The sequence below is a fragment of the Zalophus californianus genome, chromosome X, assembly GCF_009762305.2.
Source record: "Zalophus californianus isolate mZalCal1 chromosome X, mZalCal1.pri.v2, whole genome shotgun sequence".
NCBI lineage: Eukaryota > Metazoa > Chordata > Mammalia > Carnivora > Otariidae > Zalophus > Zalophus californianus.
In genome coordinates, this window is record NC_045612.1 from 71,133,378 (window position 1) to 71,274,299 (window position 140,922).

Genomic DNA, 140,922 nt, shown 5'->3' on the forward strand with positions numbered 1-140,922 from the left:
GATCATCCAAGCAGAAAATCAATGGCTTTGAATGACACACTAGAAAAGATGGGCTTAACAGATATAATCAGAACATTCCATCCTAAAACAGCAGGATACACATTCTTCTCAAGTGCACATGGAACATTCTCCAGAATAGATCACATAGTACGCCACAAAACAAGCTTCAGAAATTAACAAAAATGTGGAAGTCATACCATGTATCTTTTCTTTTTTTATTTACCATGTATCTTTTCTGACCACAACACTATGAAACTAGATGTCAACCACAATAAAAAATCTAGAAAGAGGGGAGGCGGAGCAAGATGGCGGAGGAGTAGGAGACCTAGATTTCGTCTGGTCTCAGGAATTCAGCTGAATAGGGATCAAACCATTCTGAACACCTACGAACTCAACAGGAGATCGAAGAGGAGAGTAGCAACAACTCTCTGAACAGAGAAGCGACCACTTTCTGGAAGGTAGGATGTGCGGAGAAGTGAATCCGAGGCGATATTCGGGAGGATAGACGGCGGGGGAGGGGCCTCCGTTGGCCGCTTCTGGCAAGTGCTAGAGCCGCGGAGCACAAAATCGGACCTTTTAGAAGTCGGCTCCGCTGAGGGACGTCGCTCCAGTGGCTAAGCGGGGGTGGAACCCTCGCGGGACAGTGGGGTCTCAGGACCCTTGGGGTCACAGAAAGACCGGGGGAGCCTGAGTGCGCCAGAGCTCCCAGGTATCGGAGCGGGGAAGCCGGCTGCAGAGACGGAGCCGAGGCGCGGGCTCTGAGCTCGGGGTTGCCATAAACTGTGATCCGCAGCCCAGTCGGGCCACTGCTCCTCCAGCAGGGACCCAACAAGCGGCAGAGCCGGGGAGACTCCCCTTCCTTCCCTGGGAGGAGCGGCGCGGGAACGCACCGCAGGGATCTGCTGGGTTTGGAGACTCCACACGGGGTCGGGTGCCAGAGATACAAACGCTCGGTCACAGGCCGGGTGAGCACGGAGAGCGGCTGGAGACCAGGGACAAGGGAGTGACTGCTTTTCTCTGTGGGCGGACTGAGGAGCGGGGCCCCGAGTTCTCAGCTCCTCCGGGCGGAGATTGGGAGGCCACCATTTTTGCCCTGGTCCTCCAAAGCTGTACGGAGAGCTTGCAGGGAACAAAAGCTCCTGAGATCAAACCCGAGCAGCTTGCTTAGCCCGGACGGACAAGGGCGGGGCAATTCAGCCTCCGGCAAAGATATTCGGGAACCACGGCAACAGGCCCCTCCCCCAGAAGATCAGCAGGAACAGCCAGCAAGCCAAGACCAAGTTTACCGATCAAGGAGAACGGGAGAACTCCAGCACTAGGGTAATACTGCACACAGAATTCATGGCTTTTTTTTACCATGATTCATTAGTTCATCAAAGTTAATTTTTGTTAACTGTTTCTTTTTCTTTTTCTCTTTCCCTTTTTCAAACAACATCTTATCAATCTCTTTTTTTAAAAAAAAACCATTTTTTATTTTTCATTTTTAGAGTCATATTTTATCCCTTCATAGTAGTTACCCTTATTTTTGGCATATATATATATATAAGTTGTTCTCTCTTTAAAATTTTGAGATACAGTTTCTTCTAACAGATAAAAATATACCCTAAATCACTAGTGTATGGTTCTGTTCTAGTCTCCTGCCTGATCACATTCTCTCCCTTTTTTCTTTTTTTTTAAATCTTCTTTCTTTTTTCAAACAACTTCTTATCTTTTTTTTTTAAAGATTTTATTTATTTATTTGACATTATTTTTTCACATAGGCATCATGGAATAATTTGTAACCAACTTCTAAGATGTGTCTTTTATTGTCCATGGATATATTTATATTTAATACTTACATTTTCTTTTTTTAAGATTTTATTTATTTGACAGAGAGAGAGAGAGCAAGAGAGGGAACACAAGCAGGCGGAGTGGGAGAGGGAGAAGCAGGCCTCCCGCCGAGCAGGGAGCCCGATGTGGGGCTCGATCCCAGGACCCTGGGATCATGACCTGAGCCGAAGGCAGACGCTTAACGACTGAGCCACCCAGGCGCCCCAAAACAACTTCTTATCTTATCAAGTCCTTTTATAAAATCGTTTGTAATTTTCATCTTTACAGTCATCTTCTATCCCTTCATTGTATCAACCCTTATTTTGTACATATATGTCTTTCTTCCTTTAAAATTTTAGGAGGCACTTTTTTCTAACAGACCAAAATACGCCCAAAATCTAGTGTGTGGCACTGATCTATGAACTAGCCTGATCATATTTGATCACATTCTGCTTTTTTTGTATTGTTCTGTTTTTGTTTTTATCTTTTTTTTTCTTTTTTTTTTCTCTTTCTTTTTTCTTTCTTTCCCTTTCTTTTCCCCTGGTTTCAGGTTTTTTTCTGATTTGTATACAGTATATTTGCTGGGGACGTTGTAAACCTGTTAGCATTTTGTTCTCTCATTCATCTATTCTCCTCTGGACAAAATGACAAGACGAAAAAAATCACCTCAGCAAAAAGAACAAGAGGTAGTACCATCAGCCAGGGACCTCAATACGGACATTAGTACGATGTCAGACCTAGAGTTCAGAATCATGACTTTAAAGATACTAGCTGGGCTTGAAAAAAGCGTGGAAGTTATTAGAGAAACCCTTTCTGGAGAAATAAAAGAACTAAAATCTAACCAAGTCGAAATCAAAAAGGCTATTGATGAGGTGCAATCAAAAATGGGGGCACTAACTGCTAGGATAAATGAGGCAGAAGAGAGAATCAGCGATATAGAAGACCAAATGATGGAAAATAAAGAGGCGGAGAAAAAGAGGGAGAAACAACTACAGGATCACGAGGGCAGAATTCGAGAGAGAACTGTTTCGATAAGACGAAACAACATTAGAATAATTGGGATCCCAGAAGAAGAAGAAAGAGAGAGGGGCAGAAGGTATATTGGAGCAAATAATAGCAGAGAACTTCCCTAATGTGAGGAAGGAAACAGGCATCAAAATCCAGGAGGCACAGAGAACCCCTCTCAAAATCAATAATAATAGGTCAACACCCCGACATCTAATAGTAAAACTTACGAGTCTCAGAGACAAAGAAAATCCTGAAAGCAGCTCGGGAGAAGAGATATGTAACCTACAATGGTAGAAACATTAGATTGGCAACAGACCTATCCACAGAGACCTGGCAGGCCAGAAAGGACTGGCAAGATATCTTCAGAGCACTAAACGAGAAAAATATGCAGCCAAGAATACTATATCCAGCTAGGCTGTCATTGAAAATAGAAGGAGAGAGAAAAAGCTTCCAGGACAAACAACAACTAAAGGAATTTACAAACACGAAACCAGCCCTCCAAGAAATATTGAAAGGGGTCCTCTAAGCAAAGAGAGAGCCTAAAAGCAGCAAAGATCAGAAAGGAACACAGACAACATACAGTAACAGTCACCTTACAGGCAATACAATGGCACTAAATTCATACCTTTCAATAGTTACCCTGAATGTAAATGGGCTCAATGCCCCAATCAAAAGACACAGGCTATCAGATTGGATTAAAAAACAAGACCCATCGATATGCTGTCTGCAAGAGACTCATTTTAGACCCAAAGACACCCCCAGATTGAAAGTGAGGGGGTGGAAAACCATTTACCATGCTAATGGACACCAAAAGAAAGCTGGGGTGGCAATCCTTATATCAGACAAACTAGATTTTAAAACAAAGACTGTAATAAGAGATGAGGAAAGACACTATATCCTACTTAAAGGGTCTATCCAACAAGAAGATCTAACAATTGTAAATATCTATGCCCCGAACATGGGAGCAGCCAATTATATAAGGCAATTAATAACAAAAGCAAAGAAACACATTGACAACAATACAATAATAGTGGGGGACTTTAACACCCCCCTGACTGAAATGGACAGATCATCTAAGCAAAAGATCAACAAGGAAATAAAGACTTTAAATGACACACTGGACCAAATGGACTTCACAGACATATTCAGAACATTCCATCCCAAAGCAACGGAATACACATTCTTCTCTAGTGCCCATGGAACATTCTCCAGAATTGATCACATCCTAGGTCACAAATCAAGTCTCAACCGGTACCAAAAGATTGGGATCATTCCCTGCATATTTTCAGACCACAATGCTTTGAAACTAGAACTCAATCACAAGAGGAAAGTCGGAAAGAACTCAAATACATGGAGGCTAAAGAGCATCCTACTAAAGAATGAATGGGTCAACCAGGAAATTAAAGAAGAATTTAAAAAATTCATGGAAACCAATGAAAATGAAAACACAACTGTTCAAAATCTTTGGGATACAGCAAAGGCAGTCCTGAGAGGAAAGTATATAGCAATACAAGCCTTTCTCAAGAAACAAGAAAGGTCTCAAATACACAATCTAACCCTACACCTAAAGGAGCTGGAGAAAGAACAGCAAATAAAGCCTAAACCCAGCAGGAGAAGAGAAATAATAAAGATCAGAGCAGAAATCAATGAAATAGAAACCAAAAGAACAGTAGAACAGATCAACGAAACTAGGAGCTGGTTCTTTGAAAGAATTAACAAGATTGATAAACCCCTGGCCAGACTGATCAAAAAGAAAACAGAAATGACCCAAATCAACAAAATCATGAATGAAAGAGGAGAGATCACAACCAACACCAAAGAAATACAAACAAGTATAAGAACATATTATGAGCAACTCTATGGCAGCAAATTAGATAACCTGGAAGAAATGGGTGCATTCCTAGAGATGTATCAACTACCAAACCTGAACCAGGGAGAAATAGAAAACCTGAACAGACCTATAACCACTAAGGAAATTGAAGCAGTCATCAAAAATCTCCCAAGAAACAAAAGCCCAGGGCCAGATGGCTTCCCAGGGGAATTCTATCAGACATTTAAAGAAGAATTAATACCTATTCTCCTGAAACTGTCCCAAAAAATAGAAATGGAAGGAAAACTTCCAAATTCATTTTATGAGGCCACCATTACCTTGATCCCAAAACCAGACAAAGATCCCATCAAAAAGGAGAATTACAGACCAATATCCTTGACGAACATGGATGCAAAAATTCTCACCAAAATACTAGCCAATAAGATCCAACAGTACATTAAAAGGATTATTCACCACGACCAAGTGGGATTTATCCCTGGGCTGCAAGGCTGGTTCAACATCCGCAAATCAATCAACGTGATACAATACATTAACAAAAGAAAGAACAAGAATCATATGATCCTCTCAATGGATGCAGAAAAAGCATTTGACAAAGTACAGCATCCTTTCTTGATCAAAACTCTTCAGAGTATAGGGATAGAGGGTACATACCTCAATATCATAAAAGCCATCTACGAAAAACCTACAGCGAATATCATTCTCAATGGGGAAAAGCTGAGAGCTTTTCCCCTAAGGTCAGGAACGCGGCAGGGATGTCCACTCTCACCACTGCTATTCAACATAGTATTAGAAGTCCTAGCCACAGCAATCAGACAACAAAGAAATCAAAGGCATCCAAATCGGCAAAGAGGAAGTCAAACTCTCACTCTTTGCAGATGATATGATACTTTATGTGGAAAACCCAAAAGACTCCACCCCAAAACTGCTAGAACTCATACAGGAATTCAGTCAAGTAGCAGGCTATAAAATCAATGCACAGAAATCAGTGGCATTCCTATACACCAACAACAAGACAGAAGAGAGACAAATCAAGGAGTCGATCCCATTCACAATTGCACCCAAAACCATAAAATACCTAGGAATAAATTTAACCAAAGAGGCAAAGGATCTGTACTCAGAAAACTACAAAATACTCAGGAAAGAAATTGAAGAAGACACAAAGAAATGGAAAAACGTTCCATGCTCATGGATTGGAAGAACCAACATTGTGAAGATGTCAATGCTACCTAGAGCAATCTACACATTCAATGCAATCCCCATCAAAATACCATCCACTTTTTTCAAAGAAATGGAACAAATAATCCTAAAATTTGTATGGAACCAGAAGAGACCCCGAATAACCAGAGGAATATTGAAAAAGAAAAGCAAAGCTGGCAGCATCACAATTCCGGACTTCCAGCTCTATTACAAAGCTGTCGTCATCAAGACAGTATGGTACTGGCACAAAAACAGACACATAGATCAATGGAACAGAATCGAGAGCCCAGAAATGGACCCTCAACTCTATGGTCAACTTATCTTTGACAAAGCAGGAAAGAATGTCCAGTGGAAAAAAGACAGTCTCTTCAACAAATGGTGTTGGGAAAATTGGACAGCCACATGCAGAAGAATGAAACTGGACCATTTCCTTACACCACACACAAAAATAGACTCCAAATGGTTGAAAGACCTAAACGTGAGACAGGAGTCCATCCAAATCCTAAAGGAGAACACAGGTAGCAACCTCTTCGACCTCAGCCGCAGCAACTTCTTCCTAGAAACATCACCAAAGGCACAGGAAGCCAGGGCAAAAATGAACTATTGGGATTTCATCAAGATAAAAAGCTTTTGCACAGCAAAAGAAACAGTCCACAAAACCAAAAGACAACCGACAGAATGGGAGAAAATATTTGCAAATGACATATCCGATAAAGGGCTAGTATCCAAAATCTATAAAGAACTTATCAAACTCAACACCCAAAGAACAAATAATCTAATCAAGAAATGGGCAGAAGACATGAACAGACATTTTTCCAAAGAAGACATCCAAATGGCCAACAGGCACATGAAAAAGTGCTCAACATCGCTCGGCATCAAGGAAATCCAAATCAAAACCTCAGTGAGATACCACCTCACACCCGTCAGAATATCTAAAATTAACAAGTCAGGGAATGACAGATGTTGGCGGGGATGTGGAGAAAGGGGAACCCTGCTACACTGTTGGTGGGAATGCAAGCTGGTGCAACCCCTCTGGAAAACAGTATGGAGGTTCCTCAAACAGTTGAAATTAGAGCTACCATTCGATCCAGCAATTGCACTACTGGGTATTTACCCCAAAGATACAAATGTAGGGACCCGAAGGGGTACGTGCACCCCAATGTTTATAGCAGCAATGTCCACAATAGCCAAACTGTGGAAAGAGCCAAGATGTCCATCGACAGATGAATGGATAAAGAAGAGGTGGTATGTATACACAATGGAATATTATGCAGCCATCAAAAGGAATGAGATCTTGCCATTTGCAACGACGTGGATGGAACTGGAGGGTGTTATGCTGAGTGAAATAAGTCAATCAGAGAAAGACATGTATCATATGACCTCACTGATATGAGGAATTCTTAATCTCAGGAACAAACTGAGGGTTGCTGGAGTGGTCGGGGGTGGGAGGGATGGGGTGGCTGGGTGATAGACATTGGGGAAGATATGTGCTACGGTGAGCGCTGTGAATTGTGTAAGACTGTTGAATCACAGATCGGTACTTCTGAAACAAATAACGCAACATATTTTAAGAAAAAAAAAAGAAAAAGAAGAAGATAGCAGGAGAGGAAGAATGAAGGGGAGTAAGTCAGAGGGGGAGACGAACCAGGAGAGATGATGGACTCTGAAAAACAAACTGAGGTTTCTAGAGGGGAGGAGGGTAGGGGGATGGGTTAGCCTGGTGATGGGTATTAAAGAGGGCACATTCTGCATGGAGCACTGGGTGTTATGAACAAACAATGAATCATGGAACACTACACCAAAACAAATTATGTAATATATGGTGATTAACATAACAATAAAAAAATAAAAAAAATCGAGAAAGACCACAAATATATGGAGGTTAAACAACATGCTACTAAACAATGAATGGGTCAACCAGGAGATGAAAGAAGAAATAAAAAAGTACATGGAAACAAATGAAAATGAAAACAATAATCCAAAACCTCTGCGATGCAGCAAGAGAGGTTCTAGGAGAGAAGCTTATAGCAAAGAGGCCCACCTCAAGAAACAAAAAAAAAACCTTCAATAAACAACCTAACCATACACCAAAAAAAGCTAGAAAAAGAACAATAGACAAAACCTAAAACCAGCAGAAGGAAGGAAATAATAAAGATTAGAGTAGCAATAAATGATATAGAAACTAAAAAAAATAAAAGAGATCAATGAAACCAGGAACTGCTTCTTTGAAAAAATCAGCAAAATTGATAAACCTTAGTCAGACTTATAAAGACAAAAAAGAGAAAGGACACAAATAAATAAAATCACAAATGAAAGAGGAGAAATAACAACCAACAACCAGAGAAATATAAACAATTATAAGAGAATATTATGAAAAACTATATGCCAACAAATTGGACAACTTAGAAGAAATGGATAGGTTCCTAGAAACATATAACTTACCAAAACTGAAACAGGAAGAAATAGAAAACTTCAACAAACCAATAACCAGCAAAGAAATTGATTCAGTAATCAAAATGCTCCCAACAAACAAAAGTTCAGAACCACATAGCTTCACAGACAAATTCTACCAAATATTTAAAGAAAAGCTAAAACCTATTCTTCTCGAACTATTTCAAAAACTTGAAAAGGAAAGAAAACTTCCAAATTCATTCTATGAGGCCAGCATAACCCTGACACCAAAACCAGATAAAGACACCACTGAAAAAGAGAATTATAGGACAATATCCCTGATCAACATAGATGCAAAGATCCTCAACAAAATACTAGCAAACCAGGGGTGCCTTGGTGGCTCAGTTGGTTAAGCGTCTGACTTTGGCTCAGGTCATGATCTCAGGGTCCTGAGATCGAGCCCTGCTACAGGCTCCCTGCTCAGTGGGGAGTCTGCTTTTCCCTTTGCCCGTCCCCCTGCTTGTGTTCTCTCTCTCTTTCTCTCCTCTCTCTCTCTCTCTCAAATAAATAAATAAAATCTTAAAAAAAAATACTAGCAGGGTACCTGAGTGGGCTCAGTTTAGTTGAGCGTCTGCCTTCGGCTCAGGTCTTGGTCCCAGGAGTCCCGCATCAGACTCCCTGCTCGGTGGGAAATCTGCTTCTCCCTTGCTCTCTGCACCTCTCCACCCCGCTTGTGCTCTCTCTCTCAAATAAAAATAAATAAAATCTTTAAAAAAATACTAGCAAACCAGATCCAACAATAAATTTAAAAAAATCACTCACCACGTGGCACCTGGGTAGCTCAATTGGTTAAGCAACAGACTTTTCATTTCAGATCAGATATTGATCTCAGGCATGGGATCCAGCCCCACATCAGACTGCACTCAGCACGGAGTTTGCTTGAGATTCTCTCTCTCTCCTCCCCCTACTCTCTGTCTCAATCAATCAGTCAATAAAATCTTTTAAAAAATCACTGACCATGATCAAGTGGGATTTATTCTTGGCTTGCAAGGGTGGTTCAATATCTGCAAATTAACCAACATGATACATCAGATCAATAACACAAATGATAAGAACCATGTGATCATTTCAATAGATGCAGAAGAAGCAGTGAACACAGTACAACATCCATTCATGATAAAAACCCTCAACAAAATAGGTTTAGAGGGAACATACTTCAACATAATAAAGGCCATATGTGAAAAACCCGCAGCTAACATCATCCTCAGTTTGGAAAATCTGAGAACTTTTCCCCTAAGGTCAGGAACAATGATGTCCTCTCTCACCACTTTTATTCGACATAGTACTGGAAGTCCTAGCCTCAGGAATCAGACAACAAAAAGAAATAAAAGGCATCCAAATAGGTAAGGAAGAAGTAAAACTTTCACTCCACCAAAAAACTGCTAGAACTGATAAATGAATTCAGTAAAGTCACATGACACAGAATCAACATACAGAAATCTGTTGCATTTCTATACACCAATAATGAAGCAGCAGAAAGAGAAATTAAAGAATCAATCTCATTTATAATTGCACCAAAAATAAGATACCTAAGAATAAACCTAAGCAAAGAGGTGAAAGATCTATACTCTATAAAAGACATTGAAGATGACACAAAGAAACGTAAAGACATTCCATGCTCATGGATTGGAAGAACAAATATTGTTAAAATATCTGCACTACCCAACACAATCTACACATTCCATGCAATCCCTATCAAAATACCAACAGCATTTTTCACAAAACTAGAACAAACAATTCCTTCTTTTTAAGATTTTATTTCTTTATTTATTTGACAGAGAGAAAGTACAAGCAGGGGGAGTGGCAGGGAGGGGGAGAAGCAGGCTCCCTCTGAGCAGAGAGCCTGACATGGGGCTTGATCCCAAGACCCTGGGATCATGATCTGAGCCGAAGGCAGATGCTTAACTGACTAAGCCACCCAGGCGCCCCTAGAACAAACAATTCTAGTATTTGTATAGAATCACAAAAGACCCTGAGTAGCCAAAACAACCTTGAAAAAGAAAAGCAAAGCTGAGGGCATCACAATTCTGGACTCTAAGCTATATTACAAAGCTGTACATAGATCAATGGAGCAGAATAGAAAACCCAGAGATAAACCCACAATTATATGGAAAATTAATCTTCAACAAAGCAAGAAAGATATCCAATCAGAAAAAGACAGTCTCTTCAACAAATGGTGTTGGGAAAACTGGACAGCAAAAGAATGAAATTGGACAACTTTCTTAGAGCGAACACAAAAATAAATTCAAAATGGATAAAAGACCCAAAGGTGAGATCTGAAATCATAAAAATCCTAGAAGAGAGCACAGGCAGTAACTTCTCTGACATTGGCTGTAGCAACTTTTCTTTTCTAGGTAGGTCCTTTGAGGCAAGGGGAAAAAAGCAAAAATAAACTATTGAGACTACATCAAAACAAAAAGCTTCTGCACAGCAAAGGAAACAATCAACAAAACTAAAAGGCAACCTACGGAATGGGAGAAGATACTTGCAAATGACATATCTGATAAAGGGTTAGTATCCAAAATCTATAGGGAACTTATAAGACTGACCACCCCAAAAATGATTAATCCAATTAAAAACTGGGCAGAAGGGCGCCTGGGTGGCTCAGTTGGTTGAGCGGCTGCCTTTGGCTCAGGTCATGATCCCAGAGTCCCGGGATCGAGTCCCACGTCGGGCTCCCTGCTCAGCGGGGAGTCTGCTTCTCCCTCTGACCCTCTTCCCTCTCGTGCTCTCTATCTCTCATTCTCTCTCTCAAATAAATAAATAAAATCTTAAAAAAAAATTGGGCAGAAGACATGAATAAATGTTTCTCCAAAGAACACATACTGATGGCCAACAGACACATGAAAAGATGCTCAACATTACTCATCATCGGGGAAATACAAATCAAAACTACAATGAGATATCACTTCACCCCTGTCATAATGGCTAAAATAAAAAACACAAGAAACAGCAGGTGTTGGTGAGGATGTAGAGAAAAAGCGACCCTTTTGCACTGTTGGTGGGAATGCAAACTGGTGCAGCTTTCTGGAAAACTCTGGAAAACAGTATGGAGTTTCCTCAAAAAGTTAAAAATAAAACTACCCTATAATCCAGCAATCACACTATTGGGTATTTACCTAAAGAATACAGACACACTAATTCAAAGGTATACATGCACCCTTGTGTTTATAGCAGCATTATTTACAATAGCCAAATTATGGAAGTAACCCAAGTGTCCATCAATAGACAAATGGCTAAAGAAGATGTGATATATACATATGATGGAATATTAGTCAACCATAAAAAAGAACAAAACCTTGCCAATTACAAAGACATGGATGGAGCAGAGAGTATAATACTAAGTGAAAAAAGTTAGAGAAAAACAAATACATGATTTCACTGATATGTGGAATTTAAGAAACAAAACAAAGGGGCAAAGGGAAAAGAGAGAGAGAGAAATCAAGAAACAGACTCTTAATTATAGAGAACAAACTGATGGTTACCAGAGGGGAGGTGAGTGGGGGTTGGATTAAATTGGTGATGGGGATTATGGAGTTCACTTGTTGTGATGAGCACCGGGTGATGTATGGAATTGTTGAATCACTATATTGTACACCTGAAACTAATATAACAGTATATGTTAACTAACTGGATTAAAAAAAAAAACTCATTCCAGGAGCACGTGGGTGGCTCATTCTGTTAAGGGTCCGACTCTTGATTTAAGCTCAGGTCATGATCTCAGGGTTGTGGGATCAAGCCCTTCATCAGGCTCCACCCTCGGGAGTCTGCTTAAGATTGTCTTTCTCCCTCTCTCTGTTCCTCCCCGCCCCCGCTTGCTCTCTCTCTCTCAAATAAATAAATAAATCTTTAAAAAGTCTTCATTGCAGCCTCACTTTTCAGTAAAAATTTTTGAATCGAGCTGTCAGTTTTCTTTTCTACCCCTTGTCTTATCATCAGCTAGAAGACACCAGAATCAATCTGGTTGACCATCTGACTTCCTGGCTTCTCAATTCCTTACTTTCTCAATTGCCTTCAAGAAAATATCAAAATTCCTTAGCTGACAGACAACATTTTTCAAATATAGTCACCGATGTACTTTATTCTCTGACATGGCTTCTTAGGTACTTTACATTCCCGCTATAAGAAATGCTTCACAGTTCTCCAAGGCCACTGCTAATTTATTCCTCCAAGCCCTTTGCCATCCTTATCTCTCTGTCTGTAATGCCATTCCACCCCCACGTAGTTTGGTTGTTTAACATCCATGGGAATGACTCATCTTACAATCTAGCCTTCCATTTCTTATTCTGCCTTTAGTCTAGGAACTTTGGTCTCCGTTCTACTTCAGCCTCCATTCTCAAAGCCATGTCCTGGGCTTCCTCATTGCCTAGAAAAATGTGACTTCTGAAATCTTAAGCCCCACTCACAAAAATCCAGAGGGGACTTCCACTTGTGATCAAGATTGAATAATTTACCCTCTTGCCTGAAACAACAACAAATGGACAAACTATATGAAACACAGTTTTTAAACATTGGGCATCAGGCACCTCACTACATCGATCACAGAAAGAGGAGAAACAAACAAGCTGAGTCTTATGATTGCCTTAGCATAGTGTTTGGAGGGAGTTTCTAGGCCACAATATAGAGAGGTAAACAAAGCCTAGCAGTATCTCTGAGCTGAGAAGACAAAAATGGGAGTCCATGGAGGTCAAGGTAGCTAAAGGTCACAGGACAGAGTATTAGAGAGAAAAGAACTGCAGAGAGAGAAATCTCTGGAGATCTGCAGAGGATGCCCCTGGAGTCTTCAGCTGAGTACTGGTTAACGAATGTAGGTAAATAAACTACCAGGACGCTTGGGTGGCTCAATTGGTTAAGTGTCTGCCTTCGGCTCAGGTCATGATCCTGGGGTCCTGGGATCGAGTCCCGCATTGGGCTCCTTGCTCAGCAGGGAGCCTACTACCCCCTCTGCTTGTGCTCACTTGCTCATTCTTTGTCTGACAAATAAAATCTTTATAAAAAATAAAAATTAAATTTAAAAAAGCTACAGTCTTCAAAACAGTGTGATACTGGTATAAGGACAGACATAGACCAACAAAACAGAATAGAGAGCCCAGAAATAAACTCTTGTATATATGGTCAGTAGATTTTTGACAAGGATGCCAAGACCAATCTTTGGGAAAGGACAATCTCTGTAAGAAATGGCATTGGAACAACTGGATGTCCACATGCAAAACAATTAAGTTAAACTCTTACCTTATACCATATACAAAAATTAACTCAGAATGGATCAAACACATAAATGTAAGATCTACAGCTATAAAATTCTTTAGGAGAAAACATAGGGACCTTCATGACATTTGATTTGGCAATGATTTCTTGGATATGACACTGAAAGCACAGATGACCAAAGAGAAATAGATAAATGGAGCTTCATAAAAATTAAAAACCTTTACGCATCAAAGGACACTATCAAGAGAGTGAAAAGACAACCCACAGAATAAGAGAAAATATTTGCAAATCATATACCTGAAAAGGGATTAATATCCAGAATATATACAGAACTCCTACAACTCAACAACAAGAAGTTCAAAAATGGGTAAAGGACTTGAGTAGACATTTCTCCAAAGATATATAAATGGCCAAAAAACACATGAAATGATGCTCAACATCATTACCCATGAAGAAAGGTAAATCTAAACCACAATGAGATAGCACTTTATAGCCACTAGGAAGGCTATTATAAAATAAAAGGAAAAAAATAGAAATAAAAATAAAGGAAAATAACAAATGTTGGCAAGGATATGGAAAAATTAGAACCCTTGTGCTTTGCTGATGGAAATGTAGAATGGTGCAGCTGCTGTGGAAAACAGTTTGGCAGTTCCTAAAAAAGTTTAATGTAGAATTACCGTATTATCTGGCAATTCCACACCTAGGTATACACCCAAGTGGACTGAAAACAGAGAATCAAATAGATACTTGTAAAAATGGAAACTTGAAACATAGATACTTGAAAAAAATCATAGCAGTGTTACAACATGGATGAACCTTGAAGACATCACGCTAAGTGAAACAAGACAGACACAGCATGAGTCCACTCATGAGGCATAGTGAAATTCATAGAGACAACAATTAGAATGGTGGTTACTAGGACCTGGAGGTAGAGGAAATGGGGGGTTATTGCTTAATGGGTACAGAGTTTCTGTTTGGGGTGATAAAGGGTTTTGGAAATAGATAGTGGTGATGGTTGCACAACTTTATGAATGTAATTCAATGCCGGTGAATGATACACTTAACAATGGCTAAAATATCACATTTAATGTATATATATATATATATATATTTACCACATGCTTTAAAAAACAGAGTGCATCATAATCATATTGCTCACAATCAATCTTTCTCAGTGATAAAGAGAATATCTTAAAGGCAGCCAGAGAACAAAGATATGCCATGTACACAGGCAGGAAGGTCAGAATGACAGCAGAGTCTCATCAGGAACAACGCAAACCAGAAGTCAGTGTAGCAACATCTTTAAAGTACTGAAAGAGGGGCGTCTGGGTGGCTCAGTTGGTTAAGCATCTGCCTTCAGCTCAGGTCATGATCTCAGGGTTCTGGGATCAAGCCCCGCATCGGGGCTTCTCCCTCTCCCTCTGCCGCCCACACCAGCTTGTGCACGCTCCCTCTCTCTCTCAAATAAATAAATAAATAAATAAAATCTTAAAAAAAATAAAGTACCAAAAGGAAAAAAACCTCCTCCAACCTAGACTTCTATGCTCCATGGCTACAAAAGGGTAGCACAAGCCACCCTGTGGGAACTGCTCTGGATTTTGACTTTGGTGGTCATTGCACAAATCTACACATGTGATAAAATTGTGTAGAACTAAATGCATACACAAACACACACACAGATGAGTGTATATTAAAGCTGGTGACATCTGAATAAGGTCTGTGGATTGCATCGATGTCAGTTTCCTGGTTGGAAGGTTTGCCATAGTTCTGCAAGGTTTCACCATTGAGGGAAACTGGGTGAAGGGTATTGGGATCTCCGTATATATTTTTTTACAACTCTTTGTGCATCTACAGTTATCTCAAAATAAAAAGTTAAAACAAAACCACATGTTTATTATCTCGTTGTGCCTATGGGTCAGGAAACTGAGCATTGCTAACCTAACTCCTACAGCTCAGGTTCTCTCACAAGGCTGCAGAGTGTGGCCACTCAGGACTGCTTTCATCTTAAGGTTCAACTAGAGCAAGATTTGCTTTCCCATTCACTCTGTGGTTGTTAACAGGATTCAGTTCCTTGTGGACCGTTAGACTGAAGGTCTCAGTTAGTTGCCATCTTGGCCTCTCCACAGGACAGCTCACAACATGGCCGCTGGTTTCCTCAGAGTGAGCAAGCAAGAGAGAGCAAGAGAGTGCCATCAAGATGGAAGGCATGGTCTTTTGTAAGTTGGAAACAACAGTCTTGGAACGGTCTTGGAAGCAACATCCCATCACCTTTGCTGTATTCTATTTGTTAGGTCAGTAGATCCAGTCCAGTGTGGACTCAAGAGGAGGGGATTATACAGAAGTATGAATGCCAGGAGGTGGGAGTCATTGGAGGTCATATGTTTACCACAGTAGCCAAAGAAAATACTTTAAAGATGAATAACATGGTCATTTGACCCACCAGATATAATTAAATGCATAGTAACTGAAACAGTTTTAGACTGGTCTAGAAATAAACAAAAAGATTAACAGAATTGAATGGAATCTGAGAGACTCAAGCACTGTTAAGAGCAAAAAATTGAAAAATTAAATCCCGTCAATAGGATGTTAAAAAATAATGAGGGGGTGGGGCGCCTGGGTGGCTCAGTCGGTTAAGCATCCGACTCTTGATTTTGGCTCAGGTCATGATCTCAGGGTTGTGAGATTGAGCCCCGAGTGGGGCTCCATACTGGGCATGGAGCCTGCTTAAGATTCTCTGTCTTCCTCTCCCATTGCCCCTCCCCACCCTCTCCGTCTCTAAAAAAAATAAATAAATAAAAATGAGGGGAAATCTGAATAAAGATTGATGGATCGCATTTATAACGGCATCCTCGTTATATTATGCTATAGTTTTGCAAACAAACAAAAAGGCAGAAACGGACCCATAAATACATAGAACAGAATGTGATAGGAATTTGGAGGTCATACTGTGGATATTACTCTGCAACTTTTTTAAAAATCAGAAGTGTCTTGTTCCTTCTGATTTTCTTTCTGTGCCTTCATGTGTTGCCCCTTTTTGTTTTATTTATTGATTGATTTAATTGACTTATAGTTGACACAATGTTACATTAGTTTCCAGTATGCAACATAGTGATTCCACAATTCTATACATTATGTTACGCTCACGACAAGTGTAGCTACCATTTGTCACCATACAACATGATTACAACATCTTTGACTGTATTCTCTATGTTGTACCTTTTATCCCCATGATTTATTCATTCCATAACTGGAAGCCAGTACCTCCCACTCCCCATCACCCCTTTTCCCCTTTCCCCCCACCTCCCTCCCCTCTGGCCACCACCAGTTTGTTCTCTATATTTATGGCTCTTTTTCTGTTTTTTGTTTGTTTGCAACTTTCTTTTGCACTTAATATACTGTGAATGTCTCTCCCTTTCCACACACACATCCTTCATTCTTTTCTAACTGAAATTTTTTTCTTTAAATTTTTTATTGTTATGTTAATCACCATACATTACATCATTAGTTTTTTTAATTTTTTATTGTTATGTTAATCACCATATATTACATCATTAGTTTTTGATGTAGTGTTCCATGAGTCATTGTTTGTGCATAACACCCAGTGCTCCACGCAGAACGTGCCCTCTTTAATACCCATCACCAGGCTAACCCATCCCCCCAGCCCCCTCCCCTCTAGAACCCTCAGTTTGTTTTTCAGAGTCCATCGGCTCTCATGGTTTGTCTCCCCCTCCGATTTCATTCATTTGAATGAATCCCCCCCTTTCATTTCATTCCCCCTTCATTCTTCCCCTCCTGCTATCTTCTTCTTCTTTTTTTTTTTCTTAACATATATTGCATTATTTGTTTCAGGGGTACAGATCTGTGATTCAACAGTCCTGCACAATTCACAGCGCTCAAGGTAGCACATACCCTCCCCAATGTCTATCACCCAGACACCCCATCCCTCCCACCCCCCCACCACTCCAGCAACCCTCAGTTTGTTTCCTGAGATTTAACTGAAATTTTTATTGGGATAATAATTGTAAGAAATAATAGACATCCTTTGTACACTTTGCCTAGTTTCTCTAAATGGTAACGTTTTACAAAACCATTGCCGCCTAGTATTTACCACAAAGCCCAAGTGATCCTCTATAAAACATAAATAAAATTATGTGACTCCATGCACTCCATGCTTACAACCTTCTAATGGCTTCCCATGCCACAAGGAATTATGTAATCTGGCCCCTGGAAACCTCTCTGACCTCATCTCCTAGCACTCTCCCATTGTTTCCACTGCACCAGACAAAATGGCCTCCTTGTGATTCCTCTAACACACCAAACACTTTACCGTCTCAGCGTCTTTGTTCTCCCTACCTGGAATGACCTTCCCCCGGATATCCACACCTTCCAATTACTACTTTTTAGCGTGAGAACTTTTAGAAAATGTATAACAAATACAAAAGAGTGTATACATATGTACTCCTAAGATTTCATTCTTTAAACCATATATATGTAAAGAATAACAAAATCATAAATGTATATGTGAATTAAAGAATAATAAACTGAACACCCACATACCCACCACTCAGCTTGAGAAATAGAACGTTACCAGAGCCTCTGAAACCATCTATATGCCTTTCTGAATTGCATTCCTCTCCTTTCCCACAAGATACAACTGCTTTCTTGCCTGTGTTTTTTGAGCTTTACCTCACAGAATCATAACACATGATTTTTTTCCCCCTGAATTAGCTCTCTCTCTACATTACATTTGTGGGATTCATCACATTGATATTTGTAACTGTAGGTATCTATTTTCACCAATGTGTAGCTTTCCATTTGATGATTACACCACAATTCATTAAGTCAAGTGTCCTACTGAAGGACATTTGGGCTATTTCTGGCTTTTTGTTAAGATCAATGCTGCTATGAACAGACTTGAATTCTTTTTTTTTTTTTAAGATTTTATTTATTTATTTGACACAGAGAGAGACAGCGAGAGAGGGAACACAAGCAGGGGGAGAGGCAGAGGGAGAAGCAGGCTTCCCGCGGAGCAGGGAGCCCGATGCGGGGCTCGATCCCAGGACCCTGGGATCATGACCTGAGCTGAAGGCAGACGCTTAACGACTGAGCCACCCAGGCACCCCCCTTTCTTTAGAGAGAGAGAGTGGGGGTGTGGGGCAGAAAGAGAGGGAAAGAGAATCTTAAACAGGCTCCACGCTCAGTGCAGAGCCCGAGGCGTGACTTGATCTCGCAACCTTAGCCGAAATCAAGAGTCGGGCACTCAACAGACTGAGCCACCCAGGTGCCCCCACACTTGAATTCTTGTACATATTTTCTCGTATACTTATGCAATATTTTTTGTAGTATATATTCTAGGGGTAGAACTGCTGAATCATACAGTATAACCATGTTTAGATTTATTAAATGTCAAAATGTATTCAAAGTGATTATGGGGCGCCTGGGTGACTCAGTCAGTTAAGCATCCAACTCTTGATTTCAGCTCAGGTTATGATCTCAGGGTTATGGAATCGAGCCTTGCGTCCGGCTGCACACCGAGCATTGAGCCTGCTTAAGATTCTCTCTCTCCCTCTCCTCTCTCTCTCTCCAAGAAAAAAAAAAAACAGAACAAAGTGATTGTACCAAATTACATTTCTGCTAGCAGGATTTCCATAGCACAATCTCCTTGACAACACTGGTATTATTAGACTTATTAATATTTGTCAGTCTGATTAATATAAAATTAATCTCATTATGGTCATACTCTGCATTTCCCTGATTACCAGTGAGGTAGCTCATCTTTTCATTGTTTATTGGTCATTCCTGTTTTCTCTTCTGTGAAATACCTATTCATGTCTTTTGGTCAATTTTCTGTTGTCTTTTCCTTATTGATATATATTTTAAATACATATATACACATATATACATATATATGATAGTTATTCTTTATTAATTATGTAAATTGCAAATATCTTTTGCCAGACACTGTAGCCTTTTTAACTAATGTCTTTTGATAAACAGAAGTTGGTTTTTAAAATGTAGCCAAATATAGGGGCGCCTGGGTGGCTCAGTTGGTTAAGCAGCTGCCTTCGGCTCAGGTCATGATCCTGGAGTCCCGGGATCGAGTCCCGCATCAGGCTCCCTGCTCAGCGGGGGGTCTGCTTCTCCCTCTGACCTTCCCCCCTCTCCTGTACTCTCTCTCATTCTCTCTCTCAAATAAATAAATAAAATCTTTTTTAAAAAAAGACAGAAATATTCCCCTATTTTTTTTTAAGAGAGAGAGAGCATGAGCAGGGAGGGGCAGAGGGAGAGAGAGAATCTTAAGCAGGCTCCACACCCAGTGTGAGGAGTCCGATTCAAGGGCTTGATCTCACCACCCTGAGATCATGACCTGAGCTGAAATCAAGAGTTGGACGCTTAACCGACTGAGCCACCCAAGTGCCCCCAGACTTTTTCTGTACTTATTTTTTTAACAAAATATGTGGTCATACTTAATCTTGTATATTGCTTGTCTACTGGACATTGTATCATGAACATTTGCCCATGTCCCACGTCCATCTTGTGGCTGTGGCTTAATTTAATCCCTTATTATTGAAAATCATTGTTTCCAATTTTTAATATTAAAAATATAATACTTTGATTAGCATATTTTACATAAATCTTCATGTTCATCTCTGAATATTCCCTTAGGATAATTTTTTTAGAAATGGAGTTACTAGATGCAAAGGTATGAAAATTCTTAAGGCTCTTGAGGCAAGTGTCAAATAGCTTTCAGCACAGTTGTACCAACTTCACTTCCACACATAGTGTGTCAGTGCCTGTTTATTACATTCTCATCCTAAGTTTCTTTAAAGCAGTATTGTGTTTAAAAACATGGGCTTCAGAAACAGATAGCCCTATATCCAAATCCTGGCTCTACCATTTATAAATGTGTGACTTTAGGAAAGTTATTTAATTATTCTGATCCATATTACATGGTCAGATAAATGGTAGCTATTGAAATTATTATGGAAGAAGGATAAAAGAAATTAATGGCATCCTTACAGAAACCCCCAAAACTTAGAAGAAAATAGGCAGAGAGAAACTCTTAAAGAAAAACCTCTGGCATTTTTAGAAAAGCAGTAGAGGCTTCAAGTGTAAAAAGAGAAAGACCAAAGCTCTAAAGGGAGAAGACCAAAACTACAGGGAAAGAGTTGGGAGACCACCAGCCCTTTCCCAACTGGAAATACCTCTTGTAGTTTACATTCAAATGCCTTTATTTTGTGGAAGAATGGCAAAGTACAAATTTCATGAATTTCAAAAAGGGAAAGAAGGAAACTACAAGCTATATAAATAAGGAAACTATAAACATAAACTATAGAGTAAGTTTTTTAAAAAGATTTATTTATTTATTTATTTAACAAAGAGAGAGAGCGTGCAAACAGGGGTGGGGGCAGAGGGAGAGAGAATCCTCAGGCAGACTCCCCAGTGAGCATGGGGCCTGATGCGGGCTCGATCCCAGGACCCTGAGATCACGACCTGAGCTGAAATCAAGAGTCGGATGCTTAACTGGCTGAGCCACCTAGGTGCCCCACAGAAAAATAAGTTCTGTGTCCATGTTTAACTAGAAAAGAGGGAGAAGAAAGAAATGCTATAAGCCAGTGTTTCTCAAATTTGTTCCCCTAATAAGAATCATCTGCAATGCTGTAAAGTTCTTTTCCAAGCCCACACCCCAGACAAGCTGAATTATTTTGTAGAGGATGAGCTTAGAAGCCTATATAGTTAAACAAGTGCCTCAGGTGATGATGATAATCAGACAAGTCTGGGAAACTGCTATACAAACAACCACAGCTTTCAAGGGGGCAATGACAAATTCATAATAAACTGATGGATAAAGAAATATGAAGTGGTTGATGGGTGGTGTGGCAATATTGGTAATGATCATAAAATTAGGAAGAGTCAAAATGTAGGGGATCTGGGTGCCTGGGTGGCTCAGATGGTTAAGCGTCTGCCTTTGGCTCAGGTCATGATCCCAGAGTCCTGGGATCGAGCCCCGCATCAGGCTCCCTGCTCAGTAGGGAGCCTGCTTCTCTCTCTCCTTCTCCTGCTCCCCCTGCTTGTGTTCTCTCACTCTTTCTGTCAAATAAATAAATAAAAATCTTTAAAAAAAATGTAAGGGATCAATTAAAAGTTTATTAATAACATAGCATAATAAAAATTATAGAAAATAAAGCAAAAGTAAAATAAAATAAAAGTGTATTAATTACACATTGATTAGTTATTAATTACACATTCATTATTAATGACCACACCTTCTTTGCTACTTCTCCCTGTAGGAGATGGAACTTAATTTCCTCTCACCTTGAGTGTGGACTAGACTTAGTGACTTGCTTCTAAGGAACAGTATATGCAAAAGGGAGAATAGTAATTATGTAGTGGAGAAGCCTGGCAGCCAGCAACTTTAACCAAAGGATCAAGGTTAACATCATCAGTAATAAGTCACATTGACATTGTGTGTACCACCTGCTGTGATGCCATGAGAAAGATACTTCACTTCTGTGGTATTCTTCCCCAAAATGCATAATACCAGTCTAATGAAAAAAATATCAGACAAACCCAAATTGAGGGACATTCTATAAAATGCTGTCCAGTACTCTTCATTAAGCACGAAGGTCATGAAAGACAAGGAAAGACCAAGAAACTTCCACAGACTGGAGGAGTCTAAAGAAACATAAGGACTAAATGCAACATGGTATCCTTGATTGAATCTTGGAGCAGAAAATAGACATAAGTGAAAAAAACTAGTAAAATTGGGGAAAATGTCTGTAGTTTGGTTAATAGAATTGTATAATGCTAATTTCTTAGTTTTGATAAATAGACCGTGATAAGACGTTAACATCAGGGGAAGCCAGGTAAGGGTATACAGGAACTCTCTGCACTATATTTGAAACTCTCCATAAATCCAAAATCACTTCAAAAAACAATTACTGAAGAAAAAAATGTAATTTCTTAAATTAGGTGGTAGGCACATTTCATGGTTTTAGTCTCCTTCACATCTAGTATATCCATTATATTCATTTATATACATGAATTATTTCATAATTAAAAGACAATAAAGGAAAAAATGTAAGGGATGTAAACTAAGCCATCGGTGGAAGGGATCTATGAAATTTTTAATACTCCAAATTCAATTAAGTTGATTTGAGATAAGATAAGCACAGGATGGATTGTTCCAGCACAAAAGAAGGCTTTGGTTTCAGCAATTATAATGAGCTTCATCTGATAAAAATGATATATTAACAGACTAAGGGTAGTTTGTAAGACATCAGAGAGTCAACAGTAGAAGCCAAACTCATCAGTATTCACCAGCACTGTCTAGTGGCGAGGAGTTCTAGTATCAAATCCATCCCTATAGAGAAGACGGGTACATGAGGTTATCACAGCTTGATGACACCAGCCATTAAAATTGGCCAGTGTAACAAACAGATGCCATGCGCCTTTTGATGTGATGCAAAGGACACACACCCATCACTCAGGAAGCATCTTGTTCCCTTCTCTCCCTAACAAAAAACTTTTTAAACTGAATCCAATCAAGCATCCTGGTCTAACTGCCAATTTGTAGGCTATACAGGGGACAGAATATTGGGGATGCAATCAGCTATACTGTGAGAAAGTCAAAGTGATCTGGTTTCCCCAAGAAAATCCTATAAAGAGAGAGAGAGAGAGAGAGAGATGGAATTAAAGATTACAAAGGACTTAAAAGACAGGTGAACCAGAGACTTTAAGATGGTGGTGGAGTAGGAAGACCCTAGGTTTGCCTCATCCCATGAATACAACTAAATAACTATCATATCATCCTAAATACCCCAGAAATCAATCCGAAGACAGGAAGAACAAACTCCACGACTAAAGGCAGAGAAGAGACCATTGAAGAAGGTCGGAAGTGTAGAGACATGGTTTGGGAGAGAAAAGGAGCATGGCTGCAGTGGTGTGGAGGGAGTCACAGTCATGGAGAAGGGCAAGAAATAGACTAGCACACAAGCGAGTGCAGGAGAAAATGAATCCCTATAGCAATGGGCTTGGAAAGCAAGAGGGCCTGAATTTTGTGCGTTCTTGCAACCAGTGAGGCTTAAAGCCTGGAGTTTGAAAGGTCAGCATGTTTGGCTCTGGGAGAGCTTGGAGGACAGTGGGCTGCTCTTGGAGAAAAGGCAGGCAGACAGCCCAGGAATAGACAGTGTGGAAACAGTGATCTGAAGAGCCCCTGGGGCACAAATGGGGAGGTTATTTGTTTATCTTGGAGGGCCTCCCAGAGAGACAGCATTCATGGAGAGACCCTTCTGGAAACAAAGGAACTGACAGGCACCATTTCCCTCTCCTGCCCCTTAGCATAAGCACAGGGCCACCTAAGGGAACCGGTGCAGTGCCCACACTTGCTACCTAACTTGCTTAGTCCCACCCCACCCCACCCCACCCCCCACACTTCAGAAGAACTGCCCTTGCTAGTCACGCTTGACTCAGTCCCAGTGTGGCTGGCCCCCTACCTCAGAAGGCTGGCCCAAACCATGCCCGTAGTCTGTTTTCCACCCCAGGAGCTTTGCAGGGCTTTGGTTCTGGTGGAAGTAGCAACAGGTCTCATTTCACAAACAGACCAGAGCACACCTAGTTGAAACTCACCACATTCAGGCCAGGGACCAAACATTGCCCACAACAAACAAAGAGAGCCTCGGCAGATGACTGGCTTAAGGAATAAAACAGCCATCACAAAATAGCAGAGTGTATGCCACACACACTGGAGACACTCCTGGAAATGCCAGGCCCTGGGAAACAGGGGAACCCACACTGCAGTCACCACAAGACCTCTTCTTTATAAAGCCATTACATTCAAGAACAGGAGATGTGGCTACTTTCCTAACACAGATATACAGGCACAGAGACTTACACAAAATGAGAAAGCAGAGGAATTTGTCCCAAACGAAAGAACAGGACAAAGCTACAGCCAGAGATCTAAGCAAAACAGATATAAGTAACATGCTTGACAAAGAATTTAAATTTAAAGCAATGATCATAAGGATACTCCCTGGACTTGAGAAAAGAGTGGAGCACATCAGCGAGACCCTTAACATAGAGATAAGGAATAACATAGCAGAGATCAAGAGTTCAATAAATGAAATGAGAAACACGCCTGATGGAATGAACAACAGGCTGGAAGAAACAGAGGAAGGAATTCGTGACCTAGAAGACAGAGTAATGGAAAGTAATCAATCTGAACAAAAGAGAGAAAACAGAATTATGCAAAACAAGAATAGACTTAGGGAACTCAGTGACTCCAACAAAAGTAATAACATTCGGATTATAGGAGTCCCAGAAGAAGAAGAGAGAGAAAAGGGGGCAGAGTATTTGTTTGAAGAAATAAGCTGAAACCTTCCCTAATCTGGGGAAAGAAACAGAGAGGCACAGAGATCCAGGAGGCACAGAGAACTCCCATCAAAATCAACAAAAGCAGATCCACACCAAGACATATTATAATTAAAATGGCAAAATAGGGATGCCTTGTGGCTCAGTCAGTTAAGCATCTGCATTCGGCTCAGATCATGATCCCAGGGTCCTGGGATGGAGTCCCGCATCGGGCTCCCTGCTCCGCGGGGGGCCTGCTTCTCCCTCTGCCTGCTGCTCCCCCCCCGCTTGTGCTCTCTCTCTCTCTCTCTGACAAATGAATAAATAAGATCTTAAAAAAAATAGCAAAATATAGTGGTAAAGAAAAAATATTAAAAGCAGCAAGACAAAAGAAAAGACAGCTATATACAAGGGAACTCCATAAGGCTATCAGTGGATTGTTCAGCAGAAATTTTCCAAGACAGAAAGGAGTGGCATAATATATTCAAAGTGCTGAATGGGAAAAACCTGCAGCCAAGAATAGTCTATCCAGTGAGGCTATCATTCCATAAGCTAAAGGAGCTCATGAGCACTAAACCAGCCCTGCAAGAAATATTGAAGGGAACTCTTTGAATGGGAAGGAGAGAACAAAAGTGACAGTATGAAGGTAGGAAACACAAAAGAGGTAAAAATGAATATTTCTGTAAAAAACCAGTCAAGGAACTCACAAAATTAAAGGATATAAACTATAGCACAATATACCTAAAACATGGAGAGGAGAGGAGTAAAGAATAAGTTCAAACCTAAATGATCATCAACTTAATATAGACTGCTATATGCAGAAGATGTTATATACAAACCTAATGGTAACCAGAAATCAAAAACCACTAATAAATATGCAGAGAATAAAGAGAAAGAAATCCAAATATATCACTAAAGAAAATCAGAAAACCATGAGAGAGAGAAAGACAAGGATCGGAGAAAATCTTCAGAAAGAACCACAAAACAAGTAACAAAATGGCAATAAATACAGATCCATCAATAATTACTTTGAATGTAAATGGACTAAACGCTCCAATCAAAAGACATGGGGTGACAGAATGGATAAGAAAACAAGTCCCACCTGTATGCTGCCTACAAGAGACTCATTTCAAACCTAAAGACACCTGCAAATTGAAATTGAAGGGAGGGAGAAACATCTATCATGTAAATGGTTGTCAAAAGAAGGCCAGAGCAGCAATACTTACATGGGACAATATAGATATTAAAACAAAGACTGTAACAGGAGACAAAGAAGGACACTATGTAATAATAAAGGGGACAATCCAGCAAGAAGACATAGCAATTGTAAATGTTTATGCACCCAACATAGGAGCACCCAAATACATAAAACAGTAAATAACAAACATAAAGGAACTAATGATACGATACTAATGATACGATAATAGTAGGGGACTTTAAAACCCCACTTACATCAATGGACAGATCATCCAAACAGAAAATCAACAAGGAAATAATGTCTTTCTTTTCTTTTTAAAGATTTTATTTATTTGTTTGAGAGAAAGAGGGAGAGTGAGAGAGGGAAACAGAAGGAGAATCAGACTCCCCGCTGAGCAGGCAGCCCGATGCGGGGCTCCATCCCAGGACCCCGGGTCATGACCTGAGCAGAAGGCAGATGCTTAATGACTGAGCCACCCAGGTGTCCCAGAAACAATGTCTGAATGACACACTGGAAAAGATGGATTTAACAGATATATTCAGAACATTCCACCCTAAAACAGCAGAGTACACATTCTTCTCAAGTGCAGATGAAATGTTCTCCAGAATAGATCACATTAGTAGGCCACAAAACAAGCCTCAACAAATAACAGAAAGTTCGAAGTCATACTATATATGTTTTCTGACCACAACGCTATGAAATCTGAAGCCTCAAACCACAAGAAAAAATCTAGAAAGACCACAAATACGTGGAGGTTAAACAACATGTTACTAAACAGTGAATGGGTCAACCAGGAGGAAAAAGAAGAAATAAAAAGTACATGGAAGAGTGCCTGGCTGGCTCAGTCCATTAAACGTCTGCCTTCGGCTCAGGTCAGTATCCCGGAGTCCCGGGATGGAGCCCCGCATCAAGCTCTCTGCTCAGCAGGGAGCCTGCTTCTCCTTCTGCCTTTCACCCTGCTTGTGCTCTCTCTCCAGCTCTCTGCCTCTCTCAAATAAATAAAAATCTAAAAAAAAAGTACATGGAAATGAAATGAAAACACAATGGTCCAATACTTCTGGGATGCAGCAAAAGTGGTTCTAAGAGAGAAGTTTATAGCAAAGGGGCCTATCTCAAGAAGCAAGAAAGATCTCAAATAAACAACCTAACCTTACACTGAAAGGAGTTAGAAAAAGAACAACAAACAAAACCCCAAACCAACAGAAGGAAGGAAATAACAAAGACTAGAGCAGAAATAAATTACAGAGAAATTCTAAAAAAAAACAACAACAACAGACAATAGAACACAACAGTGAGCCAGGGGCTGGTTTTTTGAAAAGATCAACAAAATTGATAAACCTCCAGCCAGACTTATCAAGAAAAAAAGAGAAATGACCCAAATAAAATCACAAATGAGAGAAGAATAACCACCACAGGAAGATAAACAATTATAATACTATGAAAAATCATATGCCAACAAATTTGACAACCTACATGAAATGAATAAATTCCTTAGAAACACAGAAACTACCAAAATTGAAACAGGAAGAAATAGAAAATTTGAACAGATCAATTACCAGCAAATATATTGAATCAGTAATCAAAAAATTCCCGGTGAACAAAAGTTCAGGAGCAGAAGGCTTCACGGGCAAATCCTACCAATCATTTAAAGAAGAGTTAATACCTGTTCTTCTCAAACTATTCCAAAAGATAGAAGAAGAAAGAAAACTTCCAAATTCACTCTATGAGGCCAGCATTACCCTGAAATCAAAACCAGATAAAGACACCATGAAAAAAATAGAACAACAGGCCAATATCTCTGATGAACGTGGATGCAAAAATTCTGAACAAAATACTTGCAAACTGGATCCAACAATACATTAAAAAAAAGTACTAACCATGATCAAGTGGGATTTATTCCTGGGTTGCAAGGGTGGCTCAATATTCTCAAATCAATCAGTGTGATACATGACATCAATAAGAGAAAAGATAAGAACCATGTGATCATTTCAATAGATGCAGAAAAAGCACTGAACACAGTACCACATCCCTTCATGATAAAAACCCTCAAAAAGGAGGTTTAGAGGGAACATACTTCAACATAATAAAGGCCATATATGAAAAACGCACAGCTAACATCATCCTTAGTTTGGAAAAACTGAGAACTTTTCCCCTAAGGTCAGGAACAATGATGTCCACTCTCACCACTTTTGTTCAACATAGTACTGGAAGTCCTAGCCACAGCATTCAGACAACAACAACAACAACAACAACAACAACAACAACAACAAAAGGCATCCAAATCTGTAAGGAAGAAGTAAAACTTTCACTATTTGCAGAGGACATGATACTCTATATAGAAATCCCAAAAGGTACCACCAAAAAACTGCTAGAACGGATACACGAATCCAGTAAATTCATAGGATACAAAATCAACATACAGAAATTTGTTGTATTTCTCTACACCAATAATGAAGCGGCAGAAAGAGAAATTAAGGAATTGGTTTCATTTACAACTGCACCAAAAATAATAAGATACCTAGGAAAAAAACCTAACCAAAGAGGTGAAAGACCTGGACTCCGAACCTACAAAACATTGATGAAAGGAAGTGAAAAAGACACAAAAAATGGAAAGACAATCCACGCTCATGGATTGGAAGAACAAATATTGTTAACATGTCTATGTTACCCAAAGCAATGTACAGATTTAATGGAATCCCTATCAAAATACCAATGGCATTTTGCACAGAACTAGACCAAAATTCCTAAAATTTGTATGGAACCACAAAAGACCCTGAATAGTCAAAGCAACCCTGAAAAAGAAAAGCAAAGCTGAAGGCATCACAATTCTGGACTTCAAGCTATATCACAAAGCTGTATTAATCAAAACAGTATGGTACTGGCACAAAAATAGACACATAGATCAATGGAACAAAATAGAAAACCCAGAAATAAACCCACAATTATATGGTCAATTAATCTTCAACAAAGCAGGAAAGACTATCCAATCAGAAAAGGAGAGTCTCTTCAGGGCATCTTGGTGGCTCAGAGGGTTGGGCATCTGACTCTTGATTTAGGCTCAGGTTGTGATTTTGGGGTCATGAGATCGGGCTCCTGTGTTGGGCTCTGCGCTCAGCATTGAGTGTGCTTGGGATCCTCTCCCTCTCCCTCTTCCTCAGCCCCTCCCCACTGCTCATGTGTGCAGGGACTCTCTCCCTGTCCCTCTCTAAAATGAATAAATAAATCTTTAAGGAAAAGACAGTCTCTTCAACAAACGGTGTTGGGAAAACTCGATAGCTACGTGCAAAAGAACGAAACTGGACAACTTTCTTATATCATATACACAATTAAATTCAGAATGGATGAAAGACCTACATGTGAAACCTGAAATCATAAAAATCCTAGAATAGAACACAGGCAGTAACTTCTCTGACATTGGCTGTAGCAACTTTTTGCTAGATAGGGCCTGTGAGGCAAGGAGGGAAAAAAGCAAAAATAAACTATTGGAACTACATCAAAACAAAAAGCTTCTGCACAGCAAAGGAAACAATCAACAGAACTAAAAGGCAACCTACGGAATGAGAGAAGATACTTGCAAATGACATATCTGATAAAGGGTTAGTATCCAAAATATATAAAGAACTTATAAAACTGACCACCCCAAAAATGAATAATCCAATTAAAAACTGGGCAGAAGACATGGAACATTTCTCCCAAGAAGACATCCAGATGGCCAAGAGACACATGGAAAGATGCTCATCATCACTTACCATCAGGGAAATGCACACCAAAACTACCTCACACGTGTCAGAATGGCTAAAATCAACAACACAAGAAACAACAGGTGCTGGCGAGAATGCGGAGAAAAAGGAACCTTCTTGCACTGTTGCTGGGAATGCAAACTGGTGCAGCTACTCTGGAAAACAGTATGGAGCTTCCTCAAAAAGGTAAAAAATAAAATTACCTTATGCTCTAGCAATCGCGCCACTAGGTATTTACCCAAAGAATACAAAAACACTAATTCAAAGGGACACATGCACCCCTGTGTTTATAGCAGCATTATTTATAGTAGTCAAGATATGGAAGGAGCCCAAGTGTCCATAGATTAATGAATGGATAAAGATGGGATATATATATATATATATATATATATATATATATATATATATATATATATATATATATAATGGAATGTTACTCAGCCATAAAAAAGAATGAAATCTTGACATTTGCAACGACATGGATGGAGCTAGAGAGTATAATGCTAAGTGAAATAAGTCAGTCAGAGAAAGACGAATACCATATGATTTCACTCATACGTGGAATTTAAGAAACAAATGAGCAAAGGGGAAAAAGAGAGAAAGAGAGAGAGGGAGAGAGAGAGACAAAAACCGAGAAAAAACTCTTAACTATAGAGAACAAACTGATGGTTACCAGAGGGGAAGTGGGGGAGGGGAATGGATGAAAATGTGAGGGGCATAGGGAGTACATTTGTTATGATGAGCTCCAGGCGATTAAAATAAAAACTTAAAAAAAAAAAAGGATGAACCAGGAGCGCCTGGGTGGCTCAGTCGTTAAGCGTCTGCCTTCGGCTCAGGTCATGGTCCCAGCGTCCTGGGATCGAGCCCCGCATCGGGCTCCCTGCTCAGCGGGAAGCCTCCTTCTCCCTCTCCTGCTCCCCCTGCTTGTGTTCCTGTTCTCGCTGTCTCTCTCTGTCAAATAAATAAAATCTTTAAAAAAATAATGAACCAAATGCAGTTTTATTCCTGATTTCAACAAGCCAAATGTAAACATTTTTTGAGACAATGTGAGAAATTTGAACATAGATTGATAATAGTATTAGAGATTATGTTATTTATGGTATGTGATGAAGATAGTTATTAATTTTTTTAAAGTTTTTATCCTTAAGAGGTACATACTGAATACTTTATTGGCAACTATGTTGTCTGGGATTTAAAAAAAAAATACTACAGCAGGGACGCCTGTGTGACTCAGTCAGTTAAGTGTCTGCCTTCGGCTCAGGTCATGATCCCGGGGTCCTGGGATCGAGCCCTGCATCGGGCTCCCTGCTCATCGGGGGCCCTGCTTCTCCCTCTCACTCTCCCTGCTGCTCCCCCCTGCTTGTGCTTTCTCTCTGCCAAATAAATAAAATCTTAAAAAAAAAAATACTACAGCAGTCCTCCCAAAGGGTGGGGGGGGGGGTAGATGAACAGAGACTCAAAAACTGTTGATAATCGTTAAAGCCAGATGCAGGCCTCATGAGGGTTCATTATATTCTTCTATTTTTAAATATGTTTAAAATTTTCCACAGTGAGAAGTTAGAAGTAAAATCCAACTTACTGTCCTGGTTCTGATTTTCTCCTCACTGAGCAACAATCTTTTTTTTTAACACTGTTTTATTAAGAGTGAACACTTTTCAGTATTCCTAAACTGTAAACAATGGGAAACTGAAGTAAGTATCAAAGAAAACACATCAGGGATCATATATAACAGACAAAAACCTTTAAATTTTTTTTATTGCCTTTATACAACAATCAATGCATATGATTGCAATGTCTTCTCATCTAGATTTGTGATTTAGTAGAGAATGTACTTGATGAGCAAATACAAATCCTTTGCCTCTCTGTTACATTTCTCGCTGCTGATTAATAATTTAAGTAAGTGTTCATACATTGCTTTCAGGTTTGGACATAGCATCCGACTGGTGAGACTAAGGTCATGGGCTGGGATGTATGCTACCGATGGTCAACTAACTGGATGGCGAACTGGTTGTCACTGAGTAAACCTACTACCTCTCAGTAGTTTGGCATTCACTGCTTTACCAGCATGCCTTGCTTTTCTACTTGAACTTCAACACTGGTAGGTTGTGATTTAGGACTCGATCAGGTACGGAGTCAGAACAAAGGAAGGTCCATCTCCCTTCCCCTCCCCATTATTGTTATTTTTTTTAAAAGATTTTATTTATTTATTTGACAGAGAGAGACACAGCAAGAGAGGGAGCACAAGCAGGGGGAGTGGGAGAGGGAGAAGCAGGCTTCCCCGCTGAGCAGGGAGCCCGATGCGGGGCTCGATCCCAGGACCCCGGGATCATGACCTGAGCTGAAGGCAGACGCTTAACGACTGAGCCACCCGGGCGCCCCATCCCATTATTGTTACTGAAATAGTCAAATAGTAAGTAGTAAAATACCAGTTAACACATACTGAGGCCTTACAATGTGCCAGACATCATTCTAAGCAATTCATTGTGTTATTTCATCTTTTTTTTTAAAGATTTTATTTATTTGAGAGAGAGAATGAGAGAGAGAGAGAGAACACATGAGAGGGGGGAGGGGCAGAGGGAGAAGCAGACTCCCCGCTGAGCAGGGAGCCCGATGTGGGACTCGATCCTGGGACTCCAGGATCATGACCTGAGCCGAAGGCAGTCGCTTAACCAACTGAGCCACCCAGGCGCCCTGTGTTATTTCATCTTTACGATACTCCGACATTTACAGAAGAGGAAACTAAGGCCCAGGAGACTTGCCTTAAGAGCCAGAGTTTGAGCGCAAGAGTTTGACTTCAAAGCCATGTTCTTAGGCGCGTGATGTATTATCTTAATTTGAAAACAATGTCAGAAGTCCTCTCGTCTAGTTATTTTGTAAATCATGCACAATGAGCATCTCTGAGCTGCCTCGAGGCTCTGAAGCAGGATATCACAGACTGGGCAGGTAAATCTGTTCCTGGCAAAATGAATAAGCATAGCATGCGTTGGAGGACTGTAGAGTTCATGGAAAGTCAGTTAATCTTTTGTAATGAGTACTGGGGGGAGGGGACAGGGCAGCCTATATATTTAGAGACTATCTTCTCAGTCTTGCGGCTCTAAGACCTGACACCTAGAGAAAGCTCCAGGCAGTCCTTGTCACCCGGCCCCAACCAACATCCAAAGCAGTTTAAGTGCTTGAATGTTAATAATTAGAGGTTTTCGTGGAAAAACCTAGACTTTATATAAGATGAAGAGCTCTTGAAACGAAGTCAATAGACTAAACTGGGATATAAAATGTGTATTAATCAAGCGGATGTATGACTATGTAGTAACTTCTAAATAACGATTTAAAAAGTCATCACATGGGGCACCTGGGTGGCTCAGTCGGTTAAGCGTCCGACTCTTGATTTCGGCTTAGGTCATGATCTCAGGGTCCTGAGATCGAGCCCTGTGTCAGGCTCTGTACTCAGCAGGGAGTCTGCTTGAGGATTCTCTCTCTCACTCTCTCTCTCTCCCTCTGCCCATCCCCCTGCTTGTATATATGCACTCTCTCTTTCTCAAATAAATAAATCTTTAAAAAAAAAAGTCATCATGCTAGGATGCAGTTAAAGGGAACAACTTCTGGTTTAATTATAAGAAAATCTCTTCATCTTACCTTTTTAAGAATTATATTACATTTTCTGGTAAATACATTCTGTCCGGTCTGATATTTATTGCTCAAAGTTAGGAGAAGCCATACTTCTTTGGTGAGATGAGAGTTGAATCTGATAACTTATAATTTGATTCTAAAGTTAAAAATCATAAGAAGAGGAAACAAGAAGCAAACCTTTTAAAGCCCTGGTGGCTCAGTCGTTAAGCATCTGCCTTCAGCTCAGGTCATGATCCCAGGGTCCTGGGATCGAGCCCCGCATCGGGCTCCCTGCTCGGTGGGAAGCCTGCTTCTCCCTCTCCCACTCCCCCTGCTTGTGTTCCCTCTCTCGCTGTGTCTCTCTCTGTCAAATAAATAAAATCTTAAATAAATAAATAAATAAATAAATAAATAAATAAATAAATAAATAAACAAACCCCCCAATCTTTATCCTAAACTTGGATTCTGGAAACACATCAAGAAACTTGGAGAAAAGCTAAAATGAAATTTAAAGTACAAAAGTTAGTGATGAACCTACTGAAAGTAAAAATTAAGTAGATAAATAAAGAGGCACCTGGCTGGCTCAGTCAGTGGAGCATGCCACTCTTGATCTCAGGGTTGTTAGTTCAAGCCCTACGTTGGGCATGGAGCCTACTTAAAAGAAAAATTTTATTTTATTTTATTTTATTTTTAAAGATTTTATTTATTTATTTGAGAGAGAGAGAGTGAGAGACAGAGAGCATGAGAGGGAAGAGGGTCAGAGGGAGAAGCAGACTCCCCGCTGAGCAGGGAGCCCGATGCGGGACTCGATCCCGGGACTCCAGGATCATGACCTGAGCCGAAGGCAGTCGCTTAACCAACTGAGCCACCCAGGTGTCCTAAAAGAAAAATTTTAAAAGAAATGAATGAACAAAAGTTAGTGGTGAAGAAAATCTTGTGCCTTTTTCACATCTACGACAGTTTGGCTGTATTATAGTACTTGGAAATATCTAGAGCCTTCAAGTATTTGTGTTTTCATTTTGATTGTGTCATAAAGAGTTCATTTTTTTTTAAAGATTTTATTCATTTGAGAGAGAGAGAGAGAGGGAGGGAGAGAGAGAAAATGAGCCAGGGGAGGGGCAGAGGAAGAAGGAGAAGCAGACTCCCTGCTGAGCAGGGAGCCCAACACGGGGCTCGATCCCAGGACCCTGGGATCATGACCTGAGCTAAAGGCAGACGCTTAACAGACTGAGCCACCCAGGTGCCCCAAGAGTTAATTTTCAATAAAGTGGAGTCAAGTAAATTGAACAGGTCAATTTTCTGGCCCTGCCAGAATGGGAGATGAAGTCAGTCTGTGGTTCTGAAGCTTTTCAGCTTCCCCCTACATATTTTCCTCGGTAACAGTGGCTCACCCAGGCAATGATTTTCAGCCAAGGGCATAATACAACCCAGGGTGGTGATGGAAGCAAATCTGAATGTGGGGAAGATTTATGGGAGAATGGGAGTTTGAAAACTCCTCTCGGATATTTCTGACAAACCATCCTTTCTTGAGGATTCCTACGCAGTCCGGAATACCCTAAGACTACGTGGTGTTTGCAATTTAAGATTTCACTTTAAGGAGTTAGGATTACTTACATTGGTCTACATGTTTGAGCTCTTGTTTACTCAGAATGTGTGATAAACCACAGCTAATGTTTACTGAGTGTGTACTATGTGGCCCGCACCGTGCTGAGCACTGGATATGCTCCTGTAATTTTCTCTACAGCCCTGTCAGATAGCAGAGGAGACTGACCTTTAGCTAACTGCTCCAGGTCACACAGCTAGGAAATTCTGGAAGCCACAGGTGTGACATTTAAGCCTGTATTTCAAACCAACAGACTACATTGTTTCCAAGACCTTTGGATCTGAAATGAGGGCTTTTGTTGGAATGCTGTTTGTTCCTTATCAGAGAGATTCTATCGGAATCTGCAGTTAGAGCTAGCATGTAGAAGGCTGGAGAAAATGGAATGATTTGTAAACTTACCTCAAGAGAATGAAAATACGTTGTCCCAACTCTTCTTTCTCTTCTAAGATGGAAATCCAGCCTGTAACTTGCTTAGGATTTAGGAGTATTTATTTATTTATTTTTTAAAGATTTTATTTATTTATTTGACAGAGAGGGAACACAAGCAGGGGGAGTGGGAGAGGGAGAAGCAGGCTTCCCGCGGAGCAGGGAGCCCGATGCGGGGCTCGATCCCAGGACCCCAGGATCATGACCCGAGCCCCGAAGGCAGATGCTTAACGACTGAGCCACCCAGGCGCCCCGGATTTAGGAGTATTTAAATTATGCAATATTGTTTGAGATTTAGACACCTTCAAAAGCAAATTTCTTTAGACCTCAGGCCGCACTCCCTTTAAATTAGCTTCTTAACCAGGAGTCCAAGAAACATCTGATACCATATACAGAACCTTATGTGTACATTTACATTTTTTTCTGGAGGAAGAGTTCACAGCTTTTACCACATTTTCTTTTTTTTTCCTCCCCTTGAGAGGGAGAGGGGGTGAAAGGCAGTGGGAGAGGGTGAGAATCCCAAGCAGGCTCCACACCCAGCATGGAGCCCGACATGGGGCTCCATGCCATGACCCTGAGATCATGACCTGAGCTGAAATCACCAGTCGGATGCTTAACCGACTGAGCCACCCAGGTGCCCTTTCACCGTATTTTCAAAATTGTCCATACCCCCCAAACAGGTTAAGATTCATTATTTTAGGGGCGCCTGGGTGGCTCAGTCAGTTAAGCGTCTGCCTTCGGCTCAGGTAATGATCCCAGGGTCCTGGGATCAAGCCCCTCATCGGGCTCCCTGCTCTGCGGGGAGTCTGCTTCTCCCTCTCCCTCTGCTGCCGCCCCTCCCCCACGCTTGTTCTCTGTCAAAATAAATAAATAAAAATCTTAAAAAAAAGAGATCCATTATTTTAACCACTGTTTGACAGACTGAAAGCTGCTTGATAAAGTAGAACAAAGGTAAAAGCTGAAAATTCCTTGTTGATAAGGAATCAGTTGGTTCTGAATTTAAGTACCGAGGCTAAGAATTTTCACAATATTGGAGAAACTTCATCAAATTGTCTAAATCAGGGATTGGGGAAGAGGTGGACAGACCTCCCTGCTACTTGGCAGGCTTTAAAAATAATCCTCCTCCCCAAAAATGAAACAAGAAGAAACCAGAGAGGGAGACAAACCGTAAGAGACTCTTAATCTCGGGAAACAAAGGGAGGGTTGCTGGAGTGGTGGGGGGTGGGAGGGATGGGGTGGCTGAGTGATGGACATTGGGGAGGGTATGTGCTATGGTGAGCGCTGTGAATTGTGTAAGACTGATTAATCACAGACCTGTACCCCTGAAACAAATAGTACATTGTATGTTAATAATAATAAAAAATAATCCTCCTCCCATGGGTACCTGGGTGGCTCAGTCAGTTAAGCATCCGACTCTTGATTTCAACTCAGGTCATGACCTCAGGGTCGTGAGATCGAGCCCTGTGTCGGGCTCTGTGCTGGGAGTGGAGTCTGCTTAAGATTCTCTTTCTCCCTCTGCCCCTCCCCCTCCTGCGAGAGTGGGCACGCTCTCTCTCTCAAATAAATAAATCTTAAAACAACAGCGTCTAATACACTTACTACCAATATACTTTCTTCTGATACGCAGTTGGGGAAACTGAAGCAAAATACACCTGGCATCCTAGCAGTCTCCATTTCTCATTTGCAAATTCTTTCTCCTTCCTAATTATTTAACTATTTCTCTACTTTAGAACATTTGTTCCCAGTTTTCCAATACAGCCATTTCCTCCTCTTAAAATATCCCTGATTTCATAAATAAGAAGAAAACAAAGGGAAGAGTGAACAGTTTTGTGATCACTGATATTACTTACTTTCCGCCTACTAAAATGTGATTTAATTCTGCTTCCTCTGTTATGTGAGCATTTCTTACACATATTATAGATAACAGAGTCAAATTTTTGGTCGATAGGTCTTATTTGTACTATAGAAGTGAGAGAGTCACAAACACAGGATATAAGCATACGTGTTTTTTTTAAAGATTTTATTTATTTATTTGAGAGAGAGAGAATGAGAGACAGAGAGCACGAGAGGGAAGAGGGTCAGAGGGAGAAGCAGACTCCCTGCTGAGCAGGGAGCCCGATGTGGGATTCGATCCCGGGACTCCAGGATCATGACCTGAGCTGAAGGCAGTCGCTTAACCAACTGAGCCACCCAAGGCACCCCTATAAGCATACGTTTTTATTTTGTTGTAAATTCAGGATAAATGGGTATTTTAAAAATTTGAAAAGCTGTAATATGGAGTTGATTAAAAACACTGGATTCCAAGTCCCCAAAATGCAGGAAATCCAAACCTATGTAAGTAAAATTCAAGAGAAATTATTTTGAAACTCTTACATTTAAACCAACTTGCAGAATTTATAATGTATATGTAATTTAAACTGTCACAGTTTCTGCGTGACATTTATAAATAATAGGTGAGGGGCGCCTGGGTGGCTTAGTCATTAAGCATCTGCCTTCGGCTCAGGTCATGATCCCGGGGCCCTGGGATGAGCCCCACATCGGGCTCCCTGCTCGGCGGGAAGCCTGCCTCTCCCTCTCCCACTCGCCCTGCTTGTGTTCCTGCTCTCCCTGTGTCTCTGTCAAATAAATAAATCTTTAAAAATATATATAAATCTTAAATAATAGGTGCGATACATAATATTAAAGGTAACTTAGGGGCGCCTGGGTGGCTCAGTTCATTAAGCATCTGCCTTCAGTTCAGGTTATGATCCCGGGGTCGTGGGATGGAGGCCCGCATCGGGCTCCCTGCTCAGCGGGGAGCCTGCTTCTCCCTTTCCCTCTAACCCTCCTCCCCCCACTACTGTTCTCTAATAAAATATTAAAAAAAGAAAGGTAACTTATTTTTAAAATCTTTGACTATTTTTTATGAACCAAAAGGCAAAAGATAAATTTGCATTATTTACCCAATAATTAAAAAACTGTGATTGTGTATTTCTTCTAAAGCACTTACAGTTACCAAAAGACTATTATTACTATTGTTGCTATTCTTACATTAAGGTATGCATATTAAAAATGCACGTTCCCAGCCCAGGAGTGTGAATTTACAACAAGTGACCCCTACTGCCACTTGGATGTATACTAGTTTAAGAATAGCTGAGGGCGCCTGGGTGGCTCAGTCGGTTGAGCGTCCAACTCTTGATTTTGGCTCAGGTCACGATCTCCGGGTCCAGCGTTGGGCCCCATGCTCAGCGCGGAGTCTACTTGTCCCTCTCCCTCTGCTCTTCCCCCCCGCTTGTGCACTTGTTCTCTCTCAACTAAATAAAATCTTTAAAAACTAATAAATAAATAAAAAGAATAGCTGATACAGGGGCTAGCGTTAATTTGGGAATGTTGCTGGATCAGTTTCCCAAACCTCTCAGGTAAGAATTACCTGGGCCATCTGTAAAATACACAGAACACCAGTCCTCTTCCCTAGACATTCTGACTCAAGAGGGCTGTACTGGGGCCCAGGAACCAGGGTTTTTGACAAGCACACCCGAAGTCAGGGGAAACCAAGTTAGATTACTATATTTAGGCAAATACTGTACTGTGATACCTAAGACCCTGGAATTGGGAAAGAAACTGAAACTACCAATAAGAAAGAAATTGGCTATTTTTACACTGATAAGGGTTTGAAGTCTTGGAAACACAAAGCTGAGGCCACCTTCTCCAGCTCCACTCCTCTCCCACCGAGAAGTGTCTCACTGCTTTTCGGATAAAGACAAAACTCCTTATTAGGGTCTGCCATGCCCAGAGGCATGGTTTGCCCCCTTCCTACGGCTTAGATAATATCCGACACTTGTTCTTCTGGTCTTCATTTAAAGGGGGTCCTTCTGGGGCACCTGGGTGCCTCAGGCAGTTGAGCGTTCGACTTTTGATTTTGGCTCGGGCCACGATCTCCAGATTGTGAGATTGAGCCCCGTGTCCGGCTCCACGCTCTGCTTGAGATTCTCTCCCTCTCCCTCTGCCCCACCTCCCCCACTCATGCTCTAAAATAAATAAATCTTTTAAAAAAATAAAGGGGGTCCTTCTCCAGTCCAAGACTAAACCCTCTACCCTTTGTACCTCTGAATACGTTCCCTCATTTGTAAAGTGAGCATAATAATACCTATCTCATAGATGGTTCTGGATCGAATGAGGTAAAACGGGCTCTCCGCACGGAGGCTGGCACAGTGAATGATGGCTATTACTTAATCAAATCAAGCTCTGTGTCTACTTCCTCACATTCAGTTCTTCAACCCACTTGCCATCTGGTTTCTGCACCCACCATTCCAAGGAAATTCACCGATTGCCAAGTCCAAAGGATAAATTTCAGTCCTTATCTGATTGGCCTTTCTGCAAGTACTAGATATCGCTGACCTCAAATTCTCCTTTGGCTTCCCTAAAAACGGTATATCCTGTTTTCTGCGTACTTCTCTGGCCAGTCTTTCCAAGCATCTTTTGTGGTTCTTTCTTTGCTTACCTTTCCAGGTTTTTTAAAAAAATATCTTAACGTTATCAAAGTAACACACGCGTATCTATCTGCCAATGACAGCAACCCAGCAAGGTCTTAGTCCAGAGTAGTCAAGAAATAGTGAATGAAAGGAATTCCACCAATTTCTCTCTTATATTTGGGTCTTCACCCCAAACTGCTTACCTTTCGTTCTACACCCTGACAGCTGTGTTGCTCAGTACCTGACCGCTGTGTTGCTAAGTACCTTTGGAGAAAAATCACACAAAGTAAACTGATTTAATGTATGTATGTATGTATGTATATTTGTATGTATTTATTTATTTTTAAGTAGGTGGGTGTGCATGGAGCCCAACGCAGGGCTTGAACTCATGACCCTGAGTTCAAGACCTGAGCTGAGATCAAGAGTCAGGCGCTCAACCGACTGAGCCACCCAGGCGCCCCGATTGGTACCGTTTTAAATTAACGTCTGTAACCTCATGTGTGTGTTCAACACCCAGCAATCCTTTTTTGGATCCCGTCAGCTCCAGCTCCCATTTCCTTCAGGGACCATTAAAAAACCAAAACCCAAAACCAAACCGAAGAGAAACATTTAAACATGAATAGAGGGGTTGGGCTGAAAAGGATGGGCCCTCCTCGCTCTACTTCACTCCTAGAGGTGTTAACAGCTTGAAGTGCACCTTGCCACCTCCTTTCTGTGAGTATGCAAACATGGATTCACGTCGCCCTTGTCCCCCAAGCAAATAGAATCACACCATCACTGCCTATTCTCTCATTCTTTTCAAGAACACCTTTCCGTATTAGTACACGCTCACCTTCCTCATTGTTTTTTTAACAGCTGCATGCTTTTCCACTGAATGGATGTGCCATAATTCGACCTCTCCGTTACTGACGGGACACCTCGCCAGTGTCGTTTTTCATGACCTCCCTCGGTAGCTCCACATTTACTCAAGCTCCCATCCCATTTTCACTTTTTTTTTTAATTTTATTTTTTATTGTTATGTTTATGTTTATTGTTATGTTAATCACCACACAACATCTTTAGTTTTTGATGTAGTGTTCCATGATTCATTGTTCGTGCATAACACCCAGTGCTCCACGCAGAACGTGCCCTCCTTAATACCCATCACCGGGCTAACGCAACCCCCACCCCCATTTTCACTTTTCTCGCAAGGATCTTCTTCCCCCTTTCCCAGACGGAACTGAAGCTGTGAAGCGGGAACTCTTGCAGCTCCCCACCTCCCTGGTCTACACACTCATCTTGGACTACATCCATCCTTTTGGGGTCTCGGGGGCCGGGGGGAAAGGACGTCTCCTGCCGGCGTGCACGCCAGCTATGCTACCTGACATTCCCATCTGTTCCCATACAGGGCTTCTGCACAGTTATCCTCTTTGGCAGTTTTTGTTTTTTTTTATCCCATTCCTCTTTCTGTCTTGCTTTCTCCCCTAAGCTCACGTAAGCATGGTTACTTATCTTCCCTTTTACGACTCTCCCCCTTTTACGCCTCACAGCCTCGCTTCTCGAGAGTAGTCGGTGATCTCTGTGGTCACCTTCCTCCTCTTCCATCTGCTCCTTGGACCCTGCTGCGGGCTGGCTTCCAGTCTCACTACTCTACAACTGCTTCTGCTGGCTAAGGTCACCAGGGACCTCCTAGGTGCTCTCTCGCTCAGGCTTCCTTTTACTTTACCTCTCCGTGGCATCCATGTTGTATTTTTTGCTGTGGTTGTTGGTCTTAAAACTCATTCTTTGGTTTGAGAAAATACCACTCTTCCGGTTTTGCTTCTATTTCTGGCCACCCTCAAATATCCGTCTTCACCAGGATTCTGTCCTCCTTGCTCTTCGGACTACACGTTTCCCGGGTGATCTCACCTGCTCCCGAGGTTGCACGAATCCTAGGTTTTCCACCTATCATCCTTTCGATTTCCATGCTTCCAAGCAAATGTAGCTCTTTCTCCTACCTTCCACGAACAGCCTGTGAACAGCATCACCACTGACCCGGTCACCTAAGTCAGAAACCTAGGGTCCACTCTTCCATCTTCCATCATCCAGTCAGTCACCAAAGTGTACCTCTAATCATGTCCCTACTGCCCACACCTCGGGCAGCTTGAGTCTCCATCCTCTCTTCTGGCATCACCCTCTCCCCCCAGTCCGTCCGTTCTCGAAGTGCAGCCAGCACGATCTAAAATGAGCATTTGTTCCTGAACATGGTCATCACCATCCTACGTTATGTTCCCTCTATTTCCACCCATCCAGAACTGCTCGTTCCACAAACGGGCCATGTAATTTCATGCCCTCTGCCAAGAATGCCCTCCTCCCTCCCCTCCCCCGTCCGGTAAACTCCTACCTACTTTTCATGATCCATCTCAAAGGTCACCCCTGTGAAACCTTCCCGTCCTTACTCCATAAGCAGAGTTGGTAACTCCCTCTCACCACAGACCCCCATTAAGTATTTATTGCAACGATCACGTTTTATTCAACTTATTTACGTGTCTCTCATTCTAGCCCTTAAAGTTCCCTGCGATCAGAAACTAGATCTTCCTTTTATATCAGCATCCAGCAGAGTGCTTGATAAAAGCAGGGGGCTTGATAAATGTTGAATGAACAAATGAATGAGTACCACATACCCGCCCAATCTCCCAAACCAAAATTCTGAAAGCCACCTTCCATTCCATTCCTCCTTTTCCACCTCTGAACGCCAATCGGTCATCAAGGCCTGTTGATTCTACCCCCCTGAAGATCTCTCAAATTCGTGCCCCTCCTCCCCATCTTAATGCCACAGCCCTGGACTGGGCCCCATTACCCCTTACTTGAACTAGATTTGCTCCCCTCCCAGCCATTTTCCACGCTACTGCTGCGTATTTTTTAAAAAAATTTTATTACAAAAATAGTACATACTTGTAAAAAAAAATTGAAACGATACAGAAATAAAAGCACAATACACTCCCAGTATACACACAACCACATAGCCCCCTCCCCTCCGATCCCATTCCCCAGAGGTTATTACTGTGAACAATTCAGCATATATCCTTTCAGACCTTTTCCTCTGCATATACAAGCATATACACATAAATATACACACGTGGTTTTGTCTTTTACAAAAGTGGGGTCAAACTTGTCTGTTACATAGGATTCTTCAATTTCTTTCAGTCAACATACAGAAAACTTCTAAAACACAAATCTGATGCAATCATTCTACTAGCGCTCATTTCCTATAATATACAGTTCACACCTGTTAGCACCAAGGCATACTTCCTGCCAGTCTTTCAGTCTCATCTCTAGCCACTCCAGCATTAAAGGACTGGAGCACAAACCACCTCCAATCCTTTCTGGAACAAGGCAGGCAGGCAGGCAGGCACAAACGAACGAACAAGTTGGGAACACACTCTGCTATCTCTAGTAGAGATGGCAGGTTACACACTGCCTGGAGTTTTCCATCTTGGAAGCTCCTACTCATTTTTCAACAGTCAGCTTATAAATTACTTCTAGGAAGACTTCCCTGACTTTTTTGTACATGATCACGCCTCTGTTTTCCCCTCTGCTTTACATCTAGCTTCTTCACTGCACTTAGCTCACAGCACCATCATAATGTATTTAAGAAACGAGTTTTGAGTTCCACTCCTAGCTCCCCCAACTTGAGGACGAGCTCTTTAGGTAAAAGCAATGTGTCTTATTTATTTGCCTTTGCATTCCAAGGATCTGACAGAGTGCTTATCGCCGAGCAGACGGTCAAAAACAAGTCTTTTGAGGATGATTGTAGGAACATTCACTGAGTACCTACTATGCACAGACCCGTATCCTAGGCATGAAAAGAAACACAAGACGACACACAGCCTTTGCCCAAAGACCTTATTATTTTCCTACCCTGTCCTCTGGGAATGAGGGGCACAGAACACATTCACATGGCAACATTATCATTTCTGACGTATAGGCTGTTTCAAAGATTGACAGTCATTTGCCTCAAAAATCCACTTAGGGACAAGGCATTGTATAATCAAAAAAATAATAAGGTAGTGGGCAGTTGATCCAATAGGTTTGTGTGTTTCCTGGGGCACAGAGTCGACCAGGACCCGGTTCTCTAGCCCAGCAAGGGGCTGCCACCTGTTCCAGCCTGCAAATCAGAAAACTGAGATGATACCATGCTTGGAGAACGTCTAATACACAAAGAGGACGGAAAATCGTCAGTCCTTTCATCATTTCTCCTCCTTCCTGAGGGAGAAGTGATACCAAGGGCAGTTAAGTGGAGCTAAAGGAGGGCACTTTTGTTAGTGGAAGGGGAAAAGGGGTTGCTTGTTTTTAAATCAAAGTGTGACACTGTCCCAGGAAGATCAGGAGAGGTGATTTATTAGCATCTATATACAACTTCTTAAAGGCTAAGGTGTTAGTCAATCTAGTGATTTTGCAATCAGACACTATACAATTATGAACAAATTAGGGAAGGTGAGCCACCTAGGCTGGAGAACAGGGAAGGCTAACCAGGGAGGCCCAAAGGAAGCCTCATTCATCAGAGTCCAAGTCACTGTCCCCAGCAATGGAGTGGAAATCCTCACTGTCCTCCTCATCCTCTGACAGGTGGACCTGGCTTAGTACGCTCGGCCCAGAGCGCTGCTCTTCCTCCTCATCTTCTTCCTCCTCCGATACCTCATACCCACCGATGCTGCTGAAGCTCGTGTCCTGGGTGTTTGACTTGGGATCAGGTTCCTCATAGCTCCCATAACTGAGAAGAGAAACAGGTCATCTCTCAAGCTCGGGCACCATCCTCTAGCCAACCAGTCCCGTTCTCAGTGCCACCGAGGGATCAGCCCATCTCACCGCCCCTGGGCGCTAGAATGACTTGTTCTGGACTGTTCTATATAGGTCCCCGAGAGAAAAATGATCCTGTTCAAAACATCAGCCTGCCAGCTTCATAGTCACAAGAACCCGAATGGAAGACACTCCCCTACGCCTGCCACCATACTGTTAGCGGCCACGACCGTTAAGCGCTCGGGCAGCCTCGGGTTTCATCTCCCGCTTACAGCTTCACTCCTCCACAGATCCCATCAGTCAATGGTCCTGAAGATTCTACTTCCTCAGTAGATCTCGTCTCTGTCCCCGCCTCCTTCCCATCTCTACTCTGCTTGCCTTAGCTTAGTCCTCTGCTCGCTCTGGCCTGCACTGCTGAAATCAGTCTTCGTGCCTCCATCTTGCTCTCCCCTCCAATTCATCTTCACGCTTCTGCCACCATGCTCTTTATTGTTTGTTTATTCTTAAACAAAAAACTAAAAAAACCACACAAGCCATGCGTGTCCACTGGTTTTTTAAAAAAATAAAATATATGCCAGGAGGGAAAAAAAAAAAAGGAAAGAAATTACCAATAACTCCACCACCCAGAAATAATCTCTTGGTATAGGACATTCCCAATTTTTCTCCTATGCACTTAACTTAGATGCTTAAACATTTTTTAGTTTTACAAAGTTGGAATACTCTACACTCTTCAGGAACCTGCTGTTTTCACTATGATTATAATGAACATCTTTCCATGTCAATAAACATACATCTATAGCATCCTTTTGATTGCTGTCTGGTACTCCACTACATGGCTGCCACACGCTTGCTATAACCGTCTCTCACTGGCACACTGAAGCTGTCTCCAACACTCCCGCTATGAAAAACAATATCGTGATTAAACTCCTGTACAAACGTCTTGATGAAGGTGTTTTATTACTGCCACAGAACGATTGCCTACACATGGAGTTTTGGGGGTCAAGGGGGATTCCCGTTTTTTAAGTTTTTGGTTTATAATGATAAACTGCTGTACCTCTCTCCCACCCACCCCATTTTTATCATTTCACATTACCAGCAGTCATTGGAGAATGTCTTTTTCCTCACAGCTCCCCACCTCCGGGCATTAGCATTCATTTTAGTCTTTGGCAATCTTATACGTAAAATACTGCATTTCGTCGTTTTATTGCCTTCCTTTGATGCTTAGGGAAATTATTTTTCATATATTTACTGGCCATGTGCATTTCTTTTGGGGTACAGAGCACTCTTTACAAAATGTAGATCTGCTCATATCTCTTATTCAATGTTTACCCCGAACTTTCAGGCCCTCATGATTTGGTCCTTACCTACCTGTGTAAATCGTCTCTATCACACGGATCATGGGTCAAAAGCTCCGGCCACACCAAGCTGCTTGTATGCTCTAGAACTGTTTCCTCATACGCTGTTCTTGCTCTCTGAAGTGCCCTTTGCTTTCTTCTTCGTCTAGCTAATTCCTCGTCTGAGTGAGCTCGGTTTCCTTCTCTAAGCAGCTCCCCTACCCCACTCCTACCCAAGTCCCAGAAAAACCCTGCGGTTGCCTATCACAGCACTTTCCATGTCACACCATGATCGTCTCTTAACCTGTTCTAGGTTTCCCACCAGACTGAACTCCTTGATGGAAGGGACCACATCCTAGTTGCTTTTGAACTTGTGATAAGTATTTGCCTAATGAGTACATAAAGACTCTAACTGCTTGCTGGACACCTCTGGCTAGATGTATCCGATGTACTTCAAATCTAATGCGTCCAAAGACAAATGCATTTTTCCTTTCCTGACTCATCGAATACCTGTTCTTTCCACTTACCTACCTCAACGACATTCCCATTCATTTTATATCTGATCTCCCCACCTCCTAAGTCCAACTGATCTATCCTCTAACAGCTCTTAAATATGTCCCTTCCTTCCCCCCATTTCTAACAGATCCCAGCTGAAATCCTTATCATTGCCCTGGAGTTATTTAACACAAAAATCCGATGTTACTTCCTTTTCGTTGGAGTGAGGATTCCCATTACCCAAACTCCAAATGTCTTAACATGCCATGTAAGGTCCTCTACAATAATAATCCCTTGCTGCTTCTGGAGCCACACCTCCCCACAACCTCTCTTCACCCTGGAACATCCTTTGGTATATTTCTGTGCCTCTAAACCTACTGTTCCATCTCTAAGGGTCTCCTCACCTCCTGCCACTTTCCTACTTAGCCGACTCCTAGTCAGCCTTACTGCCAGGTCCAGTTCGAATGTTCCCTTGTCTGCAAAGCTTTCCCTGATCACTCCAGGCAGAGCGAGACACTCCCTCCTCAGTGGTGACTGGGCACTTTGTACTTATCACGCTGTTATTTGTAAGGATCTTGTTTGTTATCAGTCTCTTCCACTAGACTGTGAGCTCCTCCAGGGCAGGATATGGCTTGCTTCTCTGTGTCTCCCCAAGGGCCGAGCACAGTGCCTGGCCCTAGAGGGTGCTCTGGAAATGTTTGATGGATGAAAGTAATCTGACGCCGGACCCTGTGCCACCGCAGCTGGGCACTGACGCCATAGCCCTGTAGCGCGGCGCTGCCGATTACCTGATGTTGCTATCCTCCAAACCATGAGAAGCCTCCCCACCGTCTCCCTCATAGGACATCATGCTTTCTTCATTTTCCAGGCCCATCCTCGTGTTCTCCTGAAGCATGCGGGGCTGTTTGGGCCTTAGCCCACCAGATCCCACATCAGAGTCGCTCCCACTTTCACTCAGCTGGATAGCTGTGAAAAGAAGACGATCCCGAGGTAAGCTGGACAGAAGTACCGCCTTGGGCTTGGTCTTCCCAAACCAGTTCCTGCCCTCCATCGACACAGGCACCCTGCCTGGACTCCTCACCTCGGAGGCGGGCCTCGGGCCAATGTCGGCAAGACCACAGTTTGGAAACAGAACCCAAATAACCACTTCCTTTTCTCGTCTCAGTCCAGTCTTGTTTTTTCCCCCCTCTATCATCGCCTGTACTTTTTCCCTGCCATTGCCATTAATTGACAAAATAAACTAAGTAGGATCTTTTTTCTTTAAATTGAAGTATAGTTGACATACAATGTTCTATTAGTTTCAGGATTACAACACAGTGATTTGGCAATACATACGGTATGCTATGCTCACTGCAAGTGTAGCGACCATCTGTCAACGTGCAATAGTATTACAATATCATTGACTCTATTCCATATGCTGTGCTTTTCATTCCCGTGACTTATTCATTCCGTAACCAGAAGCCTGGATCTCCCTCCCCACTTCACACCCATTTGCCCATCCCCCCACCCCACTGCACTCTGGCAACCATCAGTTTGTTCTCTGTACTTAGGGGTCTGTTTCTGCTTTGGTTGGTTGGTTGGGTGTTTAGACCCCGCATGTGAGTGAAATCTTAGTATTTTGTCTTTCTCTGACTGACTTATTTTACTTAGCGTTATACCCGCTAGGTCCATCCATGTTGTCACAAATGGCAAGATCTCATTCTTTCTTATGGCTAAGTAAAGCACGATCTTATTTCCTTATTTCTCCCCCTTCCCTATTACAAATACAAGACCTCTTTCTCATCTTGATCTAATATTCAAATCAAAGATGCTGCTTAGGCACTGCCTCTCCCATGGCCCCACGGTCATCTTCTGCACTTCCGTGTTCTATGTCTTCACCTCCTCGAAGGCTAATGAATGTCATCATCCTGTGAGTGCTCAGTACTCTGAGTCTATTAATGAGACTTCAAGAAAAGAGCAGCTTCGCGACACCTGGGTGGCTCAGTCGTTAAGCGTCTGCCTTCGGCTCGGGTCATGATCCCAAGGTGCTGGGATCGAGCCCCGCATCAGGCTCCCTGCTCGGCAGGAAGCGTGCTTCTCCCTCTCCCACTCCCCCTGCTTGTGTTCCCTCTCTCGCTGTGTCTCTCTCTGTCAAGCGTCAAATGAATAAATACAATCTTTAAAAAAAAAAAAAGAAAGAAAGAAAGAAAAGAGCAGCTTCTGGAAATAGCATATGTGGCCAAGAGTTTCCTATCCAGTCGTCAGGGTGCTATGGTGAGCTACCTAGAATAGAAGCCAAGGAACGAGACTTACCAGAGAAAGGATTGTCTCCTTCTTCATCACTCCCGGCATCTTCTTCATCATCTTCTCCTTCAGACATAAGCAAATCCTCATACAGGACGCTGGCTTGAGGCTGTTGCACAGTTCCTTCCTCTTCATCTGCCAGATCACCATCTGCATCTTCGCCTTCCTGAATGAGACCGGTTGGGGTCAAAGTCCCATCAACTGACCAAGTAAGAGACCAGAAGCCACCACCAGCACCCCCCTTGCTGCCTCACAAGAAGTTAAGTAACTGTGGTGGATGAATTCGTTTAGCTAATTTTCCAAGGATTAAAGTCTGATTGGGCCTCACTATGGACTCTCTGATATCACCTTGGGATTTGGCCTGCCCTGTACTAGCGGGGCTCCTATCACAGAAGGGTATAACGGAACCATAAGCTTTCTGTAAGCATACTCACTGGGGCTGGAGTCTTAGGTTTCCCATCCTCCTCCTCCTCATCATCATACCCTTCAATATCTACATCAGAGTCTTCCTCGCCCAGCCTACCTCGGCCCTGGTGCATCTGAGTAAGGAAGACAAATAGCACATCATTGAGGGACGTGCCTGTAGGAGGAGTTAACCATGGGCTCTTACCCAGGGCGGATGCTCCTCCCTGATATCCCAGCCAACCCCACAGCTAGTGGGGGCTGTTTACACAGCTCAAGGCATGTGTGCTTTTTCCCATTCATTCTTTGGAAATCACTGGTAGAGTTTAAAAAAAAACAAAACAAAACCAACCAACCAAAAAACCAAAAACCCGAAGAATAGGAAGGTCCTTGGGTCTGCTCTTGCTGTATCATCACAAGGAAACTCTTCCTTCCTAACCCAAGCTTTCCTTAGCTTCTGTTAGGACTCTTTGGGATAGAAAAACTCTCCTGGGTTTTGTACTCTCCAGTGGAAGCCTGACTGAGAGCATCTGATAGGGTTTTTGGCTTCAGATCAGGAGCATCTTCGGACACCTCTAGAACAGGCCAATTTTTAAAATTTAATTTAATTTCATAAATAATTTTAATTTAGATTACAGCATACATACAGTACAGTAGCAGGGCCAATTGTTTTGAACTCTGTCTCTGAATGCAGTTGGTCTTTCTAGCCACCTGGGAGGTTGCTCTGACGCCTCATACACTTTTCACACTTGTGCCTTCCCTGAGGTGCTGTTGTGCCTGACTCTGCCCATGGGGACAGACAGAAGACAATGCCAGTCATGTGACCTGCCGCCGGCCCACTTTGAAATCCCACTTCTAAGCCTTCATGCCCAAGGCCAAAGGGGCCCAATCATCCATGATACATGTCACATATCACCACCATCACTCCCCCACTCCCCACACCAAAGCATATTACCAATGCCACAAAGAGAAAAAGAACATCCTACCTGTGTCACCTGCTTTTCTGGAGTGGCAGTGGGAATATCCAGGACAGACATATTGCTCTCATCTTGAAATACAGAGGCATCTCGAGACATACTGAGGGATGTGTTGGTGTCATACAAATCAGGAGGCTGTGGCACAAATGTACAATTTAGCTTCTATTTAGGAAAGGGAGTAAGAAATCCAGAACTGCCCTTTAGAGCATTCACTGCAGAAAAAGGTCATGCAGAGCCATCCATTTAAAGAGAAACAGTTTGACACAGCTTTATGGACAGGTTTTTGGGAATCCTACAAATGCTTGCTCATTCTAGCAGAAAGGCATCTGATGTACACGATCAGAAGCCTGAAGCAGAAAAGCATCAAAGCTGTGGACAATTCTATGTCCTGACAGTCTTTCTGGTCAATAACCTAGTGTCTTCTAAGCCTTGTCTTATTGTTGACAGGCCTAAGGCTTCATACCTGCGCAATTCTGACTGTTTGGTTTAGAGATGTCTAATAGGAAGTCGCATAAAGGAATTCCAATTCCAACAAGAGCATGTAGTGAGTTAACAGTCTATGAGCTCATCAGAGGATGCTATGAGGCAAAATGGCGTGGTAAAAAAAAAAAAAAACAAAAAAAAAAACCATGGGTTTTGGAACAAAATGCCTTGGGTTTGAGTCCTGGCTCCACCACTTGCTAGATGAGTAACTTTAACAAAGTATTTAATCACTCTAAGCCTTGGTTCCCTCAATTATAAAACATGGATAACAATGTCTGCCTCCCAAGGTTATTGGGAGAATGAAGGTAATTTATAATTCAATAAATTATAGATCCCTTCCCTCTTCCCTCTCCTGAAGAGATGAGGGATTTAGCAAATGGACTTTTCAAGTGACAGGAGGGCAGGAGGAACTGATAAAGAACAGGCTGGAAGAAGTAGGAAAGCATTTTCTAAAACTAGGAGGGTAGAAATATTATGTAGCTATTTAAAAATCATGTTTTCAAAGACTAATGAGATAAAATGTTCATAACAAAATGTGAAGTGAAAACAGTAAGACACAAAACCATATTTGACCAATTTCACTTTAAAAGGGTCTACAGACCCTGGTGTGCACACACACACACACACACACACACCCCCCAAAGATTTGAAAGAAACACACCAAAATGTTCACAGCGGCTGGTTCTTTCGGAATGGTAGACTTAACTCTAGGTAACTTATTTCTCCTTCATATTTCCCGATGAATACGTCGTTTTATCAACAAAAAACCCCACATACGTGTTACTTTGTGGGTTTTTTTTTTTTTTTAAAGCAAACAAGGAAGGATGATTGAAGAGGGTTTTGGAGAAAGAGGCAACACAGAACTTAAAGCATTACAGAGTAGGTAAACTAATGGTTGTACAGAAGAAGAGAAAATCAGGAAATGAGGGGCTAGTGGGAACCTGCAAGTGAGCAATTTTAGATAAAGTGTGAAGCTGAATGTGTATGATGTAATTCAAGCTAGGTGGAAACAGCTGAGTGAAAATACATTTTTGACTGCCACCATTTAGGGCTGGAAGTAAAGTATGATTACTGTTTTGTTTCCATACAACCAGAATTAAGGTAGCTTAAACCTACACAAACCCTCTTTAATAACATTGGGTTGGAAAGTAGCAATGAGTAAGGACAATCGCTCAGGTGCATCCTCCTCAGGTTAAGAGAAAATACATGGGGCTTACCACTTTACAATGTGTACATATGACATATGAGTGAAGGCAGTGATGAGAGGGTGAACTGGAATAATGAAGAGGCGCTATCTACACCCTACTCTTCATAGGGGACCCTCTCACTGTACCGAACAACAGCTACTGCTCAGAAGGGAGAACGGTTGCCAGGCTTTCCTCAGCCACCTGAGACAGTGTGGGAGGGGCAGGAAAGAAAGGAAGATAACCCTTGGGTCTAAGGCTTTGACTCACCAAATGACTAGGTTTATGCTATCATGCGCTGCTCAGTGGCTAGACTCTTTTGAGGAATGATGGCTCAAACCCAGGCTCTAACTTACCAGAAAGGGCCTTGTGGGAGCTGTGGGCCTATAAGCAAAAAGGGCCTTCCTGGGTAACATCACTCACCCAAGCCCCCCGGACCCAATCTGCCCACACACTCCAAGAGCCTTTCCTTGTTCTGGGCCTGGAAGTAGTATCTTAGGGCTCTTTATACTTGGCCCCTCAGTAACCTAGGTTTTGGGGTGAGAGAGAGTAAAAGATAGATAGGGAGAGTGCATGAAATACAAACAGCGATAATCCAACAGAGATCATACAGGTTGCAGTTATCAGTTCAGAGTAGAATGAAAAAAAGTTTTCCAGTGGGAATCGGGAGAATTTTGCATTAAAATATTTGGTTAAACTTGAAAGGAGGTCTGAGAACTTTGTAGATAATTTTCATACAGACAAGGAAACATTTACTGAATGTCTCCTATGTGCCAGCCAAATTAACTCACTGAATGTTTTTAATAATCTCGAAAAGTACATTTTAGAGAAAAGGAGACTGAGAGGGCTTAAGCTAACTTCCCAAGTTCACAAAGCTAGATAAGAGCAAAGATTCAAACCCAGGCCTGTTTTATTGCCAAAATTCACGTACTTCCCACTTTACCATAGTGCCTTCAATACAGAAACCAAGCGCCAGCTATATTCTGATAAGTCCTAGTCTTCAAATATGGAAACATACGCTTAATTCGCATATATTCAAGGGACAAAAACAGAAAGACTAAACATTTCTTATTAATCTTGCTCCCTATTCTTGTGACATGTAACTTTAAGAACATTAGAAATGTTACCTGTCCTCATTTACAAGGAGAGGGAGTCAATCCAGGAAAATGGGTGACATCTGAGCTAAGTGAGATACATCCGAGGGAATGAGTAATCCGGCATTTATGAGGCACAGGAACACTGTGGCCAATGTCTGTAACTGAGAATTCTATCCTCTAGGGATATCCTAGAACCCCAATTCATGGGCAAAGGAACTCCAGAGACCCAAGAGGATACCTGTGGCCACAGCAGTCAGGCATCTGGTATTCCTAAATATTGCGTCAACAACTAAGACCCCACCCCACTCATTCATCCCACACCTGCTTCTTCTGGATTCAACAAGGCCACCAAGACCCATGGCCCTCACTCACCTTAGCCTTTGAGAAGACAAGAAAGCACACGAAAGGCATATGAAGAGGAAGGACAGAGAAGAAGGGTATCTCAGTAAATATATCTGTTAACATGCTCCCAATTTCCCAAACCAATAAGAAAACTCTAAGAGGCAGTTCCTAGTCTCCAGACTCACCTGGGGTGTGTAAGGCCCTGGGGTCATTGGGTCCAAGCTTTCTAATTCTGCTTCCTCCAAAGCTGCTTCCTTAGCTGTACAAATGTCCTTCTCAAGTTGAGTCAAATGCTCATCATACTAAGAAATAAAGAAAATTAGTGAATTCACTGAACATATGTTTTAGGCACTGAAGATGCCTGGCTGGCTCAGTCGGTCGAGCATCCGACTCTTGATCTCAGGGTTGAGTCCGAGCCCCACGTTGGGTGTGGAGCCTACTTAATAAATAAAACAAAATAAAAGTAAACAAAGCAGACAAAAATCCTTGTCTTCATGGAGCTGCTTCTACTGACAGGTCACAGGATAACTAAAGTAAATAATCACATAGTTTGTTAAAAACATTTAGCACCAAGTAGGAAAATAAAGCAGGAAAGGAAATGAGGGCTGTGGGGTAGGAGGTTACATATGAAAATCAGACAGGTGGGGAAGACCTCCCCCCACAAGGGAACAAAGGTATTCCAGAATTGCTACATCCCAAGGAGACCTCCTCTTTACCACCCACCTCAGTCAGTGTCTGGTAACACACATTTACGATCTCCTGAGCAGTCTTAGTATACTGACTTTCAGGCCCTACAAAAGAACAAAGAAAAAGGCCATGACTTTTGCAGACTTCAGTTCCAGAAATTTATGTCTGTCACCAGCAGTAGTGTCCCTGTTATCCTAGACCTGAAAAACCGTGCCCCAGCTTTATCGTGGACTCTTGCTCTACTTTTGCAGGTGGAGAAGTTCAAGCGCATACAAAAACAGAGACATTAATATGATGAACTTCCATGTACCCATTACCTAGCTTCAATGATTGTCAATACACGGTCAATCCTGTTTCACTTACACCTCAACTTTTACACTCCTCCCAAATTATTCTGAAGCCAGTTCCAGCATTAATTCATTTATTTTACCCATAAATTGTTTTAAAACATATGTGTCTCTGAGGACCCTTCTCAAAAATAACTACATATGATATTATGATGGTAGATACGGATCATCATACATTTGTCAAAATCCACAGAATGTACACCAAGAAGGAGCCCTCATGTAAACTATGGGCTTTGGGTGATCACGATGTGTCAATGCAGGTTCATCAAATGTAACAAATGTACCACCGTGGGAGGGGATACTGATAATGGGAGAGGCTGTGCATGTGTGGAGGCGGGGGGTATATGGGGACTCTGTACCTTACACTCAACTGTTCCCTCAACTGCTCTAAAAAAAAATCAAATCTATGTCTATCTATCAAACCAAACCAGCTATATTACGTCTGAAATAATTAACAATAATTCTTTCATACTATTGAATAGCCAGTCAACATTTAAATTCGCCAATTGTTTCATAAAGGTTCTTTTACATTTGATTTCTTTGAATGATAATCCAGATAGATTCTACACACCGCTTTGAGACACTTTTACCTACCAGGTGATTCTTAACTAGACTATACAGTTCCCCACATTCCCCACACGGTCTTTGTCACAAGCTGCAGACCGGTGGCTTGCAAGTCAAGCCGGTTTTGTTTGGCCCACATAAAAAAATCACTTCAGTCTATGAAGACAGACTGAGCTGTACACCCATAACATATACACTTTTTGTGTATGTAAATTACCTCAATAAAAACTTTTTAGGAAAACCTTAGTTGACAACATTTCATAACTGAGAAATTTCATATAAAAACCCAAATGTCTGGCTTCTCTTAAAAAAGATGTGGTAACAACAGAGTCGTCACCCCCAAAGAGCACTGAACGGCTGGAGCTGAGGGGCAGTCACCCCTTTCAGATAAGGCCTGTGTTCTGCAGGCTACCGCCCTCCCTACCACGTCTGCTTAACTCATTTTTGCCTGGACCCTGAAGGCATGTGAGTGTTTAATCCCGGACTTTAATATTCTTTAATATACTGGTCATTCACCCACTCATGCATCCTTAAAACATCTTTGAGTACCTTCTATGTGCCAGGCAGAAAGGAGCAGGATACAGACCATATCCTCACGAAGCTTATGGTCTTATCTGGTGAGAGAGACTATAAACAAATGGGGCAATATGATGAAATGGAAAAATTCATACAGGGTTTAGCAGAGGCACCGAGGAAGAAGTAGCCAATTCTGGGAAGCAGGAGGGAAAAAGGAATTAGGAAAGGCTTCACAGAGGAGGTGATCCCTGAATTAGACCTGCAGCTTAAGTTTCCAGAGTTCTACTCTCCCAGGGCCACCGGTAGGCTGGTCCTCAAAATACTGATGGAGACAGACTGCAGAAGTTATGCTGACACTGATGCGTGATGCTAGGGCAAATAGGCTCCGCACATAGTCTACAGGCCTTCTTCATCATCGAGCCAATACAACAGCAGCTTCTTCCGGTACAGTGACTCTTCTACCTACAGGGACTTGCCTTGTGGCTATAATTCCAGCCTATAAATGAAGAATTCAGACCTTACTCGACTTCAGTTCTGAAACCTAAACCTAAACTAACCCTTTAACATCTAACTGCTCTCATCTATACACAGGGAAAAGTTCGGTTTCTACATTTGCACAATTTTCTCTCTTAACCATTTTGAAGATGGGACCTCTTCCTTCCCCATTTTCTTTGCAACACACAGCTCTAGAGAAACACCCGCTAATAATAACCCCAGAATATATTTGAAAAAACACACTTATTTACATAAGCTGCTACACCTGTTCATGTGTTTGGATTACTAGTTGTTTGTGTCCTCAGTTTTTAACAGTGTGTGCTCTCAAGCATTACAGAGGGTTCGGCTATTTAACTCTGTTACTCTACTACAGGCAAAGTAGTTTCAAAGTACTTTTGATAAAAGACGGTGGTGGATTTGGCAAACCACTGTTAACATGACCAAAAAAGGGTAAAATGCCAGATTTGCCCCCCCAAAATGAAAACACTAATTTGAAAAGATACATGCACCCCTATGATTCTTGCAGCATTATTTATAGTAACCAAGATATGGAAGCAACCCAAGTGTCATCAAGAGATGAGTGGATAGGGGCACCTAGGGGGCTCAGTCGGTTGAGCCTCTGCCTTCGGCTCAGGTCACGATCCCGGGGTCCTGGGATGGAGCCCCACATCAGGCTCCCTGCTCGGCAGAGTCCACTTCTCCCCCTCTCTCTCCCTCTGCCCCTGTGCATGCTCTCTTTCTCTCAAATAAATAAATAAATAAAATCTTAAAAGAAAAAAGAGATGAATGGATAAAGATGTATATCAGCGCACCCCCACACGCGCACAATTACCCAGCCATTAAAAAGAATGAAATCTTGCCATTTTTGACAACACAGACCTAGAAGGAATAACGCTAAATGAAATAAGTCAGAGAAAGACAAATGCCACTTATATGTGGAACCTAAAAAAAAAAAAAACAAATGAACAAGCAAACAAAAAACAAACAGGTTCTTAAAACTCAGAGAATGAACTGATGGCTGCCAGAGGGGAGGTGGGTGGGAGCATGGGTGAAACAGGTGAAGGGGATGAAGAGGTACAAACTTCCAGTTATAAAAGAAATAAGTCACAGAGATGAAAAGTACGGCACAGGGAATATAGTCAATAATATTGTAATACCGTATACTGACAGATGGTGACTACACCTATTGCGGTGAGCACAGGACAATGTATAGAACTGTCGAACCCCTATGTACACCTGAAACTAATATAACATTGTATGTCAAAACACTTCCAATAAATACATAAACAAATGTACACCCCCCCCAAAAGGGATAAGATACCCAGATGTTCTCTTATCCCAGGAATTCTTGAATGGGGTGGTAATGAGAGAAAGAGATCCATGAATGTCCCGAAACCGTTAAGCAAAATTTTGTATGTAGTAATAGTTTTCAGGGTGGAAGACCCACGGTGTTTTCCTCAGACTCTCAAAGGAGTCTATAACCTCACCACTTCCACACAGAAAACCAAAATTAACTTTTGAAGGAGTAATTTCCAAAACAACACAAAAATGAATATGAAAAGTAAGACCATCTATGAAGTATCAATGGACCCTACAGGAGAGTAAGCTACCCATTTACAAAAAGAAATAATTTCTTCAAATATACTTTGCTTTTTTTTCTTATTAAATCATAGCAATGCAACTGTAAATGCCTTGTCAAGGCAAGAGATTTATACTTCATCTCATTCCAAATAAGGATCGGCAGTAACCTACAGAATCACATAGAATTCAAATCCAAATGTCCTTAAATAGTGGTAATTCCTTTTTTTTTTTTTAAGATTTTATTTGACAGAGAGAGAGCACAAGCAGGGGGAGCAGCAGAGGGAGAGGGAGAAGCAGGCTCCCCCATGAGCAGGGAGCCCGATGCAGGACTCGATCCAGACCCCAGGATCATGACCTGAGCCGAAGGCAGACACTTAACCAACTGAACCTCCCAGGTATCTGATTTCCCACCCAAATCAAGAAAATATTTTTTGGAAATATGGTAAAGCTGATTTCTCACCCAAATCAAGAAAATATTTTTTGTCGTTTCTAAGTTAATTTACCTCTTTAGTGATGTGAGAAAAAGTTACAAGCTTCATGGTTCTAGTTAGAGAGGGAAAGCAAGTATTACTGCTATCTGAAAGGTTTCAGTGAAAAATACCAGTCAAGATGGTGAGCAGTCCTGCACAACCAAGGAGAGAAGGATGTTTGTGATCACTCTTAAGTTCATATTTCCTTTGAGAATCTTTCCACCAATACTAAAAATAACCTTCCTCCTAAGAAAATGAGTCCTCTGATGTGTTTGCCAAAACTTAGCAAATGTGCACTTAAGATCTGTGCCTTTCACTGTACAAAATTTTTCATCAAAAGAAAAAATCTAAACAATGCTGAATTCCAGGTAATGTTATAAATACTGAAGTTTTGGTGGGAAAAAAAAAAAGAAAAGAAAATGAGTCCTCTGCCAAAACAAGCATAAAGTATTACCTTGACAGTGAATGGTGCAGGGGGATATGCATGTGTTCCAATGTGAATCATTAAAATTAAAAAAAAAAATCAAACCCCAGTAGCAGTAGAAAGCTTTAAAAAAAAAAAAATCAGTGCCAGATTTAAAGAGAAAGAGAGGAGAAAAATCCACACAGCTAATTCCTAAAGAAACTACACATAGTCCACAGATCCCAAAGACATTAAGCTTGAACTTGCTCAATTCCCATATATTTATCTCAAACCAGGTCTAGAAAAGGTAAAAAGAGAAGTAAATCTAACCTTTCAGACTGTAGCTAGGCTCTTTACATCATGAAGAATGGGATCAAATGCAAATTATGATGTTTGGTTTCCAAGATAAGAGGTCTGATCTTTCAAACCAGAGTGACAGAACCTCACTCAGAATCTGGATTAGAAACCCAAGAAGCTAGAAACTATCCAGAAGGGAACTGGGGTAATAAATGTCACTGATTTACAGTCAGGACCTATCTGACAAAAAGCCCTGAAGAATCTGAAAATGCAGCCACTCTGGAAAACAGTATGGAGATTCCTCAAAAAGTTAAAAATAGAGCTACCCTACGACCCAGGAATTGCACTAGGTATTTATCCAAAGGATACAAACACAGTGAATCCAAGGGGCACAGGCACCCCGATGTTTATAGCGGCACTTTCCTCAATAGCCAAAGAATGGAAAGAGCCCAGATGTTCATCAACAGATAAAGGGATAAAAGAGGTGGTATGTGTGTGTGCTCATGCGTGCGCACAGGAATATTACTCAGCCATCAAAAAGAATGAAATCTTGCCATTTCCAACAACAGGGATGGAACTAGAGGGTATTATGCTAAGTGAAAGAAGTCAGAGAAAGACAAATACCATATGATTTCACTCATACATGGAATTTAAGAAACAAAACAGATGAACGTAGGGGAAGGGAAGGAAAAACTAAGACCAAAACAGAGAGAGAGGGAGACAAACCATAAGAGACTCTCAACTCAGGAAACAAACTGAGGGTTGCTGGAGGGGAGGTGGGTGGGGGTGATGGGCATTAAGGAGGGCACATGATGGAATGAGCACTGGGTGTTATATGCAACTGAGGAATCACTAAATTCTACCTCAAATTAATAATACACTATATGTTTAATTAAAAAAAAAAAAGAACCTGAAAATGCTTCTTTCTTTCCAAAATGACCCACCATTCCATTCAGCAACTTAAAAAAATTCATATACAGCCTTGGCTAAACACAGTCACCTCATATCTCTACAACCATTGGAAAAATAACAACACAGCGACTTCAAAACACCTTTTCCTATAGAGTAAAATTCATAATAGGCCTTGACTCTTCATTTTTAAGCGCTTACTATGAGCCAAGTAAAGTGCCAGGCTCTGGTGATACAAAGGTAAAAATTAAAAAACAAAACAGAACAAACAGGTCCTTGTCCTTGATGCCTTTCATGGGCTCATGAAGATCATACAAACATAATTTCAATACTATACAAAGTACTAAGGGGTGTAGAGAAAGTAGCAATGTGTCAGAGACTGTTCTGTTAAAGAACACTTCATTAACTTTTCTCATCAAGTCAACAGCAACAACATGCTAACTGCCAAATCCGGTGAACATTTTTCGTACTTGATCTTAGAGGCCCTGTCTCGTTCCTTAAAACTCTAATCCCATGGCTTCTGGAGCACCACTCTCCACTCCTTCCTGGTACTGTACCTCTACCTTTGGCCATTAGTTCATTCAACAGATATTTACTGAGTGTCTACTATGTGCCAAACATTACCCTAAGCACTAAGGCTGTAAGACAGACATTATTCCTGCCTTCGTGAAGGTTACAGCAATCACTTATTAGATTTAGGCCACTAAGTCTCCATGTGGCCGTTTTTCTTCCTATACTATTGGCCCAACTCTACATGATACCAACTACAATGGCTTATAAAGAATAAACATGGAGAAGGTTAACACTGATTTGTATCCCTCATGGTAAGGTTTTGTTTGGTTTCCCCTGGTACTACAGAGGTGCCTTGAAAATACATTATAGAAACTCCAGGGCTGAAAGAAGGCCTGTTTTTTCCTGTGTCTCCTTTTTCTTTTTTTTTTTTTCCCCAAGATTTTATTCATTTATTTGAGAGAGAGTGAAAGCGAGAGAGATCAGAGCTCTGCAGAGGGAGAGAAGGAGACTCCCCGCTGAGCAGGGAGCTGGATGTGGGGCCTGATCCCAGGACCCTGGGATCATGACCTGAGCCAGAGGAAGTCGCTGAAGCAACTGAGCCAGCCAGGCATCCCTTTTTCTTTTAATAAATAATAACCTTTATTTTCCCCAATGGTATCTTTTAAATGTGGACTTTGTTGTAGCCTTAATATATTCTGGTGCACATTTGCTTATTGGCATAATATACTATCTCATTCATCACAAGTACAAGACTTTTAGTGAGATGCTGCCTTATACCAGGTTGCTATATCACTATCTACTAACTCAATCCCAGGAATAAAATGAGAGGAATCACTCTACCTGATGACAGGCTCGATCCCAGGACCCTGGGACCATGGCCTGAGCCAAAGGCAGCCATTTAACCGACTCAGCCACCCAGGCGCCCCCACAGTATTTTTTTTTAAAGGGGAAAGCCAATCTAGATGTTTTTTGCAGAAGCATTCATAATGACATTCATTTAACTCTTTTTTGAGTCACCTATGAACAGATTTTACTTAAACAAGATCACATACATGAATGAAAAATTGTCCGTAACACATTATCAAGTGAAAAAAAAAAACTGTAGAATGGAATGTAAATATATGATCTCTTTTGTCAAAAAAAGAAAAAGCATATGGTATGTATAGAAAAAGGTCCATAATGCTTCACTCCAAACCCGACAGTGGCCGCCCTGGAGAATGGGATGGGAAAAGGAGAAAGACAGGAAGATTTTCCTTTTCACTTAATACAATTATGTATGGTTTCTTTTTGAAACGAGCATGTAATTTTTTCAGACGGAAAAATTTAGCTTAAGTTATATACTTGAATTTTACAGAAATAATTTCATCGGCAAAAATTTTTAAAACACTGATAATTCCTGATGTTGTAGAGGTTGTAGGGACACAGGCATTCTCCCTACTGTTGTTTTTCACTATAAATAGGTATACAGATCATTAGAGCATAATTTTAGAACACAAGATCAAAATTTACTACAAAAATACTCCTGTAAGTACACAATATCAATGAAATATAAAAACCGTGAAAAGCTGTTCACAAGCCAGCATTATAGAAATATTTTAAATACCCAACAGGGGGATAATTAAATAAATTAAGATACATATATCTATGCCGTGGAACACATTAAAAAGAATGGGAGAGCAATATGTACTAATAAGACAGAATTAATAACTATGTCAATTTTCCCCAAAACTGATCTACACATTTACCTCAATTCTTACCAAAATCCTGGCTAGACTTTTCTGTAGATATAAATATGCTTCTGAAATTTAAGTGGAAAGGCAAAAGAATAAGAAAACAATTTATAAAAAGAATAAATGAGAGGAATCACTCTACCTGATGACAAGACTTACTAGATAGCTACAATAATGGTAGGTACTGTGCAAAGGAATAGATACATAGATCAATGTAACAAAATAAACCCAGAAATAGACGCACACACTCAACTGATCCTTGACAAAGCTGCTCAAAGCAGTTCAATGGAGAAAGGATAGCCTTCCCAACAAATGAAATGGAACAACTGGACATCCACAGGCAAAACAAAATGAACCTCAACCAAAACCTCATACCATATACAAAAATTAATTCACAATGGATTATGGATTTAAATGTGAAACACTAAAACTATGAACTTTTTTTTTAAAGATTTTATTTATTTATTTAACAGAGAGACACAGCAAGAGAGGGAACACAAGCAGGGGAAGTGGCAGGCAGAGGCAGAGAGAGAAGCAGGCTCCCCGCTGAGCAGGGAGCCCGATGTGGGGCTCGACCCCAGGACCCCAGGATCATGACCCGAGCCCAAGGCAGACGCTTAATGACTGAGCCACCCAGGCGCCCCTAAAACTATAAACTTTTAAAAAAATATGTAAGAGGAAAAAAAAAAACCTTTGTGACCTGGGTTTAAGTACACTTCCTAGAGATATACTAGAAGTGCACTCCATAAAAGAAAAAAATCGATAAATTGGACTTTTATCAAAATTAAACATTTCTGTTCTTCCAAAGATACTGTCAAGGGGCTGAGAAGACACAGACTGGGAGAAAATCTTTGTAAATCATACACCTACCTGATCTAGTTCATCTCTTCCATCTCTTGGCTAATGCAAATAATGCTGCAATAAACATAGGGGTCCATCTATCTTTTCAAATTAGTGTTTTCATTTTCTTTGGGTAAATAACTAGCAGTGGAATTACTGGATTGTAAGGTATTTCTGTTTTTAACTTTTTGAGGACCCTCCTTACTGTTTTCCACAGTGGCTGCACCAGTTTGCATTCCCACTAATAGTGCATGAGGGTTCTTTTATCTCCACATCCTTGCCAACACTCAGTTATAAAATAAATGTCACGGGGATAAAAAATATAGCACTGGGATTATAGTCAATAATATTTTAATAATGTTCTATGATGATAGGTGGTAACTACACTTACATGGTGAGCACAGCATAACGTATAGAATTGTTGATTCACTATGCTATAAACCTGAAACTAATATAACACTATGTCAACTATATTTCAATAAACTTTGGTTTTATTTTTAAAAATGCAAATTTTAAAAAATCATACCTATAATAAAGAACAAACACCTAAAATAAAGAACCCTCAAAACTCATTAATAAGAAAACAGCACACACACAAAAAGAAAGCAGCACAATTAAAACTGGGGCAAAGAAATGAACAGACATCTCAACAAAGAAATACATGGATGGCACATAAGCATAAGAAAAGATGTTTAACATCAACAGCTATTAGGGAAATGCAAAGTAAAGCCACGAGATTAAAGAATGATTAAAATAAAAACAATGATAATACTGAATACTAAAGACAAACTGGATCATTCATATACTGCTTGTAGGAATGTAAAATGGTACAGACACACGGGAAAAGAGTTCAGCAGTTTCTTACAAAGCATATGTTTACCATCATCCTCTTGGGCATTTATCCCTAGGAAATGAAAATTTATACTCATACAAAACCCTGTACACAAATGTTCACAGCAGCTTTATTTACAGTACAAAGTACTGGAAACCTGACAGTCCTTCACTGAGTGAACGGCTGACCAAACTCTGGCACAATGGAACGCTACTCAACAATCCGAAGAAATGAACCATTGATACATACAACAATTTGAATAGATCTCACGGCAATAATGCTTAGTGAAAAAGTGAATGTCAAAAATAGTATTATTTATATTAACATGCTCAGATGACGAGTGATGTTGAGCATCTGAGCATGTTAATATATATCGGCATCAGGGAAATACAAATCAAAACCACCTCACATCAGTCAGAATGGCTAAAATTAACCAGTCAGGAAACGACAAATGTTGGCAAGGATGTGGAGAGAGAGGGGAACCCTTTTACACTGCTGGTGGGAATGCAAGCTGGTGCAGCCACTCTGGAAAACAGTATGGAGATTCCTCAAAAGGTTAAAAATGAGAGCTACCCTACGACCTAGCCATTACACTACTAGGTATTTGCCCCAAAGATACAAATGTAGTGATCCGAAGGGGCACCCACACCCTAATGTTTATAGCAGCAACGTCCACAATAGCCAAACTATGGAAAGAGCCCAGATATCTATCGACAGATGAATGGATAAAGAAGATGTGGTGTGTGTATGTGTGTGTATGTGTGTGTGCACACACACAATGGACTACTACTCAGCCATCAAAAAGAATGAAATCTTGCCATTTGCAACAACGTGGATGGAACTAGAGGGTATTATGCTAAGTGACAGAAGTCAGAGAAAGACAAATACCATATGATTTCATTTATATGTGGAACTTAAGAAACAAAACAGAGGAGCATAGAGGAAGGGAGAGAAAAATAAGAAGAAATCAGAGAAGGAGACAAACCAAAAGAGACTCTTAACTCCAGGAAAACAAACTGAGGGTTGTTGGAGGGGAGAGGAGTGGGGGGGATGGGGGATGGGGTAACTGGGTGATGGGCATTAAGGAGGGCACATGATGTAATGAGCACTGGGTGTTATACAAGACTGATGAATCACTGAACTCTACCCCTGAAACCAATTTATACACTATATGTTAACTGAATGTAAATAAAATTAAAAAATAAACAAAAACAAAAACCAAAAAAAACCCCACACTCAAATGTCAAAACTATAAAGATGAAAAGATAAGTGGTTGCCAAGGGACAAGACAGTGGTAGGTGCATGTGGGGGGATGTGGATACAGAGAGCTAGCCTCAGGAGTTCTTTTGTGGTGACAGAACAGTTCTAAATCTTGACTGCAGTGGTGGCTACAGGATGGCGTAAATTGCATGAAATTGTACACACACACACAAATGAATATAGATTTTCTAAAACAGTGCAAACTGAGTAAGGTCTGTAATCTAGCTAACGGTAACGTACCAAATCAATTATCCTGGTTTTGATATTGAACTATAGCTATGTAAGATGTCACCACTGGAGAAAGCTGGGTGAAGGGTACACAGGACTCTCTGTACTCTTTTAGTAATTTCTTGAGTCTAAAAATATTTCAAAAACAATCATGATATACTCATGAGCAAAGAGCAACTTACAGAATAATTATCTATAAAAATGGCAATTCTTGCAAAAATAAATTTAAAAAAACCACGTCATTATTAACCATTTTATATAAGTACAGAAAAAAGCATGGAAAAGATACATTACATATTACCTCTGGGGAATGAAGAAACTATGGGAGGTGGGGGTAGGAGGAGAGGTAGAAACTTTAATTTTTAATTTTACATATTTCCATATTGTTAGACCTTTTTATAAGAAATATGAATTTATTTTTTAAAAAAGAGGTTCTACCTGACAGGAATGTGAATGACAGGTTACTAGTCCAGAGGCTGGAACATTAGCCAGGTGACTATTTACTGTAATAATCCAGGCAAAATATAACGAGGGCTTTAGTGATATACTGGAAGTCGGAGATTTATTCAAGGGAAAGAAGTAGAGATAACTCTGAGGTTTCTAGGTATAGCTACTGGGTAACACCAGTGCCCCATTAAACCCAGACGGGAAATAGTAAAGGACGGAGGGGGAAAGTTGGAATAGAGAAGGACAGAAGAACGTTCAGTGTGAGAGGTATGTTTGAAGTTCCATGGGACATCCAACAGGAAATGTTCAGCAGGTGGATGGGGATATAGATCTTTGCTCAGAATCAAATTGAGAGTTATCAGGAAAGAGGTGGCTGTTGAAGTTAGAGGAAAAGGCAAAAGAACATTCAGCAAAGGAGACTGAAAAGCCATGATCTACCAGGTAGGAGGAATATAAGAGCTAAAAGTTATGAAGCCAATCATAATACAGTTTCAAGGAAGGAATGGTCAGTGATGTCAAATACCGGAGTGAGGCCAAGATAAGGACTGAAAAGTGCCAGCCGTATCTGGCAATTACGTGATCCTATTTGCTTGGTGTGTTGGACAAGGCAGAAGCCAAATTAAGGCTAAATGAGGCATGAAGGGCAGGTAAAGAACAAGAGAGAGATGTTATGTACGCATTTAAAAAAAAAAGAAATTCAGATCATGCTACCACATGGATGAACCTTGAAAACATTATGCTAAATGAAATAAGCCTGACACAAAAGGACAAATATTCCGTATACTCTGATTACACTTACACGAGGTACCTAGAAGAGGCAAATTTACAGACAGGGAGTAGAACAGAAGTTGCCAAGGGCTGGGGGTAATGGGAAAATGGGATTATTATTTAATGGATATAGAGTTTCTGTTATGGGGATGATGGAAATGGATGGCGGTGATGGGTGCATATTTTGAATGTACTTAATGCCACTGAATTATACACTTAAAAATGGTTTAAAAGGCAAATTTCTATGTTGTGTACATTTTACCAGAATTAACAAAAAAATAAAGTCTGGCTGTGAAAAAGAAGAAGAGCAAGAATGGCAGCAAGAGGCTGAAGTCGGACTGAGAGAGATTCTCTTCAAGATGGAGAGACTGAAACTTCACATAAGAATATGTACATCTTGGCCCCAATCTAAGGAAGGTCACTGACAGGTTTAAAAAAAAAGAACCTTATTGTAGAATACTGACCAAACTTAACAGAGTAGTCTCTTAAGACAGACTTAGAAACCAATATATGGAAATAGTTTAAGCATTATATTTACCTATGAATAATATTGAATCACCTACTCATATGCAAACAGATTGAGAACCTGAGATTTAATAAGCCAGTTAAGGAAAAAAAAGAGCACATGTATAATAGCAGCAAAACTTTTAAATTGCCTAGGAATAAACTTTAACAACAAAAAAGAGAGATGCTCGAAAGCAACAAGAACTATAAAATCTAAGTGTAGGAATAAACTAAAGATACCTAGAAGTTATCCAAAGAAAACTGGTAGCCTTTATTGAGGGAGTAAATGAAAACGTGAATAAATGAAAAAAAACGTTAAGTTCCTAGATGGAGAAATGTAATATTATAAAGAAATACACTCTCTCCAAATTAATCCATACATTAAATAAGATTTCAATACTATTTGGGGACAACTTAGAATCTAACAAAAATGATCTGAGTTTATTTAATAATTGAGCAAAGCAAGCCAAGGAATTTAAAATTAGAAAGTCTGAGTAATGATCGCAGTGATACTATCTGGTGATAACAGTGCAGATTAGACAAATAGATAAATAAAAGAGAATAGAAAACCCCCAAATAGGTTCAGGAATATATAAGAATTTAGTACATGATAAAGGTATCATTTCACTTAGTAGGAAAGGACAGACTATTCCATAAACAGAACTTGGGGCACTTTGGCTACTCATTTGGAAGAGGAAAAAGGTTAGATATTTACCTTATACCATAGAATCTACTTTTAAAGTCGATAAACATTCAAATTTTTAAAATATGATAGGTATTAGAGGAGAACATAGCTGGGTATCTTAGGGGTAGGGGAGATCTTTTAAATAATTATACCAAAGACAAATCATAAAGGAAAACACTGATAAATATAACTACATAAAAATGAGGTTTCTCATTTTCTCTGGGTACATACCCAATAGCGGAATTACTGGACCATATGGTATTTCTATTTTTAGTTGAGGAAGCTCCATACTGTTTCCACAATGCCTACACCAATTTGCATTCCCACCAACCAAGAGTGCACAAAGGTTCCTTTTCCTCCACATCCTCACCAACACTTGTTGTTTATGTTTTTGATTTTAGATATTCTGACAGGTGTAAGGTGATGTTTCATTGTGGCTTTGATTTGCATTTCCCTGATGATCAGTAATGTCTTTTCATGTGTCTGCTGACCCAAAGAAAATGAAAACATGAATTTGAAAAGATATATGCAGCCCTGTTTATTGCAGCATTGTTTAGAATAGCCAAGATATGGAAGGAACCCAAGTATCCATCCATAGATGAATGGATAAAAAAGATGTGACACACACACAGGAATATTATTTAGCCATAAAAAAAGAATGAAAACTTGCCATTTGCAATGGCATGGATGGAGCTAGAGAGTATAATGCTAAGTGGAACAAGCCAGTCAGAGAAAGACAAACACCATATGATTTCACTCAGATGTAGAATTTAAGAAACAAAAGAACAAAGAAAAAGACAAACAAAAAACCCAGACTCTTAAATACAGAGAGCAAACTGCTGGTTGCCAGAGGAGAGGTGGGTTTGGGCACGGGTGGAGTAGGTGATGGGGATTAAGGAGTGCACTTGTCCTGATGAGAGCACTGTTTGAATCCTATTGTACACCTGAAACTCATATAACACTGTATGGTAACTATACTTCACTTTACAAAGTTTCTCTGTGTCAGAAAACACCACAAATAAAGAGACCTTCTGGATGGAGTAACTGCCACTGGCCTGCTATGAAACAGCTGTTTTCAAACACTGACCAAGAGGAAGTGTGGGACTATGATCCCTGAGAGAAGGGAAATGAAGGAGGAGGGCTCTACAATTGGCCTTAGCTTTCTACTGAACCCAAGCAAGGCATCGCAGTCCCACAAAGCCACAGAGACAAATCTTGGAATCGGAGGGGAGAAGAGCTGGAAACTGCAGGGGAGAACTGGAGGGGAGGGAGCTCCACAGAAAAATAACTTAAGATCTGCAGAGGCTCCCTTGAGTCTCTGGCTGAATACTAAACTGCACATGTTTAGAATGAGATTCCACAAGGGGTCCTAGAAGCAGAACAACTATCAGAGCTCACACAGGGTTGGGAGTTACTCAAACAAAAGTGGGGGGGGAAAAAACCCTCCCAGGAGTTTTTTGGGGTGTTTTGTTTTTTTGCTTTTTGTAAAGTTATATCTGATCTCGATCGTCGGGTCCCACTGTGCATTCTTTAAGTTCAGGCTCTCAGGTTTAATGACACATGATCTACCTCTCCTAGGCCTACCCTGAAGATGGCTTCTCATCAGAGTTGGTTTTTGGTTTGTAGAGCCTAAAGGAGGAACTTGCTAGGAAATTCTTTGGGAAAAGAAATATGAATAGCTTGGCATCACCTACTGGTACAGACGATACAGTTCACTTCAAATTTAACCAAACATTAAGTACTAACTTACCTCTATCAACAACTTACGACCTTATGGTTTTGTAAAGACGGACAAAGTTTGGGTTGTGTTTTTCAGAAGGGATTTCTTGATCTATACGCCTCTCTCATTTTATAGACATGAGATGTTATGTGCCTTCTGAGACTACTGCAAATAGCTCCAATCCCAAGCTTTGGGTTTCCCTGATTATTAATGCTCTTTTCAAATGCTACGTGAACATAAAGAGAGGCTCTGAGATTGGTTCGGTACCTATGCGGTAGCTAGAAGGCATAAGGGGTTGAACTCTTGAGTGTGCAGCCCACCACCACTTAAGTACAAGACAGTCCTCTGACACGTCCTGCACCCTTCCAGGTGCACTTGTATATGGAGTGTTACTTATCTTCCACTTGCTGCCTAATGAGCCTAGCCTCAGTGCTAGCATTCTGGCTACATACTACACACACACACACACACACACACACACACACACACACACACACACACACGTGATAATACAGGATAAGTTGATGGAGTTATATAAAATGATATAGAAATATGCTTATATGTAGTGTGATACTATGTGTGAAGGATCAGAATGGCAAGAATCGATAGTAACTAGATATACTGTTCTAGACCCTACATGGACCCTATTACTATGAATTAAAAACAGAAGCATGTTCAAATCTGACCAAATCGACAAAATTTTAAACAAAAGTATTATTATGTATATGGTACCTCATAGTAGGAAACATCTCATATGTGGCCTTCAACTCCATGATTGATGCCCTTTTAGTAAAAAAGATGTCACATTTTGTATCATAGGACACTACAAACCCTTACGGCCCTAGTCAGAAGTTTCTTATACTCTCATCAACTTGTTTAAGAGGGGAAAAAGTCAGCCTTCTAGGCTGTCCACCGCTGCTACCAAATCATTATTTACTCTCCCTCGGGGAAAAAAATCCCCCCTATTTTGAGACTTGCTCTCTACTGTGCCAGAGGTTGAAAACCAGCTGCCTTGGAGCCAGACTTAGCCTGCAGATAGAGGTTTTTGACTAGCCCCCAGAATTTTTTTAGAAATTTCAAGTTATTTGCAAATGTGTAAAAACTGGGAAATGTCACACACAAAAATCCACATTTTCTGCTTCTCTTGAGAAATTAAGACTACCTAGCAACACTATACTCATTTCCTTCTGGACAACAATCAAATGAAGTATAGGACTCTTTAAATGGAGTATGTACTCTTCTAATTTACTACAATCCACACCTGGCCCACCTCACTCATTTACATTACTTGCCTGGCCCCTGCAAGCCGCCTGAGTTTGAGATCACTGCTCTTAATCTCTACTCACCATCACAAACCTACTCACATTCACCAAGGACCTATATACCTGGCAGAGTCTCCCCTCTTGGCTCCAAATCTCTCCCCATCATGGTGGGTTACTCTAATGTTCACCTGTACTACCCATCCAAAATCCTTGCTAATTTCATGCCCACGGTTTGCAGCTCCACTCTAGCCAAACATATCCAAGGCTGTATCCAGAATGCTGTCCTTAACTGAAAACAAATTCACTTCTTAAAGTTTCAATTCCAATATCCTACTTTTTTTTTTCAAGATTTTATTTATTTATTTTGACCAAGAGAAAGAGAGAGACAGCAAGAGAGGAAACACAAGCAGGGGGAGTGGGAGAGGGAGAAGCAGGCTTCCCGTGCAGGGAGCCCGATGCGGGGCTCAATCCCAGGACCCTGGGACCATGACCTGAGCCGAAGGCAGACACTTAACGACTGAGCCACCCAGGCGCCCCATATAGTCTACTTCTTAATCACAGCCTTGTATCCTGTCCAGTTTTTTCATTCTCTCTGACCTCAAGGAAACTTACAAGCCTATAAGCCCATTAATTCCTATTTCCCAATCTATCAAGCCTCTCTTGGCTTTCGTTTCGTCCCTCATCAGCTCCCATGCTTTAAAAAGAAAGGTAATGTATGTATAGTGTGGTACATCTCCCTTCAATTAGCAATTGTATTTGAAGATGGAGGTTGGGGGAGGATATAAAATAATTTGGGGGCACCTGGGTGGCTCAATTAAGCATCCGACTCTTGATTTTGGCTCAGGTCATGATCTCAGGGTCCTGGGATCAAGCCCCATGTCGGGCTCCCCACTGAGTGGGGAGTCTGCTTGTGCCTCTCCCTCTGCCTCTCCCCCAGCTCATGCTCTGTCTCCCTCTCTCAAATAAATAAATCTTTTTTAAAAACGAAAATAATTTGGTAAGAAATGTGAAGTGTGTGAAAGCAAAGATAAGTCAAATGCAAACCCTGATTAACTTTCAAAGATAAAACACGAATTACAGGCGCCTGGGTGGCTCAGGTGGTTAAGTGACTGCCTTCTGCTCAGGTCATGATCCTGGGGTCCCAGGATCGAGTCCCACATCAGGCTCCCTGCTCAGCAGGGAGTCTGCTTCTCCCTCTGACCCTCCCACCTCTCATGCTCTTTCTCTCACATAAATAAAATCTTTAAAAAACAAACAAACAAAACACGAATTACCAGGGACGCCTGGGTGGCTCAGTTGGTTAAGCATCTGCCTTTGGCTCAGGTCACGATCCCAGTGTCCTGGGATCAAGTCCCACATCGGGCTCCTTGCTCAGTGGGGAGCCTGCTTCTCCCTCTGCCTGCCACTCCCCCTGCTTATGTGCGCTCTCCCTCTCTCTGACAAATCAATCAATCTTACAAAAAAAAAAAAAAACAAACAAAAAACACACACACAAATTGCCAAGAAATTTCAAGCCTTTGTAGAGCTGCTTTGGGATATCCCCAAAACCAGAGACTATGTAGTTAGAATCCTCTGCTATAAAGGGTTCTTTGGTGACAAAATTTAAGAAGCTCAAACTTCAACCTTTTTTTTTTTCCTTGCTGACATCTTCAATTCCCAATCTTTCCAACACACCCAGAAAACAAGATCCCAATCCTGAATCAATTCTATCATCTGCTTTCTTAGTTCCCTCACAATTAAACAACTGTGCCAATTGATGGTGCTAAAAAAAATGGTCTCCAACATCAGCTGGACCCTCAAAGGCTTCTCAACAGTTCTGAAATGTCCCTAGTCAGCTACTTTTCAAATTTCTTACAACAGATAATTCAAACCCTTATCAGCATTTCTCTTCAAATTCCTTCTCCCACCACCTTACCCACTGTCAGCAGAAGACTCTCTATTTCCTACTTTGGAGAGAAAATAAGAGGCTACCGGACAGAAACTTTCTCAGTGTCTATCTTCCCACCTTCCATAAGGACCTCACCTCATAACCTGAATTTTCTCTTCTTTCACCTAAAAAAAGGTCCCCTGTCCAAATGCCTTCATCTCTTTCCATATGTTGATTACAGTTTTCCTCCTTCCCTTCACAAATTTCAGTTTCTACTTTCCATTCATTCATATCCTCTGCAGTCTGGCTTTTGAAGATTGATTGATTGACTGATTGATTGATGTGAGAGAAGAGAGTGTGAGCTGGGGGAGGAGCAGAGGGAGAGGGACAAGCAGACTCCACACTGAGTGCGGAGCCCGATATGGGACTTGATCCCATGACCCTGAGATCATGACCTGAGCCAAAATCAAGAGTCGGACACTTCAGTGACTGAGACACCCAGGCGCCCCTGCAATCTGGCTTTCGAGTCTAACCACCTCACTGCAACAGCTCTTCTAACAACCATTCTCTCTGGTTTTCTATGTAGCACTTGACCTGTTGGCCATCTTCCTCTTCTCTTGGTATCCGGGTCTTACTCTCTTCCGTTTTTCCTTCTTTCATTCTGGCCACTCCTCAGTATTCTCCACCTGATCCCTTAAATGTTGGAATTTGTCAAGTCTATTCTCCTCCTACACTCTCTCTCAACTAAACAGTGGGTCTTCACTTTTTTGGGTTACATACAACTTTAGTAATCTGATAAAACTATGGTCTTTCTACCTGGAAAAATATACAACCATATTTTACATACAGCATCGGGGGTTCAAAGAATATACCCCTAGTCCCTATTTGAGCTCATCTACTTCTACTTTTATATGCTGATGATCTGAAAAAATATCCGTATTTATTTTTTTTTTAAGATTTTTTTTTTATTTGAGAGAGAGAGAATGAGAGAGAGAGAGCACGAGAGCGAAGAGGGTCAGAGGGAGAAGCAGACTCCCCGCTGAGCAGGGAGCCCGATGTGGGACTCGATCCCGGGACTCCAGGACCATGACCTGAGCCGAAGGCAGTTGCCTAACCAACTGAGCCACCCAGGCGCCCAAAAAATATCCATATTTACAGTAATGACTTCTCTTCTGAGCTTAGGACATGTATATAGCCAACTATCTACTAAGCCTTCACTTGGCTCAATACAACACAGCCCAAACTGAACCTGACCACTTTTTCTCCCAAAAACCACTCCTCGTCTATTTCCTATATTAGTCAATGGCACCACCAGTTACCCAAGTCAAAATTCTGGAGGTCATCTAATCTATCCATCCTTCCAAAAGTGGAATTTTTTTAAATTATGAAAGCATTGTGTGCTCAATTAAAAAAAAATTCAAACACTGAGGCACAAACAAGTACCAAGTGAAAATTATCCTTCATCTCTCCTTTTAGTAATTCTATTCTATGGCAACAAATGAGCTAAATAGTGACTGATTCCTTTAGATGGGTATGTGCTCTCCAGTTCATCAGTCCCTATTGTGCCCATTTCACTCATACCTATCTGGCCTTTGTAAGATCTGAGTTTGCAACCCCTTCTGTACATACTGTCGAGTAATCTATTTTTCAACAATACATCTTGAACACATTTTCGTATCAGCATATACAAATATACCTTATTTGTTACCTAATTACCGTTCTGACAGCTAAGTAGTACTCCATCATATATAGGTACCATAATTTATTTAACTGGTTTCCTACTGTTGGATATTGGATATTCAAAGTGCTCCCATGTTCTTGCAATTACAGTTGACTCTTGAACACAGGGGTTAGGGGCACCAACACCCTGTGCAATAAAAAATCCACTTATAACTTCTGACTCCCCAAAGACTTAACTATCAATAAAGATCCTACTCTGTTGACCAGAAGCCTTACTGATAACATTAATAATCAATTTACACATATTTTGGATATTATATTATATACTGTAGAGAAAAGAAAATGCTATTAAAGTTGTAAGGAAGAGAAAATACATTTACAGTACTCTACTGTAAAAAATCTGTGTATAAATGGACCTGCACAGTTCAAACCCACGTTGTTCAAGGGTCAACTGTATGACGTTGCAATTATAAACATGTATATTTGTACACATGCCTTTATACACGTATGTGGAGTATTCCCCAGAGGTGAAACTGATCAAAAGTAATGAACATTTACAGTCCTTTAGAAAGTTTATACCCATTTATGTTTTCACCCAAGAGCATGAGTGCTTTGCATCATCCTGATTTGTCCCCACCCTTGACCCAACACCCCCAACTGCCAACCACTTACGAAAATATCAATTCTACCTCCACAGTATCTCTACAATCTGTCCCCATCTTTCTATTCTTATTGCTACTTAACCTTGGCTCAAGCCCTCGGTATTTTTTTTTAAAGATTTTATTTATTCATTTGAGAGAGAGAGCACAAGCAGAGAGGAGGGGCAGAGGGAGAGGGAGATGCAGACTCCCCAATGAGCAGGGAGCCCGACGCGGGGCTAGATCACAGGATCCTGAGCTGAAGGCAGACGCTTAACCAGCTGAGCCACCCAGGCGCCCCAAGCCCTCAGTACTTTTAACTTGGACAACTGTCAACAGTTTCTCTATTGGTCTCTGTATCTAATTCCCCTCCTATCTATCCTTTAGATAGCTTCCAGAATGACCTTACTAAAATACCTGATACGATCCTCTTTCCTTTTAAAGGCTTAGTGTGACATACTAGGCCTTTTGAGATCTATCCCATGTACCTTGAAAAATTCATCTCTTACCACCAAAGTAGCCCCCACTCTTCATCCTAGCCAAACCAACTATTTGCACTTCCCAATCCAAGGCACTCTCACCTACTTTTGTTTGTGCTCTCTGCCTGGAACTTCTTCCCCACCCTTCTCTACTTTACTACTCGGCTTGGCAACGAAGGTACTGAATATAGAATTAGCTACTATAATCATCATCCTTCAAAATTCCAAAAACCTCTAGGAAGAGCTTCCTGCCTCTCATACTAGCAAGAAACTTGGAAAACACACAAAAGATGAAAACAAAGAAAATCCTAACCCTACATCTCAGAAATAACCACTATTTTATTATCACATTGATGTGTTTCTTTCCAGTTTTTTCTATGCCTACACGTCTTTTTTTAAAATGTGTAACGGATCAATTGTTTTGTGTTCTGCTTTTCTCACTTAACATTGTGAATACTTTTGTCGTTTTTTTTAAAAAGTGCTCGATCTTTATATAATAATCGATCATACAGATGGCACAATAACTAATCATTCCCTCTACATTAACCATTCAGGTTCTCATTAATATAAATTACATTATCATGAATATCTTTGTCTACATCTCTGATTAGGGCAGATTATTCTACCATGTTGTATATACCATGCACATATATTAAACACTTAATGTGCATTATTTTACTTAATCCTCACAATAGCCCTATGAGGAGGGTCCTATTATTATTCCCATTTTACAGATGGGAAAGCAAAGGCTAAGTTACCTGCCCAAAGTCACATTGCTATTAAGTGGTGGGGCCAATATTCAAATTCAAGCCTACCTGATTATAAATCCTGTTCATTTAACTATTTCTAAGTCTCTCAATGGTGCCAAAGAGCTTTCCAGAAATGTCTTAGAAGTTTATACTGCCCACAGCAATATGTGGGAGCACAAGCATTGAATACTTCCATTAAAAAAAAAAAAAATTGAATTCGTCTAATGGGTGGGAAATAAGGTACCTCTTTGTTTCAATTCGCATGTCTTTGATTACTGGGTGCAACTGAATATTTGTTCGTTAGCTATTTAAATTTTGGCCTTCTGTGATTTGCCTGTCTGCCCTTTGCTCATTTTTCATTTAGCATCTTCTGGGTTTTTCTTATTGCCTTATATTAGCTCCTTTTAAATCTATATCTTTTAATATCTTAAGCCAGCCATCACCAAGGCCAAGCAGGCTTTCTGTAACACTCCTGCTTTATCACTTGTTAAAATCATTTTTGGACATCTGTGAGCCTCTCAACATTTCCTTTACCAGAATTCTGGCTGATCAGCTTTAAGTGTTTTCAGGAGACAATACTGGAGAGATAACTGACCTGACAAAGGGCATTTCCACTCTCTAATTTCCGATGAGCAATAAGAAGAGCACAAGGGAGAAAGCAGATTCTTTTAAACCAACTCAGATGAAAGAAAAATGGAAGGCTCATCTCCTACCACCTCCCCTTAATGATATATGTAAATTCTAGTCAAATATCATTCTCTGAACTTGCCCTGTTCTTTCATTCCTCCGTGGCATTACACATTCTCTTCTTGATGCCCATTTCCTCATCTGTCTTTCTGGCTGTCCCTTCCTTCACCTCCTCCCTCCAAATTCTCTGTCCCTCTATCTAGCAAATGTACAGCCACACTAGTCGGGCTGCTGAATACTGCCGCAGAAGTCACACAACCATGTGGATTTTTTAGTTGAGACCTCAGTATGCTAGGCAATTCTCTCAAATGCCCTTAGCTCCCTCTTCTGTTCTACTTAAGGAATTATATGAGATCACCAGTTCACTGCTTAATTCCTCAATGTCTTTCCACTTAGGAGAAAGTAGATCTCTTAAATATGACCCAGGGCACACACAAGGGTCTCTAGGACTTGACTCCTAGAGACTTCTACATATAACCAGTCACTCACCAAGATGTACACATAACTGCAACCCCAACAACTTGTTTCTCAAGCCTTTAATGTCATTTCAGGCCTCTGTATCTTCACATACCACTCGCTCTTCTCCGCCTAGAATGTTTTCTCCTCCACATTCTTTGCCTAGCAAACTCCCCTATTCCTTTAGAACTCAGCTTAAGATAACTCTCTTCCAGAAAGTTGCCTCTAATTTCGCTCGGATTTAAATAGCCTCTGTGTCCCTCTGGCACTCTGTGCGCACATCTAGCATAGTATTTAACTTCTGTAAATTTTCTTTTCTGTTTCCCTAAATAAACTACAACCAATCTGGGAGCAGGAATAATATCTAAGTTGATTTTATATTCGTAGCATCTATCAGAGCCAGCATACATTAGGTGCTCAATCAATGTTTACTTAACAAGTGAGTCACTCAAAACTGATCTTTATTAGCTTATTTGTGAAGCCTTCCCTACCCTTTAGGTGAAGGTGCTCCTTTTTCTCCTCTAGTGCACTTTGTACATCCTTCTAATAATAGCCCTTGTCAAGCTGTATTTTAACAGCCTCTCTCCATCAACTGGATTGTGAATTACGTGGGCAGAGTGACTATGTCTTTCCGACCAACAGATTAAGTAGTTAGCACAGAAGTTAAGTAACTAGCTTAGCATATATTATCGGTTCAGGTACTGACCAAAACTCCATGCTCTGAGGAAGCTCACTGTGGTCTATAGTCACACATTTCCTTAAGCTCCATCTAAGGGCCTGGAGCACAGGTGAATTTTCACATCTCACGGAAAGCAGCGATGGCTCAAAGCCCAAAGTAATATCCATTTGATTTTTATTCTCTTCTCATTTTTCTGTGCTTTCTAAAGTATAAAAAATTAACGTACATTGCTTTTTCATCATTAAAAGTTATGAGCAAACTTTACAAAACACACTAAAATATGTGCCCGCTTAAAAAAAAAAAAGGCAGAGTACTGTTCAAGGCTACTTCATACAATTGAATTTTAATAATGCTAACTAAAACTGGATGAACAGAATGATAGAAAGGAAAAAAAAGGAGAAATACCCACCATTATACTTAACACTGTTGGCCAGAATAAGGTTGACATCATCTAGAAAGCTCTCCCGACTCTGGTACTTGTGCTTGGAGATATTCTGTGATTAAAAGAACCAGGGGACTCAGATACATGTACAAATTTACTGGCTTCCAAAAAGACATTTTAGATCAAATCACTCACCTTACGTATAGTCTCTAAATCCATTGGACTGACAATCACTTTGTAATAATCTGGAACAAACTTCTTATTAACTGGGTGATGAAATGGCCAAGACTAGAAAACAGAAAACATGAGAAATTAAATGGAAACCATTCTTTATACTGGAGATTCTCAACCTTCATTGGGTCACAAATATTCCTAAGGTTCCAACAAAAGCTATGAACCCCTTTTCCCAGAGACACATAATCACACAAGATTTTGTCTATAACTTAAGAGGTTTCATGGATTCCTTTAAGGAAAAAACCCTGCTCTATACACACAATTAAAACTTCTTATTCCCCAGTCCCATCCAGAAAAGTTTTATAGCATTAACACATACATAACATATGCCTACAACACAAAAGGAAATTCAGTTCAGCATTCCTAAGGAAGAATCACTACCAAAACATGATACATAGTCAATCTGGTAGCCCTGCCATACAGTTGTAAAAGACCAAAAAAAAAAAAAAAAAAAATCAAAAAGACAACAAACACCGGATAATTAAATAAACTGCCATTTGTCAAGAAGCACCTCTCAATCCAAAGCCTCCCATTAGCTGGCATCCTAATTTCTTTCCAGGGCTATTCAGGAGCTTTCAACAACAGGAAGAAAGAAATCGTTCTATATCCACAGGTTCCTGGCCTCTGATTTGAACGATCAAACACTCTTACGGCAAAAAGGTCAGTTTTTTAAATTATATACCGGTTTGAATTTACGAACACTACCCCCCAGACTCCCCAGCATACATACACATGCACATCTTACTGTCCTTCCCTTCCCCTATACTATCTTCACAATATTTAGCACAGAGACTACTTACATCTGGAACTGCCATCATTTTTTGGGTGACAATGTTGTCCAGAATGAAAGAAAATGCTACTTGGTCATCATCATCCAGCAAGGGGTTGATAGCTTTCTCTAAACGAGCCAATTTATCTTCTTTCTGATATGAAACAAAGCAAAGGAAAAACAGAGGTTTCCCTGAGGTGTAATCACCACAGAAACTTATGGATAATTTGCGGTTCAGTTGTCTACTGCCCTTGCCCAAAAAAGTCTAACTTTGAATTCTCAACTTCAGTTCTAGGCAAAAGTCCAAATAAGAGAAATGATATTCTCGTTAAAGGATCGAAAGGGATGTACCAACCACTCCTTTAGGTATTCTACCTTCTATTCTTGTAGATCACCAAAAATATACATCCTCGGGAATTGATAACTTAGCTCCCACAACAAAAACATCTTTACCAAGTTAGGTTTTAATTTTACATGGTTTTTGCTGTAAACTATTGCTGAAAACACAACATATTGTTGATTAGTGACTTTTACATAACAGAATGTAACCCAATAAATTTGTTTCAGGGGTGCCTGGGTGGTTCAGTCGGTTAAGCGTCTGTCTTCAGCTCAGGTCATGATCCCAGGGTCCTGGGATCGAGCCCCGCATTGGGCTCCCTGTTCAGCGGGGAGTCTGCTTCTCCCTCTGCCTCTGCCTGCCGCTCCCCCTGCTTGTACTCTCTCTAATAAATAAATCTTTAAAAAAAAATTCATTTCAGACTATACTAGGAATAAGTTTGTGTTCCAATTGCTCCACATCCTCACAAATACTTAGTACTACCAGTTTTTTAAATTATTTTTTAGTCTTTTTAGATTTTAGCCTTTCTGGTGGGCACATAGTAGTATCTCAACATGGTTTAAATTTGCATTTCCCCAATGATCAAGTTGAGGAATCTTTCCATGTTTATCAGCCATCTGATTATCCTCTTTTATGAAATGTCTACTTTATTATTAACATCATCATCATACTTCCATTTTTTCTAAGTTTGTAAGGTGCCATTTTTTTGGTAAGAAAATGGAACATAGGGGTGCCTGGGTGGCTCAGTCTGTTAAGCATCTGACTCTTGATTTTGGCTCAGGTCACGATCTCAGGGTCCTGAGATCGAGCCCAATGTCAGGCTCCATGCTTGGCACAGAGTCTGCTTGTCCCTTTCCCTCTGCTCCTCCCCCCTCTGAAATAAATGAATAAATAAAATCTTTTTTTTTTTAATTATTTTTTTTTAAAGATTTTATTTATTTATTTGACAGAGAGAGACAGCGAGAGCAGGAATACAAGCAGGGGGAGTGGGAGAGGGAGAAGCAGGCTTCCCGCTGAGCAGGGAGCCCGATGTGGGACTCGATCCCAGGACCCTGGGATCATGACCTGAGCCGAAGGCAGACGCTTAACGACTGAGCCACCCAGGCGCCCTGAATAAATAAAATCTTAAAAAAAAATGGAATATAGAAAATCTTTTAGGGGCGCCTGGGTGGCTCAGTCAGTCGGTTAAGCGTCCAACTCTTGATTTCAGCTCAGGTCATGATCTCATGGTTGTGAGATCCAGCCCCATGTCAGGCTCCGTAGTGGGCTTAAGATTCTCTCTCTCCCTCTCCCCACTCCCTCTCCAAAGTAAATCTTTTAAAAATTAAAATTCCTCTCTGCCAAAACACAGTCTCTTAGCTCTAGCTGACTTCTTGGAAATTCACTTTTCTTGACCCTTTCTAAAGTTATGTGGGTTCTAGATTTCAATCCTAGCCACACTCCTTAATAACCATGATGCCCAGGGCAAGTAATTTTCTTCTACGGATCTCAGTTTTTCCATCTATAAAAGAAAGAATTGGATTATGAGATTTCAAAGGTCCCTTCCAGTCTCTAACACACTAAAGATCTGCTACTCCTACATTTCTCTACTCTTCTTTCTGTTACAGTCCCTCCTTCCTCAACCCTGCTACCAGCTCCCCTCAAATTCCATGCCTTTTTCTCATTTTATTTATTCATTTTTAAATGTTTATTTATTTAAGTAATCTCTACACCAAACATGGGGCTCAAACTCACAACCCCGGGATCAAGAGTTACATACTCTTCTGACTGAGCCAGCCAGTCCCCTGCCTTTCTCTCATTTTAAATATCTTACCTCTTTGAGTTTTTCATCACAGAGATCCAGCATGGATTGAGAGATCTGGGTCAATGAGTGCTTTGGACCTAAATTTATAGAGGAACAGTAAGAGATGAGACCACTAAAAATGGGAGACGAGAGCTGCCAATACCTCTTCTAGACTTTTAATACATTTACTTAAACACCTAATATGGTGCCAGACACCAGCCTAGCTGCTAGATTAGATAGATATACCAGTCTTATCTCCATTTTTCAGTGCTAACAACATGGCAGATATACAGGATGGATGAAAAAACTAATTTTAAGTCTCTTCCTTATTTATATATATCCCACAGTACTACTATTGATACTCCTGCCTTTAATACCTTGAAAGTAATAATACCATGGATGGGGAATGACAATTTGTTTAAGGATGGCTGAGGAGATGAAGGCATGATTTATAATCTCGCCATACTTAGCATATAAAATTTGTGATTGCAATTTTTCTTTACACAACTCATGGTTTGTGATGTCCTCCCAACATATGGCTAATCCAAAGCCTTTGTCATAAAAGACTCTCCATCCCATCTCAGACTATTTAGTTTCCTTGAAATCCATAATGGGAGCTTCAGAAAATCCTCACACTATTTCCTACAGTCCCCACTTATGGCTGCCCTGATTTAAGCTCATTATAGGGATAGTTAAAACATTTTCATCTAGACAGTATTCTATTTCCTTTCAGTATCCTTTGCTTGACTATCTTCCTCTGTCTATCCATTCATATAACTATTCCCCAGACCCCAAATCTCAACTCTATTCTCAATCAATTAATTCAGCATTCATTTGTTTATTCATTCAACGAATGATTAATGATGGTCTGTGATGTGTTCAATGATGAGAAGAAGAAGAAAATAAGACATAATTCCTACCTTAGCTCTTGGGTCAAAGAAAATGACATGAAAATAAATCATTGCCAAGACAGAATATGGGTGCTTGAAGTATTTATGGATGAAATGATATGATGTCTGGAAATACAGACTAAACAATAAGCAAAGAATCAGCCATGAGGGTAATTGTTGAACTAGATGAATAGGTGTGCCGAGGTTTATTCTCTCTACTTCTGTACATACCGAACAAGTTCCATAATGAAGTTTTAAAAAACTGAGTATAGTGCAAACAGAGGGATACACTGGTTGCTAGGAAATATGGTAGGGCTGCATATGAAACATGTTGTAAGCTGTTTTTACAACAATTAAATCTGCATACTGGGAAGCAGGGAAGGCTTGCTGTGACTGACATTTGAGTAGTGTCATTAATGAAGAGTAGAGGTCCATCAGGTAGACAATAGGGTAGAAAGACATTCCAGAGGGAAGAAAAAGTATACAAAGATACAGAAGTAAGGAAATAAACAGAAACGCGAGGCACCACATTTCACAAGAACCACAAGCAGTTTGGTACAACTGCAACACAGGTATGTGTGGAGGAGAAACAGGAAATGGAACTTGGAAAGGCAGCAGGGCTACATTATAAAGGTCTCATAGGTGATAGAAAGCCACTAAGGATTTTATGCTGGAAAAATTTTTCAAATTTGTGTTTTGGAAACAATTACCCTATCACAGTGTGAAGAATTAAGGCAAGCAGCAAAGGGAAAGTTTGGAAGCTGTTGCAAGGGGTCCAACAAGAAAGGACAAGGGCTTCAATGAAGAAAGCAGCAACGACTGAAAGGAAGGAGATGTGTTCCAGCAAATTGTAGAGGGTACAATTTATGGGACTTAGTAATCTATGAATGTGGGGAAGAGAGGGTGGAACCAATGACAGCCATCATTTCCAGATGGTAATATCATCAGTCTAAATACGGCAACCAGATAAAGAGTTGCCAGTAGGGCACTGAAAAATGGACATGTCTGGCAGGCAACTGGAAACATGAGTATGGAGTTCCGAAGAGAAGTAGGGGCTGGAGACAGTGATATCAGTGGATATAGGGTAGCTGAAGTCATGAGAATGAAAAAGATAGGAAATCATTAGAGAAAGTACTCCTAGAAAAGAGAGAAGAGATTATCGAGGAGCTACAAGTGGTCCATAGTGTCAAACACCCTGGAGTTCGAGAGACTTCTAAGAAGATGCAAAGATGTTCAACATCAAAGACAAAAATTGTATGATCTCACTTATGCGGAGAATCTTTAAAAACAAACAAACAAACAAAACAAAACCAAACTCGTAGAAAAAAAAGGAGATCAGACTTATGGTTACCAGAGGCAGGGGGAATCGGAGGAAGGTGGTCACAAGGTAGAAACTTGCAATTATGAGAGAAGTGAGTACTTGTACAGCAGGAGGATGACAGTTAACACTGCTGGATGATAGACAGTCAAGCTACTGAGAGTTAATCCTAAGAGTTTTCATCACAAGGAAGAAATTTTTTTTCTTTTTCTTCTTATTGTGTCTATATGAGATGATAGATGCTTATTAAAATGACTGCGGTAATCATTTCACACTACAGTAAGCCAAACCCTTATGCTGTACCCCTTAAACTTCTACAGTGCTGTGTATCAATTCTATCTCAGTAAAACTGGGGCAAAAAGATGCTCAACACCATTCCCTGGAACACCAGGGAAATGCAGATCAAAACCACAATACCACTTCACCTCCACCAAGGTGGCTAGAAAAAAAAGATGGACAATAACACAAGTGTTGACAAGTATGTGGAGAAATTAGAACCCTTACACACTGCTGATAGGATTAAAAACACTGCAGTTGCTCTGGAAAACAATTTGATAGTTTCTCAAAAAAGTTAAATGTATACCATGTGTTACCAGCAATTCCACCCCTAGGTATATATCCAAGAGAAATGAAAACAAATGTCCACACAAAAGCTTATCCACAATTCACAGCAGCATCACCTGTACTAACCAAAAAGTACAAATAACGCAGATGTCTACAAACCGATCAACATGTTTTAAAAATGGGGTGTATCTATACAGTGGAGTATTATGTGACGATAAAAAGGAAATGAAATACCGATACATGCTCCCACATGGGTAATACACATTAAGATTGACCACTTTAAATGTGTGCATTGTACAGTATGTGAATTAGATCTCAATGAAGTTGTTTAAGTAAACAGGGATTTCTGGAATGTGGCCACTTGATCCTAATTAGGAGGTTGCTAGCCCTTCTGCAGAAGATCGCTTCAGGGTTGTGAGGTGAGAATGGATTCACACCTCTGCTGCTTTTTAGCAGTGTGACCACCTCAGTCAGGTTATTTAAACACTACAGGCTTATCTGTTCATTTGTAAAATAAGGATTATAGTAGTACCCATTTCAGAGACTTCTTACGGTGAAATAAAGAAGACAATGCAAAGTTAAAACACTTGGAGCCACCGGCAGTACTGCTGCTACTGTTATCAGCCAGGGCTATGAGGAAGAAGGAGGACTGGGGGGGGGGGAGGATTTAAGGCTGGGACAAGGTCATAACTTAGCTTTTCCGTTTTGTTCTAACATCTCCACCTAAACGACCCACAGGTATCTCGGCTCTGTACTTTCGAAGTTGACTCTTAACACCTTCTCATTCCTCTTCCAATCTTTTAAGTATTTACCCTTGTAACTTGAATGACAGTCGAGCCTAACAAATGTGTTCTTCCCTTGTGTGTGTGTAGCACTCTGCTAGGCCCTGAAAATACAAAGATGAGTAAAACAGTCTCTCCAGGTCACAAAGTGATGGGAGATTCAGATACATAAATCATTACATATAACATAGTAAGACTCATAAAAGTTCATTTAATTCTGCTAGGAAGAACAGAAAATTAAAAAAATGGGTCTTTTGGGCAGTGTGGATAAGTCTTCATGAAGAGATGATATGAGTTGGTATGGAAATATGAATGGAAATTCACAGGGCATGTTCCCACTGGAAGGGAGCAAAAGGCATTCCAGACAGGGCAAAGACTGCAAAGGGCATGAAGAAATGGCATAGGATATTTTGCGAAATACAACGCTGAATCTGGCAGGAGTCCCTAGTAGGTATGGGAGCCAGGTATCGGATAGGAGACTAGGTAAGTGGGTCAGGCTTGCTATAAAAGGTCTCGGAATCTAGGTACTGCCACGTTTACAGATGACAAAACTGAGAAGGCTGTGAGAGGTTGTCTAAGATAACTTGTCTAAGGTAACTTAATCAGTAAGTGGCAAGGCCGGGATTCATTCTCTCTCTGTACCCTTAATCCCCACACTTACACATGAAATCTGTGCTCAAGGATACAAGTGGAGATCAGAAACCTTGATCCCTGACATGCAGAAGCTGTACTGTGTCCCCCCACCCTTTTAAGACACAGAACACAGATTTCTTTCTCCCTCCCTTGCCAGATGTGGAGCAAAGTGAACATGTAAGAGCCCCTATAACAAATCTGTAGATCACATCAAAGATTCACATACAGCGAATATGGTCACGCGCACACACTCTGCATAGGTTCCATCCACACTGTCTCTCCCTTCTATTTAATCAGGCCCACTTCTTCCTCCCACTAATCTCCCTGCAACTGTTTCGTTTCAGCAGATAGACTCCGAATTCTCCAGAGGATACATTAAAAAGTGGGACTAAAAAGAAGTAACATTAAATGACAAAAATGTGCACTATCTGATTTTCATAAGCCCAAAATGCACTCATACACTGTAGATCCTTTCAGTCAGTCCAATCTCGTCTGAATTTGGGACTAATAAGAGACAAATAAGGATCTGAAAGGTGACCTTTGCAGTGAAGGAACAGGTGATTCTTACCATTATAGGTTGCACTATTTTTCACGATTAGCTCCAAATGCTCTCTGAACTCTTCCCGAGATGGGTAGAGGCGTTTGCGCACATTTTCACGGAGTGTTTGTAAGTCCATTGGTCGAGTGATGATTTTGTAGTAGTCCTTTACAACCTTTGCATTGACTGGAGTATGGAAAGGGTAGGTCTGTGCAAACAAGAGACAGCACTATCCATGAGCAAAGAACACTTGTCAGAGCCAATTCCTGAAGACTCTCACATCTTACCTCTGTCTACCTGGCCATCAACTCTCAAAGGCATCTTTCTAGATGAAGCAGGTAGGTCTGTTGTGTCTACTAAACTATTTAAAAAAAATAAAACAGGGGCGCCTGGGTGGCTCAGATGGTTTAGCATCTGCCTTCGGCTCAGGTCATGATCCCGGGGTCCTGGGATCGAGCCCTGCATCAGGCTCCCTGCTCCCTCTCCCTCTGCCTGCCGCTCCCCCTGCTTGTGCTCTCTCTCTCTCTGACAAATAAACAAAATCTTAAAATAAATAAATAAATAAATAAATAAATAAAACCCAAAAACCTACATCCCAAAGAATCAGAGGAGTTCCACGTACATATGAGTATACTCTATTGCCCTCGATCTGAAATCACTGATAGAACAAAGGGCTTTGCCATTGCTACTGTAGATAAGAATGTGACGAACTCACATTTGGAAGATCTCTCATGTCATTGATGATAGACTCCAAAATGGAGGACAATGTCACCATTGGGTCTGTCCGGCGCCGGTGGATGGACTTATGAGGTCTCTAGGGAGAACCAAGAAATCAGAGTGCTTCTTTAGATAAGAAAAACAAACACACGATACTTTCTAGCTATAGCTTAGGAATCTTGTCATGAACAGTACACATAATTTTCAGGGCAAGGCCAAAGGGACAATCTAAGGCTGTGTCACAGCCATGGGTTAGAGGGCTGGAGGAATCAATGAGAACCCCATCTGGTCAGAAAGAAGCAACGCAGATACTCACATTTAAGTAGTCACAGTGAACAGTGGTTCCAACTCGCCGTTTCTTCTTGGGAGGAAGCTGCTGTTTAGGGAACTTGAGAACCAGAGATTTTCTGCGAACCTCATCTGCACTGTAATCAATAACACTTTCATAGCATGCAGTCCCTATCTCTAGTCCCCAGAAAAAAAAGCAATTACAATGAAGAAGTCCAAAGTACCTGAGCATGAGCCTGGGGAGGAAAAAGCTAAACCAAAGGCCAGACATCCACATTCTAAGGCTCAGATCAGGCAAGGCCTCATAGGATCTCCAAATTAATAAAGAACTAGGCAAGCCACAACTTCACCTCAGTTTCCTATTTGGAAGATAAGGGAACTAGGCTAACGGAATTTCAAGAACCCTTCCAGCTCCAACATTCTACCTTAGGGTTCAAGGGCTACGAGGCTAAACTTACAATGCAAACAAGGAAGAAATGAAAAACCGGTTTGAAAAAAAACTAGTTTGAGTTTCCCTCAATCATTAAAAGCCCATTTACCTTCTTCCTTTCCTTTGTATGGGATCAAGACACTAAATTTTCCTTTTCTAATGTGCCTCAAAACATAATGACTATTACAGATATTGATAAATTAAATCAAGAATGGAAAAAAGAGCCCCAAACCTAAGAGAAGCAAAAACAAACTGGTGATGGATGGTAACTAGACTTACGGTGGTGATCACTTTGTAATGTATATAAATACCGATCTATGATACTGTACCTCTGAAGCTTACATAATGGTATCTACGAATTTTACCTCAGTAAGAAACAAAATTGATCAAAACAAATAAAATTGATTAAAAATTAGACAAAAGAGAATTTAAATATATTTTGCATGTAATACCCTGACTGTACAACTGCAGTGGCATATAGTCTAAGGACAGCAAACTACAGAAAACACCTCGAATCTACTTTATAGGTTTGTTGTTAGTGGTATTGGTATTATAATTCTCAAACCATTCTGTACATAGCAAATGTACAGACAGAGCAAACAAATAAACATATCAATGTGGGGAACCAGAGAAAGGATACAGATATGACTGGGGGAAGAGGAAGAAGAATCCGTAGATATGATTTGAATGGAGGTTTTGATACGAAGGTTTTGATGTGTGGTTTACAATGTATATTTTCTAGTTCTGTCCAGTAAAAGCCTAGAAGCAATGACATCTCAGTGGCAATGAGCATACCTAACACCTAGATCTTGGTTCTAAATGCCATTCCCCGAAAAAAGGAACCAGGGCTCCTTGAAGAAATGGCTGATTCTAGGTCTCGAACAAGGAAATTTCAAAGACAGCCTACAATATCTTGTGTCAGAAAGCAAAGATGTTCTCAAAGATTTACAGGACTGTTTCAAAAGGACACAGGATCTGGCTTTAAGAGGTCAAATGTAAGACAATATGGGCATCACAATTACAAATAGTGTTAATAAATTATATTACATTAAGTTTACAAAAGGAAGAATTTCAGAATCCATAGAAATACTCAAACAGAAAGGAAAGGAAAGCTCTTCTTTACAGAATGCCAATTAATGTAGAAAGAATGCTATCATTAGAAAAACCACTATTTTGCAACCCCCGATGTAACAACGGAGTTAGGCAATGATCATCAATGGATGCTACAATTACTGAGAAAAAGACTGTTAGGGAACATGATATTCACCCACATGCTAATTACAAAGGGAAAAACATACCTTTATTATAGAGGGCTCTGGGGATCACCACTTAAACAAGATGATCAAAACAGTGAGAAAACCTGACATTATGTGCTTCTTGATGTGGTGTACTAAGTACATAATATCACCTATGTAGTAATCTTGCCAAAGACATTTAATGTAAACATAATCAATGAGATAACAATCAGACAAATCCAGAATATGGAGACAATTGGCCTGGCCTCTTCAAATAAGTCAATGCCATGAAAACCAACATAGGAGGAGACAACAGTTCTGGAATAAGAGACACTCAAAATACTTAATGTCTGAATGGGGACTGGATCCTGAACTGGGGGTAGGGCAGGCCATAAAGGACATTGAGATAACCAGAGAAATTTAAGTAGGAACCAAATATTAGATACTACTGAACTAATGTTAATTTTCTTAGGTGTAACGGTAGTATCATGTTGTTCTATCCTTATTCTTAGACGATGTGTGGTAAAGAACTTCTGAGTGAAACAACAAGATGCGTCCAACTTATTTCCCAAGAGTTCAGCAAAAAAAAAAAAAAAGTTTTTGACATATAAAGATGAAACAAATGTGACGAATGTTAAGTTGGCGACTGTAGAGGAATGATATATTGTATTAACCTTTCAACTTTTCTGTAGGTTTGCAATTTTCAAACTCACAAGTTAGGGGGGAAATGTTTTTTAATTTAAAAACTTCTCCACTTGATTATCTACGAAATTCCCTGAAAGCAAGACATAGTTTAGCAAGACATAGATAAGCATAGTTTACATCTCCTTGGTCTTTCTGGGATGGTCCATTACCGGAACACTGAGATTAGGGACTCAACAAATGTGAGGAGTGCCCGGAAGTAGAACAGGAAGAGCACCTACCATGTGCCAGGCACCGTACTACATGTTTATATAGTCTATCAGTTTAGCTTCATAACTACCCTGGGAAGGGGGGCTTTATTTGGTTAAAAGTTAGGTCGCATGGCCCGAGGCAAGTGGAAGAGCCTGAGGAGTGCTTTATGACAAAAGACTGTAACTGTCATTGCTGACAACAACTGAGGAAAAGCCATCAACATTCCCGTGCTTGGAGCTCCACTTCAAAGAACACATCACATCCACCTGTGCCACCCTTTGTATCATCGACCTCCAGCAGATCTCTCCACAGCACTTCCCGCCTGCTATCCCTTACCTCTCAATTAGCTGTTTCCCCAGGACAATCTTGGTCCCTTCGACCTTGATAAGTTCTTCATTATCATTATGAATGACCGTCTTTTCTAACTCCTCCTCCTGCTCCTCTGTCATGGCAACGGGGTTGGAAGGTGGAGCATTTGTTTGATAGTAGAGGGGGCAGAATTTGTTTGTCCTCATGTGCCCAATGGCACCACAAGCCCCACATTTCAGCTGCAAAAGGAAAAGTAGCAACGTGTCAGACAGAGGTAAACAGGCGGCCTAATGTCCGCTTTACAAAACATATACAAGGCAGGTGCAGAACTGTTGTCATAACAGAACTGTTCCACACATTTCAACCTGAAGCTACTGGACAAAAGAGCCTGAATGGAAATGACACATCAAAAATAAAATGCAATCCAGACACAGGACATTTTTTAAAAATCAAGCGAGGAAGAAAAGGGAGAGGATTTCCACCCCCGATCTAAGTGGTAGAGTATGAAGATGTTAAGTATGCAGGACAAAGTCTGTCGGAAGCCCAGGGCTGCGTTCAGCAGCACAGGCAGCCAGCACGGGTATAAACTTCCAGTCCCAAGGAAAGGGCTCAGTAATACCAAGTCTCCGTCTGTTTTGCAACTGACCTCTGAAAGTGAGGTCAGTTATAAAATGGGCTCAACACCGTATCGTATCTATAGAATATCATATGTAAGAAAGAGCCTTGAAAATATTAATGATCTCATCGCTTCTCGGCTATTGGCTAAGATCAAGTGAAAATATTAATGATCTCAGTACATGTCACCAACGGTTTACTTTTGCTGAGAACTTTAGTTTATAAAGTGCTTCCTAGGCATTGTATCACCTACTCCAACACCACTATGAGACAGCTATCGTTTTACACAGCAGTGGTCTCATTTTATGGTGTACATGATAGTTACACAGTATAGTAATATCTAGAATCCTACCTAAGTCATGGAAAGCAACCTGTGCTGGTAAGTTTCTTCCCTGTTGCTTCTTTTAACGTGTACAATTTTTAAAAAATGTGTGTATGGGTACATGTGCACACACACACACAAATGTACACATAAAAAACATCTCTCTCAACCAAGCCTATCTCAACCCCTAGGAAATATTTCCAACGGATGAAGCATAAAATGACACCCAATGGCACCAGATTAGGTTGTTGCTACCAGTCACACTAGTAGTGGATAACACCTGAGCAGCCACACCCATTCAAACTAGCCTTCCACAATACTGCCCTCATTCCCAGTTAGGGAAGACGCCAAAAGCTAAGGGCGGAGGTATGCTTTCTTCCTTTGCCTTGTTAGCTATGAGCACGCCACATTGTATTTACTTTTAGGTCAGGACGCTCCTTCATTTTTTTGGGCTTCTTCTCAGGAGGACCCTTAAGCTTCTCCTTTTCCTGGTTCCGCTTAAGCCGCCTAAGTTGCTCTTGAATCCTCCGCCGTTCCTTCCGCATCTCTTCCCGATGCTGTTCATCAAAAAGGGCAAACTTCCGACTGAATAGCAAGGGGGGAAAATATCACAGGACCGTAAGCAAAGCTAAACCAAGACGACTGTCCTGATAGCTAAACACCTCAGAACTAAAGTAATGCATCCGGACAGAAATAAAAGGGGCTACCTGCATTCCCATCTCCCCCACTCATCAGCCTTCCATGTGCAGAGCGGCACCTCTCTCAGGATGAGACGTCCTGAGTCATCCCTAAGATTTTTGCCAACCAACCACAAGGCAAAGGACCCAGGGGGAACTGAAAACATGCCTTTATTTTGGAGATTTGGAACTCGCCCTGTGATTTGACTCTAACCAAACCCAAAGACCTAAAGGCACCCAACCAACAAAGACTTCTAACTTCCAACCGTACAGAATCCTGTCACTCAAACTCCAGCACCTACCTCATCCCCACCCCCCCCACTTTTATCATCCTCATCGTACTGGAAAGCGGTGAGTCAAACTCACATGAATTCCTCATCTTTTGTGGTCCGTATGCGCACATAGGCATCAATGACAGCTGGCTTTCGGACTGTCTCACAGCGAACGTACTCTTTCCCCTCTTCATCTCGAAATGTGCGATAAATCTTGAGACAACGGCCGGTGGCAGAAGAGTTAAGGCTAGTCACAGAAGCTGTGTCATCATCTCTGTGATTGTTTCCTGATGCTGCTGAACCTGCTGCTGCAAGGCAGAAAAAGATTTCCACACATTCCCCCTACCACCCAAACGGTCATTTTCCTGAGGTAGACTGGAGACCTCGAAGCTCAACGTGCCACAAAAGTACGGTTCTACTGAAAGCATTGTATGGTTCTACAGAAAGCATGAGCATCACCACCAGCCTGCAAATACACTGATTTGTCCTTTCCTGACTTCATTTTACCACTGCCACTGTTCCCATTTTTCTCAGTACGAGAAGTTCTGAAAGGAACTCAAAGAACTACATGTTTGTTAGAGGGGACAGAAAAATAGCAGATGTATCCTGATTCCTCTGAATAACAGAAGAAGAAAGTCTAAGTAGCAAGTAGTTGATGGTCACATTAAAGAAAAGCACCCAAGCACCAAAGGGGAAAAGGGCACCACAGAAACAAGCCAGAGTCTTAGGGCCTAGAGTATGTATCCCAAACCTGAACATGAATGAAGAGGAATCACCTGACACTAGATTCCAATTCAGTAGGGTTTATGGTGAGGCCTGAGAATCTGCATTTCTAACAAGCTCCCGTATGATGTGGATACTGCTGGTCTAGGACCGCCCCGGTGGAAAGGCTTTATCACGTCTTTACAAAGTAGTCAGAACACAAAATTATACAAGGCTTTTATAGAGAGCAGGAAACAAAGAAAAGGACTACAGGGAGTGAGGACAGTCATTTAAATTTCCATCTTCGGCCTTTACTCTCCCTCTCATAGTATCTACATCCAAGTTTTCGTTTGCCTGCTTGACATCTATACTGGGAAGTGTCATGGGGGACCTCAAACTCCACACATTACACCTTCCCTTCTCACACCTGCTTCTTTCTCTGGAGTTTACTATTTTAATCAATGGTACCACCATCTTTCTGGCAAGCCCGGAGTGAAATCTTAAGGTCACCTTGATTTTTTCACCTCTTTTCATGCCCAATATCCATATCCCAAACCAGTTCAGGCCTTTATCATTCCCACTCTCAACTTCTGCAAATTTTGGTTGGTGATTTTTAACTCTACTTAGGGTCTAGGACTCCTTTGGTAATCTTCTGCAAGTCACGGATCTTCTCAGAAAAGGCACGTTTGCACAGAACCTTACATATGATTTCAGAGGGTTCAAGAACAACCCCTCAAATTTATCCACGAAATCTGCTTTAAAAACTCTTAGCCTCTAGGACGAATGCCCAGAAAGCTCACTTGACGTACAGCACTGCTAGCCCCGGCTTGGACAGGCCCGATACAGACAGAGGCAGCAGTGGGTTGGCGGCATCTCTTCAATCTGGGCCCCCCAGACAAACCTCCAGTCCAGTTTGTGGTCACCTCTCTACCTCATCTACAGGCTTTTCTATACTTATCCCCTACTTCTTCTGCCTCCAGCTTTGGCTCAGTTCTTAGTCTGCGGTTATTTACACTTTTCCGATCCTTCTCTTTCTTGTCTGTGAAGCCACTACCCTCACCCAGTAGCATCCGCTGTAGTTCCTTCCGCTCCTGCTCCTCCCGCTCGCGTGACAGCTGAGAGCTGGTTTTCTTATTCTGCAACATGTTCTCAATGTTCTTTCCCATTTCTTCAAAGTCACTGTCTTCAGCTGAGCTGCTGTCTGTGTCAGTTGATAACACTTCGGTTGATGACAAAACTCTGAACAGAGAAAAAAATTTGTAACGATGTTACAAATTAAGATGAGGGGAAACATGAAAGTGTATGAAGAGCTGAAGAAATGTACTTTTAGGCAACAGTGGGAAATTGGGAAATCAACCTTAAAAAGGAATACCCAAAATCCACTAAGACATGGGGGCCTTAACAGAAAAGCTTTACGAAGTTTTCCCCGACTCGAAATAGCACAGCAACTCTTTCAGAACTCATAGAGAAAGCCTGAGAAATAAAACGGCACACTGGTAATTTTTAACAGAGCGTTACCATCCTCCCACAAAGTAAGCCTTCTGGGGAAAAAACAAAATAAAACAAAACTCACTGTCCCCTATCACCACTGTAGTAACTGCCAGGCCCAAGTAGGCCACAAAAGTTGCCATGGAACCTAGAGTACCTCTTGCCAATGCAAAACCTTTGCCAAGTTGCTCTGAAAGGAGTAGGTGTTCTAGCAGTATCGTGAACAAATACCACCCTGAAATCTCAGATACCTGACCACCTAGTCACACTATCAGGTGACCTCCTCTTCATTATAATATAGTGTCTGGGACCCCTCCCCTTTACAGCTTGGATTTTCTGCAGCACTAAAGCAACACACTTGTTCTGTAGGTCAAAGATGCGCTGACATTCCTCTTTGTAACGCTCTTGATGCTCAGCCACAGAAAACCTTGACCCACGGGCAAATTTACTCATGGGCCCCTCTCCAGAGCGCGCCTGCTCTGTGGACATTGTGCGGACTACGTCAATCACTTCCCAGCGGGACAGCTTTTTAATCTACGAGAGAGACAGACACAAACACATACAGATTTTCTGTATAGTTCTGTGTTAAATCATCAGAGATTTCAACCTAAATCATCAGAAATTTCAAAGAATAAACCAAGGCACACACTCAGAGAGCCAGACCAAAAAAAAACAACAAAAACACAATCACCCAAAGCAGGTTAAACAGAAAGCTCGGGGAAAGCTAACTCCTGAAAAAGTGCCTAAGATCCAGTGTACTACAACTTACACCACAAAATTATCCAAATAGTTCTTTGCCTCTGCTTCCTAACTTTTCCCTCTCTGTACGAAGCCCCCCTAGGAGACTCTTAAGTTTTCCTCTTCCATGCTCACCTCTTCTTCAGGCACGCCAAATTTACGTAGGAGCTGCTTGGCATTTTTCAGTGAAAGGCGACGGAGATCTGCATCTGTTCCTGTCACTGTCTTCTTCACTGGCTGAGGCTCCTTATCATCCTATCTCAAACATAAAATAGGCAAGAATCGTAATAAGCTGAACTCCTTATAGGAGGCACCTAAGCCATCCTGTCAACTTAAGTGCCAGATCCTCCAGCCCCTTTACTTTCACTCCTTAACCTCCATTTCTTCCTCCCTTGATTTTTAGTTTCTAGGATTTCAGACAGTCTCACCTTCTGCTGTGTTGGTTTGTTTGGAATCTTGACATAGGAGAATCCTTCACCACACCCTGTAGGATCTGCCACCCCAGTCACCTCCAGGAGACACTTGCCCTTCATGGCAGCAATGAAAGCCCTTGTGGTGTTCCAAGGAGCAGTGCGAACCTGAGGTATAGAAAAAGACTGAGGGCTATGGGAAGCATTTGCTCTACGTCTAGCCATACTTAGAAGGTCGGAATAATTACAGTAATGGACAATTTGATGCTTTCTTCAATTATCCACAAAGATCAACAGTTGCATAAAAAGCTGCCCAGTATTCAGCTTACTCTTCTTCCCCTCTATGGTACTTACGTTATGATATTAAACAGAAATCAAGATCTCAGCCAGTGTAAGGAGGAATATGCGGAACAGTGGTACCCTTCAGCCCCATATCCCTTGCGATATACTGAGCGTTCTCAAAGACAGTGTTGCCCCACCCTCATGATGCTCAAAGAGGTTGATGATGCATTTGACTGCCCAACTGCTCAAATGGCTTCTTTAGAATAGCCGATACATTCTATAACTAAATGATAAGCATGTTTTACAAAGTACTGGCTTTAACCCCAGGTCCATTCTACCTCTGCCACCGGTTTGGTCTGTCCTCTCCTGGGACCCTGAATAGTGTTTAATGACCCTGCAAAATAATCAGGGAATTAAGACAAGAGGAATGTGCTTGTCCACACAGACCAATTAAGAGTATACACGATTAGCTAAAAAGTGGCCAATTCGCTAATCAAGATTCAATTTCAAAGGCTATTTGACAAAATCCTTACTTTCTGAAATTCTTAGACATCTACTCATTTTTCACTCCAACCTCAAAAGAACACCACAGTGCTTCTTCACTCACTCTGTCCGACCTCATTTACAATCATTTGTTGACTTAACAGGTATTTATTGAACACCTACCACATGCCAGGGACTACTTTCCCATGGACCTCATGTTAGTGAGAAGAGACAAATAACCAACCAAATTCAATAGCACATGATCAGTGCATTGATAGGAAAGTAAAAAGTGTTACCTGTACATAAAGAAAGTAAGCATGATGAGCCACTACAGTGGGAGTGAGGGCAGGAGTCAGGGGAAGTTTCCAAGGAAATAGGTGAAGGTAAGATGGTAGAGGAGTGGCAAGAAAATGACCTAGGCAGAGGGAAAAGCAGGTGCAAAATCCTGGCAGGCAAAAGGAAGAAACCGAGGGGAACTGAATGAATTTTAGTGTGTTTGGAGCTTAGAGTACGAGATGGACAGTGACAGATGAGAGGAGATCAGAGTTATATAAAAGACCCAAACCATGTAGCACCTTGTAAATCATGAGAAGAGCTTCTTTCTAAAAAAAGTGAGGACCCAAAGGAAGTCTTTGGGCAAGAAAGTTATATGATCAGATTTTGGTTTTAAATTTTTATTTTAAAACATCATTCAACTTTTTAAAAAATGGTAGCTGGAATAATTGGACATTCATACGCAAGAAAAAGAGCCTTAATCTATACCTTGAACCCTATACAAAAATTAAAAGGGATCTGAACATAAGACCTAGAACAACAAAACTTTTAGAAGAAAACATAAAAGAAAATCTTTGCATCCTTGAGTTAGATAAAAATTTCTTAGCTACAATAGCAAAACTACAAGAAACAGAGAAAACTGACAATTTGGATTTCTGCTCTTCATAAAACACTGTTAAAACAATTAAAAGACAAGCCACAGACGGGGAGAAAATTTTCGCAAATCACATACCTGATAGAGCAGTTGGACCTAGAATATACATACAGAACTCTCAAAACTCAATGAGAAGAAAAACAAGCAACCAATTGAAAATAAAAGTGTACTAAAAAGATGAACAGACACTTGACCAAAGAAGATGTCTGGATGATAAATAAGCACATGAAAAGATGCTCAACGCCCTTAGCCACTAGGGAAATGCAAATCAAAACAGCAGTGAGAGAACATTTCCCAACTGACAGGAGGGCCACAATAATAAAAATAACAAATGTTGACAAGGATGTGGAAAAACCAGAACTCTCATACATTGCTAATAGGGATGTAAAAATAATGCAATCACTGTGGAAAATAGTCTGGTAGTTCCTGCAAATCACAGGGTGAGTTCCAAATCTGCTCCAAAATAAAGGCATGTTTTCAGTTCCCCCTGGGTCCTTTGCCTTGTGGTTGGTTGGCAAAAATCTTAGGGATGACTCAGGACATCTCATCCTGAGAGAGAGAGGTGCCGCTCTGCACATGGAAGGCTGATGAGTGGGGGAGATGGGAATGCAGGTAGCCCCTTTTATTTCTGTCCGGATGCATTACTTTAGTTCTGAGGTGTTTAGCTATCAGGACAGTCGTCTTGGTTTAGCTTTGCTTACGGTCCTGTGATATTTTCCCCCCTTGCTATTCAGTCGGAAGTTTGCCCTTTTTGATGAACAGCATCGGGAAGAGATGCGGAAGGAACGGCGGAGGATTCAAGAGCAACTTAGGCGGCTTAAGCGGAACCAGGAAAAGGAGAAGCTTAAGGGTCCTCCTGAGAAGAAGCCCAAAAAAATGAAGGAGTGTCCTGACCTAAAAGTAAATACAATGTGGCGTGCCATAGCTAACAAGGCAAAGGAAGAAAGCATACCTCCGCCCTTAGCTTTTGGCGTCTTCCCTAACTGGGAATGAGGGCAGTATTGTGGAAAGCTAGTTTGAATGGGTGTGGCTGCTCAGGTAGCGACAACCTAATCTGGTGCCATCGGGTGTCATTTTATACTTCATCCGTCGGAAATATTTTCCTATATAACTCACAATGGATCAAAGACCTAAGTATAAGAATTAAAAATATAAAACTCTTAGAAGAAAACATAGAGGAAAAACCATGACACTGGTTTTGGCAATGATTTCTTGGATATGGAATGAAAAGCACAAGCAACGAAAGTAAAATTAGATACACTGGACTATATCTCAATTAAAAACTTCTCTGCATCAAAGGACACAACAGAATGAAAAGGCAACCTATGGGAGAAAATATTTGCACAGCATGTATCTGATGAGAGATTAATATCCAGAATTTATAAAGAACTCCTACAACTCAACAACGAAAACCAAATAACCCGATTCAAAAATAAGCAAAGGACTTGAATAGACCTTTCTCAGAAGAAGATATACAAATGTCCAGTAAGTACACGAAAAGATGGCTCAACATCACTAATCATTAGGGAAATGTAAATCAAAACCACAGTGAGATACCACCTCACAACCATTAGAATGGCTACTATCAAAAAAATAGTAAGTGTTGGCAAGAGTGTGGAGAAATTGAAATTCTTATATACCATTGATAGGAACGTAAAATGCTGCAGCTGCTTTGAAGAAAGTTAAGTATGGAGTTTGCTCAAAAAACTAAAAATAGAACTACCATGTGATCCAGTAATCCACTTCTGGGTATATATACAAAAGGACAGAAAACAGAATCTTGAAGAGAGATCTGCATACCCATGTTCACAGCAGCACTACTCACAATATCAAGAGGTAGAAGCAACCCAAATGTCCATCGGTGGATGAATGGATAAACGAAATGTAGTATATACACACAGTGGAATGTTATTCAGCCTTAAAAAGGAAGGAAATTCTGATATATGCTACAACATGCATGAACTTTGAGGATATCATGCTGGATAAAACAAACCAGTCACATAAAAACAATACTGTATGATTCCACTTAGGGGAAGTACCTAGAGTAGTAAAATTCATAGAGACAGAAAATAGAATGGTGGTTGCAGAGGCTGGGGGAGGAAGAAATGGGGACTTGTCATTTAATGGGTAATAGAGTTTCAGTTTTGCAAGACGAAAAGAGTTCTCACGGGGCACCTGGGTGGCTCAGTCGTTAAGCGTTTGCCTTCGGCTCAGGTCATGATCCCAGGACCCTGGGATCGAGCCCCACATCGGGCTCCCTGCTCCGCGGGAAGCCTGCTTCTCCCTCTCCCACTCCCCCTGCTTGTGTTCCCTCTCTCGCTATGTCTCTGTCAAATAAATGAAATCTTTAAAAAAAAATTAGTGTAAAGCCTTACCTCATCATCAATCTTCATCTGGAAATCTTCCTCATTTTCTTCTTCTGGAGCAAAAAAGGACTTCTCACCATAGCCAGCATCCTGGAAGAGCACAAATCTAAGCGTTAACCAATCAATAAATCAGAAAACACAAAGTACAAGTTTCATTAAGTACCAAGTACAGAATATCAAAGTACACTTTTGCATAGAGAATGGATTCTGTAAAGTCTTCACTGTCTCTGTCACCACTCTACATCCGTAGGCTATCAGAAGATACATTACATTTCAGAGAACTTGCCAGCTGATAATATGGATAGTTAAGGACCATAAAGGAAGCTAAGTAGAGATGCTCATTACCGCAGACTCATTAACTCAGTGGTGTAGCTGCACTATCTCAGCCCGGCTAGATCTTTCCTGTTTGGGCCTGAGAAGGATATTGTGCTTCTCTATAGCACATGTCCAGCACCATCACCTCTGCCCTCCTGGAAGGCTATGGAAAACAACCTTGAAGTATTTGCCCTGTTTACACACCTGTCTTGTAAAGAACACAGTTTAAAGTCACCACCCAAATGGATGAAACAATATGCCCTAAGTCCCTCATTAAGCCTTCCCACTGACACTTAGCTATGCTGTAGTTTTCCTCCGAACCAACATACACAGAGTACCTCAGAGCTTGAATTTTTAAGTAACCGGTTAATAATCTAGTAACCATTGTTTCTAAGCCAGTGAGGACAGTCTTCATCCTCAGCTCTCTGAAACAAACCCACGCGCACAGGCAGCGCCTAAGAGGAAGGTGTTCACCTTCAGTCGCTGCTCTGCGGCTATCATGCTATAATAAGCACAGCACTGCTCTGGAGACACCATAGCTCTGATCTCCTCTTCAGTTGGTAAACGAAAATCAGACTTCAACACCCACCAGTTTGAGTCCATCCCTAGAAAAAGTAGAGAGAATGAGACCATTCTGCATTCCAAAGGCCCTTCCACTGACAGCAACAAGGATAACAAACCGAGACTGAACCACACGATGTCCCAGAAGGTCTAGCCACAGTTAGCCTGACTGCCAAAGAAAACCCCTGCTGCTAGGTTTCCTGCACTTCATGACATCCAACATACAATGAATTTCCTGGCAGGCACAAATCAAAACGCAATCAGAGCCTCCATAATTAGATTTACTACTTCCCTCTTTTGATGACTATCAATTTCTAAATCTGTGAGCTGTATGTTTATCCTTTCATTGAAAGCCATAATCCCTTTCTTAGAAAGAGACAGAGAGAACAAATAATTAGTCACAAGTGATAACCTGTGCGTTTGAAGTCAGCGCAGAGCTTTAGCCTCTTCCGGATGCTACTTTCTGAGTGAGAAGGAAAGGCTTTTTTTATATCTTCCATTCGGATCCGCCGTGGCCGATCTTTACTCTTCCAGAAGAGGCGGTAAATAAAAACCTGCCCAACAAACCGAATGTTTTTCATTTGGCAAAACAGAGGACAAAAGTGCTCGCCAGGGCTCCTTCCCCTGCTAAGCCCCTATGTATTTTTATCTTTCCTGATGTGCCCCCAAATCCACAATACTCTGTTATGTGCATCCTGACCCACCTCCCTATTCTGACATTCTTACCTGGAGAAAGTCTCGAATATGTGTATTAGCCCTTTTGGAGTTGGGCCCAGGAACTTCAAACAAGGGGCACTGCTGGCCGACCACAAAAATATCCACTAATTCCCGAATATAGTAACCTTGTCTTGTCCGAATGATAAGGAAGTCAGTTTCTGGCATCTTATGAAGGTAAATTGGGGCACGAAAAAGATTGTTCTCAAATGCCTAACAAAGGTAAAAACACAAAAGTTATATACAGAGAAGTCCTAGGAAATTTAGTCAACTAAGGAGGAGAAAGGAAAATCAAGCTTGTTTGCTCTCCCATCCCCATGATGCCATCTAAAACCTATCCAGTAATATAAACAAACTGGAATATGGAATGTCAAACAGGATTAGAAAGTAAATTTTTACCCACTGGCTACTTTTTTGAGTCAGTAGTAGGGAAAACTACAGGATTTGGATTCAGATGACACTGACTCTGCTACTCACTGTATGACGTCAGATTAGTTATTTAATATCTCTGAGCTTAACTGTCCTCATCTACAAAATAGAGATACTTTAAAATGCCTATACCTTGTAGGATTGCTAGGATTACATATGAAAATGACTCTGTAAACTAACAAGTAGTATATTACCACCTTAGGCCCAGCATAGCTCCTGACAGAATATAGGTAACACCAAAACATTTGTTAAATAAATTAATAAAATGACAAAACCAAAACTAATGGGAGTAGAAAGTATGCTAGAAAAGACAGACTAAACACACAGGACAGGAACATTTAAGCTTAAGTAGCAGCCAGATAGCAACCAATCAAGCCTGTGATTCGAAAGAAAGACTTCTCGGAAAATCAAAGGAGGACAGAAAGAAAGAAAACCTTCAATATATGGATGTGGATAGAAAATTCTAAGTGTGGGGGGGAAAAAAGAAAATTTTAAGTGTGAAATGGGGAGAAAAACAATTACAGAAGATAAAAGAGGATTTTTTTTTAAAGATTTTATTTATTTATTTGACAGAGAGCGGGGGAGAGAGTGAGAGAAAGCACAAGCAGGGGGAGCAGCAGAGGGAGAGGGAGAAGAGGACTCCCCACTGAGCAGGGAGCCTGATGTAATGCGGGGCTCAATCCCAGGACCCCCGGGATCATGACCTGAGCCGAAGGCAGACGCTTAACCAATTGAGCCACCCAGGCGCCCCGATAAAAAAGAATCTTTAAGAGACTATAAAAGTAGCCACGACAGAAAGTTATAGGGAGAGGAAGGCCAGGAACAGTCTAAAGAGCCTTTGGGAGAGTAAGCAATACTAGTAATAGAATACACTAGCTGTACGAAGAGGAAAAGTGGTTAAGACTACCAAGAGAAATGGAGGACAAAAAACAAGGTAGGAGAGTGCTAGAGATGTCCTCACATCATTCGTGCACCTCTGTACTTCCCTTTAACACAACATGTAAAAGCTCTGTCATCAGAAGGCCTCTCTACACCCATCAGAACAAAATGGGGGGGGGTGGGAAACACTTTACTATGGCTAAGGACTGTAAATGGCATGGTTCAGGTGTGCTTTAGTATCTCAAAATGATCATGACTAATACAATGAAAATATACCAATTCTGCAGATACAAATTACTCATTAGTTAACTACAGTAAATTATTAATCCCAGGTTGACTTCCGTATGCCACCCAGATGTTTCTGGACTTCTTACCAGTGTGTGTTTTCCAAAAACTATTTCAAATTTAGTTTACAAATAACCTTATTAGGAGCCAGTTTTAATAAAAAGATCAAAAGAAAATCTGGAGGGCGCCTGGGTGGCTCAGATGGTTAAGCGTCTGCCTTCGGCTCAGGTCATGATCCCAGGGTCCTGGGATCGAGTCCCGCATCGGGCTCCCTGCTCAGCAGTGAGCCTGCTTCTCCCTCTGCTTCTCTCTCTCTGTCTCTCATGAATAAATAAAATCTTAAAAAAAAAAAACTTAAAAAAAAAAGAAAATTTGGAGATTATAATCATTTGGGGATTATACTGGTCCTCCCCATACTTGATATATAAATAGTACCTCAATCAACTAGAATTGGTTCTTTCTGGGCTCACTAGCTCCTCACCTGTCAAGTTCCTTAGGAAAGAGTTGTTAACAGGAAAGAATCCCTCACCTGCAGTAACTGGCCAGGATGGAGAGAGCCCAGGAAGGGAGATGTATGGCAGTAAACAGTTTCTCCATATTTACAATCTGGGGCTCCAGGATCTTTTCCAGGTTTCTAGAAGGAACACAGAAGACCCAGTTACTATCACAGACTAGAATCAATAAACCTACACAAAATATTCCTTGAGCATAGCATTTTAGTAATATTACTAACTACAAAAAAGATATCATTTTTTTCTCCCAAAAAACTTACAGCATAAAAAAGACAAAATATATGTTCGCAGACTATTGCTGAATATGTAATGACAACTATATTAATAACAAATGTTTTCTCAGACACTCACCCGCTTATAGTAGTTTTTTATCTTGGTTGCCATGCCAACCTGCATCATTAATGGTCCATTTTCCTCACTGTATTCTGCAAGAATAAGATCTCCATCTTTGCCTGTGAGGTCCTGAGGTGTGCGCATAAAAAACATCTCTCCACCACCAGAAGCTTGTCTCTCTTGTTCTCTCATCTGCCCAGAACAAAGAGAATACAGTTCAGCTCCTGACAGGACAAGAACTGCAAACTGATGTTCATTCTGAGACTATGACACCAAAAATGATTTTGTCTTGCCTTTTTTTTAAACTTCATTGTAAAAACTTTCAACCATGAAGTTGACACTACAAACACTTACTATCCCACCACCTAGATATACCTTTGTATCTTACATTATTTGTTTTATCTAAAATTATCTCTACAGATTTTGCTGAATCATTTTTTAAAGATTTTATTTATTTGACAGAGAGAGAAGGTGCGTGCACAAGCAGGGGGAGCGGCAGGCAGAGGGAGAGAAGCAGGCTCTCTGCTGAGCAGGGAGCCCGATGCAGGGCTCAATCCCAGAACCCTGGGATCATGACCTGAGCCGAAGGCAGACGCTTAACCGACTGAGCCACCAGGCGCCCCCTGAATCATTTTTGAAAGCTGCAGTCATCATGACACTTCACCCTTAAGTATTTTCACATGCATCCCCTAAGAATAAGGATATTCTCCTAAATAACTTTAACAACATTCCATCTGAGAAAAAAGTAATTCCCTAATATCATCGATATTAGTATCATGTCTGTTTCCCCAATTTGTACTCTACCGTCTTTTACAGCTGTTTTTTCTTTTTTTTCTAAACAGAGTTCAGTCATACCTTAGCCTTCTTTTTGATGTGTTTTAGCAAGGGCTGGACTGAGTGGGGACCTGGCTGAGAGAGTGCCCCGAAGGAGTACTTCTTCAGAGGTGGGCGATGGAACTGCCGAAGTTTGATGGGCCCCATATGGGTAGGAAAGAAGGGCTGCCTTAATTCCACAGCAGGAATCGAGTGCTAAGACAGGAAATACAGGGTTCAAATTAAATACTATCTCCAGCCTAGGCAAGATTTACCCATATCCTCCATCAAAACAAGGCAGTGGTTCCCATCCATCACAGAAAAAAATGCTACCTTTACCTGGATAATATTTCCTCCAAAGGTGCCTCGAAGACCCTGCTGCTTAGGGTAGTAATATTCATCATTGGAGAGATTCCATGGATCTTTCACTTCTGGCTGAGACATGTTCTAATGATGAGACATCAAAGAGGTATCAAATAAATTTTAGTCAGACTACCCTTCTCCATTACCTTTCTCTGTTCTTCTAAATACCCTGGGGTCCCTTCTCCCTCCGCAGACCTGCTGTGGTTCCTCTTTGATGACCCCTGTTTTCCCTAACAGAATTCGACTCTTCTTCAGAGATGATTCCTTCTTACTTTCCTTGGAGGGGGAGTTGGAGGTGGCCTCTTCCTTTTCATCAGGAATTTCTAAGGATGAAACAAAAGTCACTCTGGAGATACTATCCCTGAAGATTCACCTTCCCAACAGATATCTTTGCACTTCCTAACCAGATCTCTCATCCCACCCCAGACCACTTCTAGTAGATGATTCAAACAAACTACACTCCTGGAATCTCAAAGGTACTACTTTTCAATATTCCTACATTATGAGTTTTCCCTAAGCAAAACAGAAATACTAGAAACAGCCACAACTTTGCTTTCTCAACTGCTACCTAAAAGTTCTAGTCTTTTTATTTATTTTTAAAAGTAGGCTCCACACCCAATGTGAGGCTGGAACTCACGACCCTGAGATCAAAGAGTCACCTCTCCACTGAATGAGCCAGCCAGGCGCCCCCGAGAAGCTTCTAGTCTTGACCTTCCCAACTTTTCTGATCTCCTCGTCCCTTGACATTAGCAGCAAGCTGTCAATTAGAGAAGGAACACTGGTCCGACAATACCATACCCAAAATGAGGTTCTCATCATTGGGATCAAGTGTCAAAACAGGAGGTTCCAACAGCCGGGGCATGGCCTGAGCATCCCAAATGATATTGTCCTCCCAGCGCCCATACACCAGCTCCTCATTGTCAATAGGAAAGATAGAGTACCAAGGCTTGTCATCATCCAGGGTGGCTGCAAAACCTACTCAAAAGAGGAGGAAACACTCAATAAGAGACAAAACACTATGCCCCCTTTTTTTTTTTTAAGATTTATTTATTTATTTGACAGAGAGAGAGACAGCGAGAGAGGAAACACAAGCAGGGTGAGCGGGAGAGGGAGAAGCAGGCTTCCTGCGGAGCAGGGAGCCCAATGCGGGGCTCGATCCCAGGACCCTGTGATCATGACCTGAACCAAAGGCAGACGCTTAACGATGGAGCCACCCAGGCGCCCCAACTATGCCCCTTTCAATCATGATTCCAGCAAAGGGAAAAGGAGCAAATGTTAGTAAAAAGTTATTCATGCGGCTACTGAAAAGGAGACTAGTGTACACAGTGTATTTCTCCCTTTAAAAATAGTTGCAGACAAAATGTTCACTGCAATATTTTTCATAAGACTCAAAATTTAAACAGCTAAGTGTGTTTAATAAGGGACTGGCTAAAGAAATCATGGTAATAAATAATATGGTAAAATATACTAACAATAAATGGTAATTTAGATATATATAAAAAATACAATAACTATTGGTAAATGATGAAAACATCCATATAAGAATACAATGCAACCAGCAAAGCTTTTAGATAGAACAAGAGAAGGAAAAAAACCTCTTCCTTAGATTTAAGAATTAAGACATTTTTGTTTTCCTCCGGATTATGAAAGTAATCGAGGGTAACTGAAGGGAAATACAGAAAAATATAAAGGAAACTGAAGCTGTCTGTGATCTCACAAACCAGAAATAACCACTGTGAATCCCATAGTGCATTTCCTTTCAGTCGGCTTTCTATGATTATATAGTGTGCTTTTTTTCCCCCCACTTACAAAACAGGGTATCATATATGCCACTTTGTTTTTTTTGTTTCCCATGTCATTAAACATTTTTATGAAGAACTTTGAATGACATAGAATACTGCTATCAAGTGAGCAGCACAGTATACAAAACTGTCTACAGAAATGAGTTCAACTACATACACACACAGAAGACAGAAAACCAAAATACACCAAAAAGTTAATAGTCGATCATCTCTGGATAGCTGGATTATCAGTGATTTTTGACACTGTATGCTATTTTCAAAGTTGTCTACATTAAGCATGATGTACCATTTTTTTTTCTTTTTGCATACTTAAGGAGAGAAAAAGCAAATTCTAGCATGATAAAGACAAAGGGGCTGGCTTTGAAAACATAAGTAGACCATAGAGATAAAGCCTTGTTCTAGTTCGGAAAGACCATTAACTTCAAAGTGGTTTTCATATTTTTCTAATGAGAAATCAAGAGTCCACCCTAGCTTGTAAATAGTGTACAACTAAGGGGCACCTGGGCGGCTCAGTCATTGAGCATCTGCCTTCGGCTCGGGTCATGATCCCGGGGTCCTTGGGATCGAGCCCCCATCGGACTCCCTGCTCAGTAGGAAGCCTGCTTCTCCCTCTCCCACTCCCCCTGCGTGTGTTCCCACTCTCGCTGTGTCTCTCTCTGTCAAATAAATAAATAAAATCTTAAAAAAAAATAGTGTACAACTTATTACGGACTAGAATCAGGGCTCAGGTCGAAACCATTCTGCTGCCCCTCAGCGGCAGCAGAGAGCATAGCTAAACGCCCTCAGGATGACGGAGATAAAGGGCAGTGTGCCAGACATGGCCAGCACAGAAGCGCACCTTGCTGAACATTGTAGGCCATGGCATTCCTCGTCATGCTGGAAGGAAGCCAGCCTGCCAGGCTTGCACGCTGAGGTTTTGTTCCTTTGTGTTTGACATCCTCCCCGTCCCAGATGATATCATCTTCCCAATGCAGCTGTGTCACCATCAGGAAGTTTTCATCAGCCAGAAGGTCAGTGCTGTTTTCCTCAAGTTTCCTGAAGTCCTACAGAAACGGAGAAGGAACAAATCCCTGAATGGTCACTGGTCAAAGTTTCCACTCCAGATCCCCCATCAGACACATCGAATGTGGTCCCTGACTTGAAAGAAGAACCTGATGATGGAGCAATGTCTGCCTCTTCCCACTCCTGGTCCAGCGCAGCACTAACTGCCCAAACAGAACCCTTGCAATGGGGCCTAGCTGCCAGGGCGACATACCTTAACAAGCACAAGGCTTAGAACCTCCATCTCCCACCGAAGACACCCTGCCTGGCATCTACCCAACTAGAAAGCAAAGTTAAGTAAAACGGAGAGGGCTGTGGGCGCAGATGCCTTTCTTACATATCAGCGTCACTTACCTCAATCAGTCTACATTTCATCACAGGTTCGTGGTCCATTTTTCTCAGTTTGAAGCCATAATCAAACCCACTGCCATCTTCAGGGACACCCAGCATATCATACCACAGTCGAGCAGGCCCGTAACGCCACTCAGCCACTCTTGGTTTGGTATCGGTCACTTTATCTGTATCTCCAGTTGACTGGGAAAACTTGGACTCAACAGGAGCCATCATCGTAATCTGTAAGAGAACAAAGCAGGAGGGGAGGAGCCTTTCCTGATCCCAGATGTCCTAGGGCTATAGGGAGTCCGCAGTCAGGAAGGGAAGTCAGGGGAACTATAAGGATGATTCTTCAACAGGACTGGAATTAGAATGGGAACAATGGAGCTAGATCAGGGCACACTCTGCCTATCATTCAAACTCCTATTCACCAGTGCCTGTACCACCAACTGCAGGCCTGCAATACTTCTCTACTCTAATAGAGAAGGGACAGCCACTAAGACTGAACTCACGATTACTCATTCATAATCAGCACAGGACTCTGCCTGCTAAGGTGGTATTTCCAATTTAGACATAAGCTAGGGAAGAACTCATTTGTTCCTCTTGTAGGTCTCAATCCCAGGTCTCTATTTTGCCTACTTCATCATCAGAGAGACACTGCTCTGGAGGCGGTGGTGGAGCGTAGTCATAGTTCCACAGAGACTTCTGGCTGACTTCTGACTCTACTGAGCACTCCATCTCCTGGATCTGCTCTTCCTGTATCAGCTCCCGGTGCTTCTTTTTCCTCTTTCTCCGAGCACTCCGCCAAACAGATGGGACATTCTTCCCTGGTCCGAAAAGACGTAGGAAGCGTAATACCTAGAACACAGAGACTCAAAGACTCAGTATCAAATAGGAAAACAGCAGCATCCGGGTCTGCAAACTCCCTTGAGGGGTCTACTTGGCTGTGGAGGAGGGACTGAGGAGTGCTGAACTCAGAGTTACAACATCTACCAAGGAAGTAAAGAAGCATCCCTTAACAACTTGGACTAGTTCTTTTAAGGCAACAAGGACAATTTCTAACGAGAACTACGTAAAACACAAGTATCATCATCAATGCATATGACTTTTTTAAAAAAGACCCAATACAATGTCATTGAATAAGGAAACTTGTAAACTTTATCCATTCTATATTCAATATCTCAGCATTTAGGAGAGGTCAGTGGTTTGCAATGTGGGCATTCTCCATGGAAAGTACCTTCCCAGGCCGAAATTCCGGGAAAAGTTCTGTGACACTCGGCAACAGCTTGGTGGCATCATGCTGCATAATCCCAGCCAATGGTAGGGTCAGCTTTCCATCTTCAGATTCTGCCTGTGTTGCTTCTTGAGGTCCCATCTCAGATTCTGAGTCAGAGGAACTACTGAAGTCCACTTTCTCTGAGGCCAAAGAGGAAGGGGCAATGATGGAGGGCAAGATGATGCCTTCTCCATCCTCAGACACTGCAACAAGGAAGAGAAACCCCTTTGGCATGTAACTGTGAGCATATTTCCTCCGATTCAGCCAGTACCCACTCTAGGCTATATGCATGGCTCAGTTGGCAGGGGATATAGTTCCAAGCACCCAGATCACTAGTATGCAACCCAGAAAACTCATTCCAACTCATTATCTCCCACCATCCCCAACTCACCTTGTACCTGGTACCCTAGGGTTGTGATGAGAGAAAACAAACACTATTACTACATTTACTACTTTCTATACATATATTAAAGGAATGTGATCAATAGCAAAACTATATGACACTTTTATACCAATCGGGCCTTATCATTTCTAGTTCGGGGACCCATAAACTGAAGAATTTTTTTTTTAAGCCCACAAGATTATAATGAAATTGTTTAACATAAAATAAGATCCAGGACATAAAATTATCAGATGTTATTTAGCCTGCAAACTAATGCAGAAATGGTGAAAACTCTAACAGGAGGAATTTAGGCTAACATAATTCTCAAAACACAGGAGATGAAAAACACTGCTTTCCGCAATCTCCTAGCCTAGGACAGAGTTACTAGTGGCCGACACAGGAAAGGTGGAGAAGATCACTAAAGCCCTTGCCTTGGAAATCTCTGAATCTGGTAGTTGGCTCTACATGATTTATGCACATTCTAGGATGCCTTCCGCATTTAATCCTTTCTTTTAAAGAGAGTCATCTAGACAGGTAGTTTCCAAATACTAGCATGCAGTTCAGTTGCAACAGCAATTGATGGGAGAACACTTGGAAATTCCTGGGCTCTATTCCAGATCTTCAGAATCAGACTCTCTGGGTGAGTCAGAAATCTGTTTTTTTTGTAAGGCTTGGGATGATTGTGATGGGCAGCCAGATTTGGGAACCACTGACGTAAACTACTTTTTCTTGAGTACCTGTTAAAATACTGTTGCCAAATGTTTTAAAAGTAAAACTTCCCTTTGACATTAACATTTGAAAATTGTATGAATCACTTCCAGAAGTTGTATCCTCTCCTAACAGCTTAATCTTAATAGCTCCCTATGGGTATCTCAAAAGCCTAGATCTATGAATGGAACTTTTCCTTGGACAAAAGAAGACAGTCTCTACTTACCACTGGCAAGAGCATCCTGGTCCTTATCCTTCTTCACTGGTCCTGGAGGTGGAGGTGGAGGAGGCATCAACTTGCAGTCAATGTCTTCACAATCAGCATCATAGTCATCTTCATCATAATCTAATGAAACCAGCAAGATGATCATCCAGAAGGTCACACAACAGCCCCGAGTTTGTTACGCAAGAATTTAAAGCACCACATGAAACACTATACAGATCCCTTAAGAACACACAGGAGGTACAGCTTCTGCCTTCAGAAAGAGATGATGACACAGTGTCACCAAATACTAGAACACTATCTATACCTCATATAGAAACTGAGGGAGCTCCCAAGAACCATTTAAAACCTTTGTTCCTTCTCCCGATCAAATCCTATTTGATTTTTTATTTTCATCCTGCTCAATCTCGTAACTGAATTTAACATTCTTCCTTCTGTTTCCTTTACGACTGAACTTTCTCTCTTCCCACTCCCCAAATCTTTGACACATTTTTTTGTCTACCTTCTGCAGTTTGTTAAGTCTTTTCACTGACCTTTAATCTCTGGCATCACTCAACACCTGACGGTGAACACTCTTTTATTCCTCTACACAAGCTCCATTCCCTTACTCAAGAATCACCCTTATCCAGATTAAACCCAGATCTGTAGGTCTTGCCCTGACTTACCCCTCTACAATCACACCGCATGTTCTCCCGCCTAAAGAATCTTTCCACTCAAGGGCGCCTGGGTGGTTCAGTCGGTTAAGCGTCTGCCTTCAGCTCAGGTCACGAACCAGGGTCCTGGGATCGAGCCCCACATCAGGCTCCCTACCCAGCAGGGAGTCTGCTTCCCCCTCTCCCTCTGCCTCCTTCCCCAGCTCATGCTCTGTCCCTGTCTCTCTCTCTCAAATAAACTAAAAATATATATATTTTTAAAAAGAACCTTTCCACTCAGATATTCCACAACTGCATCTCTCATCACACTGAAATATCCTTCACCTCTTTAAAACTCCCTTTCCTTACTATCAGTACCACCTCCAGCCTCATTTACCCAACTTAGGACTTTAAGTCTCCATCAATCTCTTATCCCCCAACACAGCTTTTCCAATCAATCATTAATAGTAGTCATTACAGCAACTTCCATTTACTTAGCTCCCATTATATGCCAGGTATCTGTAGTTATTTTATCAATAATCCTCCCAAGAATGTTGGCAAAGTAAGAATTATTCTGAGATAGTGAAATGACTTACTCAGGGTCACAAAGTTTTAAATGACAAAGTAAGGCTGGTTGAACAAAGCCTATACTCTTTCCAATGTACTTCCTCACTTACCAAGTCCTACTGATGTTTTATCGGCAACTCTCAAGTTTAATTCTGCTTAGCATTTTCCACAATTGCCACCCTACTTGAGACCTTGATGACTTCACATCTAGCCTGCAAGAACAGTCTCCAAGTTAGTCTGTCCCTTTACCCCTTTTCTAATCAAAACCCCAAAGCAACAAGTATCACTTCTCATTTTCATTTAGGAAGGAAAGGCAAGGGCGCCTGGGTGGCTCAGTCGTTAAGCGTCTGCCTTCGGCTCAGGTCATGATCTCAGGGTCCTGGGATCGAGTCCCACATCGGGCTCCTTGCTCTGCAGGAAGCCTGCTTCTCCCTCTCCCACTCCCCCTGCTTGTGTTCCTGCTCTCGCTGTCTCTCTGTCAAATAAATAAATAAAATCTTTAAAAAAAAAAAAAAAAAGGGAAGGAAAGGCAACTAACATTTACAGAGCATCTACCGTGACACTGTACTATGTAGGTGCTTTCAGTCCCTGCGATAATGAACTTAAATTCCCACATAAGACCAATTAATGAGGTATTATCACCTTTATTCCAGACTAGAAAACTGAGGCATTATTACAAACCAAGCCTCAAAGACTGAGCAACTTTCCCAGGATCAAACTAAATATGGAGCTGGGACTTGAACCTATCATTCTGACTCCAAAGTCCATTTTCTTTTCATTATACCACCCTGCCCCCTACTCAACAATCAACAGTGGTATACAATCCTTGATGACATCAAATCCCAAGTAAGTCATACATACAAGTGCTGTCAAATTACTCTATCCTTGGTCCTTGCTATCTAGTGGTATGTTTTCCACTCCTTTCAAGAAAACCTGCTGGCCAAGTCCCCCTGCACTATTCCTTATTTCTATCTCCAAACCTTTAGACAAGCCATGTTTTCAAACCAAAATGCCCTGCTGCTCCCTCTCCATGAAGCCCTGTCTTTCAAACTTTTGCTCAAAATTCACCTCCATGACATCTTTTCTAATGACCTCCACCCACTTCCAATTATTCCAAAGAAGAATCCTTGTAAATCAAGCCATGCGAAGGAGCCAATACCAGAGAAGGAAGAAGTTAGGACACAGGTGAAGGCACCTTCACTGAATAAGAGAACTTGGAAATGAGCATCCCAGAGTACTAAGACTACCAAATGCAGCATCCTCCTTTTCTAGGAGGTCAGCTCATAAAAACCAACTAGGACACCCCCACTCGTCCTCTTCCTTAACATCCTTAGCCAAGACAACAAACCCAAACCTGAAAATTCCAATATTCCCTGAAAATCAGAGCTGCTACCACCTCCCCCTTAGCCTAAGCCACGGTACTTAAAAATAAGTTACAATATTTGTCTCAGATATTCTGTCAACCTCTTGAAATGAAATACACTACTCTATACAGAAGTATGAGCTTGTAGCTGGCTTATGTCTTTTTATTATGAATAATTATGCTTCGTGTTTGTTTATCCCATCTTCCCCAAATGAAAATAATATCCCTGAAAGTGCGACCTGTATCTTCTCTTTTTCTGGGTTACCTCCTGTGTATGTGGTAATGGTTAAGTCTCGCTCTATAACAAGCACTCAAATCCATTAACTGGTCCCAAAATCTAATTCAAAGAGGTGGACGGTGGACAATGAACAATGAGCAACCTCATACAAAAGTGTCAAGAAGTGAGAGGTAACGTAAGGCAGTGGAAACAATTATATTTGTGTCAACTATACCTCAATTAAAAGTTGTAAAAAATTACAAAAAAAAGGAACTATGATCAGTAGCTCTAGGTTCCAGACCACAGAACTAAGCTCAAGATCAGAAAATGGATTTTATTATCTTTGTACCATACTATCATAGTTTATAGTCCATAGTAGCTCAATAAATGTCTAATAACCTGAATTATTGAATTAGTCAAGGTCTGCCACTACCTAACTTATAGAACTTTTAATAAAGTCCCACATCTTATTAAAGACCAAGTTCTCTTTATCTATGATGAGGTTAATAATAAATAATCACTAAGAGCCCTTCTAGCTCTGATTCTGATTCTATATGTAGCACCTTATACCAGGGAGAGAAACCTATACTGTGAGCAAGCCTTAAGTTCATTCTGTCAGCATATAGGTGCTGAGTGATTAATAGAAGTTGAGCCAATAAATATGTGTGCTCATTTATATATGACATTGTATATACTTAATCCTCCTTGAACTACCAAGTCCTTAAGAGCAAAGACTGAGTTCAAGGAATACCTAAAACAGTGCCATGAACCCTGTAGGTACTCCAATACTAGATGATAAGGAAAGCGCTATCATCCTTACTTGGCATTCACCAAAAGTTTGGGGATAACCAGTATGAGGAATAAACATCTGAGTATAACACTGCCCTAGAACACACAAAAAAAGATAGCAAGCTACATGGAACTGAGCTGACAAAAAGTGAGAGAAGCAAAGGATGGAGAGCAGGAACAATGGCAGAAAGCATACATAGAAACAAAATGGACTACACAGCAAGAAAATGAACTGGAATGCTCTACTGATGACACTAAAGAATCACCTGAGTGGCAAAGGGGCTGCAAGCTCCCCATCGTCTGCTGATATCTTCGGCTTTCATCTTCTGCTACCTCATTGATGTCTGAATAGTCCACAGCATCTTCTGTACTCCTGATCCATCCTATAAATAAAAGGGGGGGGGCAGGTATATCTCAACAAAAAGCAAGTAACTCTCACTCCCTTAAATAATTCCCATTGAAAACTGTATACATAGTAAGTGGCTAGCCTCCTCCCTCCTTACTCCCCATGACCCACACTTCACCTTCATCATTTACCAGGGCACCATCAGTCCCAGTCAATTCTTCATTTGCGGTGAGTTCAGTGATCAGGCTGCCCAGACCCAAAGCCCCCAAGCCTGCCAAGTGCTTCTTACACTCCTGAAAAAGGGACAGCACCAGAGTCAAAGGTAGCAACTAAACCTAAGCTTCCCACACCACAAGGCTTACTTATTTCCCTGGTCCAACACAGAGCTGTAAATCTATATTAAATATAACTCTGCATGTGCTAAAAGGAGCATCACATTCCAGGACTGTAAAGTAAATCTTCCACTAAACTCCACGTTGATCAGATCTTTATCAACGTATTAAGTCCAATTTCATCACCCCACTTTAATAAGAAAAGATTAGTCAAAGAACCATCACCAAGACTAAACAAATGGAACAGTTCTCTGAATAAAGGCTAAGGCAAATGAGGTCGCTGGGATTAGAGAAGGGATGACAAGAACTTTTTTTGCTACCTTTTGTGTGTTTGTGTGTGATGCAGAAGAGGAATACTGATCAATATTTTTTCCTTGAGAAAATGAACCTAAATGAAAGTAGGTAAGGTCCATTTGGACACAGAAACAATTTCATGAATGTCAGTGAAAACTGGGAAAACTACCCAAGAAGTGCACTGGACCTGAAGGGGTCTGCCTCAAATAGTCTGAACATTCACTGTTCTAAGAACTGAGACCTGAACCACACGATTTGTCACAGGTGCTGTCCAGTCCTCTTGCTCTAGAGCCACCTCAAGTCAACGAGGTCAGACAGGCAGTTCCGAGAATCTCCAAAGTCCTCAGAGCAACGGCTTAAAAGCGATGTCACTAGGTTACGCTATTTTTCCGGCTGCCTTGTTAGGATATGATCCCCAAGGCCACCCACATCAGCACCCCTGACCTACGAGGGCCTGCCTACAGTTCTCTCTTCTTCCCACCCTCACCCAGAACGGAGCCTCCACACTCTACGTTATGCACGCTCTACTAGAATAGTGTCCGCTACTCATTTCCTCTCCTCTTTACGTTAACCGCGCCCTCTCACAGGGGCTCTATTCTAAGCACCCTCTGCTCTTCTTACTCAGCCGCACTACCCCCAACCCTCACACGCCCGCCCCCTCACATCATCCAAGACGCTTTCCCCCTCCAGCTGTCCGGCTCCATTGATGTTGCCGAAAAGGAAACCGGCTAAAGAAAATGGGCCGCCTCCAGCGGAATCCTCATCGCTGTCCGTGTCTGACATGATGGCGGTTGTGGTGTCACCAGAGGCTGCAGGCAGCAGCAAACGCCAGCCTGGTCCCATGGACCGGAAATAAAAACATTAGTCGCCCAGAAGTGACTTACAGGGCTCCTTGACCCCACCAGGCCCTACCGGAAGCGGAATGGTGGGGGGGGGGGGGAGGATAACCGGAAACACCGGCCGGCCTACGAAAAAGGAGAATTGGTTGCACTACTTTACTAACGGCTTTTGATTCGACCGTACGCGATCAGGAGGTTGATTATGTGGAAAGCGGTTGGTCAAGGAAATGTTGGGCCCCGCCGCCTCCACTAATCTGCGCATGAGCATTCCCAGCGCCCTGGGTTAGAGTCACGGCTGTTCCTCCAATCAGAAGGAGCTGCCTGGGTCACGTAGCCTACGTTCTACTAACCGCGGGTCACCACGCCGCGGTACGCGGAAGTAAAGCTTAGAAGCAGTCCTCCGTTCTGTCTGCGGCGTCGTTGCTTAAGGAGAAACTGGCCGTAAATTGCACTGTGCCAGAGGTACCTATCCAAGTTGTTTTGAATTGACATTTCCCCATGGAAATGGAGTCCCCTCCCCCTCGGTTTCTTTCGGGAAGTGTGAAAAAGATGAGTAAAAGGAACAGGATCCTTCACCTAGGTTCACAATTGTTAACATTTTTACAGGTTTTATTTTTTTTTTAATTTCTGAACCATTTGAAGTAGGTTACAAATATGTGATTCTCCAGCCCTAAAAATGGACATTTTTCTACACAATCACAAAATCATTATTGTATCTTTAAAAATTAACATTAAATCGTTATCATTTAACATACGGTTCGTGTTTCGTATTTAGATTTCCCCAGTTGTCCTAGTTGGGGCATTTTGCGCTTCAATCCAGGATCCGCTGAAGGTTCTTGCACTGAACTTGGTAATCTCCCTTCAGTATTAATCCAGAAACACCAGCCTTTTCTTCGTGTTGCATGACACTACAGTTTTTTTGAAAGAATCAAAAGCAAATTGTCTTGAAAGTATTCCATATTCTGAATTCGTCAGATTGTTTCCTCGAACTGATTTACGTTAAATATTTTACCGGCCATCAGAAGGCACAAACGTCAGGTTGTCACACTATTGGTGATGCTATTTGAGCGCCAGATCTCGCCGTTGCAAAGGCGCATTTTTCCTTTTGTAATTAAGTAAATGGGGTTGAGAATCTGTGAATATTCACCCAATGGTTTTAGCATCCCTTAATGACCCTTGCCTGAATCAATTATGTTGGGAGAGTACAGAAAAGTGATTTTTCTAATTCTTAAATTCCTTCTACACTTAAGTGGATTTATTCAAGTAAAGAACTTGGGTCTTACCTCCCTTCTCCCGTTTTTATTTTAATGTGTCATAATGTAGCACCATCATTATCCTTTTTGATGCTCAAACTGTTCCGTATTTGTCTAGTGGGACCCACTTCACTCTGGCTCCTGTGTTATTAGTCTTGGAGTACTTCCTTGCTTTTTGGCACAAGATGTTCTAGGCTTACTTTGTACATTTCCTGTCCCAGACCCAATATAAGCCATTTCTCCACGGAGCCCTGATATCTTTTAGTGAGGAATGGTATTTAGAAACTGGGGCATCATTGCTTATAGGCCCTTTCAGTGGAGAGAGCTAAAAAAATGAGTTAAAGGGCACCTGGCTGGCTCAGTCAGTAGACCATGTGATTCTTGGTCTTGGGGCTGTGAGTTCAAGCCCCACACAGGGTATAGAGCTTATATTTTAAAAAAATAGAAATAAATAAATGAATTTATACTAATACCTCCAATTCAAGTCCAACACCACAGGGTTCTCCCTCACTTTTCCCCATTTCATATTTCTGTCTTGCTTCTCTTACAATTAAAATTCTGGTTCCCAACATCCATATATTGACTCTTTTCAGAATTACAAGGTGGATGCCACTACCAACAATAAACCTAAGTAAAGTTCAGAAGTTCTTTGCAGTTTTTTGTCCTTAGAATATGTCCTATTAAGGATACATAGTGTACTGTGTGTAAAAATTACTTGAACCATTTTTTCCCCCTCTGTGGAGTTGTTTTTATTCAACTTTACGATTTGCTTTTGTTACCTTTTTATATAATTTAATTTTTAAAATACATAAATTTTTACATGGTTAAAAGTCAAAAGTATGTAAACAGCTATTTCCAGAGAAGTCTCGCTCCCATGCCTATGCCCTCTACCGCAGTACCCAGCTACTCCCTATAAGTAACCATTCCTTAATTTCTGGTTTATCCTTCCTGTGTTTATTTTTTTATTGAGGTGTAATTGACATGTAACATTCTATTAGTTTCAGGTGTACAATATAACGACTTGATATTTGTACTTCCTATGTCTTTTTGCAAAAATAAGCAAATGAGTATACATATTTTTTCATTACACAAAAGGTAGCATACTATATATACTTTCACCTTGCTCTTTTTCACTTAATTTAGCCTCAAATCACAGTGTACCACTTTGTAGCACTGTTCCTCATTCATTTTTATTTCTCCTTAATACTTCATTGTATGGATGTCCCTTGGAATGTTAACAGTAGTTACATTTCTAGGCCAGATGACAAACATCTGCCAAAATGTGCATAGCTGAGAAGCTGCACTTTGGTAATGAAAAGTTATAGGAGAATATAATTGCTATACTAATATTTAAAACAAAAAAGCAAAATGGAGTATGTTTCTAAATGTACTTTATTTTTTTAAAGACTTTACTTACTTGACAGAGAGCCAGAAAGCACAAGTGGGGGGAACAGGAGAGGGAGAGGGAGAAGCAGGCTCCCCGCTGAGCAGGGAGCCCAACACAGGGCTCGATCCCAGGACCCTGGGATCATGACCTGAGCCGAAGGCAGACACTGAACTGACTGAGCCATCCAGGCACCCTAAATGTACTTTACAGTGCTTCTTAGATGCTTGTGCTTAAGGAATAGCAGATTCAGCAGGAGGTAGATGGAGGCTTATAGAATGGGGAATGGGGGAGCACCTGGGTGGCTTAGTCGGTTAAGCATCTGCCCAGGGTCCTGGGATCGAGCCCCTCATTGGGCTCCTGGGTCAGTGGGGAGTCTGCTTCTCCCTCTGCCACTCCCCCTGCTTGTGCTGTCAAATAAATAAAATATTTTTATTTTTATATTTTTGTTTTTTTAAAGATTTTATTTATTTGAGAGAGAGAGAGAATGAGAGATAGAGAGCACAAGAGGGAAGAGGGTCAGAGGGAGAAGCAGACTCCCTGCTGAGCAGGGAGCCCGATGTGGGACTCGATCCCGGGACTCCAGGATCATGACCTGAGCCGAAGGCAGTCGCTTAACCAACTGAGCCACCCAGGTGCCCTAAATAAAATATTTTTTTTAATTTTTTTTTAAAGATTCCATTTATTCATTTGAGAGAGAATGAGAGAGAGAGAGCACAAGAGGGAGGAGGGTCAGAGGGAGAAGCAGACTCCCTGCTGAGCAGGAAGCCCGATGCGGGACTCGATCCCGGGACTCCAGGATCATAACCTGAGCCGAAGGCAGTCGCTTAACCAACCAACTGAGCCACCCAGGCGCCCTAAATATAATATTTTTTAAAAATTCTAAAAAAAAAAAAGAATGGGGAAGGGGACTTCACACACTATAAATAATAAAGATGCTATTCTTGACTCAAAATGTGGTTTTGTATAAATTTACCATATGACCCAGCAATTTCCAGCACTCCAGTATATACCCGAGAGAACTGAAAACATGTCCACACAAAACCCTGTACACAGGGGCGCCTGGGTGGCTCAGTTGGTTAAGCGTCTGCCTTCATCCCAGGTCATGATCCCAGGGTCCTGAGATCGAGTCCTGCATCGGGCTCCCCGCTCAGCGGGGAGTCTGCTCCTTCCTGTCCCTCTGCCTACTGCTCCCCCTGCTTGTGCTGTCAGATAAATAAATAAAATCTTAAAAAAAAAAAGTTGTACACAAAGGTTCACAACAGCACTATTCATAATAGCTAAAAGATAGAAACAATCCAAATTTCCCTCAGTTATAAGTAGACAAAATATGGTATATTCATACAGTGGAATATTATTCAGCAATAAAAAGAAATGAAGTAGGGGCACTTGCCTGGCTCAGTTGGTGGAGCATGTGACTCTTGATCTTGGTGTCATAGAGTTCAAGCCCCACGTTGGGTGTACAGATTACAAATAAACTTTAAAAATCCCCCCCCAAAATAGTAAAGCACTGTTTTAGGCAAGGTCGCCCTCTAAAGGGGAACAGAGGGGCCTATGAGTAAATTTCCTAGTGCTGACCAGGAAAATGCATGTTGACTGGTTAAAGGTTATATTCCTGGTGGAATTGAAACTCTAGTTAAGGTATTAAGTCTTGGTTTTACTGATCTGGGGCTCCTAGCCTTAGTGGGCCTGTGGTTTTTCTTTTTGACACTATGTACTATAGAAGATAAAAGATACATAGAACTATGGGAATTTAAAGAACACTTTAGATTACTTTCAAATGACCAAAGTTCTTTGAGGGAATAGAGCAACTCTCTTACTTAAAGATATAGTCAAACTAGGATGCACTGAGGGGAAAAATGGGAGAGGCAATAAATATAACTAGGGGGGCGCCTGGGTGGCTCAGTCGTTAAGCGTCTGCCTTGGGCTCAGGTCATGATCCCAGGGTCCTCGGATCGAGCCCCGCATCGGGCTCCCTCCCTGCTCAGCGGGAAGCCTGCTTCTCCCTCTCTCACTCCCCTGCTTGTGTTCCCTCTCCCGCTGTCTTTCTCTGTCAAATAAATAAATAAAATCTTTTAAAAAATAAATCTAATTAGGGAGGTGGGGTGGAGGAGAAAGCCTTTCTTGATCTTCTCTGCAAGATAAAAGTTTGGTAAAAAAAAAAAAAAATTCCCCCAAAAAGAAATAAAGTACCCATAGGTGCTGCAAAATAGATAAACTTTGAAAACATTATGATAAAGAGGAAGTGAGTTCCAAATGACCACATACTGGGGGCGCCTGACTGGCTTAGTCGGTAGAGCATGCAACTCTTGATCTCAGGGTCATGAGTTCAAGCCCCACATTGGGTGTAGATCTTACTTGATAAAAAAAAAAAAAGACCACATATTATTTGATTCCAAGAACAGAAAATGTTCAGAAAAGACAAAAGTAGATTACCAGTTGCCTAGGGCTGGGGGCGGGAACAGGGATTAACTGCATGAGGGATCTCTTTGGGGTGAGAAAAATGTTCTAAAACTGGATTTTAGTTGGGGTGCCCAGCTGGCTCAGTCAGTTGAGCATGCGACTCTTGATCTCAGGGTTGTAGTTTGAGCCCCACCTTTGGTGTAGAGATTACTTAAAAATAAAATCTTGGGGCACCTGGGTGGCTCAGTCAGTTAAGCATCTGCCTTCGGCTCAGGTCATGATCTCAGGGTCCTGGGATTGAATCCCGCATCGGGCTCCCGGCTTGACGGGGAGCCTGTTTCTCCCTCTCCCTCTGCTGCTCCCCTTGCTTGTGCTCTTACTCATGCTCGCTTGCTCTCAAATAAATAAAATCTTTAAAAAATAATAAAATAAAATCTTAAAAAAATAAAACTGGATTTTGGTGACAGCTGTATAAGTCAGTAAATTTACTAAAAGTCATTAAACTGTACACCTGAAATGGGTGAATTTTTTGGTATGTAATTATATTTCAATAAAGCTGTTTGCAAAGCAAAACAAAACACAACATGGTTTTGCTCCTCCTTAGTAGTCACTTTTTTTTTTAAGATTTTATTTATTTATTTGACAGACAGAGAGAGACAGTGAGAGAGGGAACACAAGTAGGGGGAGTGGGAGAGGGAGAAGCAGGCTTCCTGCCGAGCATGGAGCCTGATGCGGGGCTTGATCCCAGGACCCTGGGATCATGGCCTGAGCCGAAGGCAGACGTTTAACCGACTGAGCCACCCAGGCGTCCCTTTTAGTAGTCACTTAATAGTGCACCAGCGCTATATACAATTAACAGTATCAGTTCATTTTTATAACACACAGAGAAAGGTTATTTTCCTGAAATAACTGGAAGAGGCAAAGGACATTGAATGTTATGTCCTATATTTACAACCCTAGTCCCTAGTACTGTAATACCTATAACACAATAGGAGCGTGATAACTGTTTATTGAATACAGTGTACTAAGTGAGAAAAAATCACCCACAGGGAGCTAACTGGTCTGTCATTAGTGAAAACCAGCAGGAACGAGAGAATCAATGTTAGCAGGGAAGACAGTTCCCTACCCTGATTGTCTGAGGTAGAAAAATAAGTACAGTTACACATAGGTGCGATGTGGAATACAATTATAGTTATTTCATCCTTAGCAAGTTGAAAGGCATTTAGAAACCACTCAAGACAAAGGAGGAGGGTTGAGGAATTGCTCTGATTTTTAGAAAGCAATAGACCCAGTGAAATCAGAAAAGTTTATTGCCATTCATTATGAACAATTTAAAAGTGATATTAGCATGTTAGTCATCATACAAATTCCTTTTAAGATAAAAATCAAGATGTCAGTGTCTGTTCAGGACCATCAGATGAGTCCAATACAAAACCATACTCTCAGACTTGGGGATCGCACCTCCACTCGTTAGAGGATGCGAGTCTGACCAAACCAAGCCCAGGCTTACATCTGAGATTTTCCCAGGCAAAGCAAGAGCAGGAGGTGCTATTAAATTAAAAGCCAATTACAAAGATTTCAGTAGCTAAATGGAAAGTTCCCAGAGACACAGGTGACAGCCGTGTTTCTAGCCCCTTTCAACCATGAAGTCCTGTAAGCACCTCAGGCAGCATCAATCCGAACATCCTGAGACCGGAATACACTCGAGCAACAGGTGCTTCACTTGGCCACCCGTGGGAAAAACTCAGTGACTACATAGAGCAGTTGGCACATGTGCCCACAGGCCAGTTGACTCCTACAGTCCCCACACTACGATAATAGACCCCCACTTTCCAAAGTGCTACTGGACCTTAGTTAAGGAGGGCCACCCTCACCCTCTTCCAGTTAACACCCTGTTCACACAGAGCCCCTACAACCCCCCCCAAACAGGAGGCCCTGGGTCACATGCCAGAAATAGATATAGCACATTGAAACTGAGATAGAAGACATCTACTAGACAATACTATCCATCCTGGATCCTCCACAGCTTTAGACAATGGTGTAGAAATACACACCAATGAATTACTGTATGAAGAGGAGAGTTCAGGGATAAAGGAAAAGCAAAACAGAACATTTTAGTCCATGGTGACGGAAAAGAAAACCAGAAGGAAAGGAGGAAGAATAGTGAGCTTATGCAAGCTTTCACTTTCTAACAACACTTGGTATCTGCTCAACCTCCAGCTTCCGATTCTCTAAGAAGAGGGGGTGCCAGATTTAGCAAACAAAAATACAGGATGCCGCATTAAATTCGAATTTCAGATAAACAGCAAATAATTTTCTGACTCTATGTCCCAAATATTGCATGGTACATACTTACACTAAAAAAGTGTTTGTAAAAAAAAACAGAACAAAACTACTCTCTTTTATCTGGCAACCCTATCCAGGAGGCTCAGTTAACCTGAGGACTAATCTGACCATATACTGTCAAAGAGCAACAGCAAGACCATCCCAGAGCAAGGCACAGACTCTTCATTCACCACAGAGGGAGCTACGTGATTCTTTTAACTCCATTTCCCAAACTCTCAAAGATCCAATGCTTCTTTTGGCAGGGTAAGAGAATATGTGCACAGTGGAGTTGTCAACCACTATCTGCCAGGTGGAGGAGTTTTCCTTCCGTATCTAATGAAGAAGGTCAAAATACAACTAGGGAGAATAAGGAGAAGCAGGCTTACTAAGGTAAGGAGTCTGACTCCTACCGCCGCAGGGCAAGCTGAAATCCCCCAGCAAAATCCCCACAAATGTGACAGCCCTGGGGTCTGGAGATCCAACCTACTCCAACTTTCTTCAAGCAACTAAAAGACCTCAAAAGGCAACCAGGACTGAAAACACACACACACACACACGCACGCACGCACGCACGCACACACACACACACACACACACACACAGTACAGAGGAGGGAGGAATAGGAAAAGAGCAAGGTAGGACACTGAGAAGAATCACACAACTCCCTGATAATGACCGGCAGAATATTTTGGTTGGGTGGTTGGTTGGTTGGTCTGTGGGGTTAACCTTCAGTGGTCTTTCCCTGAAGCAGAAGCTGACAGAAAAAAAGGGCCTCACAGAGGCCTCAGGGACACAGCTTTATGGGGGATTAATTCCACATCACCAGGCCCATAGTGCTATCATAATCTGATAGCAGATCTGACCATCAGACCCCACATCCAATGTGCTACCATGACGAAGTGCCAAACTCATCTCCTGAGGGCAGAAGAGGAACCAGTAACAAGTCCGTGGCTGATAAACATTCCCCTCAAAGGCCCTCTCAGGGAAACATCAAAAAGAACAGGACCACATTATGCTTTTTTTTTTTCTCTCCACAGCCTCTTTGGGAATGTCTAGTTCCTCTTAACCCAGCCTCTCTCAAACTGTGCTTCCAGAGATGTTAACAGGTGTTGCGTGGAACCAAAAAAAAGAAAAAAGAAAAGGTTTGGTGAAATAAATTTGGGAAATGTTGCTCACTTATTAAAAGTTATAAATCCCCCCAGTAGAGGAACCAGTTCCTCTTTATTTAAATCACTGGTTACCAGAGCGAGATGGGGGGGGGGACTGGGGGAAATAGGTGATGGGATGAAGGAGGAGGGCACTTGTGATGAGCACCAGGTGATGCACGGAAGTACTGAATCGCTATATCGTACACGTGAAACTAACATTACACTGTATGTTAACTAACTGGAATTTAAATAAACACTTAAAAAAAACCCCACTGGTTCCTGACTTACTTGACCACAGAATCTTGTTAAGGAACATCTATTAGTATCTCCCAGAGCTTGGAAAAATGCTGCTTAGCCATTTTTGCAAGCATGTCTCATCTCCAGAATGGGAAGAACATGCTGACACTGGGAACACCCAGGAATCACATATAAAATGATTTTCCAAAATTAGTATATCGGAAAGTTTAAGGCAATGATTTGAAAACTGTAAAAACTTGTCTTTCTGTGAGACACTTGCTCAATGGTAAATACAGCTAGGAAAGCTAATTTAGAGGTAAAAGTCAGTCAGTCTCTCTCTCTCTCTCTCCCCAAACTTCCTCCAAAAGGTTCAGACCAAACTTCAAAGCAGCCATGTACAAACAAGGCTGTCTTTGTTCCTCCAAAAGCCCAATAACCTGGAGTCTAGGGTTTCTAGGAAAAGAGACAAATGGCTCATGCTGGCATTGTTTGTTCAATGCTATCAAAGGAATCCCTCTCATTCCCCCTTAGGTGCAGTCTCCAAGTAGCACCCCAAAAGCTATAAAAGGACACACTTCTTGGTGTTCTTCTTTGTGGCAGGGTAAAGCACAGCCCGAACAGCTTCTGAAAATACCTCGTGCACCCCATCCTGCATCAGGGCTGAACATTCTAGATACTTCACAGCCCCCACCTGCTTAGCCAGGGAAGTGCCTTGCTGAGGAGTCGTGGGCACTAGGCTCTGTTCCTTCAGCTTCTTCACTGTCTCAGTGTCATTCCGCAGGTCTCTCTTGGTACCTACCAGCAGGACAGGCACATTGGGACAATGGTGGGAGACCTCGGGGTGCCACTTATGCCTCACATTGGCATACGAGGATGGGTTGCCAATGGAAAAACAAATGACAAAGATATTGGTCTGGGGGTAGGATAGTGTTCGCAGTCGGTCATACTCCTCTTGGCCAGCTGTGTCCCACAGGTTCAGGCTGACGATTTGGCCATCCACAGATGTCTGGGCACTATAGTTGTCAAAGACAGTGGGGATATACTCCTCAGGAAAGGCATTCGTTGTGTAACTGATGAGGAGGCAGGTCTTACCTACAGCCCCATCTCCTACAACCACGCATTTGATTGTCTGCATTCTTCCCTTGGAGTCCTAAGTGCAAGAGAGAAAGAATGAATGTTCGCAGATGCTTGGTTCATTTGGGGAGCCTAAGCTTTATAAACATTTCTCTCTGAGGATAAAGAGAGGAGGTAAGAGCCCCCCCCCCAACTGCCCATCCCCTTAACACCATAGAAGAGTCAGCTGGAAAAGACTATATAGGGCAAGAGTTCTTACCGTGGAGTCCATGGACTGCTAGAGGATAAACTTCAGTAGGTCCTAGAAGCCGCCTCTGAAGTATGCAATATTATGTGCATGTACATAAGTGAATTTTTCTGGAAAGAAGATCCAAAACTGTCAACAGGTTGTCAAAAAGGGCTGTGAGCCCAAAAAGATTAAAAACCATTCATATACATAGGTATTTGTCACATTTTTGCCAGGAGGTCTCAGAGGTGCTAAAACATAGCAGGTGCTCAATAAATGGAAATTAATTTTTAAAATGCCATTGATGTTGGGGCACCTGGCTGGCGCAGTCAGTTAGGCGTCCGACCATCGGTTTCAGCTCAAGTCGTGATCTCAGGGTCATGGGATCGAGCCCTGCACTGCGCTCTGTGCTCAGCACAGAGTCTGCTTGAAATTCTCTCTCCCTCTCCCTCTGCCCCTCCCACATGCACATGTTCTCTCTCTCTAATAAATAAATAAATCTTTAAAAAAACACACTGATGTAGAAGGAGGTTCTAAAGGTTGAAACAAAAGAAATATACCTCTTACTTTGGGTCTTTGGCTATGGACTCAGCAAAGAAACCTGTTCCTGACAGTGACGTCATAAACTTGGAGAAAGGTAGGCCAGTCAGACTTAGCCATCCAGAGGAGGATGCTAAGAGTCCAGGCTCTGATGTCAGACCACCTGGAATCCAAAACCAGTCCTTTCTTTTTCTAAGCTTTGTCAGCTTGGGCAGGCTTTTCACCCGTGGCTTACATGAAAGAATGTTTGTGTGGTACTTAATAGTGCCTGCCACACAGAAAGTACTCATTAAGTATTAGAAACTACTATGACTTCATAATAATTCCTCTGTTCCAGGGAAGGCAAAAGTTCTGTAATGTCATTACAATGCTAGACAAACCAGGGACCTCATCCCCTCCCACCGTATCTGAGCAAAACCATTGGTCATACCACCACCATTTCTCATCCATTTCTTCATGAATCAAGTATTTGAGAGTTAATGGTAAGGCACAGATGACCTCCAAGATGTATGTTTACTATGCACTCCCACGTTTATACCCCCATATTAAAACTCTTATCAATGCCCTACCCTGTCAGTGCCCCCAAAGCACTCCATTTCCTTTAGCTTCTTAACTACTGCACTAATTTCAGACCTGATCCTATGATAGCATTAACTTCTTCAAGTGTTAATGGAGGAAAGGGGATAAACTGTCATATGTATTTGATTATTGAAAAAAAATTGAGGGTGCCTGGATGGCTCAGTTGGTCAAGCAAATGCCTTCAGCTCAGGTCATGATCCTGGAGTCCTAGCATCAAGTCCCACATCAGGGTCCCTGCTCAGTGGGGAGTCTGCTTCTCCCTCTGACCCCCCCCATGCTCTCTCTCTCTCACCCTCAAATAAATAAATAAAATTGAGGATCAATTAATTTCTCACCTTGAGAATTTGGGGGAATAGATACATCCTTCATCCTGCTGTCTTACTAGCTAAGGTCTACATTAGGCCCATATAATAGACAAAACAAAACACCTTATTTTCAGTCAGAGTAAAGAAAAGTTGGCCTTCAGGATACCTGGGTGGCTCAGTGGGTTAAGCATCTGCCTTTGGCTCAGGTCATGATCCTGGGGTCCTGGGATCAAGTCCCACATCAGGCTCCCTGCTCAGTGGGGAGTCTGCTTCTCCCTCTGCCCCTCCCCCCTGCTTGTGCGGGCTCTCTCTCTCTCTCAAATAAATTAAATTAAATCTTAAAAAAAAAAAGAAAGAAAAGTTGGCCTTCTGAGTATGCTTCACACAGGCCCACTAGAGGTAGCTCTCATCCCACACAGCCAATTCTGACTAGCAAGGCATTCCACCTAGAAGCCTTCATTTAGCATGGGTCCCACAGCTAAAAGTCCGGAGTGTAATTCAGCTCCAGCATTCACTGACCATCAGCCCTATCTTTTTCCATCTAGGAACAGGCATAAGGATCAAACATACAAGGTCAATGGAAAAAGGGTAAAGTCACCACCACATTGTTTGAGAATAGCCTTCCTTGATTTTCCCAGTCTGGATTAATTTCTTTCTCCTCTGAATTCCTACAGCAATTCCTGCATGAACAACTCATCTTCCCAGCCTTCTATTCCATATCATCCGGTATCCAACGTCTCTGTTCCAAGTGACTGCTTTCAGGACAACTGTGCATCTGAGGGAGTTGCTGATCCAGAGCAAACTCTTAGGCCCAAAGACCACTTCGCACCCCAAGCTCAGCTCCTCATCTCTAGAACTAGGAAAAGGCATCTACACTCATTTCTGCTTGTTTCTCTCTACTAACCCTCCTGGTATATATGGTCTGCAGACGGGCATTCAAGCCACACTGATGGCTGAGGGCCTAGAACATCCCAGGTCTAAAACAAAACCCAGGACATCCTCACCCATAGCAAACTCTCTATGAAAGGGAGGTTCAGGAAAACTCCCAGGTATTCTGGGGGGCTACTTTGTACAATTAATTGACTCGTTTATTCAGCCCACATGTTCATCATACTGTCTTATTTACTTATGTGTGTGTTTGGAATTATCCATAGTTAAAAAGTTTAAAAATACTAAAAAAATACATCTAAAATAATTAACAGGACCTCTCAGAGATACTTGTACACCAGTGTTCACTGCAACGTTATGCACAAGAGCCAAGAGGTGGGGGCGCTTGGGTGGCTCAGTCGTTAAGCGTCTGCCTTCAGCTCAGGTCATGATCCCAGGTGCTGGGATCGAGCCCCGCATCGGGCTCTTGGCTCAGTGGGGAGCCTGCTTCTCCCACTCCCTCTGCCTCTCCCCCTGCTCATGTTCTCTCTCTCTCTCAAATGAATAAATAAAATATTTTTTTAAAAAAGCCAAGAGGTGGAAGCAACCTAAAGACCATCATAGATGAAAACATAAAGAAAATGTGAGATATATATATATTTTTAAGGTTGAATATTATTCAACCATTTTGTGGGGAGGCTGGGTGGCTCAGTCGGTTAAGCGTCTGACTCTTGATTTCTGCTCAGGTCATGATCTCAGGGTCCTGGGATGGAGCCTCGTATTGGGGGGGGGTCCACACTCAGTGGGGAGTCCGCTTGTCCCTCTGCCCCTCCCCCCACTCGTGCTAGCCCGCTCGCGTGCTCTCTCTCTCAAATAAATAAAATCTTTAAAAAAGAAAGTTTCAGTTTTGCAAGATGAAAACTTCTAGAGATCTACTGCACAGCAATACGCATATAGTTAACACTACTGTACTGTATATTTAAAAGTGGCTTCAAATACTAAAAATAAAAATATTTTTAAAGGGTCTGGAGCTCTGAGAGGCGGCTAGGAGTTATAAGAGAAAGGCAAATGAGAAAAGCTTGTTTACCTCAGCCTCGAGATCTAGCATGATGCTGTCCTGTTATGGATCACCTACAGCTTTCCCCTCCTCATCACCACCACTATCTACATTCTCCCTGGTATCCCCATGGGCACCGCACTGCTGGAAGGGACTCAAAAAAGCATAAAAAGAAAGACTGCTAGAAGCTTACAATCTTGCGGTAAAGGCAGGACTCATATGAAAAGGCAAACAATAATACAGAGTAATGCATGGCTCAAAGGGGGGAAAAAGTTGCTATGGGGAAGCAAAGGGAAACTAAAAAATGAGAGCTCGTTATAGGCATTGTGCCAAATACTTTTACATATCTTATTTAAGCCTCCCAGTAGCACTGTGAAGCAGATAACCCCAGGGCAGCTCAGAGATCTTTAGGTATGCCTCTAGGATTGGAAATCGGGAGAGGGCTGGTGCTGCAGAAACCAACACCCCCAGAAAGTTCCCTTCCCAATCAGTCACGCACAGTGAACTGGGAATTACAGTTTCTTCCAAATCTTCCAACCTCGTCTGACAAAGTATCCTTCCTTCACACGTACAGTCTGCATAGGAGTCAATTTTCTCCTAGGTTGAATACAATGTAAAAGACCCAGTAACAGTCAAGACAAGAACGCAGCTCAAAGGATTACTGTTTCTAGCACATTCTCCTCCGAGTCTCACCCTTTCCATAAGTCTGAGTCTAATCCACTTGAAATCATCCTGTGACTCTCTGAAACCAAAGCAATTCAGCAGAAGCCCCCCCCCCCCATTTGTATTCACTACTCTACACAACTTAGCTCCCCTACTAAACCCCGGCAGCCTTTTCACACTGAAGACTGACTTCTTCGGTTCAAGTCCAGTCGCAGAAGGCTTTGGGGCTCTCGAGGCCGAAGGAAGCCCCGTGAACGCTCCCCAAACCGGAGCCAGGGGAAGACTATCCTGCGGCTGGAAACTTAAACCAGGGAGGCAGGGGTAGTGACCCAGCAAGAGCCCCACAAGCCCGCTCGGCACTTCGCTCGCATCCTTCTCCACCAAGGCTGCTGGGTTCCGGGACTTCCTAGGGACTCGTGAGCCTGGGACAGAGAGGTGGCCCCACATGCGAGTCGCCAGCAGCAAGAGCCGTATGCATCCACCTCATCCCACCCCCAATGCCTTCCATCCCAAGGAACGGCTCACAGACTAACGCGGCCGTCCCGGGCTGGGGAGACTCAGGAAAAGCGCGGGGAATTTGGGGTGCGGGCGGGGGTGGGGGAGCGCTGGGGGCGGGGAGTCTCCCTAAAGATTACCTGGCAAAGCAGTCGTCCTCCCGCGCTGTTGACCGTGGCGGGCACAGCCTCCGGCGCGACTCTCGCCGGGGTGGGCGGGCTCGGCGGGCTCGGCGGGCTCGGCGCCACATCCGGGCAGCTCCCGAGTCCCACCCCCGTCGTCAGACGCAGTCTCGGCTGGGTGCCCCGACACCTCCTGGGAAGTGGAGTCCAACGCCAGCCTCACGGTCTGCGAGTCACGGGCTTCTAGACTGACTACCCCCTTGGGGTAATCGAGGATTGCTTCGATCCGGCCCTCAGGTGCGGACCCCAAGACGAGCTACTCGGTTCAGAGGTTCCCCAAGGCTCCTCTTTCCCTTGGCACAGTGAGGCCGCCCCCTCCCCCCCAGACCCCGATTTCCTCCTCAAGACCAACGTTGACATAAGGAGGCAGGCAGGAAACTGAAGTATTAGGAAAAATGGAGGCGATAAAAGAAGATGAGAAAGTGAGCGAATTAGAGTTACTTTCGATCACCATAGTAATTTGCATTTTCTAGACTTTTCTGTAAGTGGAATCATACAGTATGCACTCCTTTTTTAGCGGTTTTATTGAGATATAAGTTCACTCGTTTAAAATTGTACAATTCAGGGGTGCCTGGCTGGCTCAGTCAGTAGAGCCTGTGACTCCTGATCTCGGGGTTGTAAGTTCCAGCCCTACCTTGGGTGTAGAGATTGCTTAAAAATAAAAATAATAATCTTTAAAAATTTTTGTACGATTCAATGTGTTTTTTGTATGTTACATTATTAATGTTTTTAAATCGTGGCAACTACGCATAACAAAATTTGCCCTTTTAACCATTTTCAAGCATACGATTCAGTGGCATTAAGTACATTCACAATGTTGTTGTGCAAAACCATCACCATTGATATTTCCAAAACTTTTTTGTCATCCCAAGCAGAAACTCTGTACCCACTAAGCAATAACTCCTCATTCCCCCCTGCCTCCAGCCCCTGGAAACCAACTTTCTGTCTCCATGAATTTGACTTTTCTAGCTACCATTCATTTACTGATGGATGTTTTGTTTTTTTCCAACGTTTCACTATTGTGAATAATGGTGCTATGAACACTGACATAGAAGATTCTGGTTTTGTTGACTTTCTCTATTGTTTTCTATTTCACTGATTTCCACTTTGATCCTCATTATTTTTGTTCCTTTACTTTGAGTTTTATTTGCTCTTCTTTTTCCTGAAGTGAAAGCTGAAGTCATTGTTTTGAGACATTTCTTCTGTTCTAATATAGGTTTTTAGTGCATAAAAACTACTCGCTAAGGGGCACCTGGGTGGCTCACTGCGCTAAGCAACCGACTCTTGAATTTGGCTTAGGTCATGATCTCAGGGTCATGAGATCAAGCCCTGCATCAGGCTCTGCGCTGAGCGTGGAGGAGCCTGCTTAAGATTCTCTCTCTCCCTCTCCTTCTGCCCCTCCCTCCAGCTCTTGCATGCACTCTCTCTCTCCCTCTCTCTCTCTTTCTCTCTCAAAATGAATAAATAAAATATATATTTTTTAAAAAATTACCCCTTAGGGCCTCCTGGGTGGCTCAGTCGGTTAAGTGTCTGTCTTTGACTCAAGTCATGACCCCAGGGTCCTGGGATCGAGCCCCACATCGGGCTCCCCGCTCGGTGGGGAGTCTGCTTCTCCCTCTGCCTGCCGCTCCCCCTACTTGTGCTCTGTCTCTCTCTCTCTCTCTGACAGATAAATAAATAAAATCTTTAAAAATTACCCCCTAAATACTGCATTAGCAGAATGCCATAAATTATATGTGTGGTTTCATCCTTATTCAGTTCAAAATATTTTCTAATTTCTCTTTTGATTTCTTCTTTGACCCATGGGATATCTAGAAGTGGATTGTTCCATTTTCAAATATTTGAGGATTTTCCCAAGATCTTTTGGTTGTTGGTGTGTAATTTATTTCCATTGTTTTTAAAGAATATATTTTGTATTACTTGACCCTTTTGAATTCATTGAGACTCTTTTTGTGGCCTAGAATATGGTCTATCCTTGTAAATACTCCACGTGCACTTGAAAAGAATATGTATTTTGTTGTTATTGGGTGGAGTGTTCTAAAAATGTCAACTGGGTCCATTTGGTTGATAGTGTTGTTCACTTCTGTATCCTCACTAATTTTATGCTTACTCGTTCTATTAATTACTGAGAGAAGGGTATTGAAATCTCTGACTAGAACTGTGGATTTGTCTAGTTTTCCTTGCAGTTTGTCAGTTTTTGATTCATGTATTTTGAAGCTCATATTAGGCACACACATATTTAGAATTGTTATGTCTTCTTCATTTATTGACCCCTTTATCATTATGAAATTACCTTCTTTATTCCTGGTATCTTTGTTCTGAAATCTACTTTGTCCCATATTTATATAGCCCCTCCACCTTTCTTTTAACCAGTGTTATCATATGGCACCTCTTTGTTTACATACTTTTACTTTTAACCTATTTGTGTCTTTGTATTTAAAGAGCATTTCTTGTTGGCAGCAAATGGTTAGGTCTTGCTTTTTTTTTTTTTTTTAACCCAACCTGATCATCTCGACCCTGTAATTGGGGTGTTTGGACCATCTACATTTAACATAATTGTTAATATAGTTTAAGTTTGAGTCTGTCATTTTGCTATTTGCTTTCCATTTGCCCCATCTCTTCTTTGCTCTCTTTTTCCTCTTTTTCTACCTTCTTTTGGATTAATCAATATTATTTTAATCCCATTTTTTATCTCCTTATTGGCTTATTAGCTTTACATCTCTGTTTTGTTATTCGAGTGGTTGCTTATAGGTTTATTATGTACAGCCATAACTTATCAGTCGACCTTCAAGTGTTCTTATGCCACTTCACGAAGAGTTATATGTTGTTATGTACTTACATTAATGTACTTCCATTTCTCTCTTCCTGGACTTTACACTGTTATGCATTTTACTTTTACCCCACAATACATTGTTACTATTTTTGCTTAAACATTTAAATTTTTTAAAGATTTATTTACTTTAGAGAAAGAGAGAGAGAGAGCACGTACACAAGTGGGGGTAGGGGCAGAGGGGGAAAATCTTCAGGTAGATTCCCCACTGAGCATGGAGCCTGGTGCAGGGCTCAATCCCATGATCCAGGAGATCATGACCTGAGCCGAAACCAAGAGTCAGATGCTCAACCGACTGAGCCACCCAAGGGCCCCATAATACCTGGGATCGAGTCCCGCGTCAGGATCCCTGCTCAGTGGAGAGTCTGCTTCTCCCTCTCCTTCTACCCCTACCCCCTGCTCATGTTCTCTCTCTTTCTCTAAGATAAATAAATAAATCTTTAAAAAAATCCTTTGTCAGACATATGACTTGTGAAATTTTCTTCCTCTCTGTGGCTGGTGTATAAGTTTCTGAAATAGCAGAAGTTGTTAATTTTGATATGTTCAAGTTTTTCTTTTATGCTTAATGCTTTTTTGGTCTTCTCCTGTGTAAGAGATCATTGCTTATATTTTTATGTATCCTATAGCTCTTGTTGCCAGTATTTATATCTCTTATTTTGATTTCTCATTTCACTGCATTGATTAGGACTTCTAACATAATGCTGAATGGTAGCTACTTTACCTATGAAAGTCTGTGATTAGGTTTTAGGGAATAACAGTGAGACTGGAGAGAAGCTAGAGACACTACAAAGGAAGAATCAATAGAACTTGGTAACTAACTGAATAAGGGGGATGAAAGAGAATTACAGTTTAGAAATAACTTGGGTGTTAAGATTAGGAACAGGGAGAATGAAGTTGCCATTATCAGAAATGAAAAAATGAAGAAAGTTATTTGGGGAGAAAGATAAGCTCCATTTTAGATATTTACATTTTGAGTTTACAATGGAGCTTTTATTCGGAGGTCCTCTAGGCAGTTAGAGAACTGGCGTTAGGATGAGAGGCTTGGGCTGGAGATAAAGGCTTTAGAGTCATCAGCAAAGGTGATAACTGAAATAATAATGTGGATTATTACTTGAAAGAAGAGAAGTTAGGGGCGCCTGGGTGGCTCAGTTTGATTAAGCATCTGACTTTGGCTCTGAGCCATGATCTCAGGGTCCTGGTACCAAGCCCCGCATTGTGCTCAGTGTTCAGTGAAGAGTCTGCTTGTCCCTCTCCGTCTCCCTTTCCCTCTCCCTCTCCTCTGCCTCTCCCCCTGTTCGTGCTGTCTCTCTCTCTTTCTCTCAAATGAATGAATAAAATCTTTAAAAAAAAAAAAGACAGGAATTTAGAGAAAAAGAGAAAAGAGTTCAACACTGGGCCTCAAGGATGAAGGTAGGAGGAAGTAGAGGAGCCAAGAAAAAACAGAAAAGAAGGATTTAGAACAGAACAATATCTATAATAGCTTTAAAAGTTATAAGGAATAGTGTCAAATAGGAAAAAGAACTTAAGAGAAACAAGGAGTGGATGTGGTGGGTCTTCTGAAATTGTCAGTAAAAATAGACTGGCAACCATGAAACTAAACATTTTCTGGATACTGACAGAAAACTAAACACAGACCAAGTATTTGATGATGTTGAGAAATTATATATTTTACTGAGTGTGACAATGGTATTATGATTGTATTTTTTTAAGTCTTTATCTTTTGAGCCCAAAATGAACCCAAAGACTTAAAAGTGAAATGATATGATGCCTAGAATATGCTTTAAAATACTCCAGCAAAAAAATAATTAATTAAAATAAAATACTCCAGCAAAATATTAATAAGTGAGAGGGCTATATAAAACAATAATAACAGGGTGTTAATTATTATTGAACTGGGTGATGGGTACATGGGGATTCATTATACTATTCTTTTTCCTTTCTATATGTTTGAAAATTTCCACAGTAAAAGGCTTAAAAATGCATAGTTTGGAATGACCTCCAAGATATATTGTTAAGACAAAAGTAAGATTCAGAACATGTGGATGGTATGCTATCATTTGAATAAGAAAAAAAATAGAAAGTCTAGGAATACTTGTTTGTATATGCAAAGAATATCTTTGATAAGATATGTAAGAAACTGATAACTTTAGTTGTTTCCTAGAAAAAGAAACTGTATGGCTTGGTAGTAAGAGTGAGAGGAAAATTTTTAATTTGTATATCCTCCTAAACCTTTTGAAACTTTGCAACACCCAAAGAACAAAGAATCCAATCAAGAAATGGGCAGAAGACATGAACAGACATTTCTCCAGAGAAGACATATAAATGGTCAACGGACACATGAAAAAATGCTCAACATCACTCGGCATCAGGGAAATACAAATCAAAACCACAATGAGATATCACCACACACCTGTCAGAATGGCTAAAATTAACAAGACAGGAAACAACAGACGTTGGGGAGGATGTGGAGAAAGGGGAACCCTCCTACACGGTTGGTGGGAATGCAAACTGGTGCAGCCACTCTGGAAAACAGTGTGGAGGTTCCTCAAAAATTTAAAAATAGAGCTACCCTATGACCCAGCAATTGCACTACTAGGTATTTACCCCATAGATACAAATGTAGTGATCCGAAAGGGCACCTGCACCCCAATGTTTATAGCAGCGATGTCTACAATAGCCGAACTATGGAAAGAGCCCAGATGTCCATCAACAGATGAATGGGTAAAGAAGACGTGGTGTATATATATATATATATATATATATATATATATATATATATATATACACACACACACAAAGGAATACCACTCATTTATCAAAATCAAATGAAATCTTGCCATTTGCAATGACATGGATGGAACTAGAGGGTATTATGCTGAGTGAAACAAGTCAATCAGAGAAAGACAATTATATGATCTCACTCATATGTGGAATTTAAGAAACAAAACAGGATCATAGGGAAGGGAGGGAAAAATAAAGCAAGATGAAATCAGAGAGGGAGACAAACCATACAAGACTTAACTATAGGAAACAAACTGAGGGTTGCTGGAGGGGAGGGTGGTGGGGGATGGAGTATCTTGGTGATGGACATTAAGGAGGGTATGTGATGTAATGAGCACTGGGTATTATATAAGATTGATGAATCACTGAACTCTACCCCTGAAACCAGTAATATACTATATGTTAATTAAGTGAATTTAAATTATAAAAAAAAGAGTCAGCTGCTTAACCAACTGAGCCACCCAGGGGCCCCTGAAAACTGAGTTTAAAAAAAGAAATCCAATTATGGGGCACCTGGCTGGCTCAGTAAGTAGAGCATGCAACTCTTGATCTCAGGTTCGTGAGTTCAAGCCCACATTGGGCTTGAAGCCTACTTAAAAAAAATCCAGGGGCGCTTGGGTGGCTTGGGTGGCTCAGTGGCTCCCTCTCCCTCTGCCCTTCCCCCCCCCCCGCTCATGCTCGTGCTCTCTTTCTCTCAAATAAAAGAATAGAATCTTAAAAAAAAATGAAAAATAAAAAATCCAATTATATATTATTCATAGAAGGCAGACCTAAAACAAAATGACACAGAAATGTTGAAAATAAAGGGATAAGGGGTGCCTGGGTGGCTCAGTCGTTAAACGTCTGCCTTCGGCTTAGGTCATGATCCCAGGGTCCTGGGATCGAGCCCCGTGTCGGGCTCCCTGCTCAGCCAGGAGCCTGCTTCTCCCTCTCCCACACCCCCTGCTTGTGTTCCCTTCTAGCTGTCTCTCTCTCTGTCAAATAAATCAATAAAATCTTTTAAAAAAAAGAAAAGAATGGGATAAAAACTCATCAGGCAAATATGATTTTTTAAAAAGCAGAGATGGAGGGGTGCTTGACTCAGTCGGAAGACTCTTAATCTCAGGGTCCTGAGTACAAACCCCATGTTGGGTGTAGAGATTAATCAATAAAATAAATAAACTTAAAAAAAAGCAGATATGGCAATATTAATATCGGATAAAGTAGAATTCAAGACAAAGGGTGTTAGGCAGTACAAGAAAGGTACCATTTGTTTAAAGTGGCAAAAGGGCACAATTGACCAACAAGGAAGATATAGCTGTCATTGAACTTTTCATACAGAACAAGATAGTAGTGAAACATAAAGCAAAAACTGTTTAGAAATACAAGACAATGACAAAGACAAGATCATGGCCGGAAACAGACATTAGTCAGACTGACATACAAAGAGCCAAACTAGGTAAGGACATAGAAGATCTGAATACTACAAATAACTTGTTGGATTTAAAAGATTTGTGTTGAAATTTGCACCCCAAAATAGACTACACATTCTTTCAAAGGCTGTAAAACTCTTACAAAATTGATCGTGTACTAGGCTACAAGAAAATAGTAACAAATTCCAAGGAGTAAAATAATACCAGCTAGATGTCATGGGAGACGGTAGAGCAGTAAGCTCTAGAAATCCATCCATCCTCCTAAACAATTATTGAATTGGCAGGAACCATCTGAAGTAACAATTTTGGAACTATGGACTCTAGGTAAATACTTGCAAAGTCCAGGGGACAGCTTGATAAACAGGCTTAAAAGTTTTGGTAAATTTCTTGAAATGTTGGCCTTTTACCCAGTATTTACCATCCCCCAGTACTGAGGCAGGTACATAAGGGGACAGTTCCTGGCACAGCTTCCTGAAGCTTGAGTGGGCAACAAAGACATTGTCCTCCAAATATCAGGATTATGTGGTTTGATTGCTGATTGCTGTTTTTGAGGGCTGAGAGGTTGGCACAGAGGCTGAACATGGCTTCAATCCCCATGGGCAGAAGCAGCTTACAGGGGATTTAAAGAAATGGTGCTTGGGTTTTGGGGGTTTTTTTGCTTCTTTTCCCCCTTTAGGGACAGAGACATTTAAAGAAATCTTTGTCAGGTTACTGGCTGACCACAGAGATAACAGAAAAGAAACATCAATGCCCATGTACAACAAATAATACACGCTTTACGAAAATAATTCGCGAAAGTCACAAATAGATGGCTCTAACCCTCAACAAGCAAGATTCATTAATCCCAGGGGAGTGGGAGAATTAGATGTCCAGAGTTACCACAATAGGAATACTCAAAATGTCCAGTTCTCAAAAAATTTACAAAATATACAAATAAACATGGAAGTATGGCCCAGTCACAGGGAAAAGAAGATTTGAAAGAGGAAGCCCAGACATTGGAATTACTAGTCAAAGATATTAAATAAACTGTCTTAAATACATCCAAAAGCTCAAAGAAACCATGGATAAGAACTAAATGAAATCAGGGGCGCCTGGGTGGCTCAGTCAGTTAAGCATCTGCCTTCGGCTCAGGTCATGATCCCAGGATCCTGGGATTGAGCCCCGCTTCGGGCTCCCTGCTCGGCGGGAAGCCTGCTTCTCCCTCTCCCACTCCCTCCTGCTTGTGTTCCCTCTCTCGCTGTCTGTCTCTCTGTCAAATAAATAAATAAAATCTTTAAAAAAAAGAATGAAATGAAATCAGGTAAACAATATATTAAAAAAAAGAGGGTTATCAATAAAAGATAGAAATTACAAAAAGGAACCAAACTGAAATTCTGGAATTGAAAAATGCAATAACTGACATGAAAATACTCACCAGGTGTCAACAGCAGTTGTGAAAAGGCAGAAGAGATCAACAAATTTTAATATGAGACCACTGGGGCGCCTGGGTGGCTCAGTCAGTTAAGCGGCTGCCTTCGGCTCAGGTCATGATCCCAGGGTCCTGGGATCGAGTCCCACGTTGGGCTCCTTGCTCAGCTGGGAGCCTGCTTCTCCCTCTGCCTGCTGCTCCCCCTGCTTGTGCTCATTCTCTCTCTCTCTCTCTGTCAAATAAATAAATAAAATTTAAAAAAATTAGATGAGACCACTGAAATCATCCATCCTAAGGAAAAGGAAAAAAGAATGATGAAACATGAACAGAGCCTGAGGGACCTGTGGGACATCATCAAATGTACCACCGTACACATAGGAGTCCCAGGAGGAAAAAAGAGACAGAAAGCAGAAAAAAAAATTAAAAAAACAATAGCCAGATTTGTCCCAAATTTGAGTAAATGCATGAATATATATGTCCAAGCAGCTCGATGAATGCCACACAGGACAAATTCAAAGTTCAATATTAAGACAAAAAGCAATTATATAAGTAAATGCAAAAGACAGTACTATTATACTTTTGGTATGGTTTATTACTTATTTTTCCCATATGGTCTCATAGGCAAATGCCTAAAACATAATTGGAAATCTATGTTAATGGGTCTACAGTGTGTAAAGATGTAATTTGTGAAAGTAACAATAATGAAGGGGGAGAGATGGGGATGGAAACAGAGTATTTGTGTACTAGTAAAACTAAACTGGTATTGGGGCGCCGGGCTGGCTCAGTCAGTGGAGCATGCGACTCTTGATCTTGGGGTTGTGAGTTTGAGCCCCACATTTGGGTGTAGAGATTACTTAAATAAATAAACTTTAAAAAAAAGACACTAAGCTGCTATTATTCAAACTAGGTTGTTATAAATTTAAGATGTTGACTGTAGTCCCCAAGGTAACTAGTAAGAAAATAACTTTAAAATACTCCAAAAAGGAAAGAAGGAAATCACAATGGAACACTACCAACAGGGGCAGCATAGGGCGGATAAGGCATAAAGAAAATAGACTCCAAAAAACAGAAGAGAAAGGAAAACTCCCAAATTCATTCTACAAGGCATACATAACTCAGACACCAAAATCAAATAAAAACACTACAAAAAAAAAAAAAAGAAAGAAAGAACTACAGGCCAATATCTCCGAGGAACATAGACGCAAAAATCTTCAACAAAGTATTAGCCAACTGAATCCAACAATACATTAAAAGCTCATTCACGGGGCACCTGCTGGCTCAGTCAGAAGAGTATGAGACTTTTTATCTTGGGGTCATGAGTTCAAGCCTCATGTTGGGTGTAGACATTACTAAAAAAAATTTTTTTTAAGTTATTCACCACTATCAAGTGGGATTTGCTCCCAGGATGCAAAGGGTGGTACCCCTTTGAATCACAATGTTTGTATCCTTTGGGTAAATACCTAGTAGTGTAATTGCTGGGTCAAAAGGTAGCTCTATTTTTAACTTCTTGAGGAACCTCCATACTGATTTCCAGAGTGGCTGTATCATCTTGCATTCCCACCAACAATGTAAGAGGGTTCCCCTTTCTCTGCATCCTCGCCAACATTTTTTGTTTCCTGACTTGTTAATTTTAACCATTCTGACTGGCATAAGGTGGTATCTCATTGTGGTTTTGATTTGTAATTCCCTGATGCGAGTGATGTTGATTGAGCATTTTTTCATGTGTCTGTTGGCCATTTATATGTCTTCTTTGGAGAAATGTCTGTTCATGTCTTCTGCCCATTTCTTGACTGGATTATTGGTTTTTTGGGGTGTTGAGTTTGATAAGTTCTTTACAGATCTTGGATACTAGCCCTTTATCTGATATGTCATTTGCAAATATCTTCTCCCATTCTGTATGTTGCCTTTTAGTTTTGTTAACTGTTTCCTTTGCTGTGCAGAAGCTTTTTATCTTGATGAAGTCCCAATAGTTCATTTTTGCTCTTGTTTCCCTTGCCTTTGGAGACGTGTCTAGCAATAAGTTGCTGTGGCTGAGGTCACAGAGACTGCTGCCTGTGTTCTCCTCTAGGATTTTGATGGATTCCTGTCTCACATTTAGGTCTTTCATCCATTTTGAGTTTATCTTTGTTTATGGTGTAAGAAATGGTCCATTTTCATACTTCCACATGTGGCTGTCCAATTTTCCCAACACCATTTGTTGAAGAGACTGTCCTTTTTCCATTGGACATTCTTTCCTGCTTTGTCGAAGATTAGTTGACCATAGAGTTTAGGGTCCATTTCTGGGTTCTCTATTCTGTTCCACTGATCTATGTGTCTGTTTCTGTGCCAGAACCATACTGTCTTGATGATAACAGCTTTGTAATAGAGCTGGAAGTCCGGAATTGTGATGCCACCAGCTTTCATTTTCTTTTTCAACATTCCTCTGGCTATTTGGGGTCTTTTTTTATTCCATACAAATTTGAGGATTATTTGTTCCAGCTCTGTGAAAAATGTC

At 41.4% G+C, this 140,922-nt stretch overlaps 2 protein-coding genes across 13 annotated transcripts; both read right to left on the minus strand.

The window, feature by feature from the left end:
- Positions 1 to 42,751: 42,751 nt before the first annotated feature.
- On the minus strand, positions 42,752 to 115,314 carry TAF1 (TATA-box binding protein associated factor 1). 12 transcript variants are annotated; one of them, XM_027607660.1, is made up of 40 exons: positions 115,084 to 115,263; positions 113,973 to 114,087; positions 113,715 to 113,831; positions 109,884 to 110,003; positions 108,529 to 108,770; positions 107,931 to 108,149; positions 107,313 to 107,531; positions 106,756 to 106,960; positions 104,914 to 105,090; positions 104,311 to 104,438; positions 104,092 to 104,199; positions 103,795 to 103,968; positions 102,958 to 103,131; positions 102,624 to 102,728; positions 100,514 to 100,714; positions 100,200 to 100,341; positions 99,701 to 99,831; positions 98,921 to 99,001; positions 94,871 to 95,020; positions 94,578 to 94,697; positions 94,063 to 94,238; positions 93,277 to 93,455; positions 91,609 to 91,822; positions 90,985 to 91,150; positions 89,656 to 89,867; positions 86,789 to 86,897; positions 86,471 to 86,569; positions 85,786 to 85,963; positions 81,061 to 81,128; positions 78,942 to 79,064; positions 78,103 to 78,195; positions 77,935 to 78,019; positions 53,956 to 54,023; positions 53,418 to 53,534; positions 50,136 to 50,261; positions 49,182 to 49,286; positions 48,757 to 48,913; positions 47,253 to 47,430; positions 45,427 to 45,533; positions 44,471 to 44,609 (listed from the first exon to the last, which is right to left on the minus strand). In XM_027607660.1, exons 1-39 carry the CDS (start codon positions 115,261 to 115,263, stop codon positions 45,464 to 45,466), a joined length of 5,631 nt encoding a protein of 1,876 aa, XP_027463461.1. In that variant the 3' UTR covers positions 44,471 to 44,609; positions 45,427 to 45,463. The 12 variants fall into 12 exon arrangements, 11 of the variants coding, with proteins under 11 accessions (XP_027463459.1, XP_027463457.1, XP_027463465.1 ...); XM_027607658.1 differs by lacking the exon at positions 45,427 to 45,533 and having other exon boundaries at positions 42,752 to 44,609; positions 108,529 to 108,707; positions 115,084 to 115,314; XM_027607656.1 differs by lacking the exon at positions 45,427 to 45,533 and having other exon boundaries at positions 42,752 to 44,609.
- Positions 115,315 to 121,015: 5,701 nt separating this feature from the next.
- LOC113931424 (rho-related GTP-binding protein RhoG-like) lies at positions 121,016 to 130,069 on the minus strand. Its single transcript, XM_027609372.2, has 3 exons — positions 129,956 to 130,069; positions 125,343 to 125,440; positions 121,016 to 125,159 (listed from the first exon to the last, which is right to left on the minus strand). Exons 2-3 carry the CDS (start codon positions 125,352 to 125,354, stop codon positions 124,569 to 124,571), a joined length of 603 nt encoding a protein of 200 aa, XP_027465173.1. The 5' UTR covers positions 125,355 to 125,440; positions 129,956 to 130,069; the 3' UTR covers positions 121,016 to 124,568.
- Between the last annotated feature and the right edge of the window lie 10,853 nt (positions 130,070 to 140,922).

Excerpts from the sequence above, each read along its gene's own strand:
- TAF1 (XM_027607656.1), bottom strand. The coding sequence starts at position 115,263 with ATGGGACCAGGCTGGCGTTTGCTGCTGCCTGCAGCCTCTGGTGACACC. Across the intron at positions 99,002-99,700 it reads CCGCAGAGCAGCGACTGAAG|GATGCTGGCTATGGTGAGAA; the intron begins GTGAACACCTTC and ends GTGCTCTTCCAG. Across the intron at positions 91,151-91,608 it reads ACAAAAGATGAGGAATTCAT|TCGGAAGTTTGCCCTTTTTG; the intron begins GTGAGTTTGACT and ends CTTGCTATTCAG.